This window comes from Aulostomus chinensis, chromosome 8 (genome assembly GCF_037954235.1).
Source record: "Aulostomus chinensis isolate RoL2024-O1b breed Wild chromosome 8, RoL_Achi_v1.0, whole genome shotgun sequence".
Lineage (NCBI taxonomy): Eukaryota > Metazoa > Chordata > Actinopteri > Syngnathiformes > Aulostomidae > Aulostomus > Aulostomus chinensis.
The window spans coordinates 24,690,623-24,793,904 of record NC_141327.1 but is presented as its reverse complement, the minus strand read 5'-3'; the positions used below and the strand labels follow the sequence as shown (position 1 = coordinate 24,793,904).

General features: G+C 42.4%; 1 protein-coding gene across 9 annotated transcripts; it reads right to left on the bottom strand.

Moving 5' to 3' along the window:
- Positions 1-8,741: 8,741 nt before the first annotated feature.
- fat1a (FAT atypical cadherin 1a) lies at positions 8,742-82,266 on the bottom strand. 9 transcript variants are annotated; one of them, XR_015117631.1, is made up of 32 exons: positions 80,567-80,720; positions 75,814-79,103; positions 61,204-61,518; positions 50,540-50,601; positions 45,543-45,872; positions 44,326-44,542; positions 43,288-43,356; positions 42,656-42,795; positions 34,693-34,968; positions 34,248-34,458; positions 29,554-33,627; positions 28,730-28,926; positions 28,472-28,625; positions 26,900-27,133; positions 23,218-23,604; positions 22,344-22,558; positions 21,159-21,296; positions 20,813-20,956; positions 19,190-19,387; positions 17,961-18,560; positions 17,243-17,465; positions 17,002-17,133; positions 16,748-16,905; positions 15,232-15,700; positions 14,730-14,883; positions 14,478-14,588; positions 13,750-14,390; positions 12,904-13,041; positions 12,609-12,648; positions 11,622-11,681; positions 11,253-11,288; positions 10,218-10,313 (listed from the first exon to the last, which is right to left on the bottom strand). XR_015117631.1 is itself a non-coding variant. In XM_086211870.1 (31 exons), the coding sequence occupies exons 2-30, from the start codon at positions 79,073-79,075 to the stop codon at positions 11,270-11,272; spliced, it is 13,308 nt and encodes a 4,435-aa protein (XP_086067996.1). In that variant the 5' UTR covers positions 79,076-79,103; positions 80,567-80,720; the 3' UTR covers positions 10,170-10,313; positions 11,253-11,269. The 9 variants fall into 9 exon arrangements, 6 of the variants coding, with proteins under 6 accessions (XP_086067992.1, XP_086067991.1, XP_086067993.1 ...); XM_086211870.1 differs by lacking the exon at positions 11,622-11,681 and having other exon boundaries at positions 10,170-10,313; XR_015117632.1 differs by lacking the exon at positions 11,622-11,681 and having other exon boundaries at positions 10,205-10,313; positions 12,578-12,648.
- Positions 82,267-103,282: the final 21,016 nt, after the last annotated feature.

Genomic DNA, 103,282 nt, shown 5'->3' with positions numbered 1-103,282 from the left:
CTTGTGTTTGCAAAAATGCAAACCTTCGGTTAAACTGGGCTGTTATCGACCACAGCAAGGCGCGTCGGTCATAGATAATTCATAATCTTTTAAGCCAATTTACAATCAATACATTTCACCTGCACTATAACAAATAGGATTGCCAGTATATTTGCTTTAGTTTAGTCGATGCCGATACAGTTACCTCATTCTGCAGACGAGCCATGGAACAGCTAGACAAACAGGTTTGAGTCGCGTTGTTAAACCATCCACAGATATATCTTCTGTAACCTGGCAATCAAAACACTTTGCTTTTGTTTTATTGTGCATCTTCACGTCTACCGACATGTAGGGAACCGAATTGAAAAGATCTGACCTTTCTGACCTCATCGTGAAACCGAACCAGGACCAGATAAGTGGCTGAAAGCGGCTTTTGCTTTCAAAGACACGTGACAAAACTGACTGCTGAGTATTTGTTTCTGGAGCTGCTCCAAGAACAAGTTGCAACTGCGTGTTTTGTTGATTTGCAAGTGCAGTGGAACACAATAAGACTTGATCTTGCTGTTATTCTGAGATTTGAGTTTTGTTTTTGTTTTTTTACATTGTGCATTTCAACATTCCGGATCTTATCCTACGTTCGCATTCTAGCTCTTCCTTTGTCCTCTCCTCATCTGAATAAAAACAACTCATTGTTCCAACATATTAGCAGGTTGGATTCGTGCAAAACATGATCATTATCTCTCCTCTCTTTTTTCTCGGGCACCAAACCATTCATCTACGACATGAATTGATCAGCACACACAGTAATCCATGTGGAAGGCACATCAACTGCGTTTCAAATAAAGTGGTAAAAATAAAGAGCAGCGAGGGCAGATTTGGATGAATTACAGCAGTCAGTGAGATGGCTACTACAGCAAAAATAGGATGCATGTAGAAGGAGACGTGAGTGGAGGAAAGAGGGGATCTTGATGTCATTTGCCGATGTTCATTCATTTCCATTTTTAGAGATAAGAGGCTTCAGCAGCATCAGCAGAACAAATGAGCGGCTTCATCGGAGCTAATTTACTCATGCTTCAACATCGGCAGTTTATGGGGAAACTATTGCTCTTTTTAATGGGAATTAATAAAGTCTGAGCATTTTATGGCTTGCATTATTTAGTCTGGTGTGAGATGCCAGTAGATGATAAGCTATGGGTCCAATTACTGCGGTCGTCTTTAGCGTTTGAGTCATGAACAATGCAGGTGAGGGATTCCTCTGGCCTGAAAGTAAAATGATATTAATATAAAACAAACCTCACACAGTTGATGCATTCTCTGCTGTGCACTAAGATCAATTTAGAATATTTAATTTTTTCACAAAAATATTGATGCTGTCGTGGGATATTTTCTATTTTTTTTTTAAGATTTATTTGTCAATTATTATGCACTTCTTAACATATATTTATATTCAGGAAAGGAAAAAAAATAAAATCTAAGAATAAATGCAGCTGTAACGATAGCAGAGGTAAAAGTCTAAACAACAGCACGTGAATCAATAAAAATGTCACCAACATGCACCTCCGTGGACACGCATCTACCCTACAATGACCGAAACACTGCTTGTCGCTAAAATGCAAAAGTAAAAGATGCTAAACTGCAGGAAATGAACTGCTTTAGAAGATATTGAAGTCATCAAGAAGCGCCTCCCTCTGACTTGTTTTATCACGATTCAAAGCATGACTAAAGCCTCTGTTCTGCTGACATTTCATTCTGATATTTGCTTTGAGGGTCAATTTCACCAGATTCACTATACCCTGCCCTTTTCAGTGCTGTTGTTTATTTGATTAAAACGTGTTGACTTTAATTAGCTGTTTCAATTTGGCTTTTACTGTGAAAAGTTTTCCTCCCTCCTCAGCTCAAACCCAAAAGTAGTTTTTAGCTTTGTAATAATGTATAAGAAAAGAAAATACAGTTGCAATTGTGAGGAAAAACAGCAAGGGTATGGAAAAAGTACAAGTGTGGGAAATGATTCCAGTCCGGGGAACTGGAATCTCTAAAGTATACAGTCACTATGGCCATTCTCAGGACTCAGGAAGTCTTATTGAAATAACGACGTTAGTCAAAATATACTCACGCTGAGGAAAAGCTCACACAGATACCTGGGTTATAGTGTCAGCAAAGATATAACCCTCAAAACAGTCCCAAACTGTGAGAGCCTCCATTGCTCTGAGGTGGTGCACTTCTGATAAGAACACTTCCCACATATCCGATAAATGCTGATTTTGAGTTTTATTTTCTGCCTCTACAACAATCCCACATACTGTTAACTCCGGTACTTTTACAAAATTCCCCCTCAGAGAGACTCACTTTGCCGCTAAGTTTGTGTTCCGCTCTGCCAGCTTGCCAGCTAGCCTCCATTTGTGTGGGTGTTTAAACCAGCTTGCTAATGTTAGCACCGAATCCCACTTGATGTTACTTGTCCTTTCTTTTCAACACGCGCTGAGTCATCGGTGGCTCCTGTATGCTCAGGATAGTGTTTGTCCTGCATTATTGAAAGGAGGGGATTCCCTGTGTCGCTCTCATGGGCAGCGGTGAAGTACTTCAATCCTTCCGTTAAGTAAAGGTAGACATGCAGTAATGTAGATCTTGCATTTAAAAAAAAAAGGGAAAAGAACTGAAGCATATTCAGCTAAACAACACTTAACATTCAATGCAGGATAGTTCCATTCAAAGTTATACTAAACGTTTCCTTTTTATAACTCATAAAAGCCTGTGCTGTGATGAATTATCCATTGCGTAGTTCATCGGTGTGTACTTTGCGCGTACTACGTTTGCGCACAGTACTACACCATAACTGCCTTGTGTGTCACAATGAAAACAATAACTGCAAATCTTCATTTGACACGCAAACATCCACAATGTCAACATTCAGTTACTTTATGGAGCCAACCAGTCCTCTGACCCAAACACCCATGAAGGTTGATCCTTATGACCTCGTTGACAACAATGTTGCGGCCATCGTTGTTTTTATGATCATTGGATTTTTATTAAGGTCTGGTTAGCTTTGAGAGCAGCAACTGGTTGGACTGTGGCCGATGCTGGAGTGGAAACGCTGCTTGCTAATTTGCTGTCTGTGCTCAGTAAAGCACCAGGGGTACCGTTTTCCTTACAGAACTGAAATTCAATCACACCTTTACTCCAACTGGTTTCTTCCTGTGCACCAGTAGCTTAAAGCTCCTGCATCCACTTCCCTGTTGCAGGCAAGGAATCGCTGTTTCTCCACTGTGCCTCCATAATCATCCAGAGCAATGACACTTTTTATCTAATTGATAATTGGTTTATGAGGTCGTCATTCCAACAGTAGAGAAGCAGGAAAATACTGTGGAAGCCAGCCCGAGACAAGTAAACAGGCATCCGAGAGGGAGAGACACGCACCTTCAGGGGATACTGTGTTTTGTTTGGACTCTCATGCTTTTAGGAAAGCATTCCATTGCTACGAGGGTTGTAAAAATGGTCTTAAAGAGTAAATGTTAAGTCTCAAGATGCACCTCTGAACACTTGACCTGGGCCGTATTGCACAAAGACCAAAGGTAGTGTGACGAGACAAAAGCAGTTCATGTCATTAAAAACCAATGCAACACCTTTTGAGTTATGACATGAATTAATCTGACAGAAACCATCAAAAGACAAATGGAGGAAAGCTGTCTTAAGAGTGCTTTCTGTAGTTTTTATTGGCAAATAAAACTGAGAAAAGGACAGACAGAGAGGGGGAGAGAGAGAGGGGGGGAGGGAGAGAGAGAGAGAGAGAGCGATGGAGGGAAGATGTACAGTTTCATAAGTGCAGGAAGCCAAACAGGTTCAGGAGAGCCGTTACGAGTTTTGTGGGGGAAGGAGGGCGGCGAAAAGGGTAAGGGTGAAAGGGAGAGTGGGTGAGAAGTGGCGCGTGTGGGGGAGGGAAAGGGCAGATGCACCCATGATGAGGACAGGAGGGTGCCGAGAGGAACCCCCCTACACACTCACACGCAATCCTGCATCTCTAATTTGAGATAGCTGTCAGCAAAATGAAGGAGAGGAGATAGAAGTAATGTAATGAGTGTGGTCTCAACACAGCCCCGGCACGTCACTGCCGCTTCACTGGTCATCACTACATCCCACAGAGAAGCAAGAGTGTTTGCTTTTATCTGCTGTTGGTCCCTCCTCCTCCACTCGGCTGGTTGCCTTGACAACAGCTGAGCTCCACCCAGGAAAGAGATGTGTATGCTGGGAGAAAGAGGATTATTGGGGTCAGTGGTCCCTATGTGCGTCTCCCTCTCACGCACATACACACATTTTTACACAGTGTATGACTACACACGCAACAATACACTGATTTACGGTAACATGAATGGGGCCAGACAATTAGTTTTTTTCCACTGTTGTTGATGTTTAATTAGTCCGTTTGTCCCCTGGAGAGTTTAATGAATTCATTCGTGGACTGCTGACAGTACAGTTAATTTATACCTTTGAACCAGTGTTTCATTGCTTTAATGGAAAATGCCAGAGATTTTTGCAGTACATTTCATAAAAGCGTGGCACTCGTGAGAGATATTAAACGAATGGAAGCAGCTAAAAAATCCGGGTTTTGGTTTTCACTAGCAGTGATGCACCAGCATCCTTTTTACCAGTCGGTGTTCTCCAGCTGTACGTCCAGCAGCTTGTAACCCTGTTTCTGTTGCTTCTCTGTGGAAAAACCTCCCACCAAAACCAGTGAGCTTTGAAGCCATCCATCATGAATTTGTATTTTCTGCAAAATCTCGTTGGTGAAGAATCTCTCAACATACTCGGCCATCAGCCACTTTGGAACTTCAGACTTCCTCCAAGGCTGCTGCTGCATTCTTAAAAGTGAACAAGACGAAAAGTTGACCTCAACCTCACAGAACACCAGTCAAATGTTTGGAAGTTTAGCTCACTCAAGTTTGAAAACCTGAGGACTGTAATGCCCTAGAAAATAGAAAATATGTCAAAAGTACCACCATTTCCTGGATGTGTCATGAAGGAATTTTGATGGAATCCCTTCAGTCCATGAGAAATTATTAGAAGTAGAACGTTTCTACTTCTGGAAATCTTGATTGTGTTCTGGGTCTGGGATCTGGAGACCTGTGCTGGTGGCTGGGGAGACTCTGATGATGCTGAGTTCAGATTCTACATCCGTGTGGCCTCCTTGGTGGAGGAAAGCATTCTGAGGGCTTTCTGCTTATAGATATTTGACTTGTGAAGAGTATTGACATGAGCACTGTTGTGTTTATGCATGACAAGTGAACACGCTGGTGTCACTGGTGCTAGCAGGACCTCTACGCTAAACAGCTGAAACACGCTGGACATGGTTGTGGCATGACATGGCCGCCATTGCCCAAAGCTTCCATTACCGTTATTGAGAATTTTCTTTCTTTGTTTGCAGTTATTATGCCCTCTTAGTGGAAACTCAAAGCTTCATGATCCTGTTTAGATGATTGAAAGCAACACATTGGTGCAACAGAGGCAATGCTATATGCTAAATTAGATCATCAAAGGGATGTGTTCATGATCCTGTATAGTAAAAGGATCGAGCGATCAGTGAAGCTGTGGACCTGTGTGGAAACAGTAGTTCCGTAAACGGAGGTGAGTTCCCTCTCGTGGCCTGCTACAGAATTTAAAAAAAAGTCTCAAACCCAAGTGGATGCAGCAAAGCTGGCGTGGTGGCTCACCTCCATCCTGAGGTGATGCCTCGCTGCCCTGGTGTGGGCTCGGTGAAACAGCTGGCATCTGTATCCTGTTTACGGTTGGGTTACTGTGGTAATCTATGCAAGTATTCCTGGTATCTGGTATCTTGATGAGTATGTACGTGTACACAAAGCTGTGTGTGTGTGTGTGTGTGTGTGTGTGTGTGTGTGTGTGTGTGTGTGTGTGTGTGTAGGTACTACTCGTGTTTTTGGCCATAAATCTGAGCACTCCATTTGTGGGAATGCGTTATTCATTTTATGGGGACCAGATGCACGTCTCCTTAATGTAAATCAGTACATTTTAGGGTGAGGACTTGGGTTCGGGTCAGTCAGGTAGGTGTTATGAGGAGGGTAACCCTCCAGGAAATGAATATAAGTCAATGTAATGTCCTCTAAAGTGATGGAAACGCAAGTCGTGTGTGTGCATTCTGTAGCTGAGATATATCTATTTTTCCAGTTCAGGAGCTGTGAGGAGGAATTCATGCAGAGTTTCAGTTTGCGGCATCTAGTCAGTGAGCAAGTTTTCCTCCCAACTGATCTGTGCATCGGCAGCTGATTTGCGTTCGTCACTGAGGCAGAAGGAACTATTGAGTGAAATCATCTGATGAGTGGCTCTCACTAAGCTGTTGTAGTGTCTTCCATCCTCAGAAGATCATGTCCTGTGTTTGCTTTAGGTTTTATGAGTTATCTAGTACCGCCATCTTGTGGTAGAAGTGTTGTACTACAGTGTGCCGTGTCATCGTCCCAAGTGGGAGCTAATACCGAAAACCTTTGAAGCAGATCACCTTGGGAGCCACAGAACAGCATTCTTGATTCCATCACATGAATAATTCATCCGCAGGTCTGAAATCTTAATTAATTCAACAGGGGAGCTCCTGATGCAGTTTTCAGAGTTAATTGAATCCATCAAGCATGAGATTATTGTTCAGTTCCAAGCCACTGCTGGAGTTTGTGATACTTATATCCCCAAATATACTTACTTTCATCCAGCCTGTGAAACCAGAGCCCCTTTAGCTGAAAACTGATAAGCCGTCTGTATTCTGAAGCTGGGAGCTGAAGCTGAGGCCACAGCAACAGACCTCTCTGACTAAAGCGGTGTAGAACAGAGTAGAAAGGCTCTTCATCAGGGAACTTCTTTGTCACCTGTTTGATACTTGCAGACACATGAGTGAGTACAAGTGTGAGGACCCAAGCTGAGTGAACCTGGTGAAAACCTTCCAGCTCCCACCTGACACTGAGCCATGCGTTGCATCATAAACGGTTACTGAGCTGGAACTTGTCTAGAAGCTGGAATGTACGGTGTTTGACTGTCCCTTTCTCTGTCAAAGTCACTGTCTCAGTTTGGTCCTTCAATCAGGTCCAGTCTGGTTCTAGTCAGTTGTGACATCTCAAACATCTGCGCGCTGCTTTGCTGCGCTGTTTGTTTCACTGGCCTGTTGTTGGCCTTCAAGTTTCTTCACCTTTATTGGCTGCAGAAATGCAGACGACAGGTTCAGATGAGACAAACAGGTGGAAGCCCAGACTGAATCTGCTCATTTATTAGCTGCAGAACACGCGATGTAGCCTTCTGATGATGTCAGCGAACACAGTAAAATACCCAAACACAATAACATACTTGTAATTCATTACTTCCACCCCTGTTTTGATATGAATTTTTAATTTTATTGAAGAGTTTGTAGTTTGGTATGGGGTGCAGGATGTCAGAAGGTAAGAAGGTCAATCTCTCTGTGCAGAGCAAGAACAATCAGTCCTGTGTGTGGCTGTGACCAGGTCAGCCCCATGGAGAGAGATCTCAACACAGATGAACCACAGTCATGGCCCAGTGACTGCAGTTAACCAGCCTCGTGTCACACAAACAGGGTTTATTGATACAAGCAGCTTCAGGGAGTCACAGATAGAGGAGGAGAGAGGGAGGGAGGAGGAGGAGGAGGAGGGGGAGGAAGAGGGCAGGCGGGCGGGCGCACAAAGCTCTCAGACTCCCAGGACGCTCCAGACCACATTTATGGCTCATTTCAGGAGTTCATGATCCTATCTACTTAAGAGCCCCTTTTACTTTGTTAAATGTTAAAGTTGCACTGCTGATTAAAAGAACACCAATCATCCATATTCAGTTTCAGCTTGTTCCAACTCCTCAGGGAATAATGATCTGTGCGCCCTCCCATCAGAGATAGCCATCATAAATGTCTGGAGCAAACATCAAAAGTTCAAACATTTTTGGTGCCTCATGACACTTAAAGATCTTCACAAGAAATGTTGTAACTACGTAAAACACATTCTTAGGCTTTGATGCGAGTTGCAGCTATCAGATAATTTAGTCTCTAACTAGCTTTCCAATACTTTCCATCTATGAATGATTCAGCATGAGGCAAGTGGGAGAAAAGGCTATCCCAATGTCAGCTAGAAAAGGTTCTACAAAAAGGAGTTTTTAAGTTTTTTTTTTTTTAAAGCGTTTGGCTAATTATAATATTGATAAGATATTGACTACAACTTTCATGTATTAGTGCCCTTTTAGGGTAAAGATTTAACTCATTCAGTACTTATTTGTTGTTACAAATTGTGTACATTAATTTGCATGACATTCCTGTGGACCCACGGCCACACAGAAATGTTAGGAGTCTCATGTGTTTGATCGATGCAGAGGAGTTCCAGTTGGAACCCTGACTTATCCAGTTCACTATCACCAGAGAACATTCAGATTTTAGAACCAATCACTCGTCTTTTTCTTTAAAAAATGGTGGAATGATGTGTACTGTCAAAAAGGTCATTCATGACTTCGACAGACATTTGATGAACTGGCCTCTGGTTTCATCGAAAATGGATTTTTACACAAACAATCAAAAAGTCCCAAGAGTTTGGGGTTAACAGATCGAAATGCCAAAATATTTTAAATCCCTGAACTGAACTACAAAATGTCAGCCTTTTCACTCACGTTCCATTGATGGCGTCTGTTCATTTTTGATCCTCTTCAAAAATAACACTGCTACAACTTGGATCCACCCCGTGAATACGATTTGAGCAAATGAACACACAAATACACACCGGTGAAATATTTTTTTAGGAATAATTTATTGCCAGTAGGAAAGCGTGAGCTTGTGGCAGTATTCAATAAAAACCTTAACAAGACCATAGCGTTGCTCACACACACACAGACACCTGAAAAAGTCACGTGTCCATGGATAACTCTGCACTATAAATATATTGGGTCCCATTTTCTTGGTGGAAAAATAAAGAGGTTCCAAAGTCAAAATGTACAAACAAACAAATAATAATAATAATAATAATAAAAAACAACACATGAAAATGCAGTCGTTCATTGAAGACCCTTTTTGAAATGAGCAGGAGACAATAAACGAATACATCGTGTTAAGAAAAGCCACGCTCTTCTTTTTTTTTCGTGAATGTAAGCACAGTAAGGCTGATAATGTCACACCATTTAACTCTTTTTGTTGAAAATAAAAGCATAGAATATCTACAAAACCTAGTAAACTTTGAAATCAAAACTGTACATTTAAATTTACATTGCAAATGAGGATTTGTATAAAAACATCTGACTTGATTTTATTGATAGAAACAGATATTGTTGTGAAATATTCTTTTTTTCCAATGATGTTCTTCTTGTTCTACATTGACATTTTTATCCTTAAAACAATCCACTTCCTGTGTATGACGACAGTGATGGCACCTCCAAGTCAGGGGGGGGGGGGGGGGGGGTGAGTTGGACTGAGCAAAAATGCTACAGTTTGTTTCTCGATAGCTTCTCCAGATCTTCCCAGCCAACGGCCTCAACAACCATGTTGGTGTGTGTGTGTGTGTGTGTGTGTGTGTGTGTGTGTGTGTGTGGAGAGACACATACTGTGTGCATTACTTGTGGGTGGTGTGTGAAGGGCTAATATAAAGATGGAACTGTGGGTTCAGGCACTTTTGTTTGGATCCAGTGTCAGACTTCAGTGTGCTGTTGGGAGTCCAGCGCCGGGATGGCCAGACGCTCGAAGTGGCCCTCATCGCCGCTCTCATAGTCGCTTATCATGACCTCGGACTCCTCGCAGCACGCTGACATGTCCGAGCAAGAGGCTGTGGACGTGTACAGAGACATGGACATGTTGTCCAAAGCCGAGGAGTCAAAGTCCCGACTACAACCGAGGGGATAAGCCCCTCTGTAGCCACTGGTGCCGATGGTGGATGCTGGAGTGGTGGTGGCTGTGGTGGAACCAGCACCTTGGCCCTCTGTGTCGGCCCCGTCGCTCGGGTAGGAGTGCTGCGGCAGGTACTGGTTAAGGCTGTAGAGCTGGGGCAGGGCCGGGCGCTGGCGGACCCCGCCCGAGCCACCTGGACCAGCTGAATCAGGGTCCAAGTCTCTGCCCAGGGCCCGCAGTGTGTCGCAGCGGTCAGCGTACTCTGGCAAAGGTGGTGGTGGCAGATCATCATTGGAGGGGAAATCCTCTGGCGGTGGAGGGAAGTCACTCTCAATGTCGAAGCCGCCGGGGTAGTAATCGGTGTCGATGGCACTGGGGTCACTGTACAGCGGGGCGGGGGACTCCACAACCTCATACTGTGGAAACTCCTGGATTCCAGGAAGTTGAACACTTGGCATCCAATCAGATGTGTCCCAGTGATATCCTGTTTGATATGGACAAACAAACACACAAACACACACACACACACACACACACACACACACACACACACACACACACACGTAAGTCTTCTAGCCCCCGGCTCACACATTTACACACCAGAAGCTGTCATGTTAATGTTCCAAGACCCACACCATGCAAAACACAACAACTTGTTTATTAATACACATTTAACAATAAGGGACTTCTTAACACATCACACACATTCACAAGCCTCCCTCACCAAACACACCACCCCAATATAACTGTATTATTTTACTATATCATATTTCTTATAAACCACTGTGTGTACTATGACATCATAGGCTCCGCTCTAGCCAACTCTCTGTTACTGCTGGGGCTGTTGAAAGCTGGACAAATTGTTCTGGGTGTCAAACACCATCCATGGAATCAGATTTTGATCCACGTAATCTGATAACATTTGGTGAAGTGTAAAATAGCCAAACAATGAAATCATTCATCCGCATTCATGTTAGCGGAGGGCTAACCGAAAGCTAGCTTAAAGAGCAACCAAAGTCTAAAATTTTAAATGGTTACTGTAGCTCATGTGACACACTCTCACAACACACACACACACACACACACACACACACACACACACACACACACACACACACACACACACATAGGAAAATAACAGACTATTTCAGTTACGGAGCGACAATCCTTTGATGGTAATACGCAGATTAACATTCACTCTGATGTCACAGCATCAAAGCCATGCATGGGAATGTTTTTGGGGTGATCGATAATCTTACAAAGGCAGACATTACACCTTAGACCACCAGTGATGCATAAAGCGCTCCATGTCACAGCAGCTTTGCCTTATGAAGGAGTTTAAAATGCTCCTCATTAGCTCTGGGTTAGTGGCTACGAGTTAGAACACCAGGGAACACCAGGCAAACAAAGATGAAAAAGTCACCTCTTGGGTTCTTGAGATCATGAGCCAAAAAAGACTCTTTACATGAGGCCAGAAGGAGGAGAAAAGAGAGAAAGAACAAGTCACATTAGAAACCTGAGAGGTAAAGAACAAATTAGCCAATAACAGGAATGAAATGTAGACAATGGAACCATGATAAATGTAGCAGCGAGTGACGGGTTAAATGATGGGCGACAGCTTTGCCATTCTCTTAAACAGACTTCTGAAGTCAAAAGATCAATGCGCCGTTTAAATATTCTACTTGATTTTAGGTGTGTCGGTGTAAGAAAATGGCAGCTCTACAACAAGCTACACTCCACATCCCAGCACCAAAGACACAACTACTGGCAGATGGAAGCAATAAACAAGTACCTTCTCCTTCCACCGTGTCAACAACAGAGTTGACAAGGTGGATTACAGTCACTACGGAGGCTTGTGAGAGGCAGGGGAGGGAGAGTGGATGGAGGAGATGCAGCATTAGTACAAATGCTTTTGGAAAAATATCAAAACATACACAATATGAAGTGCATGATGGCGGGAGGGATGAAAACACTTTCCACAAACGTTACTGCCCTTGGACACTTTTTTTTTTCTTCAGTTGATGCTGGGTTTTTCATGACTGGCCACAAGACAATGGTGGAGGGCGACAGAGTGGGAGGGAGGATCTGGTTTTGTTTGTGCGGGATAAAACAACCACAACATACTGAGATGCTACGGGGTGCCACTGACAGTACAGATGGTAGAATATGTGAAATTCCCCGGAGATATAAAAGCATTTCCAACACAGAAAAAGCCTGTGTGTGCTCAGGAACAAAACAATCTGTTAATTAAATTTAGGCCTCATCTTCATTTTTAAGGGTATATAATAAGGTTTTGATGACTTATAAGCAGCACAAGTCACATCACAATAACCCAGTAATGATCTGATAGGAGGAAATGATGGGAGAACAGAAGATAATGCGGTATACCCTGGTGAAACGGTCCTTGATGTTTGCTTGAAACATCCGTTTGTAGCTACGTTTTCAAGAGGGAAAAAAGAACAGACAAAAAAGGAAAAGGCATGCTAGTAAATAAAAAACAAACGAACAAAACGAAGAAAGAAACTGAGGATGTCTGTCACAGTCCACAAAGGTGTGAGTGATTTTCTGAGGGAACATAAATGCTGTCTGAGTAAGTCATCAATCTCCTTTTGAAGCTGAACACAGGTGAACAGATAGTCAGCAGGATGGAAAACAGGGTCAGGATGCTTTGTTTATAATCCCCGGAGAATTCCAATTGTTGGGAGTTGTGATTGCTTCCGTCTGTGCCGTTAGTGATTGAGGACTTACAGGCGTGACCCGCCCCTCCCTTATTTAAAACCTTGTTCTGGATCTGTGGACTGATTTAATCCATATGGGAGCTGAAGCCCCGCAGCAAAAAGAAAAGAGAAGAGAACATGTGACCCAGAGGCACCGTTGGGGCCATCCATTCTGAGCATGCAAAGTGTGTGTGTGTTAGCGTAACAACCTACAAACAAGACAAAAGTAACCAACCCTGAGAGCTGATCACACATATTAAAAACCCATCACAAGTACAATCTGTGTTATAAAGAGCATTTCTAGACTCTACTGCCATGCTAGTTTCTCTCTAAGGACATTTCTTTGTAGCGTCGTACCGTTATCGTCACAGGACTCGGACTGGAAGGAGCTGAGGGACTGGACCTCAGACATGCTGCCCCTGGTGTTGTACGGGTGACAGGCACTGTCCTCCACAGGCTTCTTGGTCAGGCATGGGTCCAGGTCCACCACTTTAGCTGAGAAGAGAGCAGATTCATGGTGTAACTGAAGAGTCCAGTGTGGGGAAAAAGAGTTCCTCTATTTTCCTCTCCTTTTGTTGATATTCAATCGAAACCACATAAATATTTTTCCGTATCTGATCATGCATCATTTTGTTGGACTTAAGTTAAATTTTGTACACTTTAATACTATTATTTACTGCTCCATACTTTAAATATATGCAAATATATTCAGAAAATTCCACATAACCTGTTTCTGTTGATTGATTAAATTTGTTAATATTTAACAACGACATGAATGTATGAGTCATTTTCCTGGACTTTAAAAAGTTGCGTTTAGTTTATTAGCATAAAACATTTTCCAGATCAAAATAGTGTTTTTGTTATCTTGTCGTTAGTATTTGGAGCAGCAGGCTGACACGCTGTGCACTTGCTAGGTCGATCTGCAGGTTATTCCTCCAATACCTGGAATTAATGAATCGTAAATGTACTAATTAAACTCTGTCTTTATTTTCCTTCCATGTATCATGAATTCAAATTTTATTTCCTGCAATCTCTCAAGGAACTAATAAGAAATAATGGATGCTGCATGATATTGATGCCCCCCCACCCCCACCCCCCTTAAAAATCAGCTCTCAGACACTAATGGGACTAATGGGATGGTGTCATAATAGCACTAATTTGCAACTCGTGATTATTGCCCAGCAGTAAAGCACACGCACTCACCATCATAATCATAGTCCCAGTTTGGCTTCTGGATGGAGTCGCTGTCTGACACTGAGTTGGAGGGAGGGGGAGGGGGGAGGTTGGGTGCTACGCTGCACACAGCCACTGTCTTGCGGTGTCCGTGTACAGAGTCTGGGTTGAAGGTGCTGAACTCGGGATGCTCCGGGATGGCTGAGCCCTCAAATGAATTCCGGTCCAAGTTGTTGCGTGAGTCGCTTGGAATGCTGGGAGTGTAAGAGATGGGTCGCACAGGGACTTGAGGTGGGATGTCCGAGTAGACGTTTTTGTTGAATTTAGCATCAAAATAAGGTCTCTGGAGGAAGGAGTGAGGCCCGTTTGAACTTCCATGGTGTTTGTCATTGTCACTCTTTGACTTGCCGCGGCACGCCTTCTTTCGGATGATGATGAAGAGGAGCACCAGGATGAAGATGCTGGACACAAAGACCACAATGCCGATCACCTCTTCCAGGCCGATGTTCCAGGAAGTGGAGACAAACTCGTTCCGAACTTCAGCACGGTGTTCACACAGGTGTCCACTAAAACCCAGCGAGCAGTTACACTTGTAGGACCCGTATGTGTTCTGGCACTGGCCTCCGTTACTACACGGGTTCTTGATGCACTCGTCCACGTCACTGAGGCACCTGGACAGAGAGTTTAATGAGATGAGCTGCAGTCTCCAAGACATCAGATTAGGTGGCATAAAGAATTTAAAATCACAACTGACGTACCGGTCTCCCTGGAAGCCGGATTCACACTCACACACGGGACCGTCCAAGCTGTCAATACACTTCCCACTGTTTTTACAAGGGTTGTCTCTGCAATACGGTCCCAACTGGCATCTGCATTCAAACACATTTTTTTTTTTAGACATAAAAATACCAATCCAAATAAAGATTCCTCTTCAAACTGTATTGCTTAAATGTACTTTTTTCTGTGATGATGATTCTCAAAGGAAAAAAGAAAAGCCTGAACTAGTCTACCTTTGTCCTGAGTACTGCCCTCTGCACTGGCAGTAGAAGTCCTCTGCTCGAGGTACACAGGTGCCCCCGTACAGGCAGGGATTGGAGGCACAGGGACTGATCCCGATCTCACAGTGGGTGCCCATGAAAGAGGAGGGACACTTACAGAAGTAGCCTGTAGAGGTGGAACACAAAAGCCGTATGAGGACAAGGCTGGAGTACAAAGGCTTACCTAATATGTCCTCTGAATATTTTTTGCTTTGAATATCTTTCATCTAATTTGGCTGATGTACAAAATCATAACCCATCCTTCCATTGGGATTATCCCCCTTGAACTGCTGGCAGGTGTTTAACATGAAACAGCTGCAGAGTCTTGAGATGCATTAACCACAAACAGCGTAGGATCACACTGACAGAATATACTCAATTATGAAGCCGAGGATAAAAACATACAGGTGTGTGAGTGGGCGCACTGCACTGCAACAGAAGATGCAAATGAACCAGCCTCAGTGGGACTCTGTACCTCCATTAGGCAGCGACGTGCAGACCCCTCCGTTGGTGCAGGGGTTGCTAGAGCAGCTCTCCGCAGGTGCGAGTGCACAGCCTGGAGCCACGTCCACGATATCCTCCAACACAGCGTGGGCCCGCCGAGCTTGGGTGTTGAGAGGAAGCTCTTGGCCGTTCAAAGTGATAGCCTCTATGCAGCCGCGGAGCCCGTTGGTAACAGGCAGGTTGCGCCCGTGGCGAGTGGAGGCGTGTTGACGTACGTGACCACCAAAGTAAATGCTATTGTCAAGATTGAGGGTGCGCAGAGTTCCCGGTGCTGTGCCTGAGGCGGCATGCACTCGGTCCAGCACTAGTTTAGCGTAGTTACCATCAACCTCCAGTGAAACAGTGTGCCACTCCCCGTCATTAACCTGAGCGCTGTGGACTGACACGAGGCCAGGGCCGCTGCCGCAGTCAAACTTGTACTGCAGACGGCCATTCACAATCTAGTAGAGAGGCAGAGAGGAAACAAAAGGAAACATTCTCAGTGCTGCACTTCCTCTAACTTTTCCCAAGACAAAACAATGGCTGGCTAAATCAAATCAAGTCACTATTATAAATCAGCTCTTTGACACAGCTGTTAATCATAAAAGCTGCAGTGTGCATTGATCGAGTCCGCAGCATCGAATCCTTCTGACTCTCATATTGATAAAGAGCCCAATAATGATGTCAGAGGTGGTCTAATTGTTAGCTTGGGACTGGAAGTTTGTCAGGTGATTCAATTTACCAGCTGGCGGGACAGATCTGAGTGGAGCGAAAGCGCCTCCCTCATTACCACTGCTGAGGTGCCCATAGGCAAGTCCTTGTGTCCCATGTGTGTTACAGTGCTCCTTCTAAATAAGAACTGCTTCACTGGAAAAGGACAGCTTCATGCTAAATAGCCTAACTTTTTATCTCTCCACATTATAAAAGAAAACAACCATCAAAAGATTTTAAAACTGTCTGATAAACAACCACAGCCAGGTTTAGCCTAAAGTCTGACATTCAGACCATTATAAACCAGACTCCAAAAGGAATGTGTGGAAAACTGCTTTCTGTTTCCCTCCCACCACTAAAATAACCCCACCACTGCATTCCCATAGACTTTCATGTGAAAGGGGTTTTTAGAATGGCAAAGTAGGCTGGTACTCATGGGAGGGAAGGTCACTCGTGTGTTTATATGTCCCCTCTGATATGGGAAGCTGGCTGGTATGACAAAGAAGCGCTAATAAATGCAGGGGACACTGAGTCTAGACTTAGTTAAGCCTGGTATTTTTCCATCTCTAGAGTTCCGCCCAGATTTTATTGCACCTGACTGCCAGGTGAGGCTCCAGGTTCTTGATGGACACTTTGAGGAATGCAGGACTGAGTTTGTTTTGTAATTTTCTCTTATGACGTTAAATTTTTACTTTAGCATATTTGTTGTTTTGCAGTGTGGTTACATAAATAAATCCCACTGTATGGATTATCTAAAAGTCTTTTCTGAGTCTTTGTGTATTGTTAAACAAACCCACCTCGAGGATGCTGTAGTCGGTCCCTTTAGCAAACATGATGGTAGCATGGGTGGAGAAGGTCCTGAGTCTCAGAGACAACTTCATCAGCTCCTTGTTCTCGTTCTCCATCAGATGATACTTCACATAGCCGCTGCCGCTGAACGTCAGCGAGTGACCGTCTGGCACGAGACAGCAAGTCAAATTAACATTTAGCATCATCTTGACATCACAATCTCTACGATGAAGGACAGAGATGAAGAATTAGGAGGTCTTACCGGAGCATTTGCCCTTTTTGGTGTCTGGACACACACAACTGTACACAGTATCTCTAGGATCTGCCACACACTCCATCCCCTCTGGACATGGGCTGTTCTCACACAGGTTGTTCAGTGTTGGACATCTGCCACCTAAGAACCAACACAATTTCATTTAAACTGGTTGTTTCTCATAGACATAACACTTGTGTGTGTGTGTGTGTGTGTGTGTGTGGGTGTTTGTGAGGTTTCATCAGCGTACCTTCACACTGACAGGTTGCAGTCCTCTGGTGTCGAGGGGTGACGAAGCTGAGGCGAGCTGTGCTGTAGGTGGACATGGACGTCTTATCCAGGGAGATGACCTCATCGCAGAAGTGTAAAGGGCAGTCCAGACCTGCACACAGCTTCTGCACCACCCGCATGATTCGGACCCCCGTCATCTCCTCAATCACGGCAGCCGAAGAATTCAGCTTACGGAAGACAACCTACGGAAAGATGAACATTCAGAGTTTTGAAAAGGGGAGAAAAGTCTTAATTTGACAGTTGAGAGAAATATTTTGATTAATTTGGATTATTTGTTTGACAAAAGTCATTGAAAGATGTTAATTAATAAGAATTCAAGTAGAGTTATAGCCTGGTTGTCCCTGCCGACCAGCTCAGGTACAGCTGACATCCATGTTTGCCTAAAATCATTAAACATACTGTAACAAAAGCGGTGCAGAATTTACAGGAATTTAACAAAAGGTTTTCAGTTTTGTTTTATGGAAACTGGAAACCAACATAATTCTCTTGAGACACTGCAGGGATAAATAATGGCCAGAAAAATGTTTTTGCATATTATACAGTAACACTATTTGGGGGAAGTTGTGGGTGACATTTTATCATAAATCTTGAGAGAATTCTCTAAAATAAGGCCAAAAATTGTGATTTTTGTGCAGTGAAAGTTATGAGCCACATAACCAGAGCCCGGCTCCTCTTACCTCCTGAGACTGGTAGGGGCTGCCTGATCTCTCCAGAGTCAACAGGACGTCCAGGTCACCTTGCTCTGAGGGCTGCAGGCTCACCAGCTGAACCTCACTCCTCCTCACCCCTGCAATATTTCTCAGTGCTCTCTGGAAGTTACGCCAGTAATCCCCGATAAACTCTTCAGGAGCAATATTTGCAAAGCGCACTGCGATGGAGTTGTCCAGGGCCTGACGAGCTACTTGACGAACGTGCACGTTGACATCAGCCGCTGTGGTGAAGCGTCCGTCAGTCACCGTCACGTTGAGAGGGTAGTGGCCCACGTCAAGTGGCCGCAGGGCGATAACTTTACCGTCGGAGGCTGAAACTGAGAACAGAGCATCACTCCCCTCTGTGGAGGAGGGTGCTGGTGAAGGGGCGAGGCTGTAGGTCAGGGTGTCATATATGTCTTGGTCAGTGGCGTGGATCTTGCCGAGGACACCACCAGCGTATTCATCTCCAGTGGTGGAAACGAACACATCGAGTGGGAGAATGGCAGGAGGGTACACGCTCTCTTCAATTATGCGTATCGTGATGAAGGCAGTGGAAGAGAGCTGAGGTTTGCCGCTGTCTGACACCTAGATGTGAGAAAAGTGAAGTTAGAGGCTGATCTGAACACCTCGAGGAGACAGTGCTGCATGAATTCTGTTACAACAGCAGAGGGCAATCCAACCCTTTCACAGCTGAAAAGTTGACGGCGTCACACACTGTTCATGTGAACGCCATAGAAAAGACCATGGTTCGAGGATTCTCACATTCACACACTAGCACAGATGGTCTGTAAGATGAAAAACCTCTGACTCAAATTTGACTGTGCATGGTGTGTGTAACAAGACATCACACTCACATTTCATCTCCGATCCGCCCACTCATTCTGTTCTTTTCCTCTGGGGTGACACATCAACACCCAGTAACGTAAGAGTTTGTGCCAAGTCAGAGCAAATTTCAGTCATTTATGCAGATCTATTGTACGTCTATTTCTGCTGGCTTCATACCACTGTTGTCTGAGACAGAAGAGCTATTTAGAAAGTTTAAACGGGATGTGAAAGTCAAGCAGTGACTAATTGAGCTAAGGAAGCGATAAGCGATGGAGCTTGACAGGGAGACGTTCCACAGAGGTGAGAGAGAGATCAGCTTGCTGTGACTTGCTGATGGTTAAATCAATACAACCTCTCAACTCCGGCTTCTCATCACTTCTGTGACTCACCTGCGCTTGAAGTACGTAGTGTTCTTTATTTTTCCTATTCAGCGCCCCCGCGGCCACTAGAGCGCCTTGCTGATTGATGTGGAAAGCGTCGCCCTTGTTCCCATCCGTGATGGTAAAGGTGAAAGGTGGGCCGTTGTGGGAGGCGTCCCGATCAGTTACGATGAGTTGAAGAACACTTGTGCCTTTTGGTCGATTTTCCTGTGGGATACAAAGAGAAGCAGGTTTCATATTTGTGGTGAGAGGAGGCGGTCCTCCTGATGCTCTTCACTTCTGTGATGTTGAACTACAAAGCTTTTTCACAAGTTAAGGCGTGCACCCACAGAACATTGCTGATGTGGGGGAAAATGCTGCAGCAGTAACTGAATCAGTCTCGCACACATTAAATAACTCACGGATCTGCTGAAAAGAGATAAACAGAAGCGCTTCTACTTCTTTTACCTCAATAGCCACTCACTTCGTCCTGCTCTCTGAGATCGTGCTATCACAGTCACGTTAACTGGCTGTTACATTTGACAGGTGCATTTTTCTGCAATAAAATCCAATTATTGTTTTGACATAAAATTGCTAATTTGAGTCCTTTAGAGATGAAGTACACCTTCTTCTTAATCCCAGAGTGTACTTTCTGATCAAATTGAGGTGCCTTTCACAAGCTCTTGAAGAAACTGTCTAGTTGGAATAGTTTTTTTGTGATTCTCTTGCATCGTGTAACATAGGCGAGCGTGAGGCGTTTGTGTGTGTGTGTGAGTGAGAGCGAATGTAGCAGTGCAGTAAGTGCACAGTGAAGAAATGCTCCAACAAGCTAGCAACTTCAGCTCAGTCTAACTTAGGCTGGACCAGCTCTTCCAGGAAAAAAGAGGATCTTGGCCATCGGAGAGATCCTCTAACAGAACCCCTCAAGTCTGGTGAGGACGAGTACGAACAACCTCACTGCAGAGTGAGTGACTTCCTGAATGGGCTTCTGATGTGTCCCTTCTGATGACTCTGTCTGATGGTCCTTTTAACTCACTTTATTTCTCCAGTGTAAAAATAACTGCCCTTGATTGTTGTGTTTTAGTGTGATCTCGTGTTTCACTTTGATCACATCTCCTCTGTAGAGCAGTAAAGAAAGTAAAGGACTTCTTCAGGGGCAAAACAATGTTTCATTCTGACACGCTGGAGCTGTGCTTGACGTGTACATGCTAAATTACTTTTAGTAAATGGAGGCAGGAACAATGGAAGCAAATCATCTGTTTTGTTTTTTTTGTGTATCTACCAAAATCAAAAATAGAGCTGAATCCTTTTATTTTCCCTCAGTCAGCCAACCATGATCATCTGAGGATCTGCCCCCCGTCCACCCCACCTACCATACTGTATTCCTTATCCAGTCCTTATCTGCATTCTGATACTTAGCATGCAGCCTCAGTCTTCATCACCCCACCCTCTCTATCGTTGTACCCTCATCTTACCTTTGTTCTCACCCCCTCCCTCTTTATTCTTGATATTCTGGTCACATAGAGGGCCATTCTTTCTTCCTGTCCTCTTTCTGTGTCCACTAATACACCCCCTCCCCCTTTCCTCTCATCCATCAACCTCATTCTTATTCTCTCCACTTCTAATCACTCAACTGACCTCCCCGCCTCTCACCTGGATGATGAGGCTGTAGTTGGCCTGGGAGAAAAGGGGTGGGTTATCATTGACGTCTGAGATGTCGATGTTGATCATGGCGCTGCTGGAAAGAGGCGGAACGCCATTGTCTGTGGCGAGCACCATCAGGGTGTAGCCTGACGTCTGCAAGGGAAAGAGACAGAGAGTTTTCATGCACAGTCAAATCCACTTTTGTAAGCGATACTGCGATAACAGTGGCGATCGGTAAACAAGAGTCGCTATTAGACCTGACATGACTCTGCCTGGATTCTGCACAGAAAGCAATTAGTTCCTCAGTGGATTACAGCATGTGTACAGTCAGCACACCATCAGCTGCTTCGCTTACTTGCTCTCTGTCCAGCTGTCGAGCCACTTTGAGTTCTCCTCGGACCGGATCGATGGTGAAGGGGCTGCCGTTGTTACCATCCACGATGGAGTAGCGCACGTGATCGTAAGACGGCCCATCAGCATCCTCCGCCATCACCTTTGTGCCAATCAAATCACAATCAAAAAAGTCAGAAAACAAATCCTTTACAAATACTTCATATTTAGGCATAAATGTGAAATTCTAAAAGACTTGTCTTAAGAGATGGGATGGGTGAAGTCGTTGCTTGCTTGGCTCCTTCATAATGTCCAATTAAAAACAAATCTGTTGGTTTTATGAGATATATATCGATTCACTTATTTTTCAAGTCATTTTTAAACTGTAATTTTAATATTTCATGTAAGAAAAAAATACTTTGTAATTTACACTTTTTTAAAGCACTATACTCATAACATCATGCAATGGAGTGTCTAGAACCTTTCCTTGCTCCAGTTCACCATCACAGACCTTCACTTGGATGTAAATGCACACGGCACACACGCACACGCACACGCTCACGCACGCACGCACACACACACACACACACACACACACACACACACACACACACACACACACACACACAAACCCACCAAGCGTCACATATTAAAAGGGATCCCCTAAGAAATCAGTAGACAGTGAAGATTTACAAGTATGAGCAAATGGCAGTTATTAAAACTGAATTTTCTCTGGGATCATTTATATTTAGGTACATTAGACTCACAGATAAATGGCCAACAGCACAGTTCTTTTTTTTTTTGTAATAGAAGAGTGCAAAAGATAGAAAGTGCCTCATCTTTGATAGGACGCCTAATGAGTGTAACGACTTTAATGAAACTGTGTGAGCATGTGTGTCAGATACTGCACGGAAACAGAGGTGCAGTGAGCATGAAGAGCACTGGTCCTAAATTAGCTGTGCCACCAGATGGTGATTCGCCACAGGTGCAGATATGTGATAGTGGAAGCAGCGAGTAATGGGCAGAGAGGAGCGACGCTGCAAGCGAGTAAATTAACAACTAAGTGAGAGGATGAACGAACTGGCAGATGCAGCTGAAGGAAAGCTCAGTGAAAGATAAATGTCGTTCACCCTCTGTTCACTTTCACTGTAACTACCGACACCTAGAGTGTGTAAATGTCTCCCCACAGACGACTGCTCCAGCCTCTCACCATCAACACAGTTCTGCCCAGCTCAGCATCCTCGCTAACCACGGCCGTGTAGACGTCCTGGCTGAAGACAGGTCGGTTGTCATTAACATCAGTCAGGTTGATGTTCACCGTGGCCATGTCACTGAGCGGTGGTGAGCCACCATCTGTCGCCTCGATGGTGATGTAGTATTCATGGGAGACCTCATAGTCCAGCGGCTCAATAACAAAGATGTCACCTGAGGACAGAGAGGAAGAGGAAGAGTGTCAGACTGCAGGAATACCCAGCTGATTACGAATACTTAACTGTTATGTTTTACTCAAGGTAATTATTTTTGCTCCTAAAAGCTGTTTTTACAAGGCCCAAATGTATCGCAAACTAATCAAGCCACATTTTTTAATAATTCCAAAATTAAACTTGTTTACACTGATGCAGCTTGCCGTGTTCAAGGGAAAATTCTGTGAAAGATGAAAACTGTTTGAAGTGAGATTTATCTGCAAATGTTTTCATTTGCAAACACATCTGTGGTGCTGTTAATGCTATTATTTTCAGTTTATTTCCATGGAAACGTGAGATCGTGCGATCACCACTGTTGTGAAAAGATTTTAGACAGCAAGAGGAGTGTACGGGCAGGAAGACTTAATGCAAAACTCATTTAAAAGTGTCCTGTGGACTTTCTACGTAACACGCTTTCAATCACTGGAGCAATGCGGCAGAATTGTGCCTCCTGGTTTGAGTGCATAATATAAACAAAGCCGTGTAGTTTTTAAAAGCATTGCTCCATGACACTATTCGTGGTAACAAAGCCACAAGGAAAAATGATTGACTTATTTTTTCTATAAATATTTCCATTCTAGAGTTATTACACACAACCACTGCCTCCATGTGACCACGTACCTGTGCGTGGTTCCACGCTAAACATGCCATGCTCATTCCCACTGATGATGCTGTACAAGACCTCTCCGTTAGCCTCTGTGTCTCGGCTGGCTGCCTGCACTCGGAGCACTTGAGTACCTACAGCAACATCCTCAGATACGGTGGCTGTGTACTCTCTGTGTTCAAACACCGGCGGGTTATCGTTGATGTCCAGGACAGAGACCACCACCTGGCACTGGGAGGACAGACGAGGCGAGCCCTGGTCACTAGCACGGGCCTGGAGTTCATACACCGCCTGCACCTCGCGGTCAAGGGGGCGATCCAGGCTTATTACACCCGTAAGCTCGTCAATCGAGAAAAATCCATCCGCGGAATCGACCAAGGAGTAAACAATGTCGCTGTTGAGACCTGGAAAAACAGAAGGAGGACAAGTCAGTGTTTTGAATCTTGTTTGTGATGAAGTGATCTCTCAGTTTACAACCGTTCTTATCGTCTAACTGGAGACGTTTTCATCGCCGGTGAGATTGATGTCCACATCAACAGAAAGACTTCTTTTAAATACCGGGCGTACACCAGCATATTGATTCTTGAATGATTAAAAATCTTCACCCTCTATCACACACCACATCATCCATCTTTTACACAGCCTAGGATAAACAGCACCTGTAACGTCCAACGTCTAATCCATGATATTCTCATAACTCATGTCCTCCCACTAGCAAAAGGCTTCCAGCAACGAGACAGAGACATATCACAATAATAATCATAATGCCTTTCTGCAGGTGGCTCCATTTGGAATACACTATTATATTCCCATTTATCAGGTAAGTGCCCCTATCCTTGGAGGATCTCATTATCCAGCCGCCATGGAAAGCAATACTTGCGTATTTTCTCATCACTTTCAGCTGGTCCGACCATCCGGGAAACAACAGCTTGATGGCAGTTAAGTGAATGACACTGAACCACCATCAGCTTTATCGTCCCATACACATATGTTTATGATTTTACGCTGCTTATGATCCCACGTAGGAAATATTGAGGATTTTCAGTGTTACACAGTGCATTGTTTATGTATATCAGATGATTTGGTTTGGTGGACAGCTCGTCTTTTCACACAGGGTTGGGAGGATTGTTAGTGATGCACCACATGATCGGCACTTCAATGGTATCAGCAGATACCGGTCATCTTTTAAAATATATTAGTATTGGCTGATATTTATATTGGCCTGGTTTCGCTCAAGTTTTGGATTTTTTTCTTGTTATTTTCCAAATGTTTTGGATTTTTTTTTTAATTGACAATTTTTTCATGTGTTGTTCAGTGAGTGCAAACTCTATATATCATATAAAACTGTTTTTTGTGAAGATAATACCAGTAAATCGTCAAAAAACAGTTCTAAAATATTATCAGAAATTAAAAATACCAATGCCTGTCTACTGAGCACTGAAGAAAATAAATAAATTCATCAGAAATTGAGTAAAATGAGAAAAATGTAAGAAGAGAAAACAACAGTGAGGCAATGCAGAGGGCAAAGAGAGATTCAATCGGGGAGATAAAGGTCAAAGCAGAATCAGTGAAGGAATGTGTTCGCATAACTTCTAGTTTATCATAGATCAAGGGCACCAGTCTGGACTCTCTGTCTGTCTGGTTCATAACCATTCCACACTGATAAGTGCTGCCTCTCTCAGAGATAGTAACAGCAGGATGAACAGAAGAGCAGCCATGTGGGTAACTATCAAACATCTTCCAGCCAAATGGGCAGGCACATCATAGAGTGGAGGGCTGCGGCTCATAGGAGCCACCGCCAAGAACGAGTCCACGCAGAGACAGACAGAGTCAAATATCGATGAAAGATAAAGCCACCCTTTCCTCTTAGGAGGAGGGCTACATTAGGCTTCACATTTTGACGGTTGGCTGGAAAACAGGGCTGACTGAAGCCTGAGCGAACTGGGTCAAAGCTACAATGCTGCTTTCTCTTGTACACTCAGCATGATGCATGGGACTTGCCATTTGGGCGTAAAGCTTGAAGTAAAAAAAAAAATTGCTAGAAAGCCAAAAGTATCAATGTGTGATATGCAAGTGTGCTGGGGAAAAAAACGGTGCTAATCAAAGGCATTCACTTGGTGTAAGTCTAAATAGTTACTGCCCCTGGCTAAACTGCAGGGAGCACTTTTTTCTACAGCACTTCTTCAATTATCCTCAATGGTGAAAATGTGAGGTACATTTTGTGTCAGCAAAGTTCTCAGGAAGACACATCTTAATACCACCTCTTTCCTTTAATCTTTTATCATTTTGTTCGACGCGACCAAATTCTAGCGTTCAGTCTAGCTGTCAGTCCTACCCGCGACGAGGCACTGAAAGCAGGGAAATCGAAACCAAGGGCGTCGATTATGGCAGGGAACGGTTGAAAATGATTCTTGGAGCAAGAGAGGTACTGCTCCACTAAACTGAAGGTGTAATCTGGAATGACAGGCCCAATAGCTTCCTGGATAAACTCTCAAGCAGCTTAAACGTCTGTAAACTGCATGGTTTAAGTTCTGAGTCTTATCTTCACAAGCCTCTCAGTGGTTGACAAAGCTTGCTGAAAGGTGAAGAAGCTTGAGATAAATATGTGGCCCCGTGGCTCTGCAGCAGGCAATAGCAATCAGCCCCTGTGAGAATGCAGCGTGAATAAGAGAATTTCATTAGAGCGTAATGGAGCTTTTAATTTGAGGGGTTGATCATTCATGAAATTCCACATTTGTTATCCCTCTTGCTATTTAGCATCACGCTGTTGCATAATGGAGAGATAACAACCTTTGCATTGAGAGTCAGAAACAAGCCAAGACAAACGTCACGATTCTGATCATCTTTAAACAGGTTTTCACTCTGAGCGATGAAATATATGATGTTTACTTAAATGATCAAAACATTTCATGGTTTCAAGTGCATAAATATGACTTTACTGTACTCACTCGATGTTTCTTTAATTTCTTTGTTGCAGGAGTCAGAAGCAGCATTTTTTTTTGTATTTGTGTTCATGTTGTGATTTTGTACATTCTGATAACAGATTAACCAGACAGTTTTGTGTTGTCCCTTGTGTCCAAAACACATTCTCTAGACAACATGTGGCCCATTTACTGGGACCAGAGAAAGTAACAGGGCGCCACCACAGGCATTATGTTGCTGTGTTCAGTCTTTTTTGTTTAGCTTCAGTTGTGAGTCACCTCTTGTCCACAGGTAACCAACTGCATCTAATGGTCTCTTTTATTCGGAGGTTTTACTCAAAGCACTGTCAAATCTGGCCTCTCATCTTAAACCACACCAAGGGCACTAAATTACCAGCAATTCAGGATTCAGAGATGTGCCCAAGGACACTTTGACGTGCGAATGGGAGGTTTTGGCTGCCAACCATAAGATATGAGATTGGACTGCTCGACCACCCGAGGCCTGGCTGCCCATCTTAATGTAAGAATAAAGGGTTTATTTTACATAAGCAAGATGTTGAGTGGTAAATGCAGCGAGCCAATAGAACATATAACATGTGTAGGGGAGCTGTGTACTTTTTGATGTTTCTGTGACCTATTGGTCAAAGAGATTTTATCTATCTATCTATCTATCTATCTATCTATCTAAATCTATCTACCTATCTATCTATACACACACATACATATGCTTCTTTTCTCTTTTTTACAAAACAATTGTGCCTGAGAGAAGATTCCTCACCACTGTCGACGTCATTTGCTTGCAGTTTTGCCACAAACGTTCCCATCTCTGTGTTCTCAAAGACCGTAAAGGTGTACGGATCGGCTGAGAACTCCGGGGCGTTGTCGTTGACGTCCTCCACGGTGATGTGGATGTCGGCTTCACAGTAGCGCCCTCCTCCATCCACCGCCCGCACTGTGAACCGGTGCTCGTCTTGCTCCTCTCGGTTGAGGGGCTGTAAGGTTTTCAATTCCCCTGAAAGTGAGATGGAACATTTTGGATTCAGACACACATTCCTCAGAGAGGAACATGTAAATTACTCTCCCTGGAACATAACATGAACACAATTAATGAAGAGCCTGGCTTTAAGAAGAAAAACATTTTCATTCTTAGCATTCTAACCTTTATGTCTACTGGGTAAATCAGGTAAAATCATCCAGACAACTAATGGATTCTGAGAGATAAAAGAGGCGAATAAATACATAATTGAAGGCTGTGAGGTGAGACAGAACGGCAAAGAGCGTCGAGCCGAAGGAAAACATCAGACTTGGCAGCTAAGAGCAGCTTGAAAGTGTCCTGGGATGTGAGGCAGCCAACATTACCATAACCTCTCTAGAAAACTCCAGAGCCTCTTGGCGGTCCTCATATGCAATAATCCTACTTGACTGCATAAGAAAAAGACCCCCCCCCCCCCCAAAAAAAAACAAAAAAACAACAGCTCTCCCCAACAGCAGCACTGCTGCGAGAAACTCAATATTTAGGACAGCTGGATGGCATTATTGCTTCATTGTCTGCCTCGGTGTCAGCCTCCCGATGCATTAAGGCTGCATTTTGCTCAATAGAGAGAGATAATACAACAGCAGATGTGTTGTATAGTTGTTTGGTGTTGTTCCTTTCTGTATTTATTTTGCATTTATTTCTAAAACAGGTTGGTGGTGATTAACTGGCATTGTTTTGTTTGTGTTTTTTGTAACAACCTTCCCCCCCCCCCCCCCCCCCCTTTCTTCCTAGTGGCCAGATGGAGTGTCTGATTTAACAGGCCTCCCAGAATACATTATTTGCAGGCAAGACATATAGCAGTCATAAATTGAATTTAAGTTTGCAACTCGGTATTTTAGTGCGATAGTGGGTTTTCGAGTTGCCCTGAAGCAAAATTTTCTTGGCTTCTTTAATAATAATAAAAAAAAAAGGATAAAAAAAGAAAAAGAATGAATAAATAAACAACTTGGCTCCCTCATAGCTGATAATGACTTGGATACATACAGAAACACAAATAAAAACACATTTTGCATCTTAAAGAGTGTGGAATTCAAGACTGCTGTCATGCACAGCTTCAAAATCCAGCTTTGGATTTTGTGGCTTGAAGCAGAGGGCCAACAGAGTTTCATGAGGGATAAACTTGAGATGCTCCTCAATATTCCGCAAAACCTGCTACACGCAGTTATTGTGGATATTAAACAGCCCAGGAAGCAAGAAAAAAGAAATGTGTCAATCATATGAAACAAAATAAAAGGAGCAGAAATCATCACAATGGACCATCAGTACTCTTCTACAGACATTTGCAGACATGCCTGCTACTCCCCAGACACACACCTGTATCAGAGTCGATGAAGAACAATTCTGATCCAACTCCCTGGAGCTCATAGGAGATTTGGGCGTTTGAGCGGATATCGGCATCGGAGGCTGAGACCTGCAAGATGAGCCTGCTGGCGGGGGAGTCCTCTGGGACGCTCTCAGTATACAGGGACTGAGGGGGACAGATGGAGTAGAAAGAGAAAGATAGGAAAACCAGGATATATTGGCTGAATAGAACTGAAAGTAAATGAAACAAAGTGAATAAACTGACTTTACCTTTTCACACACAGGGCTGTTATCATTGGCATCCAGCACCTTGACCTCCACAACAGCTTTAGCAGTGAAGATGCCGTCACTGGCAGTGATATTAAGGAGGTAATTGTCCTTTTCTTCACGGTCCAGGGGCTTCCTGACAGAGACCTTCCATTCATTCTGAATATGTTCAATGGCAAACTGGCCAAGCGGGTCCCCTGCTGTTAGATGAAAGACAAAATATACAATTTTAGTATGATCAACAACTCAGAACTCTTGCTTTTAAGTGGGAAAGCAGGAAGCATCCTAAATTATTCAACAGATTCAAGGATAAGGATCTTTCCTCTATTTTTAACTCCAAAATATCAATTAATAATTATTGAATTCATCAGTTAACCATTCATCACTCCTTCACAAGGGAAATCCATTATTCTGAATCAAATATTTGGTACACAAGCAATCCTGCAAGAAACAACAGACAATGTACACTTGCTAATGATAGCGCCAGTTTTTGATTTCTCTCGATATTTCAAAACCCAAGCAAATTCACACTTGCTAATTAGCACCAGAGGAAGTATTTTTGCCCAGTCTGTTTCAAAGCATAATTCAGATAATTATACATTTCTATAAAATGATGACCTAAATGTTTGCCATGAGCTCCAGCAGATAAGGGACTCCTAATAGATAATAGGACTGCGTAATGTTTCAAAGATGAGATATTATCACATTAAGTGGCATAAACAGATAATGCCCCCCTAAGCTCTGTTTATGAAAAAGGGGGTTACATAAAGGAATCGGGACTCCCCAGGCTACCTAATTATCTGTTTAGCAGAATAATAAACACCCACCTGTGATGAAGTAGTTCACTTGTTTATTGATGTCCTCAGAGTCATCATCCGTGGTGCTGAGGATAGCGATCACCCCACTGGGAGGGGGGTCATCTTCACTGACTGTGCCTTTGTAGATCTCTGCGGTGAAGCGGGGCGGGTTGTCGTTCACATCGGCGACTGTCACCTCCACTCTAGTGTCGGCCACGTGTTGGACTTTATCCCCTTGGTCCGTGGCTAGAACTGTAACTAGGTATTTGCTGATCTTTTCCCGATCTAGCTCCTTTAAGGTGGTCAACCAGCCAGTTTCACCATTAACAGCAAACAGCTCTGAGATTTCCGCTGAGTTCTGTTTGGGGTCAAGGCTGTAGACGATGTGGCCATTGGTCCCAGAGTCTTGGTCTGTGGCCTTGACTTGAATAACTTGCGCTCCAGTTGGGAGGTTTTCCACGATGACTGCCTCATAAGGATCTGACTCAAAGACAGGCTTGTTGTCATTGAGATCTTTGACTTGGATGTTTATACTGACAGATGCAACTATCTCATAGTTCTCCTGCTTGGTTTGGGCAGTCAGTGTGAGTTGGTACCATTTGGTGGTCTCATGATCGAGGTTCTTCTGAAGCTTCAGAGCACCGGTGTCTCTGTCTACAACAAACACCTCATTTTCATTACTCTCTGGAGTGTTGCCCTTCACAAGGCTGTACAGGACCGTCTGCTCACTCTCTGCCTGGATCACATCGATTTCTGTGCCAATGGGAATGTCTTCAGCAATTGTGTAACGGTAATGTGGTTCAGCAAACTTGGGTATTGAGGTCTCTGGTGTGACGATCCTAATGTAAACCTGTACAAGGGAGTGTTTGGGTGGATTCCCTGTGTCTTTTGCCCTCACGAAGAAGGCATAGAGGTCACTTTCAAGTCCAATGAGACTCTCCTTGGTTACAATGACCCCAGAGGTTCGGTGGATTTCGAAGTTCTCTGCCACATTTTCAACATCTGCTTCGATGGAATACTCAATGTCAGCATTGCTTCCCTCATCCATGTCTGAAGCAGCAATTTTAACCACAGATGTTCCCCTTGGGACATCTGATGTAATTGTGGCTTTATACTCAATTGCCCTGAACTGTGGTGCATTGTCATTGACATCTGTTAGAATGACATTCACAATACAAAAGCCTACTTTTCCACCACCATCCTTCGCCATGAGAGATATAGGAATAACCTTCTCTAAGGTATTCTCACGATCAAGACTCTCCAAAGTAAAAATCTCTCCTTTTTCATTGATAGAAAACTTGTCTTTAGCCAAATCATTGACAATATGGTATGTTATTTGCCCATAAATGCCTTCATCATCATCTGTTGCTTTTGCCTCTGCTACTGAGGTACCAACAGGTGAGTTTTCAACAAGCTCAACTACATAGTCCACCTGAGAGAAGGTGGGGCTATGGAAGTTGGCACCAATAACCACCACCACCACGAGGGCTGAGGTTCTGAATACACCATCTGATACCGACACATTGAGGTTGTACAAACTCTGCATGTGTGGCCTACGATGGTTGGAAATTACGATGGCACCAGTGTGTTTGTCTATGGCAAAATTCTGATCCTCATTTCCAGATATGATGGAGAACTCCAACTTGTTTGAGTCAGAGCTATCAGCATCAGAGGCCTGGAGTTGGGTGATGAAGTGTCCACGCGAGGCCAATTCGCTGATGGTACTTTTATATGTTTGCTCTGTGAATGTTGGAGCGTTGTCATTAAGGTCGGTTACATCTATAGTTACAATGACATCACTGGAGAGGGCTGGAACTCCTCCGTCTACAACGCGGACCCTCAATTTGTGCTGTTGGATCTCCTCATGATCAAGAACTTGGGCTGTAGAGATGATTCCTGTGTCACGGTCAATAGTGAAATATTCTGTAGACTTCCCCTTCTCCTCAACCAACTGGAAGAATACTTCTTGGTTGTTTCCAGTATCAGAATCTTTGGCATCAACCTGCAAAACTGATGTCCCGATGACAGAGGCCTCCGAGATATTGGCATAGTAGGCCTTTGAGAGGAAAAATGGAGCGTTGTCGTTCACGTCTTCAAGTATAATATCTACAAATACATCTGAGTGTGCACCGGTGAGGGAGTCTGTGGCCTTCACATTCAGTTTATAAGCAGGATGTGTCTCAAAGTCCAGCGGCTGAATGACATGAAGAACACCTGTATTGAAGTCAATAGAGAACTGTTTGAAGGGATCTCCCTCAGAGATGGTGTAGACAATACGAGGCCCTTCAGAATCACTGGCTTGTACATGAACCACAGGCGAGTGCAACTGAATATTTTCAGGGATTTCAATGCTGTAGAAAGGTTTCTCAAACACGGGCGTTGCTTTGTTAACCACTGTTATTGGTACTTCGACTTCTGCTGACAGTGCTGGGTCACCATTATCTCTGGCAATAACAACAATAACAAAGTCTGTGTTAAGAGACTCTTTCTCAAACTTCTTTTTGAGTGAGATTTCTCCAGATGGACTCATTTGGAAGTGCTCCTGGTGTTCTTGCAGATGATAATAGATTTCGGCATTCGCACCCAGGTCTTTGTCCACTGCTGTCACCTGTCTGATAACCTGGCCTTCCTCTGCATCCATTTGGACCAACGCATGATAGGGAAGGTTCACAAACATAGGCTTGTTGTCATTGACATCTTCCACTATCACAGTTAAGAGGACGTGAGCTCCGTCTTGAGATTTGTCCTCCCTGGTGACTTCAATAACAAAATCGAATGTGTCCTGCACCTCACGATCAAATGCAATTCCAGTGGTTGAAACTACCCCAGAAGTGCGGCTGATTTCAAACCGGCTGTCAGGATTTAAAATTTTGTAAAACAAAGGCTCGTTCACCTGGTTTCCAACGGCAGCAATGACTGCAAGTGTTTTCTTCTCTGATGAGTTTTCTTGGATGTAAGCTTTGTAAGACTCTCTGGTGAACTTCAGCTTGCTCTCCTTATTTTCTTTGACATTTATCTTTACTGTTGCAACTGTAGCAAATCTTCCATCTGAAACCCTCACCTTCAACTCATATCTGCTCCTGAGTTGCGTGACATTATGAACTGAGATTGTGCCTGTGTTTGGATCCATTTTAAACTTGTCCCCAATATTACCTTCAGATATGGAGAACAGCAGTTTTGAGTTAGGTCCAGAGTCCAAGTCTGTAGCATTCACTTGAATGACTTCTACTCCTTTGTATGTTGGCACTACGATGGTTGTCTCATACACATCTTGGCTGAACACTGGCGAACAGTCGTTAACATCAATGACTTCAATGGTCACATTGGCCGCTGTCTCAGCAAACAACCGTGGCATTCCTAGATCATGGACTTGGACAGAGAAGCGAAAAATGCTCCTTTGTTCATAATCCAAGGTTGTTGTGATTCTGATAGCTCCTGTGCTGGAGTCAATGGCAAAATAGTTTAGAGCAAAAGGTTCCACAATTTGATAAATGAGCATGGCGTTGTGGTCACCATCAGCATCAGATGCTCGAATGACAAAAGGGGTGTTTTCACGAGTAAGAACAACACTGTTGACAGACGCAGACTCGCTGATCACACCTTTGAATTCCCGCTGGACAAATACAGGGGCATTGTCGTTTTCATCCTTCAAATGAATCAGAAGCGTTGTGTTGCTGGCAAGTCCGGCCATGTTGGTGCCTTGTATGATAAGCTTGTATTGAGCGGTGGTCTCATAATCTAAAGCTTTCTGGGTCACAACCACCCCAGAGTTTGGGTTTATATCAAAAGCATTGTTGATGTTGCCGCCTTTTATTTGATAGAAAACAGATGACTGACTGACAGCTGTGACCAAATTCACGAAACTTCCTGGGTGGGCCAATTCGCTGACTTCTGCAGAATACTCCTTCTCAGTGAATCTGGGGGCTGCATTGTCAGAAACAGTTACCGCGATGTGTACAGTGGCAGTAGTTGACAGTGGAGATAATCCTTTATCAGATGCCTTGACAATGAGTTCAAACAGGGTCTTGCTGCTGCGATTGAGCTCTTTGGCGACTGTGATTGTCCCCAGGATGGGGTCGATGGCAAATGAGTTCGCAATGTTTCCTGTCAGAAAAAGACGACAGGGAAAAAACGTTTTTGTGGATGTTGTGAAATAATAAAATTATTAATAAATAAATAATGGCTGTCAATCAATTAAAAGGACTATCAAACAAATCGGCTGAAAAATATTTTACCACATGTTCTGAAAACCAGATGAGATTAGCATTCAAGTGTAAACATATGTCTAACTCCAAATGGTCAGCAGTGCTGCTGTGCATTAGACCACTCACTCACAGCCCCCAGTTTGACTCCAAACACATTATAATGCAATTACATTAAGTCATCTGAGCCATTTCAAATATGCATGTCTTCAAATGAAAGGCTAATAGCTTCATGCGGCTCATTCTCATAACAACACTTATTGTTGCAGAATATACGGTGGGAAATTCTGAGGCAGGGGACCCGACCATTTCCTACATACTCGGGAGTTCCCATGGACAAAGTCCTCAATATTCTTCTGCTACTTGTAAAGTATTCCATTCATCATCCAGATCAAGTGGGCTGCAGAATTCATCATGACTCATACATTTTAACGAGCTGACTTCATTTGCATTATTCTACAATGACAGCTTTCTCCTATCAAAAGAAATTGTAGCTATATGGGAGTTGGAAAGCAACTTTACCTGATTCAATGCTGTAGTTGATCTCCGCGTTCTGGCCCTTATCTTTATCAAGAGCTGTGACCTGGAGAACAGCTGAGCCAATAGCAGCAGATTCAAACACACGGCCAGAATAAGGTGTGCCTATAAACCATGGTGCATTGTCGTTGGTGTCCTCTACATTGACAATAACACGGACGAGGTTCCTCTTTACTGGGATGTCCTGATCTCGCACCTAGAGCAAAGGATTTCAGGAAAAAAAACAGACAGGAGAAGGGAGAGGAGGAGGAGGAAAAGCAATGACAGAGGAGAGAATTAGTCCTCAAAGAATAGTTTCATCCTCCACAGAAACATCACAATGCTGAAAACTACTCATATTTTGGAACGCCTCAAGTCAAAAAAGCATGTTTTTGTTGCAGTGTATAACTCTCTACTCTTGAATATTGTGATACTGATAATTGTTCCGTACCATGACAGTGAGGATATGGGTATGCATAGTCTCGTGGTCCAGTGGTTCGGCAGTGTACAGGGTGCCTGTTCCCGGGTCTAATTTGAACTTCTTCAGACTAAAGGGATCGGTGCTGCTCAAGAGTGTAAAGGTCAGTTTGTTCTTCTCATCTTCATCAACAGCGCTGATCTGCAGAACCTCAGTCCCAGCCGGAGTGTCTTCAGGCACGTTCACGTCATACTTAGGCTGAGAGAACTGTGGTCTGTGATTGTTGGTGTCGATGACACGGATGAGCACCTGTCAGGATAAATGAGATGTGTCATGCACCACATGACATAACCTTCTCTGTCATGACAAGCATTTTGAAATTATTTTCTTTACATTGTTTAATTAATGATCATGGACGTCATATTTGCAAAGGATAACTGATGGAAGAATCATTTACATGATATTGTACTGTACAAGAGAAGTGATCACCAACTTATGTTAGGATTCAAGGACTACTTTAATATCTGTGGACAGATAAGGAAAGGCAGATAAGCAGACTACACTTGAAGAAGGCTGACATAGTTTTGAAATATGTGCTACATGACCAGAAAACACAGAGAATAGATGCTCTTATATTCCCTTGTGCTAAAAAGATCGAAAACCTACAAAAACCAGAATGCACTTGGCTTACTGCCTGCTAAGGCCACTCCCAGGCTGCTTTCAACTGAAAGAAGCTGCTTTTCTGTCTATTGATTTTGATGATGAAGAGGAACTGTCAAACCCCCTGGAGCAAAACACCAGGTAAGACTGTTGCCAGAGTACAATGTGTGCACTATGGCAACAGTATTTTGTATTAAATTGTATTTTGAAAGAGACAGTAATCGTGGAGGAGCATTGGGTGCAGGCCAAGTATCATAAATACTAAATATGCAATGTAAGTAACTGAAGGACATGTTAATAATTCCTTTTACCTACAGTCTCTTTCACATGCACACACTCACAGTGAGGACATTCATTAGTTAATACATGTTCCCATAACCAAGAACCAAAAGCCTGCACCTAAACCTGATCCAGGAGATCAAATCTTAACCCCCAAACCGATCAGGGTCTCAGAAAGGGAGACAAACCAAAATGCACCCCCACTAAGATGGTTAAAAACTCAAATAGGTACTCACAAAGATAGCTGTACACACACACACACACACACACACAGAAGAACAATGAACAGATACCTGTAGACCAGATCAATACGTATGAGAGCAAAAGCAATATTTTAACTGAATGGCCACTTGATGCTGCGAACAGTGAAAACAAGAAATCAATGCCCAATAACCACAATGCAGCCAAACAAATTACCAGCTACATTAGGAAGCTGTGTGAGAACACACGTGAACATCTCTTAACCCCATGAGTTAATTGTATCAATATGAAGTATTTCAATGTAAAATACTTTCAGCACACGCCGTTCTCATATTGGACAGGATTTTTAAAAAGTGCAGTGACTCTCTTTTTCTTCACCCCACTACAAAGAATCTAACGTCCCCTAACTGTAAAATTCCACTGGGAGAATGTTTTATCAACACCAGCCACTCGTCTAGTGGACTTCCGACAGAGGATTATGGAGAGCTGTTGGAATGCCATCTCTCCTTCCCAGACCAGCGAGGGGCTTCTACCGTTGCCAAACATGGGGAACAAAGGGATCAGCCCAGATTAGACACCTGCATACCAGACACCAGGGGGTGATGTCCCGTAAGGAAACAGACCAAGCTGAGCTGCTTGAAGCTGAAACACTGAAGGACACTGCAGTCACACTGACCACTTGACAGCTCACCAGCTGACCCCAATTTTGTCAGATCTCTCGTCAACACACTGTTGTGTCCGTTTCGAAGCCGTTTGTTGAGCATGAGAACATATATGAGAGACAAATATAGACTCAACCTGACAGGAGTGATAACATTTACAATCTGCTGTGTGCCATGATGCTGGCAAGGCTGCTGAGGCTCACAGATGTCATCATGCCAGGGGAGCGTTGGCCTGCATGCCATCTATCATTGCTGGATGCTTGCCATTAAGTCTTGCATGTCATAAGTGACCAAAATCACACTGTTAAACAGATCCTCATGTAAAATAAACACACGCTTTTCCCTGAAAACACTGACGAAATTGGGCCACTGGTGCACGTTGTGTGCTTTGCAGCCTAATATATCGCATTCCACTCGTCTTCTCATGTCATGCCAAACACCATACAGAACCAGATCCCCGACGTCTCACAATCCACCTTTTACACACAGATGCACAGAAATGTGCACCTCCACACATACAGCCACACAAAGAAGCTGTCCAATATATCTCAATCTGGCCAGCATCAGATAGCATGTCTTGTGAATAGTGAGTAAGGTGCAGAGAGCTGATAATGCTGTCAAGAGGAATAAAGGCGTTGAATCTGGTTAGTAGTCTCCACAAAGACGCACAATGTTCCATTTTATATATTTTATAAAGCACACAAAAGGCTATTCAGCAGCCATCCATCTACTACACACACACACACACACACACACACACACACACACACACACACACACACTTCCCCCTGCAAGGCAACTCTACAATACTTCAAAAGGAACTTTGCCCCCAAACATCACAAAGTAGCATGATGAAGCCTGACTGTGGCAGAAATGCTGGGGTACAAGAAAACTCGGTAGTCTTTGTAAATGGCTTCTGCTGAGAATGCTGGAGAGGAGCACGTTTGGGATTGAGACGCAGACGTGACAGACGGAGTTACAAAAGGAAAAAAAGAAAACTGCTGTGAGAATGAGAGAAGTTTAACAGAGAGAAACAAAGAAAGCTAAGAGAAATTGTCAAATTTAGAAAACACAGGTTGTGAGTGAGAGAAATAAACAAATGGCTAAGAATAAAATGTTACAAAAAAAAACCCTGTCTCAGAAATAATAGTCAGCTTTGATAGTGAGAAAATATTCAGAGTGCGAGTGAAATCAGGTGCAACTCTGAGTGAGAGACATAAAGAGTTGTTGTAATGTGGACTGAGATAACATGCGAAGCGGGAGACCAGGAACAGATTGTGAGCTGAACAGCTTGAGGTACAACTACACAGCCAAGAGAGGATGTCATCTAGCAGGAGATGGGGGAGGGGAGGCTGGGCCACATGCCGAGGCTGCCTTGTTGGCGTGGCTCCTGGCTATGAGGTGCCTGAGCTGGAATGTGGCACCCCTTGTCTCCATCAGCTGATCCTTCAGAGACTCCTTCGTGGGACCGTAATGTCCAACGGAAAGCTCTCAACAGAAGGGCCAACTGTTTTACACAGACCTCCCACAGACTAGGGACCCTCGTACACTCTAGTCATTTTGTATGTGCACATTTCAGTTTTCAGTTTCTAAGTTTGTCACTGTAATTTGAAACTAAAGAACAAAAATGTGACAATGAACAGAACAGTGCCTTCTTCATGATGAAATACCTTTTGTGCAGGATCCAGAAAAGGACATGCGGGAGCTTTCTTTGTGCTCATTGTCCTCCTGTGCCATGCGTAGGAGAGGAAGCCCCCCTACCAGGTGGCAGGTTCTGGGCAAAGGCAGGGCACTGGCAGCGAGTACTCATACATGTTCCCAAAACAGGATTAACACAGCCCACTACAAACAGAGGTCCAGTGTTCTTGTTTTGTGCTTTATTCTAATCAAAAGAATAATCATCATCTGCCTGCGAGATTGGAGATTTTTGAAAAACAGTAAAAGGAGAAGATAAAAAAGAAAGACAAAGAGTTACAACAAAGAGAAAGAGAGGAGATAGAGAGAGAGAACAAAAAGAGAAAAAAACCCACTCAACTAAGAGAGAAAATAGGCCAGCCCGACTGCCAGCACAGATCCACATGACTTTGATTTGAGGAGGAGATAAGTTTCACTCTTTCACGAGGTGTGGTGTTTGTGTGTGTGTGTGTGTGCGGGCGGGCGTGTGTGTGATTGGGTAGATCTAATTTGCAGTAAAATTCTGCCTTTCAGAAGGTAAAGAAAATGCTGTTAAGAAGAGAAGAAAAAGATCTCATACACGATGACAACCAATTAGCAGCTCGCTAGCATACGCTTTCCAACTGAAATCATGAGTTTGGTTAATGCTGCAAGAACATTAGAAGGCATTTCATGGAGAAAACAGATTACCTAACATCCGATTGACTCCAATATAATAGCAGAGACACTATATAAAAAGAGACCGACCACTTCTGGAATCCTATATTAAAACAAAGTCTCTGCAGTCCAGATCTAGCCAGTATTTGTTGCACTGATACAAGAACAAAGTTGGGATTCATTCATCAGCAACAAATGATCTCACTTGCAAACTGATACACTGTTTAGTATAAACTGGCGTCATGAAACTTTGCACACGTTTTCACCCTTTTTAAGAATTCTTTTTTTAAAAAAGAGTGATTCTGTACATAATTTTCTATATCCCAGAGACTTTTGAGAGTGCAGTGATGGATTTCTACCATTTCAGCCTGGTCTTGTTAGCCTGAAATAACTGCACACAAGTGTTACCCAGATGGCTGCCAAGTGGTGAGATTTTCCTTGAAGGACTTTGGTAATGAATTACAGATTTGAATTTTTCTTCAAGGGGCTATTTCTAATACTATACCATCAGGTTGAATAATTTGCTAACTTGGTCATTAAAGCAAATGAGAAAACCTGCCCTAGAAAATGGCTAATTATTACTAGGGAGTGGGAAAAAAAAAACTTGTGTGCGCTGCCAGCAAGAATTACTTCGAATTTTCTTTTCAAACTCCTTGATGAGTAACACTGAATACAACCAGTATTGACAAGTAACAAGCCAGAACATTCAAAGATGGATTTGCTGAAACATTTAGCAGCACGACTTTATCCTCTGTATATTTCATCTCCAAAGAATATTTCAAAGTTGACCAACTTGTACAGAGTCAGACAGTTGTATGTTTGCTAGCCTTCTATTTGCTTCAAAAGCCTCCAGCTGACCATGGTGCTGCCTTCACTCAGATGACTATTTCCCGGTGAAATCCTTAAAAACAGGTGTGTGCCACTATGCACGGGTTGTTACTCAGCTCCACCTTAACAAGCACTTTCGATGTTCTTAAGAATTTCAACATTTCATAGCCATCTGGTTTTCTTTAATACATATTTTTTGCAAGAAGAGTGCCTTGGACCTTTCTCTCTTTTTTTTGGGAACTTTTGTCTTCCCTACCAATGACAGCCTTCTTTACAGTTGTTTGATCTTCTGAGCATTCTGAACCTCTTTCTTCTAAAACAAAAAATAAAAAAGTGATGCATCTGTATGTCTAGTGCAGGCACCTATTTGGCTCTCAGCATATCCTGTGCAGCTGCTCTACATCACCGAGCGTGGATTATGGAGCATACAAATTCACTAGTTCAGAAGTTCAGAAACCAGCCGACCTACAGTGTTGGTCAGCTGCGTCGAGAATAACCTACAAACTGACACTCATCTCCATGTCAGTCGATCAGTCACAGTACTATGATGCACAAATGAACCATGCAAATATCAAGACAGCGAGGGGAAAAAAAAAAAAAGGTGCAGCGTTGCAGGCGATTCATGTGATGATTCTTTGACCAACTTCTTCAGCACTCCAGGCAAGAGAACTGCCAAACAGAGGTTACATTTACTGAGCAGCTCATTCAGCAGTTCTAGAGTTGCAACTGTACCGTCCTTTACAATGGGTGCAGCATACTTGCAAGTACAGAAGGATTTAATGAGAGGTTATATTCAAGAGTTCAACTCCACGTATTCAAGTGATGAACAAGTACATTTTTCTGATCTTCTTTCTACACTCACATGTCATGCATTGGAAGAAAAAAAAGCAGGCCTGCGAGAGAAAGTCTGACATGGTGTCATGAGATTAAATTCAAACCAGCATTCCAAAAAGTTTGTGTGGTTTGTCCATGTACCTGAGTATAATGCAGTTTCACAGAAAGTGAAGTAAACTGTGCAACCTGAAACTTTTGAAGTTATGCGATACTGTGTGCATAAATGAGCAGAAAATTAAATCATTCTCCATAATGTGAAAGGGTTGCTGGTACGGACGGTCACACTGAAAATCAAGCCCTGCTGAGAATTAGACTTTTTTTTGAATAAGTTAACCTTTGAATGTGATTAATTTGACTTAAAATGTCACTGCAAGCCGGATTGCTGGGAGACTTTTAAGTAAGTGTCTGTTGCCAGGGCTTTTAAGAAAAGTGCTTCACAAGGAGAGAAAATCATGGTTGAGAAAATAGCTGCGCCATGTTTTTTTTTTTTTCAAGGCTCTGCTCTAAATTAAAGGACGTGCTGCTTCCGTGGATGAGCTGCAAAATGCCAGTGAAGGCGGCGCTTCATCCGAGGCTCAGCGGAGCACAGAAGCCAGATGATGAAAGGCTTTATTCATACAAAGTGACAACAAATAGACTCTTTCCCAGCTACAGTTCTCTGAAGCTCCCCTTTGAGGACAAAGGACAAAACATTTGAATACAGCGATCCCATATGACACAAACTACCATGTAGGAATGTTGAAAATCTCATGGACAAGGCATGACGGTCGTAACAAAAACCAAAGGCAACTTGTGTGCTTGAAAGCTTGTATTATGGCAGCTTTGGTATCAGCTGGAAAGCAAGATATATGGCTGTGTGACTTAAATGTTAATACATGAGGAGCACGCATTTCAAATCAGTCTTTGAATGTTTCTTCATTAAAATGTTCACGTAGATGCAGTGTTGTCACTTTTAATTCAAACCACCCAGTTTGAATAAAAGCTTCTTTCATGATCACTGCTGGCTGTGGAGTGAGTACGCTTGTATATACAGTACATGAGTGTAATATTTATTTGCTCATGTAGGAGTTCATTCAGAAAAGCTGAGGCAATCTGTTCATCTCAGCAAAAAAAAGAGAGAGAGCGAGAGCAGGTTCAGAGGTTCAGCAGGAGAAGAGGGGCTCAAGAATGCACACTTCAAAAAAAAAAAAACTTGGCTAGATATCAACATCATCGCAGCAGCCTCGTGTCGGGGATGAGACAATGGAAGATTCCTGGAGCTCAACTGAAAGGGTGGAACAGATGAGGAGGAGGAGGAGGAGGATGAAGAATGCTTCCAACCCATATCATGGTTTGGTTTCCATCAAGCCTGCTATTTTCCTTTTTTATTGCTTGATGAAGAAATAACATTCCCATCTGATGAATTGATAGGAAGATTAGGCGACCTGCATATGCCATCAAAACAATGCCAACACTGTAACGCTGTCTAAAAAGCTGAAATGATTAGCTGATTCCTGATACGTTGATTGACACAACTCTCATCGGTAGTAATTTTGTTAATCTCTTAATCACTTTTAGAGAGAATAAATTGAAATTGCAGCTTCTGAGTAGCAAATATTTGCTTCCATTGTATTTAGTTAATTGAACTTATCAGGGATACACAATATATCAGCATTCTTGTCATCGCTGGCCACTTTAGGTTATGTTTTTTTACATTAAATACTGCTCTGCTCGTACCTCAGTCATTTGGATATCAGTGCCCCCTTATAGACTTTTTTGTTGGCTATTAAAGGCAGTTTGAGCGTATGAACTTGGGCTGATTATGGGGACCTTCTTTGAAAGTTATGACTCAAAACATTTACTGACTAATTTGAATAATATATGGTTGATTCATTTGTCAAAGCAATGACGAAAATAATTAACGGCAGCCTGGATTCTATTTCAACCTTTAAAGTATGACGCCAAAACAACTGTCATCTTCTCATTTTCCTAAACGCCTTCCCATCGGTCAGCTCACGTCAGGATGATGAGCAGGCATTTCCCTGGTCACCCTAATACAATAAAAGAATGCACAAATTCAACATATTCCAATGAAACAGACACTTTGACCAGCACATCACTCATTATTCTTCCCTTTCCTCCTGCTTTTTCTCTCATGAGAACAACACAACCATGACAACTGCCTAATCAGCTTCCAACCGTTCCATTAGTATTTCAATTACCTGGGTGCTGACAGTTCGTGTCCCATCTGTGGCTTCCACCGTCAGGTTGTAATTTGATTTCTGCTCAGCGTCCAGGGGCCGTGCTACAATCAAGGTTCCGCTGGCCTTGCCTACGTCAAAGCGGCTGTCATAATTGCCACCTGTGGAATTGTTTTTGATGGACAAACAAAGGGGAGGACAAAAGATTAGTGACAAACCATCTCTCGGCTGTGTGCAAGCAGTGGAGTTACATAAACACGAAACACACTGGCATATACACGTTCATTCACCGTTGATGTATTCATTAATGATAAATGTGCTTTTTAATGAGACCTAACACAACTTGCATCACAACAGCCACAGTAAAGTGATGAATGTACGGCAACACAATAGAAGCACAGCTTGGAAGGCAAAGTCGAAGGGATAAAGCACAGAATGGTGGACATGGAGTCGAGCTCCAGTTCACACAAGGTGGGTTGTTTTTCTGGCTCCCTTGACATTTGCTATCAAGTCACAGGTTTATGGAAAATGTGGCACAAAATCAATCCAGCGGCACAACACATTTCAAGCACAGCCAACAGCTGGTGCCAACAATGACAATGTGGGATGATCTCTTAATACAGAAGAGCCTATTAGGAGATTCCAGCAGCTACCTTCTGCTGTACAGTTGTGGTCACAAGCCATCTGAAGGATGTAAAACATCTCAGTATCCTCTATGCCGTCTTGCAAAAATCCGACCAAACAGAACATTCCAGAGAAAAAGGAAAGCAGTTGCAGAGCACACAGAGAAAAGAAGAAAAGAGACGTGTCAGTCAGACATTGATTAGGAGGGAGGACGGGGTGGGAGGAAGAGAAGAGGCAGGCATTTTTGAAAGGAGTCAATTTAAGTCTTCTACAGCACACAGTGCCTATCGTAAATAAAGAAGAAGAAAAGAGCACACATTCAAGAAAGGACAAATTTGGTTAATTAAAGCTTTCAAATACAAAACCAACACAATCAAATACATCGCAATCAGCTTAAACACAAGAGTTGAGATAAGTATAAATATTAGTTGATGAGATTATTCATTTTTAGCTGCGGATTCATAAAACAATTATATCATCTAAACATGCCTTAAAAGTCCAATTTTCTTCTCCAGCTGAAAAAGGCTATTCAACTTTGCTTAAGTGTTAGAAACAGCCAGCTAATGCCAACTTAGCTAACGGAGATTTTCTCTTATTTCTGTTTGCTGTAAACCAGATGTGCCGTGGTTGGTGTACAATATGTTTAGTGAAACTGCAACGAAAAAAATTGCGGCGCTGCCAGTAACAGTTTTGGGTGATAAGCTGGAGTCTCACTCGGAAGCAACTGAACAGTTAGCATCACCGCGGCATTGGCTAACTGCAGTTGAATGCCCGTGTTTGAATGGGACTAACTGATTAGGCTGCTCCTCTGATGTCTGTGACTAACATCTCCGCCCACTAAGTCCTGACTCAGCTCTATGTCTTCTTACTCTTTGAGAGGGTGAATGAAATTAGACTCCAGGAAATAAGTCTTCTAAATGATTTTCTACATTTTACAGCCATATCTGACATGGACATTATATTTGTCGACGGTGCAGTTTAGATATTATATTTGTTTATGTAGTATATCATAATACAGAGGTTTTATATCTACACTAGCAGAGTAACAGAGGTGTGAGGAGCAGTACCTGTGATTTCAAACCACACAGGAACATCGGAGGACTCGGTGGCTACCACGCCCACCATGTGTGCCACCGGGTCACTTTCCATCACAGAGAAAGTGAAGGGCGACTCCTCAAACAGTAGGGCCGCGGCATCTGCCGGCACATCCGGTTTAGGAATCCACTCAATATGAAGACGGCATGTGGAGGATTTCTGAGGACGTCCATTGTCGACCGCTTTAATCTGAGAAAGACAGAATGGAAAGAGAGATTCTAAGATTTTAACTTCCTATTTATATGCTCATTTATACAGCGGAATAGTCTTCTATACTTGCCGACAAACAAAATGATAATAAGAGATTTATTAAGAGAACGGGCGCTGTCTTGATTGTATCATAAACCATCTCTGTCCTTTAAGCCATCCTCCTGGCAGGGGAGCATGATATTTTGAATAACAAAACATCTTTGTGTGGTATTCTTTTGTGATTCGACCCCTTGTGAGCAGAGTTCAATTACTGTAACCCATTTTGAACAGAGACCCCGCTATACTGCCATTGAGAAGACCCATCATTACACCTCTCTTCTTGTTAACACAGAAACAAACAAAGTTGGCATAACATTGCCCTAGTGTGTGATTTTCAGAGAGCATGCTGGGGTTCCACAATGAGAACCAGGATGTGAAACACAACAAGCATCAGCATCTAGTTTGCATCAGGATGGCAAACCATTATCAACACAATAATAGTGGGCAAGCGGAGTCTTCAGGGACCGGTGCTACCTGTCCACACGTAAACCGCTCTTCAAAGTAAAGTTGCTGCGTGCTATAAAACCGAATTATCATGATCAGTAAGACATGATTGCCTGTGCTGAACACTGTTATGAGACTCTCTGACAGCCAAAATGAAACGTCCTATCAATTACTGACGAACTCACTCTTCGTGGCGCAGGCAGGTACCAGAGCGTTAGCGCCACGCTGGAACATTTAGATCTTTAATTGCTTAGTGAGGCTGCTGTTGAGACAACCTGACCTGACAGTGTAAGTCGTTGTTCAGCATCAAATTTTCCCTCGAAACTTGCTGACCACCATAATGTGTTTAGACCAGTTAGACTTTGGCCATTCCGTCAGCTCTTTTACTAAATTTAATGAGGGCGGTCGTGGGTGGCGGTACGACACTAAAACAATCTTCAAGCATCTGCGGTACAAATCCACAGCTCACTCTCATCCCGGGGGATTATGTACTCACTGTAAGAATGTCATATTCTCCAGCTGAAGAGAATTTCTTGGATGACACCAGGCCAGTCTTGGGTTCAATGAAGAACTTTCCATGTTCGTCTCCCTCCTCAATGCTGTAAGAAATCTCAGCATTGGGTCCCTCGTCACGGTCTGATGCAATGACACGATACACTGGGTCCCTCCTTGTAGCTCTTTCCTTCTCAGGCCTCTCCCGCTCAGGGAGCTTGATTTTGTAAATCTTCTCCAGGAACAACGGCCTATTGTCATTCTCGTCAAGAACCCGGACGATGACACGGACAGTGGTGGATTTAGCAGGGACGCCATGGTCAGTGATGGTGACCTGAGGAGAGAAGATCCAGATTTAGCCTACAAAGACTCCGGACTGACAGGTATCATCTGAAGCACTGATCTAATATAATGGATCAGATTCAAAGAATAATATATGAAAACTGTGGGGGAAAAATTATCATGGGACTTAGTAAAGAAGACGAAGCAGTGCATACTTCCAAAGCCTTCAGAAGATGAGATCTAAAAGCTTTTTTTCCCTCTTCATCATTCTTTCATTAAACTTCTTTCCCAGTGACTTAAATGAAAATTAATGTGGATTCCCTTTGAGAGTTACTCTGAAGGCTTTTTAATACACCGTCTTTTCATAATGAAGCTGATGAACAGTAACTGACTATTCTATTTTTGATAACTGGAGTCTTGTTTGTTTGCTTTATTGTCTAAACCTAATAATCAAATTGCTTTATTGCTTTCAATTAATCCCATCAGTATTAAATTATATAGTGATATAAAGGTTTACTCTGCTGTTTTGTTGATGTTGGTAAGTAGGATTTCCTGACAACTACAAACACCAGCTCCTGTTTCTATGAGCCAAACTTTGCAGACACAAAATGCACGTTGGACAAAGTGCAGGACTTTAATAGTGGTACCAGCAATTTTCTGTCCTTTGTTGAGTTCAAGCTACTGAGGTTTTCAGGCTCATGAACAACAACAATTTTACACAACAATTTTTCAGAGAGAGACGTTTTGGATTTTATAGACGTGGCAATGGCAAGAAAAATGAAACAAAAAGCAGCTGTAGATATACTGTATGTGTCTTATTTTTCAGATAATACTGAGTTGCCCTGTAGGACTGGTGCATTCAGGTACACGTGATCCGTTTTATCTGGTTGGTGCTACAGTGAAGTGAAAATGTTTGGAACGTTTCCCATGTTTGCCTGATGATGGTGATAGCAGCAGCTACAGCTGGAACACACACAACCCACGACTGCTGATCACTGTTTAATTAGCTGCACCTTTGCTCTGCTCACAGCAGCTGCACTGATGCTGGTGCTGGATGAAAAACTAGCAAGCAAAGATTTTGCACTGCAAATAACCATTAGGAGATACTTCTCTGAACTACAGTACAGGCTGAATCCCTGATTGCATCTTCATTTTACTGTTATAACGTGCTTTCGTACATTACTTCTGCCATAATTTAACAATCCACTGTACTGTAACTAGTTTAACCAAAAGCATGAACCGCTATCTGAACTAAATACACAGAAAGAAAAGAAATAGGCACAAAGATAGCGCATCTCAGCACTGGCACAGACGCGAGCAATTCCAGTTTAAATCTGCAAAATCCTGTAGAGAAGGCAAAACAAACGTCAAAGTCGTTTAAAACCATCTGCTAAGTGCTTTACTAAAAACAGTCAGCAGTCCAGGCCAAGCCATGCACCATTTGGTACCATAGTTTCAATTACTAAAGTAATGTGTTTCAGGTTTTCTCGCGGTGTCTGCAGCTGTCCATACTATTCACATGAGCACAGTTAATTAAATGGGATGACTAGAAAGCCGAGTGTGAATGTCTCTCTCAGGGAAGGAATGCTGGTTCTCATCCTGTGCTCTGTAATGAACTATTCTATTACAATCACATGCTATGTACAAACTGTACCTACTACATTTCAATATTTTTAAAGAGTACTTGCTACTACCAAATCATATTATCATAAGTAGAAACCCAACAGTGCAGATTACAACTGCAAGAATCTTTTATGTTCCTCTATTCTTTACACAACCCTGAGCTTTATCTGACTGATGACAGTAAATTCATTCTGCAGGTTATCTGGATGGTAAATTCCTGACAAGGACAATCCCACAGCCTCTGTGGCCTCTTTTCCTGTGTTTTGTTTGTACTCCATTCCAGCTGAACACTACAACACTGACATTTGTCTCATTCGGAGTTTGTCACTGCCGTTGACTCGCCTACTGTGATGTAATCCATACCTTCTTAACAGTGCCGTGGGAAGGATATATTTTTGTAGACCAACCTGAAAGTTAGCGTCACCCTGGGTTCCAAAGGGATCTCTACACTGCATTTTGAATTATTACAGAAAATAAGCTCAGAAACTAACCAAAGATATCCAGCACGTCTTGTTCAGCAAAATTAACTTAGCAAATGAACACTACGTTTGTTGTTTTTAAAGCCTCCATGCAAAAATTAGAAGTACAAAATTAATCATATGTTATCAATGAGTCACACCATGAATGCACGACTTCAACTTCACAACACACAGCTTTGCAACTCTTCTGGGTTTGGCGCAATGACGTTTCACATCCACGACAACTTCTGTAGTAAACTGACGAGTATTTACCGAGGTCTCTTTTTGCCATGAACAAACATTAAGATTGGATTATTTCAGGCATTTCACCAAAAACCCACTGACTTAGAGATGAAGTAACCAGAAGCTCAATAATGTTCACGCTTTTCCAGATTCTGGGACTGACATTCCTGTTGCAATCTATGTGAGTGAGGGTGAGGTTCTGCAGTGGCTGTTCTCTTGGTGCTTGATGAAAATACTGCAGGAACTTGCTCTGTTTCAGTTACCTCGTGGGGTAGACTATGTTCCTGGGTACGTAAAGATAACTCCAGATACATGACGCAATTTTTGTCTCAACAGAAAAACTTAGTTGCAAAAGAACCATCAATAACTGACAAACCACTGAAGTTATTTATACGGGCGAATCACCAAAGAATTGACTGAATATGGTCTGATATCCTAGCGAACAAAGTTAGACTAGCAACCTGCCGGGGTGTGAGTGCATCATACCAAATGCCTGCTGTTATACACTCCTGACAACAGATGTGAGGAGCCCATTCACCCCCGCTTTGCCATGACAACGTTCTCTCAGTCTAGCCCTGATTCCTCAGCATGTCCTGGCATGTCCCACTTTTGCTATTTACCCCTCCCCCTCGGACGGCAGCTTCTCATCCTGCCGCTAGAGCCCAAACTCAGACCATCAAGGGCAGCTTTAGCTTTTCTCAAATTCCCCAGCTGCCTTTCTGCCTTCAATTCTCTCTCTCTCTCTCTCTCTCACACAGGCACACGACTACCAACCCCCATCCACCTCATCATAAAAGCTGAAGGCCCCCTGTGCTTCCCTCCACCTCCTCTTGGCATTTGGCGCAAACAATGAACACAGCCCCCACCCTAATTGCTCCACATGTTCTAAAGAACCCAAAATTTCATTTCTTCTTGTGCAGCAAGCTCACACAAAACTTCAGGACAAGCTTCAACTGAAATCTGATTTGCTCCGTTAACATCCCGTCCACACACAACAGTGTGCATTCCTCTGAACCGTGCTGTCTTCAGTCAGTTACCCTGAGGATAAACTGGGAGGTGTGTAGGTGTGGGGAAGGTAAGTGTAGGTTTTATAGGGTCTGTGCTGCTCTCAGAAAAAGCCTCCGGCTCCTAATAACCAGTGACCAACACACACAAACACCTTAAGTTGCCATGGCTACACAGCTCCTCCAAGGCGGTGTTCACTTATATACCTATTCACGTTAAAAGTTGATTGCTTTAAGTCATGCTCAGAAGTAAATTTAATAATATGAGAATCTACATCTCTTTTAATTAGTAAAATGGGAATGTAAATGGTTATGCAAAGTAATCAGGTTCCCAGATTATTTACTATTTCTGCAGAAAATTGTCATCATGGACATTATAGAGAGCAGTAATATTAGCTGGAGGGGATCAAGTTGCTGTATTTGGCTCAACATAAAAGTCCTCCTGACTGCTTAATGTGGTTATTAAATGTCTTTCTGGAGGCATTTTGTCAAATGAGACAAACAATCATGAACTCAGATTTTTTTTATTTTATTGCAGACATTAAGACTTCAGACTCAATTTCAACCTTGTGATTCAACAGCTTTCAAACACATGTTGCAATTCTTAATCTTCGCTCAACTGCCGGGGGGCATCATGTTTGCGTGCCAACACTTCCTCAACCTTATCTTGGAAAGCTTCTAAAATTCAACAAGTGTTGAAAAAAGATCACATCTTATTACTTTTTCCTTTCAACAGTCTGATCCAAGATTCAAAAACAAGACTAACTCATCACCTGCCCCTGAAGGAACACGTGGATCTTTTTCATCCACTTCTATCGTTACCACATACGCTAAATCCTTCGTAATAATTAGCGCAGTGAAATTTAAGAATGCTCCGGCACCAGATGCATCGGCTTGAACTGGTAATCACTGAATTGCTGCTCTCTTTCAGCACTGGAGACACAATTAAAAGGCCTGTTATCAACCCTGGATCTGTGGTGAGAAAGAGAGAGAGAGAGAGAGAGAGGAAGGTATCGAGAGAGCGGGGGTCAATTAAAACCCACAAGTTTAGACATCGACCGGTTGGTTTCCTGTCCCAACTTGCTCCGTCCACCAGACAGAACACAGGCAAGAACAGGATCTCCCATTAGCCTCTCACGGCTCTCTCTTTCCCCACACAGGAATCGGCCAAAGTACAAAATGACCCTTTTGAATACACAGGGAAGCTTGTTTTTGTTGGCAACAGGTGGAGTGTTCAGACATAGAATATCACACTGAACTAAACCGAATGTGTTAACCTCCAGTGTTCCTGGTTAAGCTGACACTAATTCATTTTCGCACATAAATTAGACGTTGAATCTTCTTGGGGTTTTTTCTCCTCTCTGGAAAATCTGTCAAAATAAAGCTTTTACCTCAAGAATGTGCTCGTCTTGTTGCTCTCTGTCCAGCTTCCTCGACGTGGTTGTAACCAGACCTGCAGGACACAAACCAAGAATGAAATAAATGAAATATGTCAAGTTAAGTGTAGAAAAAAATAGCCAGATAATAATATAATAGGGTTTTTGTTATTCCCCCCAAAAGTAATAAAATAAGAGGAATTATGGAGAAGCAGTTGAGAAAAGAGCTAAGAATCTGTTAATTGTCCAAGCCAGCACACATCCATCCCTTTTCTTCCGCTTATCCTGTTAAGGGTCGTGGGGGGTGGAGCCTATCCCAGAGTCTTTCGGGCAAGAGGCGGGGTTCACCCTGGACAGGTCACCAGTCCATCACAGGGCCAACACAAATCGACAGACAACCATTCACACTCACAGCCACGCCTACAGTCAATTTAGAGTATCAATCAGCCTCATCCCCATTTGCATGTCTTTGGACTGTGGGAGGAAGCTGGAGAACCAGAGAGAACCAGAACAGACAGAACTCCACACAGAAAGATTCCATGCCTGAACCGGGGCTCAAACCCGGAACCTTCTTGCTGTGAGGCGACAGTGCTGACCACTGCATCACCACACATCATTTTTAACAGTTAAGCGAGAACAAAGCATTCTTGTCTTGAGCCTCGGACTTTGTTACCAGCCTGAACTAACTTCACGAATTGATTATTTGTTTTCTTCTCTTTAGTTAAAAAAACAACAACACTTTGAAGCGAACTAGTGATACAACTGAGCCAGAACAAAGGAAAATTTGACAGCTAGAACTAAAAAAAAAAAGAAAAAAAAAAGAAAAAAAGAAGCAGTCCTCCTTTTCACAGCTGGGTGATCCTATTCTGGTTGAGCAACCTGCCAGACAGCCTTACACATGCGAAATATCACAAAGGTCTGCAAATAGTGGCCAAATAGCAGCAGCCTCAACAGCTAGCCTGGCTTTTTTTTTTAAAAAGGAAAAAAATCTTGCTCTCAGTGTTCCAGTGGTCTTTTTTAGATTTAGTATACTTACACACATATTTTACAATAAGTGGTTTCCTCCAGTGATCCCCTTTGGTGGTTTGCTTTCATTTCATTGGATTATTAATGGCCATTAATGATCTGTTTTTACAGATCAGAAAAAAAAAAAAACCCATGATGACTTTCCTGGACATGTGCCCCGATTACCTGACATGTACTCCCACCTTGAGCACTTTCGTTAAATCAAACTCTGACAGAAGTAAAAACAAAAAAATGTTTTGAGTTTCTGGCTCTTCTAATTTGAATCACAGTCACAAACACGGGGAGAAGAAAAGAGAGGACAAGTAGCAGAGAATATTGCTACATGGCCATGTTATATGTAGCATTCTGTTCTCACTCCCAATCTAATTGCAACTTTGCAGAGACACTGAGTGTAGAGTAGACATGCCAATTTCAACCGCACCAGAGCTGTCTGCTCACCACACTGTGCCTGATTAGCATAAAGCAAAGGATTTCCGAAACCCAAAGCCATCAATGGCACATATGCCTGCAACGAGAATAGCCGGCCACAACTTACGGGACCTGAAATAGCTCTCCCCTCAGCAGCACTGCAATTTAGGAATATGAGTGAGGCCCATTTGCTCCCCCTTTTCATCTCTTCATTCTCAATTTAATCATTACACTGAGGTGCAAATACACATCCTGATAGAGAATAACAGAATCAGTGGAATAACAGAGCTTTGTTCCGACGACTGCCGAACAACTACATGTTATCTTTGACATAATATAACGCTCATAGCAGGAACTAACAGGAATGACAAAGTTAAATCAACACAGACCAAACCCTTGTATTCCCGGCAATGTTACACACAACCCTGAATACACATAAGTAAGAGTAAGTAAATATACTGCTGACATAGCCAATTACTCCCTGCATTGTCACATGACCCTTGCAATGCGAGTAGAGTGTCAGCGTGGGCTACCTGAAGGAATCCCCATCAAATAGCATGCAGCTTTAGCACTCTTGCACGTTTTTAAAAGCTCAAGTCTAGATTGCGAACAACATGGACCTGAAGATATAAACTGCCCCAAGATGACTATCAATCATGCAAAAGTAAAGTAGCATGCATCCACGTTAGATAAGTACAGCTATTCTGATTTATTGTGGCCTACACTGCTTTTGTTTGCTTCTGTTCCATTTTTGTCTGACATGCTGACAGCTCACCGCTTGATCCCTGACCACAAGACTTGAGACTAAGTCCTTGTCCAAGTACTAATGTTACTCTCAGAGAATGCTTTCAGACTTTCATCTTAACCTTTGAGTTCTCCACAACTTCAGTTTACCTCAAAACGAGGTTAACGTACATTTTTACCAACACATTTCTAAGTCTTTTCCTTGCCTGTGAGGAAAATTCGCTGGAAGATTTTTTGGCGCGTGGAAAAACTGAGAAATCCATATCTACAAATGAATATTCAGCTAAAAGATTTTGATGAGGTTTTTTTTTTTTTTGTGGATCTTTTCTGAACCACGTACTGTATAAACTGTAGCGAATGTGCTGTTGTTTTTGTAGCACATATCCACACTCTTGTCTAAAATGTTTTTAGCTTCATTTAATTTTCAACTTTCCAGGCCTGAAAATTGCTATTGCCAAATTCCACAACTTTTCCAGGTTTTTCATGGCAGTATAAACCCCTGTGAAAATGCTACATTCTCACCAGAAATAGATTGAGGTAAGACTGTCAGACCCGTTGTACTACTGTTAATCCAGGCTGTTCACTTCTATCACCAGCTAAGGAACTGTAAAATGATTGGTTGGTGAGGCAGCACTCACCAAAGAAGTCTGCACTTCCAACCCACAGTCTTTGTCCCAACACACACACACACACACACACACACACACACACACACACACACACACACACACACACACACACACACACACACACACACACACACACACACAAAAGCCGTCCTCAGGCGTGGGCTGAGTTGGCTGACAGTAATTACAGCCATGCTGTTTTCAGAGGGGGAGAAAAACAACAGCAAAGCAGTGGTGGCACTCTCAACCATGTCCTTGAGCGCTAGATCCACTGCTCCAAAATGGAGGGCTGGAGGGAGTTAAGGAGTTCAGGACATTGCTGCTGTGATTAGCAGTCTTTAGGGTGACACGCATACTTATGTGACACACATTTAACTGTAACTCCAGACAACCGGCAATGTGCTGCTGGGTGTCCAAATTGACAAGACATGTTGAGCAATTTAAAAGTTTTCCAGCTATTTTAGATTGTTGTTGATCTAATTACACCGAGCTGCATAAATGTATCATTAAACTTGTTTATGTGTGAATAAAATAAAGAACAAGAACGGCAAAATTTCTTTTCCTAACATTAATACAACTACATTAATTAAATATTCTCAGTTCAATTACAAGTCAAGTGCCTGCTAATCAAGCCTGCAACTATTAAAAGCATCTGTTTTCCTCACTAATTATGGTATCAATATGTTCTGACACCAAATGAATGTGGGAGTTTAAGAGAGAATTGGTACATCGCAGTGGAAGTTAATTGTTCCTTTCTTTATACCCAAGCCTCTATAAAACTGCTGGCTTGTGCCCGCTCCCTTTTATTGAGACAGAAAACAATTCTTGGCATTCCATTTAAAAGGCCACCTTCCTGTCCAGAAACCCACAGGAGAACAACAAAGAGAGGCTGTGTAAGCGAATGTGAGCACATTCAGACATATATGAAGAAGGGGGCATTGTTTACATTAGGATTGAGATATCTCAGCACCTCACAGCTGCGAGGTTTATGAGGAATCTGAAAAGATGACCACGTCATGGAAGAGTTGGAGCTGCAGGGGATTCAGGTTTCCGAATGCTTGAGAGCTGTGTAAATGGATGGGACATTTGGAAGCCGTGGAGCAGCTGAGATACAACAGTGTTTACTGGTAGTTATGACCTCTGTCAGTTCTGATAAGTTGCCTTCACATACATGACATGTGAGAGGTAATAAAGACACGTCAACACAAGGAGCTAGCTAAACGAACTATGAGTCAGGTCTCTATCCAAATGCATTGGAAATTTAAACCAAATTTTGGGAAACATCCTCAAAACAAAATACAAATGTGCATTTCCATCCACTGTTATGCAAACAGGTAGAGTTGCAACGCAGTTGGAGTTTTTCCATGGGAGTTAGTGATAATGAGGCAGAAATGTACACTCATTGAATTCACCTTGTCATATCCAAATATAAATATCAACATTCTGTATTCCCTTTTGCTGATATCCATGCAAACAACTGAAATAAGCTTTTTTTTTTTTAAATATGCAAGATGCTTTCACAGTGCAGGGTGAAATACAGTTAGTATCAATTACCCCAACATGTCCAGTTTATTCTGGTTAATTCCATTTAATTCCAAAATATTCCCAATATTGCTTACATCCCATGTATCCAATTTGTCCGGGAAATTTCCCACTCCTTTACAACCCTAAATTTTCTGGGGTGTAAGTTCTCTTGATGGAGCAGCAGACTGCCAGCAAAGAGAGAATTCAGTGGTACACAAGAAATGGAATATATACAAATGAATAAATGATGAGATTAGCTAGCGACACAGCTAACCAGAGCACTTGCCTCTCAAACCTTGCACCATGGCAGCAGATGCATAAAACTACACAGTCAAAGACAGAAATATGCAAAATGTGATTTTTTTTTTTTAAATAGAGACAGACACACAAGCTTCCTCTTAAGGCCCATAAACATAAAAACACTTCTGTGGGTATATGTCAAAACTAATCCACCACATGTATCAACTAGCATTGCAGTAAAATCCCAATCATCAGGATTATCAAACATCAGGAGGACAATCCAATTGTCAAATTGTGATAATCTGACTTTCTCTCAACTGATCATTCCAGAGAAAAACTGGCTTCAATGAATGCAACACCTCTCCCAGGTCCCATTTTCGTGACATCATCAAGGGGCGACATGCCTTCTAGGTTGCGAAGTAGAATGGTTCAAAAGCTCCTCCAAATAGTCTTTGCATTGCAGTAGAAACTTAGAAGTTCAATGTGCACAAGCTGATGGATGCAAACCCATGGAGGGAGTTTTTGAGTATTGCAGGTAGATGTGGAAGAGCAGGAGTAACGAAAATGGCTGTCTAGTCATCTGCAATTCCCGTGTGCTGCAGCCCTGCAATGTAAGTTCTAACAGATTTATTTCCACAATGGTTTTTAATTGAACTATACTGAGATGAATCATGTATCAAACAAGACACTTGTCGGATTGTGGGCATGCGGGAAACAAATCAAGCCGAATTAAATTTTCCGTGTTTTGGTTGTTATCTGGATCGTTGATATGGAGCCCAACCCTTCTTCAATGTCACATTTAAGCCTTAACAATCTTGTGTGGACATTCTTGCTCGAAGGTTTTAATCTTAAGCTTTATGTGTGATTTTTTTCTGAGGTTGCATACACAGTGCTGGAGGATAACATTTATTTTTTGGGTTGATGATTATTTGAATTCCTACTTAGCTGAGCTGGAACAAACAAACAAAAAAAAAACACAAAGAGCATTGAAGTCATTTCCCAGACTGGTAGAGTGAAGGACAAGTAGCTCAAGGGGTTTATGTTAAGGCCACTTCGACTGTGGTGCACTCAGTTGCTTCTAGAAGTGAGAAGTGATACAGAGTTTACTTGCTATCTTCTCATTTTATGAAGTGGATTTTCACTGTAAGATTAAATGCATAGCATTTCCACACAAAAAAAAAACCAAACACATGAGATGGGCCTTCAAAACAAGTCTCATAATGATATGCCATACTGGTCCCACGTGTGATTCGTATATTAGTTCTTGGTGTGCTGAGCCACTATGATGACACTTTGAAGTCATGAGAGGAAAATCAGTTGTTTTTCAATTCCATATTGTCTTTCCGCTCTCTCTCTTTCGAAAGTTGTGATAATTGTTTTGGCCCCCCAAAGAACCAGACATATTAGGAAGTTGTTGGAAGTATCCACTTCCTATCTCACTTCCCCTGATAGTGGTTGGTAAATGACTGATAACACTAGTGTTTGTGTGTATGTGTGTTTTCTCTCTCTCAAATACACAAATACAGAAGGCTTTACTGAAAGTTGATATAAGCACTAGGAAAGTAAATGATTCCCAGCTGCAAATCCCAGTGGCTGAGCAATACTTTTAAACCCCCGTTACCTTTTCATTCCACCCCCAGGATGATAAATGCACACGGAACCTGTGGAAGGTATCTAAGCCAGCCAAAGCATTACCCACAGCGTTCATTTTCAATTGATGAAAAATGAGTTGCTGGCTCCGGCTGAAGGAAAAGGATGGCCTTAAATTCCAAAGGTGTAATCATTCTTACTTTAAGTTTAACACTGGATGGAGAGCTGTCATATGAGGGCAAACCTAATCAGATATTGACACTAGGACCAGACCAAAATGGGATTTTTGGGGCCTATATCAACGTAATGGAGTCAACAATTCTGATTATCAATTAATTAGCTGCTATCCTGAGAGGGAGAGAGAATGTATGAATCAATACACATTTTTTATAACAATCCAGCAAATATCAGGGATGCACGAAAATATCAACAGCTATTGGTCATTTCTTTAAGTTTATCTCTCCCGGTCTGATGGCCAATATAATCATCAGCCTGTTAAATCAGGGTTAGTTTCTTCATTTTTGCTCATCGTTGTTGTTATGATGAAAAATTTCCAAATGTTTTGGAAATATAGAAAAACGTTACCTTTCTCCTTGTTTAGGTGTGTTTTTCACTGAGGCTAAAATCGTGTAAATTTGTTTTTACGCAGAAAATATGGTCATCTGTAAATAACAATTATCGACCAGATCAGTTTTGAAATACCAGCATGTTGGCTTTCGTTTAAAAAACAAAACAAAAAACACAATATCAAGCATCCATCCGTGCAAATATGGTTCAAATTCTTGTGCCAGAAATTTGAACTGATGCAGAACATTTTATTATTCAACAATAACTATCTACTATTGTCTAGGATGACACCAGTGCAGCACCTCCGGCACAAAAAAGTGTTCATGTCGGCAAACACTGGCCGTGCAATTCATCAGTCGGGCCCTAATAGACGCCCCTCTCATGCTCTTATCACACTGTTATCTGGTGAAGAATACAGATATATTGCTTACATTATAGTGTGAAGGTTTCATTAGTCTTCAGCTGTTACCTCAAGCACTAATCTCATATGTCAGGTCAGCCCAGATCATTCAATCCAAAAGAGAAAGCATAATTAGGCTTTAAAAAGTATTTAACCAACACAGGTGGTAAAGGTGTGACACAAAGTCTTAAGCACGAAGCGAGATAAGATAGAAATCATCTCGATCTTTGCTCTAAATGTCGCACCCTGCTTAACACACTTCCTGTGAGCGTGTGTGTATATATTGTTGAGCAGCTTAGTTGGTTAACGCTTTCATGTTCCTGTATACGAGATCTGTTCAAAGTCCAGGGGGCGGGAAGGAAGGGAGGGAGTGAGAGACAGACAGAGAGAGAGAGAATGAAAATCACCACGTAATGAATGCTGCTCACTTCCCCACAGAAAAAGTGGGAAACTAATGTCAACAACAACCAAGTGGAAGAGAGCTCTGACAACTCCTTTAGAACCAGAGAATAAAATCAGACGGCTGGTGGGCTGGCTGTCTCAAGTGCAGCATGTGTGGAGAAAAAAAAAAAACATCCTTGTACAACCAAGTACTCAACAACCTTTGATTATGCTACAATACATTTAAGTGGCACCCATACAATTATGTATGTGTCTGTTTCACACAGCCCATGTCCTGTTCTGTACTTAAGTGATCTGTTAACTGCGCGCCTGTGAGGATTTATTCCAGAAACACCACAGCCACCAGAAAAACGCTGAGGATGCTGGGAAGAACTGTACTCATGCCTGTGGAATGAGAGCTGCACCACCAACACGCGACTGTTCATCATTTCAAATGTTCATCTTGAGCAGCATTATTCAAATTCACTGATGTAATACTGCTCTCAAAAACACATACTACGATTTGGCCCAAATTTCACATTATCTGAATATGCCTTGGGTTTTTTTTCTTTTCTTTCAAGTTCGCTTTTGTAATCCCTCCAAATGTAAGGCTATTGAGCTGTACAGCTCTGCACTAGTGTCTGCTAGAGAGAGCTGAACTGCTGATAGCACTTTACTGGTGAACCAGAGGACAACCAAACAGCAGGTCTTGTTTACTTGGTAGAAATAAAGTAGACCTTAGCCTTTCATCCTGTGCTTTGCTGGGCCAATGCTGGTCTGCGCAGAAAAAAAGGGCAACCATCACCACCCAAGGCGTCATGCGAAACCCTGGTGTGTTTGAAGCTTGACATGCTGCCTCAAAGCAGCACAAGGCCATAGCCGAAGATAGAGGGCTAGCTAGTTAGCTTGGAACACATGCCTGTGACGTTCCAAAACCCACACACAAAACATAGGCCTCAACGTCTTTTCCTTTTTCCCACTCCTTCGTAAAGCTTTGTAGATATGCCAAGACAGGGCCTATGCTTCCAACACAATTTTAGAACATGTAATTACAGAGACTTGCATGTAGTAAATTTAAACATTTTCAAAAACCTGTAATATGCGGTGAGAATGTCATATTGAGTTGATAATGTGGAGACACAACGAGACTATTTTAAATCTCAGATGTAAAAAATTCTATTATTTGCAATCAATCCTGTAAACATGTTGTCAAACTCTGCAATGCAAAAATGGCTGGTTAAAACTTGCTGTCTTTTCAACTGGCACTGCAAATAAATTGCACTCTTTTCAAGTAGCGAGCCACACTTGACTCCCTATTTTCTCTTGTTTTCTTTTTCCCACCTACTACCTCTCTGCCTCCACTCTCAGCCGGATTCTTCAAAAACAAAGACGGGGGGGAGAGAAAAAAAAATCAAAGCAACGGAGCCATGATTTAATGAAGTCTTCTTTGTCCAAACCACTCTTTGTTGAACCTTACGCAAGGGGCTCTGGTGTCCCACTGATTAAACTTTTAACATGCTTTGATATGCATGAATAGGTCTTATCCTTACGCATCAGTGTGGTCTGTATAACATTCTTTTACAGAGAGCTCTTATGATGCTTATAAAAAGAACCATGTAAAGACATTTACCAGTAGTACTGAAAAGAGTTTTGGTGCACAGCGGACTTGACCGTAATCTTTACAAATACTTTGTAATCCAAGGAAGTAGGAAATATTTACTTCACATATCTGAGCCAAGAAGAAAGTATTTCAAATGATGAATAAGTGGTGTATTAGTACAAGCATTAATGACAATCCCAAACAATGCAAAGTGGTTTTCAGACCTGGATGAAGAAAACTGTAAAGTTATCATTGGCTACAGAGACAGAGTTAGTTTGTCAGCACCTTTGAGCACAGCTCTTCTTGCAAGATAATTAATGCTGATTCTATCACACATGCAGACAAAACCTTCCAGTGTCTGCATACCTAAAGTTTGCATCTACTTAGATAACTTTATTAATATATTTACTTTCCTCTCCTGCGAGGAGTATCCGGCACTACTGTGAGGCTTGTTTGGGAGGCACACTACATGCCGAATCCTTATTTGGTCAGAGAGTTCACATCGCTATTTCTAACAAAAATAACTCCAGCCTGTTGAACAGACTACCTTGGGAAATGGGACCACACACACACACACACGCATGCACACGCACGCACACACACACACGCACAGAAAGAGGGCAAAGTGGATCAACTTCTTTTCTGGCCATTCCTCATTTCAGTTTAATGAGCACTTCCATTCTAAGCAGACCAATCTCTGAGATGAGTGAGAAAGAACTGGATTAAATAGACAGTTCTAGCTTTTATAAGCATCCTTGGTCAAAATGTGCATGCATAACAAATCTAAATTGGGTAACAGCTCCTCATAAAACATATTTTCAATCGCAAAAAAAATTATATGCTACAAAATGGACTAATTCTGTTAATGTACAGAAATGTTCTGCATGTACCTAATACCAGTATTTTCTCTGATGCTCAACTAAACATAGCCTGCTCCAGCAACTTCATAGGAACCCAATGAAATATTAATCATCACACCATCTCCACAGTACCACACAAGAACACACTTAAGAGTGTCAGAGTGGAAAAAACCCCTGTAGGCTCAACCCACTCCTGTCCTGGGCTAAAATATTGTGTTAACACTGCTCTTCTTTTTTTCACGGTAAAGGAAACAGGAACCTCGCAGAATCTCATCAGCAAGTCAGCAATGCACAGCAGCAAATCTAAAACCCCGGCCCAAGTCTCAAACGATAAATTAGTAAGAAAAAGAGCAATTCTGTGTACCTGTACTATGCTTATGACCCTCAAGTGAGTTGGTGCCTTAAAATGTGACAACTAGGATTTCTCTTAATCCTTTATGCACATATGGCCACTGAAGGAGAAGCAGGAAATGTGACAATAACCCCCTAAGACTGTAAAATGTGCTTTTTTATGTAATTGTTGGAATGTTACAGTGGAAGCTCCCTGACCTGATTTGGCTGTAGTAGTATTACCTTTCTTGAGCTAGCAGCTTTATTCAAGGTTAACATTTGTCCTGGAATACAAAAGCTCATAATTCAGGAGCAGGGATAGCCAGCTCTGAGCACGCAATTTATAGTGACATGAATTGCTATCAAGGAAACAGCAATCTTACCTGTCTTGGCGTTAATGGCAAAGAAACCCTGGGGATTGCCGCTGGTGATCCTGTAGGAGAGTTTATCACTGGCCTTGGCATCTGGGTCGACTGCTTCCACCTGGATGATTGACACATCTCTGGGGGAGTTCTCCATGACAGAAGGGTAGTAGACAGGTTCTGATGCTTGTGGTGCATTGTCATTGACGTCTTGCACTTCAATGTAGACCTCAACAAAGGCTGACAGCGGCACCACGCCACGATCCAGGGCATAGACGGTCAGCCAGTAGTGGGGCGTGGTCTCGTGATCCAGCAGTTCTTGTGTTCGAATGGTACCTACGAAATGAGAGAGACAAGAACAAACTGTTCAGTCGGAGTCAGAGAACATTTGGATATGCATCACAACTGCCACCAATGATGTCTGTACTGGATTCAGAGGGAAGAGAGAGAACAGAGGTTGCCCCAACCAAACTGAATCAAATTGCCTGTAACCACCATCTAGATCCAATACTGTTATATTAACAACCACTAGCCAGCTCAATCCTGTTTACATTTACTGGCAGGCACATTGTTTTTTTCTTTACTTTTCTATTTTTTGTTACTGCCAAGTGGGGGCTGTAGCCTTCAGCTGAGCAAACATAAGAGCTCTCAGAGCCATGCGAGCTGGAGAGGTTGACAATGTTAATTGGACAGTGCAGAATGGTTGGTACATAAAGTCGTATATAATATAGAAATATAGAAGAGTGTGTGTGTGTGTGTGTGTATATAAATATATATATATGTGTGTGTGTGTGTGTGTGTGTGTATATATATATATATATATATGTGTGTGTGTGTGTGTGTGTGTGTGTGTGTATGTATATATATATATATGTGTGTGTGTGTGTATGTATATATATATATATGTGTGTGTGTGTGTATGTATATATATATATATATGTGTGTGTGTGTGTATGTGTATATGTATATATATATGTGTGTATATGTGTATATATATGTGTGTGTATATGTGTATATATATATATGTGTATATGTGTGTATATGTATGTGTGTATATGTATATGTGTATATATATGTGTGTGTATATATGTGTGTATATATATATGTGTATATATATGTATATGTGTGTATATGTATATATATGTGTATATATGTGTGTATATATATATGTGTATATATATATATATGTATATGTATATATATATATATGTGTGTGTGTGTGTGTGTACACACACAAATTTTAAAGGAGAAACAGCACTTTAGTGGATCCTGTGTAGGACAACTATGATGGGACTTGTAATGCTCTTCTGACTTCTGAAAAACCCAGATGTAAAGTTGGTTTCACACAATGAAAAAATTTGCAGGGGAAAAAAAACCCCATGCCACTGCAAGCCTGTTTATGCCCTCTCAGGACAGGGTGGTACAGTTCAGGAGAGGGTGTCATCAGCAATCGTTTCCCTGCCATGTTCTCTCTTGCTTCAGAAACAGCAGGGGGCCACAATGCTAATAAAGCACTTCTTCCAGTCTGATCTACAGATCATGTGATTGGCCACTGCAGTGTGATTTTAGCTTGTGGTTGGTGAAAGCTGACTCTGGATCAACTTTTGTGGGAAAGGCAGCTGCGGCACCAACCCCCACAGCTAAAATGTACTATATCCTCATTCAAATGAATGAGAGAACTGGCCTTTTCACCGCAGCGCTTGATTAGGTGTGAAGCCAGTCTAAATGCAGGATGCAGCAGGGTGAAGTATTCTTCCCATGCCTTTGAATTGTGGAATTCTAATGGATTGAACACACGTCTGCTTCACCTGTTACTATGTCTGACGACTCAGTGTATTTGTACCTTAAACTGCCCACCAGTGTGAATGTTCCTGGACATCTCTCTGAAGAGAAGCCAACAGTTAAGATCACAAGAGAGAATTAGTTTTAGTGCTTTTCATCCCCAACCCGACGCCTCTAACAACCGAGCACCAGGTGCTCACGGGGGTAAATTTGCACTGTGGGAAAGTGAGAAGAGTGTCAGTCTGTGTGTGTAGCTGTGTTTTAGTTTGAGGGACAGGATGTGTGTGTGTGTGTGTGTGTGTGTGTGTGTGTGTGTGTGTGTGTGTGTGTGTGCACGCACGCGTGTTTGTTTGCAAAAAGTGTTGGTTTTTGTTTACATTCATCCCAATAACAAACCCAACCTGTGGCTAGGGACATCACAACCATGTTTCTATCAGCAAAAGCCTGATTTGAGTCATTTATTATTGCTGGTACAAAGTAATCCTGAACTTCTATTTACAGAACAACAGAGGATTTGCAATGTTGATGTGACTCTTGACACTTGAGTGACACAATCTTGAAGAGAGACGATGCATCACTCAGCTGGAGTTGCTGGAAAGACAGAAAGTCTACTTGCAACTAAGTTCCCTTGTCCAGATCTTAAGGTTAAGGTGAGTAGACAAAGAAAACATTCAGTAGCAGAGAATAAGCATACACTTACACTTGCGCGCACGCACACACACACACACACACACACACACACACACACACACACACACACTCGACTATAGTCAAATTTAATTTTTGCCTGCCGTTAAATTACTCACAGGATTAAAATGTATCAATGAAATCCTGATATAACCTTCCAACATATTTGTCATCTTAACTGGAGAAAGTGAAGGTCAGCTGCCATTAAAAATGAGGCTGCTAGTGACATTTTTGCACAGTGCCGTTCTCTGCCAAACAGAGTGTGCATCACAGTTTAGAGAAGCTGTGTAGTTCACAAACCATGAATCTCTCAGGGCAGTGTGCCCAAATCATTCTTCACATTCAGATTCTAATTTTCTCCCATAAATAGGAGCAGAATGTTTGCATTGTAAACTGTTGAGAGAAAAGAATCATTTTAGCTGACACTGATCCCTTACCATAAACCCACATCAGCCACAATATGATCCCAAGGATTTGCTCAGGGCATCTTCAACTGTAACCAAACCTAACTAACCTCTCCTGTCATACATTACCGCCCGAACCCAGGTACACGCAGGTTTTAACGCAGGTGAAACCACAACAACAGCTGGCTGACCCTGTACCTTTCCTTGATTTACAAACGTGTTGAGTCTAATTAACTGGCTGGTCATCATTTTCGAGTAGTTCCTGGTGGATACTGGATCCTTTTTTGCTTGAAATGCACATTTAAACGCCGTAATGTGGGAAATACTATAATCTGATTCACTGTAATCAGATTAGAGATTGAATGTAAATGTAATAACAGAGGCAACAGTAATCCATTTTGATATATGCTTCTTCCGTAGTTGAAAATACTGACAAGAAAAGATTAAATATGATGTTACCAAATGGCAAAATAACAGTCAGTTAGGCTTCTAAATGCAGTATATTATCAGGATAATGTGATATCTCATTACTTCAACAAGCAGAAATAAGTAGGCGGTGGAGAGCAACGCGAACACACAAATATCACACAGCCTTATCTAGACATACGGCTCCTTCGATGACTGTATTAATCTTGCTTCCTGTATAACCTTGATAAGGCCGAGAGACCTTTACAGCCATATTTGATTTTATTATTATCTGAAACTAATAAAGGTGAATCACAGTTTCGGCACACCTGTGTCACTACTGGGTTGGAATCGATAACACTCCCTCAGTTACTGCTGGCACAGATAAGGCGCCTCTGCTGCACCATGTGTTTAAGGACACTCTAAAAAGGTTCAAATAGTTTACATAGACTCCCTGGGTGCTGACACTGCTTTTGTTCAGTCGCTGTAACTTGATGAAGTGCAGTGAACGACTGTAACTGAGAGCAGCTGAATCTCTTGCCTAGGGTGATGAAAGATTTTTCCGAAAAGAGATAACACCATAAATGTCTTGTCACAAAATCCTCAAATTTAACATGGAAGGGGAGGGTTCAGGGGGGTACAGCTCATTTATTCCCTCACCCGGCTTCACTTTTGCATTCCTCTACTTTATGCCTGGAATCTTTTCTTGCCATTAGTCATTATTATGGCTCTCTCACCTTTGCAGAACAGGAAGCGTAGCTGGGTGAGGCAGAAGAGAAGAGCAAGTACTTTAAGAATGCTATCTTGATGACTTTGTAGTTTCTTGTTCTCCATTAAACACATAAGATGACCATGTCATTCAAATAATTAAGAAATTAAATAGCACGATAATGACTAAGTTATCATCTTACTCCACATGCGACTAAAGCAAACATGCACAGGAAATTGAAAAAGGCCTTTTAAAAATGTAGACACTTATGTATGCATCCTGAGCAGAAACCTTTCGGGATGGAAGTACACGTGTTTCAGGCACTTATAGAAGCGCAACTGGAGAATATTTAAATGAGAATGTACTAGAAGGTGCAAGCAGACTCATGCACTTTTAGCACATGCGCAAAAGCACATGAAGCGAGAAGAGAAGAGAGAGAGAAGAGGAGGTAAACAGTTTGAATATAAGATAGTTTTCATGCTACTGCTAAGCAACTGCAGTTTTTTTGATCGGCGTGTAACTGACACAGGCTGAACATTTCCACCCTGCTGTGTTTTTTTTTCTTTACTTTTCTTAACATCCATCCGTCTCCATAGAGGAGACAAGTTCTTATTGCATTAAAAACTTGCGACATGAAACAGCTGCTGATGCAAGATTTTACCAGTGCAATTCTATATCCACATTATGTTCCTTCTCAAACTGATGGTCACTAATTACTCACTTGGATTTACATTTAAAAACAAAAAAAACAAAACCTTGACTTTGAAAGTTTAGATCAGCAAAGAATATGAAAAGCTATCTGCCACAGCCTTTGGCTGAATAGTTACTAACAAAACAGATGAAAGATGAATCTGAAGAATTCAGTTGCCACACCCATCCCCTATACCTCGCCTACCCAGAAAAACCTGCCTTTAGGCCACAAGAAAAAAAGCAGCTCATGCAACAGCCTCTGCCAGATTTGATTTCCGCTGTTATTCTCTCGCTCTTCTCTTTTCCCTGTGGCTTTGTTCTTCAAAGCTACCTGAGCACAGCGGCAATGCAATAGTGTTCAGACAGCCAAGGGATTTGAACTGTCATGACCAGCCAGTATTTTACAGCATTCTCACTTAAATCACAGCCCTGCACAGATACACGATGACCTTATTCTAACAGCATACACTGACAGTAGGGGCAGACATACGAAGCTCCACCGAAAACTTATTCTGCCAGAATTCGTCTGCTGCTTGTATGTCACAAGTTAGCCAAAGAAATGAATTCGATTAGAGCATCAGGACAGGATTGAGCCACAGATTCCAGTTTTTCCTCTACATTGTTTACCGACCTCAGTACATGCAGCCATTTCATCACATAGTAGTGCTTCCTTGCTCAGTCTGCAGATGAGGAGTTGGGGTCTTTCTTTGAACTACCTCTGCTAATTCCACTCACCCCTACCCCACATTCCTCAGCCTCCTCCGGCCTCTTGCTCACATGCTTGCATAAACTTTCTCAGTACTTTCTCCCCTCTTTCCACAGCCCTGACAAAATGCTTCAAATTCCACCACCACGTTAGAGGGACTAATGTAATAGAGAGAGTCCTGAACTAAGCTTCCTGTTACCCGGCAACTTAATATCACATCATCCCAGAGTTCCCAGACATCTGAGGCTGAGATCCAGTCTTTAAAGATATTAAGCCTGTTTATATTAAAAGATATGAAGGAAAAATTTATTTTGTTCTTGTTAAAAAACATTGTCTGAACTACTGATTTCATCATTTCAGAGTAATATGATGAGATTATTTTAGGGGAACAGCTGAAAAGGCCTCTAAAACTTTTAGCAGAAAGACATTCTTTTGTGACTGAATTCAAAGATGTTTTTCATGCTATGAACTTCGAACTGATTTCAAGCTTATGATTTATTCAGTCAAACTGCCAACTGAAACTTAAAAAATAACTCAGCTTGTTAAAACTTTGTTAATTTCTACATCACTTCCAAGGTAACAACCCAATCAAAAGCTATCGGCTCTGCAGAAATCCAATTCGACAACTTTTTAAGGAGCAGCAAAGCCGTATATTAATAATTTGCTGCAAGATCAATGTAGGCATAGTAGAACTGCTGCTATTTGTCAGCTAAATAAATGCATCATCAAACTGATTCCATAACATTTCACATTTAATCAAGCAAATTTTAGTTATGGCAGTTACGCCTGGGGGCTGAATACATTTTGTAACAACTAATCTCTACTTACCTCCTAGTTTGTCATGCCGCCCATTTTAAAATTGTGAAGTGAAAGTCAATTTATACTCACAAAGAGGTGGTGCCCTCCTGAGATTATTTCATCACAGCAAAATTTCACTCCCCCTCTCACGTTGGTATTAAATTTCCACTACTCTGAACTGATCTCTTAATGTGACACTTTATTGCTACGAACAGGTTTACGGGAGGCACCATCAGTCTCTGACACATGGTAATTTCTCTTTTGTTTGAAGGGCACACGGGGGGGGGGGGGGGTCATGATAATTTTGGAAAGTCTCCTAAATTATCATAATGATGATACAGTATCAGGCAAATACCACGTCAATCCAATCTCCTGTTCTACCCTGGACACAGAGTTGCACTCTATTGAGCCAGTCAAGCGTCTCTTGTGTATCGACTGTGCGCTCTGTACACTCTCACCACAGGCAGGGAAATGGTAAAAGTGTTGAGCGTGAGTGTTGTGTTTTGTTTGTTTGTTTTTCTAGTGGCAGAAATGGTTTCACAGCCAGTCCTGATAATGAATTTCAATAATGACAGGGGCTTGCATTCATGAAACCCAACAACTTCTCTATGTATCAACTTCAAGTGAAGTGTGCAAAGTCTGGAAGGAACAAACGTGATAAAGTTGTGACATGTCTGTGATGCATGACTGGCATGTTTTTTTTTCTTCTTTCCTCTTCTTTTCCTTTTTTAAAAAAAATTAATTCCAGTTGAGATAGCTTTTGGGACAATACAAAGAATCCACTGTTCCAGGGAAAAGTGTTATTTCAAAAGCCTTTGGGGAGGCCTTAGAGAAATACAGCTCGATTCAATATCACAGCACTATTTGGGAGCAGTTACAATCCACACAAGTGAAAGGAACTCTCAGCCAGTTCCCTGATCCAATGCGGGGTGTAGAGGGTAGACTTCTACACCCCCCAGCCCTCTGAGCATGTATAGGACAGGCATCCCTACTTCTGCATCCACACCTGACTAGCACGCAGTGTTGCTCATAATTGTGAGTGTGATGAATATTTGTGCACCTCTCAGACGGGGTGAAACACGCAGCCACATATCAGAAGAGGTCAAGCTTCTTTCCGCCGCTGCTGCGGAGACCACCAGGAGCAAGGCTTCCCCTGCTGCTCTGTGGATTTTCTTTCCTCTTGTCTTTATGGCCATTTATGAAGACCATTAAGACAAGACTAACTAATATTACAGTTCAGTTATCATATTTATGTTTGAATTCTAAGATGTTCCCATTCTGTACAACAACCCCTACTGAGAAAGTCTCTCAGTTGACAGTCAACTATTTCCCAGTGTGAGATTCACATGATGGTCCTCAGGTACCACCCAGGTGCAGGCACATGATCCTCTGCTGGCTTCGCACCAACAAAGTTCATGTGTATAAACTGAGGACTTTTTCTACTCATTGACCCGTCTTACAGTTTTATTGTAAGACTCCACAACTGTCATTAAAAAAAGTATTTACCAATCTCTTATGGGCTCTTCATACAGCCTCAAACTTCACTCTGTGAAACAAGTTGTTTTAGCTCAGTCTCTCCAAGCTCTGCTTCTCTAAAAGCCTACTTTCATCTGATTGGCTAATCTGCAGAAGCCTGCATGGAGGCAGCCTGGGCTCTGCCAGTTGACTGTTTTTCTGGTTACAGCTCTGGCTGTAAACCAAATATTCAGAGCAGTTAGAACTGACCTTTTACTTTTACATACCTCACTATATGGGACTTTAACTCTTTTTAAAACTGGATATTATAATATTATGTATATGACAGATATTGTGCAAAAGCTATGACTGCTTCTATGCATTTGTAAAAAACAGTTTACATCAAACTGAGATTACTGGAAGATTGGAGAGATTATTACCCAATGGTATTTCCACATTTCCATTCCACCATAAATCACACTAAAACTGGAAAAAAGTAATCTGAAGGATTCTAAATCACTCACTGATGACTTGATTCATTTCACGTGGTCACCCTGTAAGAAAGCTGTGTATCAGTCTGTCTGCCTGCCTGTCTCCCTGCTGCCTGGAGGCAGGATCTTCTTTTTGTACTGTTAAAATATAAGAGTCGCAATTCTAGAATCAGGTTACTAATCTGCTGCATGTGGGTTTACAGGGGTTAAATGTTACTAGTCCGGTGCATGTAAATGCTTTCTCTGTTGACCTGCTTAACCTGGTTTCAGTGAGCAACCCGGTTCCTGCATGTGCATGTAAACACACTCTTTCTGTTGCATGATTACAGATCTCTCACCCTCTTGCCATCACAACAAGTTGTTTTTTAAGTTAAAAAAAAAAAACTTTTTTGGAGCTTCAAAATGATCGTTTTTGCAAGAATATCTACAATTTCAGGAATATTCCTACTCATCATCTTGTTTGGAGACAAGAAGATCAACAAGGACATTACCAAGCTTTGTGTACGAGTATGAAAATACAGACAGCAGACAGGAAATGAAGAGGGTAAATCTTCCAACCAACGACAGGAAAACAAACGAACACGTTTTAACTTGATTGGCAACCTAACGGTGGTCAAAGCCTCCAGATAATGGTTGAGTTTCCGTCAACGTGCATTTTCAAGTATCACGTTGGAAAAGGTAAAAGGGCTTTAGCAAACAAGCTCTGACAAAGTGGCCTGTTTGTCTCAGTCGGAGCCATGCGTATCGCTGCCTATTGTGCCATGATCAAGGAGCATTACCTAGCTTTTTTTTTCCACTAATGATCATGGAAACACATAATGCACATTTCATTTTCCACGTTTAGCTTAAAATTTGGTTGACAATTAAATGGAGACACAACTGTGTTGCCAGCTGTATTGATGAGACAGTACTGATGTGTCCTCCTCCTGTGGTCCTAAACCCAAGTATAATGACAAACATAAATGTAGGCCTAGACAAACTAGTCTGGAGCGTTCTTGTTGGGACATGTCCCACTGACCCCCCTCCCTCCTCTACAGACCTCTGTCAGGTCCTATCAAATAATGATCAACTATCAGCCGAAAATCAGTTTATCACAAAATAAGGAGGAAAATTTAATACAAATTTTATAAAATCCCTGCTATCAGCCAACTCATACAAAAAAAATATTACTATCAAATAGACAGGCAAATATATTTAGGTGCCTCCACTTCAGTGCAAGCAACTACTCGTGGTCAGAGTATCAGACTGCATGAAACTGACTGCTTGAAATAGTAAAAGTGATGGAACCTGGTGAAGTCGCTAACATTTGAAAAACTGACTCCACTAGTGTGATGCACAATTCCTAATTTTTAGAAGTATGGCTTCGAATTAACACATTATAAAAACTTCCTCTGCACAAGGCAGCTCCTAGTTTCTTCAAGATTTAATGGACTGAGAGAACAACATACTCTTAACTGGGGGAAGTGTATTTTTCATTTGGCAACCTGCAATCATTTTTGTCCGGCTGGACATTCCTGGGTACGTCTCCACAGTAACAGCACTCAGGCAAGGACTGTTTGGACTCGTGTACCACCAAGCAGTTCCAGTTTTATCTTGCACTTATAGGCAATGTAAGGGAAATCTATATGTTTAATGCAAGACAACCATAAACAAATACTGGTCTAAATCTCTTCAGTATTACCAGGAGTGATTTAACTTTGACAGCAAGATGGTTGAAAAAGCAGTGAAGCACTTTTTTTTTTTGTAGAAACACAAATAAGACTTGTCATTAATCCCTCAAAGTGTTTCATTTGTGTTCACAAAGACTTTTTCCACAGCACAGGCTGCAACCGGCTTCGAGTAAAAGGGCATTGCATATATTAGCCAACAAGAAAGGGCAATGCATAAATTATACAATCACCATCTGTGTTTCATGGAGTAAGAACACACACTTCTCTGGTCACCTTATAAACTGGATAATATCACTTCAAGCTGCCACTTCAAACTCACTCCACACGATACCCTCCTTAGCAATCATGCTATCAGATACTTATTCCTTTCAATTAGGGACACACACATTGATTTTCCTGAGACCTGCATAAGTGGATTTTCATACGATATGATTTATTCTAACTCCAGCACAATCTGTTGGAAAAAACATCCATCAGTACCGCTCTGGTGCTCTGAGACTGATTTTTGTAAAAGTGTTTGCAGGAGCAGAGGCAAAGAAGACCTTTTCATTCCAAGCCTGAAGAATTTTGTGGTTTACACTACTCTGTACTGAAACCTGCGATGAATTTATGAAGTTGCTGATTGAAAAATCCTGAAAAAGTCCTGTGAGGTTGACTCTTTAACTATTTCAAATTAACATTCACTCGTTCTTGCAACTGTCCAAGCTTTGGACCAGTTGAGGCTCGGCTTCTTGATTGCACAATCTGCCTTTATCACACCAGACGCCGGTGAAGAATGAACAGACTGTTACTCATTGGCAATTAAAACCTTTTCTGTTTCATTTTTTTTTTTGTTATTGCCTAATGTGTAATTTGAGTCAAGTATAGTCAAGTGGAGAATTGCGTGGATTCATCATGATAAGTATTGTTCAACTCTACTCAGATCTAAGAAAAGATCGCATTGATTCACTTGTGTACTGAGGGTGGGAAGAATTAAAATAAAAATCTGTTCACTTAAGGATTGTTTTTTTTACCCACTACATTCTGAATCCACTGTCAAATTAAAAACATCAATTTTCTAAATGTTAGTTAATAGCGTGTTGTTGACAGATGAAAAGATGGAACCCGACAGGGAGGGCAGTGATGCGCAGAGGCACGTGTACGCCGCACATACACTTCACTTATCCAGTGGCAGTTACAACAATGATTTGACTGAATGACTCAATAATTGCGTTTATGGGAGGAATGTTATATGTATTATGAACTTGCTACGCTGTCACTCAAATGAACAATGGCAGCAATGGAGCAGGAAAATCCAGCATCACAACACACACGCGCCAGCGTTTAACAACCTATTTTTTAGGGCTGTAATCTCCCAGTCGACTGGTCGATTTATTAGTCAATACGTTCTGGCTCGACCAAAATTCTGATAGGTCGATTTTTTGCCTTGTTAATTTCATCAGGAGGAAAGTACCGAAAGCACCCGTTTCACAAATAACTATCTATCTTTGAACACCCCCCTTGTTTTTGCTATTTTGGATTAGCCCGACCCGCTAGAGACAGACAGACTGAAGAGTACTAGGCCGATGTCTGGTGGTCTGATTAATGTATATTTAATTTTGACGGTTTCATTTAAAGTCAGTCCTCGTCCACCATGTCAAAGACATGCAGTGTGGCAGCATTTCATAAAAATCGAAAAAAAAGTCGAATGCAAAGTTTGCAAACAACAGTTTTCATGTCACAGCTCCACTACAGACACGACGGCGTATCACCTAAAAACGGTAAGCTAACTTGTCCACCTTAGGTTGCCCCGTCAGTTTTGAGTATATGAACATATAAGAATTGACATTTCAATGTTTTAGTCTAATAATTGTTTTTGTTTTAATTGTAAAAATTCTTACAGTGGACTTGCCCTTTTGTGTTTTAGAGTAAAGTTTTAAGTTAAAAGTCTATTTGTGTCTCAGCCGCGATGCCGAGCTCCTCTGGTCAGTCTCGCTCTCTGCGCAGGACAAATGATAGCGTCGGTCAATTATTATAACGTGACAAACACAATTGTCTAAATATTCCTCAACAGGTTTTGTGCTGACAGTTGACACAGTATATCTTTCATAAATAAAATTAGTCGATTTTTAGTCGAAATTTGAGGGCTTCAGTCGACCAAGAATTTCTTTGGTTGATTACAGCCCTACTATTATTCAACAATATATTTAAAAAGCAAACAAAAACATAATCTATGAAAGTGCATAGGTCAGCCAAATTTGAAAACACATGGTTAATATACATTATGTTCTTCTTCAGCATGTAAAGAAAACCCAGGATCATTTTGACCATTCAAAATTGCCACTGTGACAGTGTAGAATGAGAACTCAGTATTCACAGCAACACTTCTCAAGTTCTGAAGGTGTCTCTGACCACACTGGGGTGGATTTGCTCAACCCACTGGGAAGAGAAAAAAACTCATGTAATTTCCCTCTTGCCACCAGACGGCACTATGATCCTTGGCCCATATTACACGCCTCCACCAAGTTTGCTGAAACTTGACCTCATAATTTTCCAGGCAAATGAACTCCACCAAAATAATTTTCTCCTTTCTGGAAGTCTAATGTCTCCCTATGTTAAATACCCCCCCCCCCCCCCAATTGAAATGGTTCATCCTTGGCTCATGCTAGACCCTCTTCTGATGTGTAATCCTCCTTACAAACAGGCCGACAGACAAAAACACGCACCAAAAACATGTCCTCTTTGGCAGAGGTAACAATGACACCATAACCTCAGTACAATTACTGAGACCTCATCACCTATAACAGGAGAAAAGGAAATGGCGCACATGAAACTTGTAAATCAGAACAGAAGGGTGTTCAATAAACCGTAATCATAGTCACTTCATTTCAATTCAAAATAAATCTTGCAAGCAAACAGACAGCTTGATTGTTCCGTGGGTAATGTGAAGACGTCAATCAAGTGCGCACGGCCTGGTTCCCTGTTCTAAATTACATTCTTTGTTCTGATTTACGAGCTACAGGTACTCTCAGATCCACTCAGATTCTCTATCCCACTTTCCACAGTAATACGCTGCAACCCATAAATTAATATTGTTTTAATATGTTACTGCAGATGCAAGTTTGGGAAAAACAGTGATTTATCCTGAGGTGACAGAAAAAAGTACAAAACACACATAAAGGCCAGTGAACTCTAATCAAATGCATCCCAGCATTACAAGTAAAACAGGGGAGTACAGACTTTCTTCTCTCTTTCCTTCCCAGTGAGACAAAACTCCATAACTGAAGGTGTGTGGCTCCTGGCATTTTTCCCCCTACCACTATTTCATTTGTTTTCTAATTTTGAACCATTTTAAAACATTCTGGTTAAGATTCACAACATGCAGCTGCACCACTGAGATTATAGCAGGGTGTGCACCCGCGCTTGTTTTCTTTTCTGAGGGCATAATATTCTAAATGCATTTGGAAGGCTAACAAGCCGCACCCTTCATCTATTGCAAACCTAGGAGGGGCATTACCACCTTAGCAGCATTTCGTTGTCTACTGACCTCGCATGTAATCCATGATAACAGGACCTAACCCAGGACAATCCTATCATTGTACCTCCTGATAATCACTTAATATAGGCATCAGGGATTAAGTAGAAGATCAGACCAGGCTCCGTGAATCTGTACCCTGCACAGGATTATGACTTCAACATGGATGCCAGTAGTTGGCCTGTGAGCGTTTCCAGTAAAACATCCTTGCAAAACTCTTATTTGAGGTAAATTTAGCACAAATGGGAGGGGACAGAAGGAAGGCACGGGGAGTCGCTGGTTCAAGATTTCATTATCCCAGTATCTCTGTTCACAAAATCTTATTGCACATCACATAGCAAGTCATTACCACAGACACAAACACACCACAGCTGCCACACAGCCCCGGAGGATGGATCGCTCACAAAGCTGTATCCTCATGCTAAATTAACATGCAAGGTTCAGCAAGGATCAAAAGGTTTGTTGAGGAAACTTCCTGTTGACATCCTGAAAAATTAACATATATCTTCATCTTCAGAAACTAACTTTACAACACAAAGGGTGGATTAATAAATACCAGTTCCAACTCTCTTTGGTAGATCTTAACTTCTTGAGGTTATGTGTGCAAGAGAAATCTATGTATTATGCATTAGGTTTCACTTCCTCATTTAGACATCAAATATGTACACTGCTAAAAGAAGTTTTATTTCGAATAGGGGAAGGGAAAAAAAAAACACACATTAAGCTGCCTGAGAATGTGGTGACCAGGTTTAAAAAGAAGGGCAGCAAATCAGGTGATTGCTAGGTTTTTGGGAAGGAACTCCTGGAATTCCAGACTGCTTATTTTGAGCTAATTTGAGTCAGCTGTTAAAATCTCTCTGGGCAGTCGAGTAAGCCTTAACATATTTTCAGCAGTACATTAAGAATCCTTTGAGCAAATCCTGCCATCAGTTAAATATTACAAAACCGCTGTTATAGGGAAGGATTTCTTAATTGGAAGGATTTCTGAAAGGGTATACAGTCCTAGCAGGGCTGAGGACAGAAGAAGTGAAAGACTCTCCTTTGTTCTGCCGCAACTACCTAAGAATGTCCACACCGGTCTGAGAAACAGCTGTTCCATCTGCCCTCAATTCTCCAAAAGAGAGAAGGAAAAAAAAATGGCCGTCTCCTGGAAGAATTCCTTACCTCAATGTGCCACAGATGAGTGAATAAACCTTTCTCATGTCAGTTTATTAAACTTTCCTTAAATGCAATGCAATTCAATTCAAGGTGATTGCAGATGTATTTCAGACAGGCCTCTCACAGCTTTACAGTGACATTGAAAGAAGCAAGGTAACTTACCGGTTTCCTCGTCGATGCTGAATATCCCAAGGCCGGATCCATCACGTATGGAGTATCGAATCTCTCCATCCCGCCCTTTGTCTTCATCTTCGGCTGTTACAGTCATTACGGAAGTCCCCACAACTGCATCCTCTTTTATATATCCCCTTTCTACAAACGAGCGGAACAAAGGCCTGTAGAGGTTCTCATTCACATCCACCACATCCACCTCAATGAAACAGGTGGAGGACAAGGATATGGGCTTCCCTTTGTCTTTAGCTTTCGCTGTCAGATTGTACACTTGTTTGGCCTCGAAATCGAGGTTTTGCACAATCCGCAATGCGCCGCTTAGTTTGTCCACTTCAAAGTTCCCATCTCCATTATCAATAAGGCTGTAGCGTACCTGACTAGAAGGTCCAACATCGGGGTCGTGAGCCTCAAGCCACATGATTACTGTACCGATAGGGAGGTCTTCTCTCACCTTCATGCGGTAATTAGGAGGGACAAATTTAGGTGGGTTGTCATTCACATCTTCCAAGGTGATCTTCAGTGGCACCGTGGACACGAGCTGAGGCTCGTTCACTGCCTGGTCACGTGCCGCGATCTTCAAGATATAAACTGGCTGCAGTTCACGATCCAGCGGCTTTGTCACAGTCACCACACCAGTCTCTTTGTTAATGGCAAAGTGATCAGTGCCACCCAAGATTGAATACTTCACAACGCCATTGTCACCTTGATCCTTGTCTGTGGAGTCCACCTGGATGATTTCTGTACCAACAGGTATACTCTCGCTTATCTCGACAGAGTAAGAGTCTTGCAAAAATTGAGGGCTGTTATCATTAGCATCGAGAATCTTAACATCCAAGAGGCGTGATGAGGATTTCTGAGGGATGCCAAGATCATAAACTGTTATGTTGAGTGTGTAATGGTCTGTTGTTTCCCTGTCAAGGGGAGAATAAACCAAAAGCCAGCCAGTTTCCATTTCTACGATGAAGCGGCTTTCTGTATCTCCTCCTGAAATAACATACACTAGTTTCCCATTGAAGCCACTGTCTGCATCTGTGGCACTTAGATGGGCGACCCGGGCCCCAACAGGAAGGTCCTCTTTAACTTCAATAACACTCGGGAAAGACTCCACAAAGTGAGGAGCGTACCGGTTGACTGAGTGAATGTCCATGAAGTTATCATCTGGCTCAGTTTGCGTGTGGATTTTGCTGCCTTGGAGCAGCTTTTCAGCCAACATGGTAGCGACACCGGTTTCCACACATTTCAGCTGGACAGGCTTGCGTGCTGTGATGACGGTGATGTTCATAAACATTGGCTGAGTCTCATGTTCACCATCGGTTGCGATGATTTGTAAACTATGGAAGGACACTTTAGCTGCCTCTCCCTCACTCATTGTGTGCTTGAGTGAAAGCACGCCAGAGTTTGGGTTCATTTCAAACAGATCAAGATCATTCCCTGCTTTAATATTGTACCGTACTAGCTGCAGTTCATCGGCATCTATGGCAGACACTGTTGTTATCTGCTCACCCACACCGTGATCTCTTGGCACAGTGACTTCACAGTCAACATTTTCAAACAAGGGCTTATTGTCATTCAGGTTATTTAGTGTTATGGTGACTGAAGCTTCCACCTCCCTTCGAAAAGGGGATCCCCAATCTGATGCCCTCACTTTGAGATTGTAAATCCTTGGCATGAGCTCATAATCTAGGACTTCCGAGGTGCTGATGACACCGGAGAAGTAGTCAATGACAAATGGTTGAGGGTTCACATTGGTAATGCTGTAGGTCACATAGCCATTTTCACCTCGATCTAAATCAGTGGCTTTAACAGTAACCACACTGGTCCCGATGGGGGAGTTCTCATCAACACTGGCCTTGTAAGATGTCTGCTGGAACTCAGGTGCATTGTTATTCACATCAATCACGTCAATGATCGCTTTTGCTGTCGCTTTTTTGTCACTGGTGATAACGTCTAGTTCAAAACGAGGGGAAACATCTGCATTGATTGGTCCCGCAGTGCTGATTAAGCCCGTATCTGGATTGATGGTGAATCTGTTCTTGTCAGATTTGTGTCTAAAAGCGTACTTTAGCTGTGGATACTTTGGCAAAGCAGTTACCATTGTGACAGGTGTGTGAAGAGGGGCAAATTCACTCAGATTGACTCTGTACACAGCCTTTTCAAATATAGGAGGGCCAGCTTTAGACTGAGCAGATGTGACATGAATCAATTTAGCAGATGAAAATTGCGGCGGGTTTCCTTTGTCCTTGGCCTGTAAGGTGAGGTTGTATCCAAAAGGCTGGCTGTCCCAGTCCACATCTTTAACAGCTTTTATTTTATACTCCTTGCTGCCAGGGCTGGTTCTAACAGCCTTGAACTGCTGAAGGGGGTCACCAGCCACAATACTCAATGATGCTATCTCTCCATTTGGTCCCTGGTCATTGTCCTCCACTGTCACAATAGCATAGGTGGGGTCACGGTCTGCATCAGAGGGTGCCAAGGTAACTGCTGTGATTACAGGTGCATTCTCATTGGCCTGCTCTATCCTAACGGTAAGTTTGGCCATGCTACTGAAGCCACTGCTACCGTACAGCTTCATCCCTCGGTCCACTGCAAGGATCTCCAACTCGTACAGCTTCGTCTCAGAGTAGTCGAGTTTGCCGGTCAGTGTCACCACACCGCTTGTCGGATGAACAGCAAACATGTCCGTCCACTCTCTGAAACTATAGTAGTATTCCCCATTTGTACCGATATCTGCATCTGTCGCTGTCACCTTGGCCACGCTGGTGCGTACAGCCGTGTTCTCTGGCAGAGAGATGCTATAGGATGTTGGCGAGAAGAGTGGCCTCAGATCGTTGGTGTCCAGCACCTGCACTTTAACACTAGTGCGACACTCTAAATTGGTGCTCCTCTCTGACGCCTTGACCGTCAGCATGTAGTGGTCTTTAACCTCCCGGTTCAAAATGGCAGTGCTGCCTCCTTTGGTCCTTATTCGCAAAAAACTAAAATCTCCCAGCAGGTAGTCCTCTGCTTTGAACAGGTTCTCATTATCTCCAGAGATGATTTTGTACCGAATCTCCCACGCTGGGTCTGTGATATAGATCCCCATTTTGGTGTGGCTCTCTAAATATGTCTTAGCAGCAGAGTTCTCGTAAATGGTGGCATTGTAAACAGGGTGGGTGAAGTGCAGGGAGACAGCCCTCACCATCCTTTGGTTTCCATTGCAGCAACAGATGAGCTGCAGGACCAGCATGAGCTGCGAAACCAAGCGCTTCCCCATTATCGTACCGTGCTCCTCACAGAACCACCTGGAAACACAAAATCAGGGCTGATTAGTTTTAAACTATATTTGTCGATACAAGTAACTGTAATTCTATTTTTTTTTAAACAGGTGAATGTGATCATTATCACCCGAAGAAGACCATAAATGCTTAAAACTTTATTTTTTTCCTTCCCTATGCACTTTCCCAGACTCCATTTAGTACCATGACAAGTGATGGTAGGACTGATAACGGGCCAAATAGGTTCCATGTGGAAAGATGATGCAGTCAGTCAGGTGACAAGAATGTCTGCACAATGCCAGATGCCAGTTATGTGCACTTCATAAAGGCCTGTTTCTCCAAACATCAGCATAATGGGCTCAGAGGCATAACTGACCAGAAGAGACTGACAGAATGTTCTTGTTGATGCAAAAACCTTTAGAAAATCCAATTATGTCTCGTACTAGAAAATTAAGAATCCTCTTATTGCACACATCACTGCAAGCACAAGCAATTATCTACAAAAGGATCCTGGACTTTTCTCCCTGTAATGCCAGCAATTGCACAAATAAAGACATAAATCGGTAATTTAAACATAAATGAGCTCATTGTGCAACAATCACGATTAAAGCCTGAGGAGGAGATGACTGTGAAACTGTCATAAAATTGCAGAATTATTCGTTTACAGCCGCTTTACAATGCCAGACTGTGTGTGGGTGTCCGTACAAAGACAAATAAAGGCAAGACGTTGCTATGTCTGCGCAAGACTCCCATAAAAAAATAAATAAATAATAATAAAAAAAAAACAACACTATTTCCTTCTGGTGTGCCAAGATGACCCGGACAGTTTAGTTATTAATGCTCCATGTGAGGTTAATAAGTGACAGACTCTTACTCAATTCACCTTAAATCAGAAACCATCGCCCGCAGGTACAAAAGAACCATCTGCTTGTGGGCGACCGACCATTGTAAGAATTCATTAAGTAAAAGTAAAACCTGTGGCTTATTGAGAAAGACAACAAAACACCAGTCCGCCGTGTTTGAATTGTGCCATTCTACCTTGTTAGCATTAATTAGTTTAACTAAACTGGGAAGAAAATAAAGTTCAAGAAAAATCGGCTAAGTTAGGGTGCCTGTAGACGATTTCTTCCCCAGCCCCATCCCCCATCACCTCATGAAACGATGGCAGCCGAGCGCTGAGCAAAGAGAAAAAATCTGCTTGAAAAAGAACACCACATATTCCTGCAAAAATAAATCAATAGTAAAAATGACGCCTAAATAACAGATGAAAGCCACAAACAAAGCTGTGTATTATCCAGCTAAACATGAAGCCTTCAGTATTGTGGAGGCTTAACTTCTTCAAAGAGGTCGGGGGAGAGCGGCTGATTTCTTTCACAGCCCGCAACCTACAATAGCCGACCGAGCCGAGCTCAACTTTCCTACAAAGTTGCTCAAGTCCAAACGCCGCGGACTTAAAAGCCCGTCGAGGTAACAAGCGACGCTTCACATACCTCTTCTGTTATTAATCTCGTAGTTTAGGCGGTTTTGCATGTAGTTTAAGTAGTCCAAATCTCGGCATGGTAGTACGTGGACGTCTCTCCTCTCCCGCTACTCCATCTGCCACCACCAGGCTCTCTCTCCCTCTCGCTCTCTCTCTCTCTTCACCCTCACTGCTTCCCTGTCTCTCCCACACTGCCCGGTATCTCTCCGCGCTGCGCACGTCCGGATCTACTTACCGGCTGGCAGCAGGATACAAACTTTCCGTTCAACCAAGGCGATTTCAATTCTAGCGACTGTGTCGTCTGAAATATTCCCGTAAAAGCCAGGGAAAGAAAAGCTGGTCAACCTTCCATTAGCAGCCGCTGCTTGACTTTCAAGCTCAACTTGATCAAAGGTGTAAAGGTGTGAATTTCAAAACCATCCAATTCTAGGGCCAAGGCAAGCTGAATAGTTGTTGCTATTTTTCATATCTTGCAGAAATGGCTTTCAATTTAATTCATTTTAAGAGACGTGACATCAGGACTTTGCACGTCAGTTGTACTTACAAAAGGAAAAAAAACAAAACAAAACGTTTACTTCCCCAACGGGACTAAAATGACCCAGTATCCCCACCACGCAGCCCAAATCCCTTACATACCATAAATCTGCTTTGTTTGACCTCCACCGTATAAAACAAATTTCAATTACGCAGTAATTTATTCTCGCTGTGTTGAAAAATGACCCGTGAATTCACATCTTAATTTAGTTGTCAGCATAAAAGGGTGGATGAAGTCTAATTTGCAAATGGCAACTCGCAGGTCAGGGGCATCCCTGATGATGAATAATAGGCTGATAATAATAATAATGACAATGATAATAATACTGGAAAAGATACAAAATTCTACTTCATTTTGTATGTGTTTAAATCCCAATTGAGATGATTCCATACTGGTGATTCTTTCAGGCACAGTTGTTAATAGCTTGGCTTCAAACACATGCGTCCCTGGCGTGTGAGCAGGGTGACTGATGGTGGAGATCCATTCGCCATGAAGGCGCTGATCCCTCCTTCAGCCCTCCTGGCTGCTCCTGGAGACCGAGCGGCTCCCTCCCCTCTCCCCCTCTACAGCCAAACCACGAGCGTGGCTGCAATAAGCGATTGATGGCGCTGTCTCACTGCTCTTGCCCGGGAAGCTTGTGCTGCATGCAGCTTGACAACTTGTCAACTTGTACTCGTGCGTGCGTGCGTGCGTGCGTGAATTAGTCAGTGTGTGTGCGCGCGCGCGCGCTATGCGTGCGTAATTGTGCATTCTCTTGTATGGCACTTGTCAAACAGGCACTTTAACGCGATTTCAAAAAGAACGCCCCCAGTTCAGAATAAAGTTTTAAACCTTAATTTAACCCCATGATCAAACACAAAAGATACTCACCAGACTAACTAGGCGAGTGCCGGCTGCCGCTCCAAACTTCGCTTCATAGAAATCCTGACAGTTTGGGATGAATATTTTGCGACCATCTCACATGTGAGCCCGTTCTTTGTGTGCCCGTCACTACTCCTCCTCAGCCAGAACCCTGCGTTCCGATTGCCTCCAAGTCTTCACACATAGCGGTTTGATAGAGTGAAGCTGAGGGCTACGGTTTGACTCCTTCCTCTTCTCCACATCGGCTCAGGGTGGATTCGCATACTGTTGCTGCTTTTTAAATGGTATCGGAAACATCGCAATCCCGAAAAGAAGCGCGCAAGGAGGCAAATAGGAAATGGTCACGGAGCGCAAAAGTTGTGATTTTCTTGCCTCCAGTGTTGTCGTCCGTGCAGGCTCCGGGGGGGGGGGGGGCGGAGTGAAAGGAAGTCTCATCGACAACCGGTGGCGAAAGTGATACAGTCTATGTGATTAGCCTGTTAACCTGCGTGCTTTTGTTGCTGCATTCTTCTCATCTAATTACGCGTCACTCGGATAAACCCACTTAGCCCAGTTAATCAATTAAAACTTGATTTGTGGGTCTTGGTGTAAATTCTCTCCTCGAGTGTGTGTATAAGCATTTGTAAGGTATTTTAAGCGGTTGAAACTATACAGTTTTTGAAAATGACTTTATGTTGCTTTAGCCACAGAAAATAATAAAGGCAGAAGCATATCAGATGTCCTTGAAGGCACCCAGGTTTTGACACCTCCAGCATGAGAGATGGCTTTGACGTCATGGATTCTTGTCTCACTCCACGCATGCACAACTCAGTGTGTTGACTGCTGTGTATGTTCTGTACAAACAACAGCCAAAATATGCTCTTTTTTGAAGAAACAAAACAAATACTACTACAAACATTGTCATTGCTTTCTTCGTTCATCCTCCTCTGGTTTTATGACACGACCACATTTTTAGTGTAAGCCGTGAATGCACTTGAGCGTCAAAGAGGTAAATGTCTTCATTCAGCTCCTGCAGCATGTGAGTAACAATTACATTCGACACCATGGTGTGAAGTGATCGCCAAAAATGCCAGAGCACGGCTGTTCAAGGCCGACAGTCCACCGTGAGAATCTCTGCCTAATGTCCATTCAGCACCGGCTCATTAAAGTCACATTTGCCCACAGGCTGTGTAAACCAATGAGACCTGTGTGTGTGTGTGTGTGTGTGTGTGTGTGTGTGTGTGTGTGTGTGTGTGTGTGTGTATGCCCAAGAGAAGGAGAGAAATATTGAGCTTGTGTGTCAGAGAGCAAGTTAGTAATGTTTCATCTCTCTTAGCATCTCCTCTATCTCTCCCTCAGTTTTGTCCGAGATAATGTTGGGTATCTAACGCAGCTTTTCTCTGCCTTAGCCTCCCCTCTGATCTGCCTGTAAAGCTTTAATTGAATTCAGGTCAGGTGATGCCCAGGGCAGGTTCTGCCGCTTTGATCTCACCAAGTGTTTGCACTCCTGGCTGCTGGGGGTCAGGTCCTCGCGTCACATAGACCACATAGACCTTATGGATGTATAGCGTTTGCAATGAGGAACCTCTCATCCCTTTAATAAGAAGTTAAAGTAACCACACAGAGGTTAAAAACTTCAAACCAGGAGAGTGATGAGTAACACTCTGCTTCCAGCAGGGCTGGCGAGTCGGACGACTGTCTCATATGTCATGTCTCTGCATCCTGCTTATAATTGTGTTTACTGCTTCATCATAAGTATGCAGCATGTGCACAGAAGGCAAATCATACTTATCCATTGCAAACAGTCCTCATGGTGTGACAAGATGTTGAGAACAGACGTGGACTGGCATGCTGAGGGAGTTACTTCCCCTTTCCCCGTGACTAATGTCTTAAGCTGTAGGTCCCCCTGCAACTTGAAACTGGATAAAGATCAGGCAAAGATACAGATGATTTGTGGGGTGCCTGTAGCAGCAGAGCACCAAGGTATCCGTTCCTCCCTCTCAATCTGTGTAGACACTGAATCCCGAGGCAGATCTTAACTGTAAAAGGGATTAGATTGGAATAATTCAATATCCACCCTGCTGAAGTGTCCTGAGATAAAGACACTGACCCTCCCAAAGCTGGAGCTGTACACTGCTCAAAACAGGACCCCTGGTCAAAGAGAGAGGGAGAGAGATGGAGAAAGAGTGAGGGAGCGAGAGCACACAATCGAGGGTAGATTATCAAAAATAAACAACAATTTAGTTACCACAATTAAGCTTTGTTTTGCCACACAATAGACCAGGTGGTACTTAAACGTGTGGCGAGAACACATGAAATTCACGGGAAGTAATAAACGATTGACATTTCCCCTGTAGCTCATGACAAACTGCTGTGCTCTAAAAATAAAGTCTTCTGCCGCCTCAAGCAAAGCAAGAGATTATCTTAGCAAAGCCCCTTGCTTGTAGAAGCTTCCATAATTACCTCAAAAAAATAACAAAAGGATGCAGAGTGCTAAATCTGGAGCAACCTGTTCGGAGAGCTAACATTACTGCATTATTTATTGGTGTTGGTACTTTAGGAGTGCATGCAAAAAAAAAAAGAAGAAGGAGATCCATCAAGAGCATCGAGGCTGATTTTTATTATGTCATTCAGCGTTGTGAGAAGACACAAGCCTTCCGTTAAATGCAGAGTCGTGGATATTGATAATTCCCGAAGAAATTAGCGAAACTACAACTTTAAATGTTTGCACATCACAAAAATCCCCCCCCCCCCACCCCCCACTCATGTTTGTAAATTAGAAATGAACCTGCAGCGAAGGAAGAGCCCGGGAGCTTAGAAAAAAGACACGAACCAAGGAGGAACTGTCAAATTAAGCCTTACAGCTCATCTTCCTGATTCTCTACTTCAAATCACCTCACCTCAGCTCTTCCAGAGAGTCTGGACTCTGGAGTGTTGTTGAGTGACTGGCTTGATAGCTGCGGCAGGGAGATAATATCTTAGAAGAGAATGTCCGAAGCATTATCAGGACTGCTAACCATATGCAGCGCAGTCTACTGCTAAAGTAGAATAAATTGTTATGGTATAGGATAAAGGCATTTAATCTGCTTTGATATGCTGAGTCACTCTGACGATACAGTACCGCTATTGTCACACAACGCTGGAATGTCAACGCACAGAATTTGGTTCAAATGCTTCCTTATCCAGCGTCCCCCTTTGTGAGCCAGCTCTTTGATGTAATTTGTAAAGACAGTGAGGGATAAACAACAAATTGAACACAACACTGACTGATATTTTTGAAGTACTGTATACCACCAGTCTTTTTTTTTCTCCTCGGTAAATCCTAATCCCACATAAATTGTGTTGGGATTATGCACAAAAGGCACATTTTGGACAGGGATTTGCATGGATGGATTAGTAAAGCCTTGTAATGGAGGCTCGCGTTTGTAGAGAACCCTCGTCTTCTTGTTGTGGCACATTAAAATGATGTGCTGCTCTATTTCGTGTTAACACACATTACTCATCTCCTACCCTTACAGCCCCGATCATTTCTGAAAGCGTGTGTGTGTATATGTATGTATATGTATATATGTATGTATGTACATATATATAATGTGTGTATGTGTATATATATATGTATACTGTATATGTATGTATGTGTGTGTATATATATATATATGTGTATACTGTATATGTATGTATGTATGTATGTATATATATACTATGTATGTGTATATATACATACACACACACACACACACACATATACATATCCACAAGTACCAGATGCCGTGGCCTGAGATATTGTACTTTACAAAGACACTTTCAAACGTCAAGCCTCTCAAAACAGACTCCCAACGCTGTTTCCATTTCCAGGGCTTTATGACTGCGATACAGAGGATTGCCAGCGCTTTCAACCCTGAGGATGATGTTGCTTTTCAATCTCAGCCAGCCCACATTTTTCTTGAACAAACTGGTGCTCAGAAAACACTAAATTGCAAATAACAGAGCCCATTAGGCACTTCACAGTGTAAATTTATTCAGGCTCCACAAGACACCGCCTCGCTCTTCAATCACATTCTTTGTACAAAAACAAGCCAATCATAGTCTTCTGGCAGTCATGTATTATGTATGTACAGACACATTTGCTTATCTAATAGCAGCCATATCATTTCTCAGATTTAAACAGCTTAGGGAATGCCCAGAGGCCCTCACGCTGCTTCCTAATCCTCAGATCTGGGGAATGTCAAATCACGCCTGGGATTGAATATACGGACCATATAGACCAAAGTTTCCTTCACTCTCTTTCTTTCCATTTTGTGAAAAAAAAAAAAAAATTAAACAATAAAAACCCAGAACATTTGTGTGACTAAGTATTGGCATAATGTGCGTACGTCCTTGGCACTATCGCAGCAGAGGATGAGTGCTGGGTCCAAGCCTGCAGACAATATTTTGCGTAATCACATCTGCTGCAAACAGACACCAGCCACCGAGGTCCTAATGTGCCCTTTTACACGACAGGATCTCTTATACTGCTGTAACTGCAGGTGTCTCGTCTCGTTGTCATAAGCCTGGACAGGGTTGAGCATTCCCTCCGACATTAATTGTCCAAACATAACTTAACAACCTCCACTAGGCTCAGCAAAGACTGGAATCCTGAAGCAGCTGTGTGTATGGAGCGCTAGAAGGAGGGATGCTCAGCTACAAACATTAACCTCCAGGCTAGCTGCTAATGATGCCCTTCCCTCCGGAATGCGAGAGCAAGACTCATCATCAGCTAATTATTTTGTGGGAATGTCAATGTGAGTTTTAGTTTCAGAATTCAGCGTTGCATGTGATGTTGATGTGACATTATTGCCGTTTAACAGTTGTGTATTTTATTGTGAGGGATAAAGTTTGAAAATACAAAAACACTAAAACATAACTTTATGTTTCTCGGTCATCTAAGCATCCAAACAAAGATATGTCAAACATGAATCCTGTTACACCCACCCAGGTCTTCCCCTCGTGCCCCCTCCCCTCCTTGTGTGTGTTTCCTCCTTCCTCCTCAGGGGCAGGTCCCAACGCTGGCTGCTGCTGACTGGCACACCTGCTACTCATCACTCTCCAGCTTAAACGCTCCGGTTCTCCAGCTACTCACCGCTAGATCTTTCCAGTCTACCACGCGGTAACTGTGTCAGGCTTTTCGAACGTTGTTTGACTACCTGCTTCCTGGAGTTTTTTGATCATCTGTGTTCCTGTCTCACGTTTCCACTCTGCTCTCCTGCCCTACTAGTATTCCCAGCAATGCCAGTCAGCTGTCTCAAGGACCCGCTCCCACCCTGACCTCAGTCCTCACTGTGCCTTCATCCTGGACCTCCTCCTCTGTCTCTCCCCACCGTCACTTGTCCCGCGGGACCTCCAGCAGCACCGTCCTCCCTCCACCGTTCACCCCCCAGTATTCAAATAAATTGGGTTTCCAAGCTAACCCTGTGTCTCCTTGCTTGGTCCACCCACTACCTGTTGCGACAAACCCTTCCTGATACTGGATTGTTATCCTCGGCTACTTCGTTTACAAGTCTTACACGATCAAATGTACAATACAGATCTGTTTTTCGCCTTATTTATCAAGTACATATATACCTTTTACTAGAAGTGGTTGTAGAGTTTATTCTGTCGCTGAAATCTAGACTGGAACGCTAACCTTTTCCGATTTGTGTTGACAACTAAACTTGCCAATAATCAGAAGAGGGAAATGTCATGCAAAACCAATATAAATTACAAGACTCAAATTGAAAACCTCAAAGATCTGAAGAGGCAGATTCATGTTCACTGCAAATTAATCGAGGCCAGTTTCCATCCTCTTACAGGAGACAAAAATAATTACATTTTCTTTTGAATAAGATGATAAAAAAAATGCTCAGGCTGTCAACTAAATAAAAATAGGACAAAGATGATTAAAAAATGAAAAACTAACAAGGACACTTCACACATGGACCAAGCCCCCCCCCCCCCCCCCCCCCAAAAAAAAGAATTGAAAAAAAAATCTGCCTACAATACCAGAATTTTCCGATTTCCAGAATCACAGTCGTGACAGCAGCGAACTGGGGAATGACAGCTGCCGGGACAGGCCACACATGCCAGGATGTCACTCTTTAAATGCGTATTAAAAGAGCACAAAACCCAGAGAAACAATCCTAATGCGATTAGTGTCTCGGAGGTGGCTCCTGAGCTATTAACCTTATAAGCAGCGCTGTAGGTCCTTAGGCCTCAGCTTTGTACTGAACAGGTTGAAGCGGCAGCAAACTGAGTGTAGTGCTGAACTGACAGCTTTAAAAGACAGTCGGCCTCAGTGAGGTGTGGATGGTAAGTTCAGTTCACTGACTGTTGAATTAGCTGGAGTTTTCGGTTTCACCGAGATGAGTTCTGAGTGTTCAACACACTTAAGTCAAACTGAGTGACGGGGCGATTTGTTGGAATCATTGAGCTGGATGTAAGAATCAGAAAAGAGATTTGTAATTTTCATCTTTGTACACTGACAACATCTTTATACCAGTTACAAGGTTTTCGTGGAGTTTATGATAATGAGCTTGGCTGCTCGCTGTGTTCAAATCTGTCCTCAGCAGTTGTCATTTCTATCAGCATATTGACAGTTGCCAGTGGGAACTGACGAGCCCGCTATTGTCTAGCTCTTTGCCAAAATCAAGAACCCATTCTGGGAAAAAAAAAAAAAAAAGGTTGATCAAAGGGGTGCTGAAAAAACTGAAATTAAATGTAAATCTACCCTTATTGTCACCATCAGCATTCAGATGGAGCGTCAGTCAGAAATACTGTTCCATACTTGCTTCTTGAGCCTGGAAGCTACTGTACGCTCCTCCAATGGCAAGTTATGTGCACGACACTGACATTGTGAGACGAACATCATCTCTTTCTCTTTCTTCACTGACTCGTAGGAGGAAAAAATAGTAAAGTGCAAATAATCTGCCCTCAGGATGTGATCAGCGAGGGCTGTGCTGGTGGCTTGAGCAGCATTGTCACTGGGATATGTTTCGATGCGTGTGTCCCTGTGGTTGTGTGCCTTAAAAGAGGGTAATTTTTCATATAGAATGATGTAGTTCTAAGATACTGGATTTAATTGATGTCTATTTGCATGTTCAAATCCCCTCTGCAAGACCCAGAGCAGCAAATCAGTGCCAGGACAGAGATGCAAAGTAGTGGAGCAGCAGGCAGAGAGTGGCATTCATCAATGTTTGATGGGCTTCTTTCTCTCTCAGCAGGAAGAGATGAGAGGCAAGAGGCGTATGCCCATGCGCGTGTGCGCACGCACACGCACACGCACACGCACACACACACACACACACACACACATACACACACAGCCAAACAGTTACACAGAGACTGATTATCCTGTAGTGTTTTGACGAAACCAGCATTCCATATGTAAACATTTTAAGAGAATAAAAGTACCCTGAGAGAATAAACCCTTCCATTTTCATCAACCTCCTCTTCTCTTTGGGAGTCAGTTTGTTGGTTTCTGTTGGAGAAAAAGACTTTTGTTCTCTCATTCAATTAAATATAATGGGGTAATATGTGCCAGCTTGCAGAGAATTGTTGCAGGATTGATTTCTTGACTTTGAAGCATCTTTACTCAGTAATCAAACAGAGAGGTTCTTGCAGAGATTTGTTGTAAAAAAATAAATAAATAAAAAGTTTTTTTTTAAATTGGAAACACTGAAGATGCCATATTAAGTGTGTGAGGATGTAGAGGAGCAGGTGATGTGAAGGTGCTTCTTCGAACACATAATGGATAGGAATCCTCTGCAGCCTAACAAAGAGTCATAACAACTGATAATCTTAGCATACACAAATTTAACTGACATGTGGCCACAGAATTTTATGCATGATCGCATATGATGAAGGAGTGTTGGGATTAATATCAGTGTGACTGACATCAACACCGTTTCTTGTGTTTCCAGTTTGTTCGTTCTTCATCCATTTATGAAGAACAGCAGTTTACATCAGGCTTCAGACTACATACGTTAGAAACTGAATGATGCATCTGTGATTTCACATGCAAATCGGAGTTTGGCGCCGAGTCTGCTCGCCATCATCTTGGTAACTGTGACGATAATAAATTTATTGCATCTGGAGTTTCCAGCGTGTGGAATTTACCTTGAATAATCTAAGCTCATTCTTGTTCCACCGACTGATTTTAGCATATTGGATGGGCATGTTGTTTGTTTACTTAGGTGTTCAAATCTGAACATTCAGATTTGGAAACGAGGACAAGCAAACAGCAAACCCTGTGGCTGACTGCAATAATATTAAACAACTGTCAATCAAAGCAAACACACCTGAGTGAATCTCCCATAATATCTTCTTAATCTGAAAGCTTAATTGTAATGATTACCCTAACAGAAGTGTGATTAGCTATTGGGAGCTTAGATAAATTGGATCTGAATAGTTTTAAATCCATATGTCCTGATGAGAGTTGTGCTAACGGAGTTGCATATTTGTCACTAAAACAAAAAGGACCGGAGGGGGGGGGGGGGGGGGGGGGGGGTGCACACAGCTGCAGCTATTGCCTGATCATGAAAGAAACATAACAGCTTTTCAGGAATTCACTTATTGTTCATCATTTTCAGTGCCAGACGTGCAGATCGATGCCCTTCTCTCCCCTTTACGTATATCATGGAGCCCCACACCCCCACTGGATGGCTAACTGCTTGTTAGCTTAGCTGTGATAAACGCTAGCAGTGGGGAAGAAGAAAGCCCTATCAAAAGTGATCCAATGCACCGCTAGAAAAAAAAAAAAAGTTTGTGGACGACTAGAAGAGACACTGCATGGCCAACCTTGCGTGACAGAATGAGGAGAGTTACTTCTGGACAGACCCTGATCTTAATGACTTTAAGAATGTTAAAAATCAAGTAAAGTTCTATTGAGCCAGGAAAAGACTTGTGTAGAAAAGTGTATGAGATGAGTTTTGATAAGGTACACACCCGCGAAGTTAACTAGCTGTCAGTTGTGTGGTGTCCGGAGCTCTGTAATGCACTCAGAGGACAAAAAGCTGTCTGTCTACCTGTCTGGTTCTAAAAATGATGGACAATGAGCACATTTCCCCAAATGAACTCGTGTTCCTTGTAACAGACTAAAAGAAGCATACCTCCATCAGCTTTAATAGCTATTCCTTTCCCTGCAACACCCACCCACTTTGTGAAAATCTGTAGTTTTCGGCTAATCCAGACAAACAAGCAATTAAACATGAGTGGCAACATAACCTATCTGGTGGAGGCACAAAAATAAACTACGTAAAACTGCTGAAAAGACATTCATTCCTTTCTGGCTACCTCGGACTGCAGTTATTGGCTATTTAGCAGACATTACTGGCCCTGGCCAGCTAATGATCTGCCACACACACACACACACACACACACACACACAAAACTACTGCTGATTCAGCACAGATGTCCAGCCAAAGACAAACTAAGCTGCCGTGCATTACACAAAAATGTGCTTTCGGAGAATACTGAAGTACTACAGAGCAAATACAATTAAATGTCATTTTCTACCTCTTCGAAACTGGAAAGTTCACCGTTTGTTTTTGCTGATCTAATAACAATCACCTCTCAAGTGCATGACCTTCTTTGAGAAAGGATCGATACATCTTGCCTTGATGCTGCAAACAAACCGCTGTTTACTTTACCTTAGCGTATCTTTCACTCATTTAAAAAGGTCAACAGACTGTTACACTGAAAGGGTGAAAACCCCTCCATGTTCTCTTTGGATTGATCTGACGCTTGCTGCAAAATGAACTGTGCTTACTTGTGCAATCGAGCTTTTTCTTGCGCCATTGTGGATGTGTGTGTGTGTGTGTGTGTGTGTGTGTGTGTGTGTGTGTGTGTGTGTGTGTTGAGGAATGAGTTTTCACAGTGTATAGAATGTGTGCTCAAGCTTTTGGTTTTTGCTCATGTATTGTAACACTCTTCAAAGAGATGGGTCAAAAGAGTGTTTTATCATCAAGCAGGTTCGGCTCCTCTTTGAAGGTCTACCAAATCGTTCTTGCAGTGCGGACCCTCTTTGGGTTTGTGTGCAAAACACTGCAGAGGTAGTCATTGTGGGGGGAAGTGGCAACAGCGGTGGCTATTGAAGTTTGGGTAAAATGAAGGCTGAGGATTAGGTTGTTCAAACATTGCTGTCCTGTGCAAGCCTTGATATGACTGAACGTGGGAACAGGCTGTTCTGTACAGAAACCAGGAGCAGGAGGACTGTTTAGGTGACAAACGGCCTCATACGACTTTGAGAAATGAAAACAAACCACAAAAAGGATGGCATTCCTTTAAAAGAGAATGATGCAAGTACCAAATACAGCTGTATTCAGCTTAAACAACTTGGTTCTATCTATTAATAAATGAAAAAAACACATATTTGTAAATGCACAAACACTTCTCATAAAATACTTGCACAGCATTCATCACCTTGAACGCTGCAGTCTTACAGTATTTCAGTGTCAATCCGTTGCATATTTCGCAGGTTTATTGCTGCTTTGTAATACCGTACATAGTAATACCGTTCAGAATTTGAACGGAATGCTGAAATGGTCAGATTTTAATTTGATAAAGGGAGCTGCGGTGTAGTACAGTCCTCACTCATTTACACATCCTGCACCGACAGAGCAACATTATGAATTTGGAGTCTTCAGTTCAACTTGTGAAGTCTATCATTTACACTCCTTTACCCTCAGTTTTGGTGTCAAGGAATTAGAACAAAAATATCAGGCTCTTAAATGCTAAATGCTGCATTATCCTCAGCAGATGGCTGCCGGTGCTGAGCAGGTAGTGTACAGCAAATTTGATTTTATTTCTTTTCATTTTTTTTCCTCAGAAACCAGCTGTCTGCTTTGGCTGTAAATTACACTACGAAAGCTGCGATAGTAAACCGGGACAGTAAAGTTGTGAGTAAGACAGTTAAATGACAAGCAAGAACCATAAATCTAAAGCTGAGAGGATCCTTCTCAGTAGGTTTACCTCTCCGGTGTATGAAAGCTGGGGAACCAAAGAGAAAGTGTACAATCAAGAGACCAGATGTCAGAGCTCTCAAACAAAGTCTGGCTTACAGCACTTCCTTTTGAACACAACAAACAAACATGAATGCCTACTGCATGTCACCGAAGTGCGGCTCTTAAGATGTTTGGATTAAATCTGCAATGCTGGAATTATTTTATACCCCCAAACTAAAAAAAAAGAAAAACGGTTCACTCATTTCTAGCAACAAAACCTCGGAGAATGTCCTCAGTCCAAATGAAAGAAGTGTTTAAAATGAAATGTAAAACCGTTTGTTTCTGCATGAAAACAAACAAGGACACACCTTACCTGCTGGAAGGAAAACGAAATAATAGCAAATAAGAGCACAAGGCTTCATCTTGGAAATGACCTACATAAGTGAAATTATGCCTCTGAGAAAGCTGAATCCAATATTTTCTTATTCGGGGATCAGATATTCATATTATGATCAGGATGAATTCCAACTGAGAGGGAGCATGATAAGGTAACATAAGTACAATTGACAGACGGCTCCGACTAATCTCTAGCAAAGCTTTCATCTTCTACTTAAGCTTGCAGCATATTTCAGGTGCATCAACGCAAGAGGGAGAATATTCTTATGTCATTTATATTTGGAAATCGTATAACACAGTATAGTGCGTCCATCTATAATCAGCCCCCCTCGACAGTCAATAAACCTGCATTTTTAGTCTGTGTGAGCTTCACAGATGAAGTGATGTTGGTACAGAGCTAACAGTTTGATGTGGTGCCCTGTGAGGTCACATATATCAGAGTGCTGTTACAGTTGACTCCCTGCAGAGAGAGGCCACTTTGTATTTCTGTCAACATGACAAAACACTGACCCCCCCCCCCCACACACACACACACACTTACACACACACCCGCACTCCTCCTTTTTCTTGCTGTCTGGAAATAACAAAGAAAATATTCCCTCACTTTTCTCATTTTCTTGGTGTGCCCCATGCTCTTCACAGACAGGAAAATGCCAATAGGAGAATATTGAACCAGATAACAGGCTATGACAGTGTTGCTTTAGTGAGGTGTCAGTGACATTACGGAGGATTGCTCCTGAAAGTGGAAAATCCAATCAGGCTGTGACTCTCCCTGGAGCTAAAGGCCCACAGACTACAGAGTGATTCATTCAAATTCTTTGATCGGACCGAGTTATCTCAGAACTCCCCCAGGACCAGAGACAAACTGAGGGGATCCGGACATTAAGGAGGGAGACAAGGAGTTGTCTTTAATGTGCAGGGAATGCAGGAACTGAATCATTGCAGCGATACATCAGGAAACAGGTTTTCTTTCATTGACGTGGTCGTTAGTACACAACGGCTCTCCGTCGTTTCCCTCCGCTTGTGAGAAGGTTAATCATAAAACAATGCATGCAGCATGTATCTTTTTGGTGATAAGAATGAAAAATAATCTGCATGGAAGTTTAAATATTAATAAAGAATAATATGCCTATTTCGTCACACGGAATAACGAAATCATGAAAATTGCAGTGCCCTTGCAAAGTTAGTGAAATTGAAGTGAATATTTCATTACGTTTCAGCAAACTGGGTAACAGTGAGAGCCTTTGGTCATGGCTTCTACTGGAGAATCCAAAAAATACATTAGATAAGGCCGGAGTATTTCACCAAATTGAAGGGATGACCCGGCATGTTGTTATCATAAGTCATTCACTTCCACCTTGAAATCGCCCTTGGCTGGTAAAAGGTGCAGTCCAATCTTTCAACCTTTTAAGATCTTGGCGTGTTCATGCTCATAGACCTTTCGCTGGCTGGGGCTTAGTCATCAAGTATGCCATCAAGGGATCGTGAGCATATGACCGAGGCTTCAAGGTTCATGGTGAGACACACAAAACATTGCATAAACATAAACATTACATATTCATGCTGATATTGTGACTCACAAGTCAAGGGAAGGACAAAGCAAAGGAGGACAATTAGGTATTATGCTAAGCAGAAAATTTCATTGCTTAGCAGGGTGCCTTTTAAGCTATTTAATGCAATTATTACATAAAAAGCATTGTTTTAAAGTGCTTCAAATTAGAATTTGTATGAATTAAGCCCTGGTTAGATTAGCCTCAGCCACTTGTGTTCTTTGTGGCGCCTGCAGGTCCTTCCAGCTCGCTGTTACTGAGTTGCTCCTTCTCGTTGCTCCCCTGCAGTATTTAGAATCCTTCAAAAATGCTGAAAATAGCCATTGACTTTTTTTGCAGTAGCAGTTGCTTAATCCAAGTCTGACACAGCTGTTAGAGGGTGAAATTAAACAGTGAGGCTGATATCAGTTTACAAACGGTAAAACTAGATTGCATAGGTAGACAAATTGAATCCATCACAGGGATGATGGGCCATACGCCAGAAAAAATAACATCCACCAGAGTAGAGAGGCAATTAAAGAATGCAAATATGCTGAGTGGGGAGGACTAAGAAAAATGAGAGTTTGTGGTCTAATTTTGTGAGGAACTGAACTTGTTAGCAAAATGTTGTTTAAGTGAAGGAAAAGGCGCGACAAGAAATGTAAGAGTCAAGCAAAACACTGTGGTTGAGTCTGTCTCTGACCCCGCTCATCTGACATTAAAACGTGTTTTGGGTGATTGAACCGTGATAGTGCTTGACTGCATGAGGCAAAAATGCAGGCAGAAGGCATTGAGACGCCGCACCTATCACTGTACAGCAACTAAGTGGGTGTAAATATGGCTGAGTGCAAGTCTGTGTCTGTTGTGTAGTTTTCTACAGATAAAATTAAGTGTTTGACAATGCAGGAGGGCGGCACAGTGGTGCAGTGGTCAGCGCTGTCGCCTCACAGCAAGAAGGTTCCGGGTTTGAGCCCCGGCTCCAGCACGGGATCTTTCTGTGTGGAGTCTGCATGTTCTCCCTGTTCCTGTGTGGGTTCTCTCTGGTTCTCCAGCTTCCTCCCACAGTCCAAAGACATCAAGAGGGGATGAGGCTGATTGATACTCTAAACTGACTGTAGGTGTGACTGTGAGTGGGAATGGTTGTCTGTCTGTATGTGGTGGCCTTGGGATGGACTGGCGACCTGTCCAGGGTGAACCCCGCCTCTCGCCCGAAGGCTGCTAGGCTCGGCTCCAGCCCCCCCGTGACTCATAACAGGATAAGTGGTAGAAAATGAATGGATGGATGGACGGACAATGCAGGAGTATTGACCATAAAGCTCCCTATCACCAGTGAGGAGCAACAGAGCTCATTTATAAGTAGTTCAATCTGCATGGCGTGTGACCTAGAATCAACCTTTCATATTTGACAGAAACACTTTATTAGTATTTATGTGTAACAAATGTGAAAATGTCCTGAAACCATTTTTCTATTTTAGCCTCAGCCCATTTATCTGTCAGCTGACCCCTAAGATGAGAATTACCCATAAAGGCAAGGTCATCTGCTGTTATAGAGGTAATATGATCACCCCACTGGCCACCAACCGAGTAGCAATGCTAAATCTTGTTGTATACGCTCATCCTGTTTGTTGCACAACAGTGTTTACCTCTAAAACCGCATTTCCTTTACATTCATTTATAATTACTATTTAGTGTCCATTGAAAAAGACACATATCTGAAAATACATCTGTAAACCCTTCTGTCTGCATTTATTCTAACGAGACTAATCTGACTCCATTGTTGGAGGCGAATTGATCATATAAAAGGAACTTAAAATGCGCCAATTTTTTCCCCCCCGGCAGCTCGCGCCAACTTTATCCCTAGTGTGTTGCTTTGCAAGTGAAGTAGTTGTCAGTTTATTAGAGCTTGTTGGCTTGAAACAGCTGCCTGCTGCTGCTGGTTATGGGGTTGATGAGAACCATTTGACCCAACTCTACAGAAAAAGCAAATGAAAGAGCCTCCAGGAGGCCAAGAGGCTCCAGAGAGCAGCAAGGCCTGAGCGATAATTCAGCTGGTTTGTCACTACAATCGATTCCTTTCATATTACATACATTATATATTATTTATTTGATTCAAAGCCTGTGAAACGTATGAGTGTTGTGAACTTTAAATTAAAACAAGAAACGTGCTCATTAGGGGGTCCCTGATGGCCGTGGCACTCCAGCAGCCGCTGTGTTTGTTAATGTCTCGGCGGCTATAATAAATGAGGGGAAATATGTTACAACTGCTCCTTTTCTTGCTATTGCACTTCGTTCCTCAGGCCTCCACTAAAACAGCTAAATGGAAATGCCCTTCAGTTGAGGCAGCAGACCACCCAATCTGGCCCCTGGCCCCCAGTGAATTTATGACAGCTTCCTCCCCAAACTTCCGCAGCAGTTGTACCCTCAGGTGACAGGCACGTCACCATTATTTACCCTCATGCCTCCACCCGCAGAATCAGCAACTGGCCCAAAGGTCAGCAGGCTGTGGCTGTCTGCGCCTCAGCCACCAGACGCCTGCTCTTTTCTCAGCCTGCCTGTGCCTCACTGACACTCCGGGGGGAAATCTGATACCCCCTCAGCTGCAGCTATGAGAACCAACAAGTACGAATTCTGCGTAGTCTCGTGGCACCTTCACGGCAATGACAAATAGGCCTAATTAATGAACAATTAACTAACGTGATCTCTGCTCTTTGGATCACCTCCCTTAATCTGTCCTTTGGAGAATATGCCATCAGCTCCATTTAGTTTGTTCAAGTAGAACAATCTGTGATGACATTAAAAATAAAAAAATGAATGAGAAAAGAAAAAATATAACCTTTCAAAAATGAAGTTTATAAATGTATTAGTCAGTAATAAGTTCTACATTTTAAAACCAGTGAGTGAGTGTCACAGAAGTTGACATCTTTCATTTAGGGTCAAATGTTATTGTCAAGGCTAATATTAGAGTGCATGTAGCATGGTTAGCTCCACAGCCCTCCCATGAGGAGCAGCCTAGCTTATCACATCAAAAGTGTTCGTTGGTTTATCTATGCTGGAGGGTGACCCAACACTCTCTCTCTCATTTTTTGTTTCAACAAGGCAGGTTTGGGGTTTTTTTGTTTTTTGTTTTTTGTCACATCGATGTGTTTGACCATGGGTGGTGCAGCAAGAAGGTTCCGGGTTCGAGCCCCGGCTCCAGCACGGGATCTTTCTGTGTGGAGTCTCCATGTTCTCCCTGTTCCTGTGTGGGTTCTCTCTGGTTCTCCAGCTTCCTCCCACAGCCCAAAGACATCAAGAGGAGACGAGGCTGATTGATACTCTAAATTGACTGTAGGTGTGGCTGTGAGTGTGAATGGTTGTCTGTCTCTATGTGGTGGCCCTGGGATGGACTGGCGACCTGTCCAGGGTGAACCCCGCCTCTCGCCCAAAGGCTGCTGGGACAGGCTCCACCCCCCTGTAACCCTTAACAGGATAAGTGGAAGAAAACAGATGGATGGATTGTGTTTGACAACTGCTTCAAAAGATGAACCAGACAGAGAAACAGTCACTGCAGGTTAGATCATCGCAGTCCAGCTGGCGCTAGAAACAAAAATTACTCAGACTCTGGAAGAACTTTAACATTAAAGTGATATGAGTTCTTGATATATGCCGAGATCAAACTTTGATCTCAAAATCCTATATTCTTCCAGATTTTAATTGTTGAACCCTTTGCTCGTTAGCCTACCCCATGGTGCAGCAGGCAGAACTGCTTTTGAAGTATATGGTCGCCTTCAGACCTACACAAAGCGAGAGATCTAACGGCTTTGTACAGGTAAAATTAAAACGCTTCCTATCTGAAACAGATTGAGATGGCTAGCCTAGCATTAGCATTGATGGAAGTACTTTGTGCTGGAGTGTTGTCAGAAACACTGGCATCAACTGTAATTATATCGATATGTTAACAGTTACTTCTCCAAATTTCAAACGTTTGCTAATTTTCCACGCTTAAATCCGTAGCAGCTTCAAGGTTCCTTGCCAGGCATCTGAATCTTGGATTGTTGCCTTGATATTTGATTATAGATTCGATGGTGGATGTTCACATTACATTGTTGTGTATGATTTCCCATTATTTGGTCATTGCTTTTTTTTATTAGCGACATGTTGACTCTTGAATAAGAAAAACCAAGTACAGGACAACAAACAAAGCAAAGGGAGAGCCTGAAGTGGAGAGAGGAGGACAAATAAGCTTGAAGAAGCAGGACTATACTCTGAATGAAGAGCAGGAAAGACTGGTGGAGGCCCAGGAGCTGAGGAGGAAATGGCAGGGGGGGTCTTGCAAAAGATCAACCAAGACTGCAAAGCAAATGAGGCTGAAATTAAAAAAAAAAAAAAAACACTAGAAGGAAGAGCAAACAAGAACAAGTGATGCAGGGGCCAAAGAAGGAGAAAAATCTGAAGGTTGCACACAAGAACAGACTGGAAAATAGAATTCAATTGACAGAGAAGAGGAAAAGGCCAAACTTGAGAGAGAGATGGATGAACTGGAGAGATGGAAGAAATGGAGAGACTTGAAATGGAGCAATTTGAGAGAGAGGGAGAAAATAAGGGACTTGAGAGAGAGAGAAAGGAAATGGAGAGACTCGAAATAGAGAAACTTGAGCGAAAGAGAGGGAGGAACTGGAGCAGCATGACATGGAGCGACTTGAGGAAGGGAGGGAGGAAAAAGAGCAACTAGAGAGAGGGAGGGACGAACTGAAGCTACTTGAAGTGGAGCGATTTGAGAGAGTGAGGGAGGAAGTACAGCGACTTGAGAGAGAGAGGGAGAAACATGAGCGACTTAAAACAGGAGTGGAGGAAATGGAGCAGCTGAAGAGAGTGGAAAGAAATGGAGAGACTTGATATTGAGCGGCTTGAGAGAGAGGGGGAAGAAATAGAGAGATTGGAGAGAGAGAGGGGCGACGGGGAAACTTGAAATTGAGTGATTTGTGAGAGACAGAGGGAGAAAGTCAAGCAACTAAAGAGTGAGAGAAGAGATGGGAAAAGCTGAAATAGAAAGGAGAGAGAGAAAGAGAGAGAGAGAGAGTAACCAAATGGAGCAACTTGGAGTGGAGCGACTTGAGCGCAACAGGAAGGATTGATGAACTGTTTTAAAATGTTTTATCCACAATGTTAAACCATGCAGGTCTTTATTCTGGCTATGGGCTTCATTAGCTGAAGTAAACATAATTCTTCCTTTCAGGTGATTATACAGTTATGAATATTATGATCCATCTCTGTCAACAATACATTCTGTTTTCCTAATTAGTGTTGGCGATCATGGGCTAAAAGGGCCATATCAATCCTCGCTGGTTTTAGAAATGAGGACTCGTGAAACAAGTTTAGAGATGATAGGCAGTTCTGTTATGTAACTCATCAAATTTATTCTGATGAACTAACATTGCTTTGTCCTCTGTAAATGCAAAGATTCCTTTTGACTGCGTCCTCAAAAACACAGTTGACATCACATTTATAAACGTTAGGAGATCTGAGTCGAGATAATGAAAACGTCAGTGTTTCCCCATCTAGAGAATGTTTCTTGCTTTCTAAATGAGGTTACATTCTGCTCATATCCATCATCTACAAGCCTGGAGGGAGTGCGAAACTATATGACAGCTGTTCGGTGTGTTTGCGTGATGTCTTTATTTGTGTGTGTGTGTGTGTGTGTGTGTGTGTGTGTGTGTGTGTGTGTGTGTGTGTGTGTGTGTGTGTGTGTGTGTGTGTGTGTGTTTGTTTGTGGACCAGTCACAGGCTGGTCAGCGACACAGATGCTCGAAACTGTCAAAGGAAATGAAGAACTTGCTGGTAACGCCTACGTAAAAACAGCACTACACGATGGTATGAGAGGAGCAGTCATGTTACAGCCCATTGCTCTTGATTACAGCTGTAATAGTGCTGCTGATGGCTGCCTACTTGTTCATGTGATCACTATAATCTTGTATATCCTGTTCGACCCCCCTCACTTGATTCCAGACTTGGACTGGCTTTTGGCCATTATTTTTTTTGCAGTGCAGCTTGATGGGCTTGATCACAAAACAATTTTCCGGTGCAGAAAGTGTCTTTTTTTATGCCCGATGGCCAGTTAGCAGCCCCGAGGAGCTGAATTTGGTGGCGCAAATTAATGCAAAATACACGGCGCAGTCGTTGAATGTAAAGGACGTTTGTAGTCACAATGATCCAGCTGTGTTGGTTTTTCAGTGTTTATGCATTTCTACTAATACATTAACCACTGACCTGTGAGCTGGGACTAAAAAAAAAGAAATCACTCCGCACACGTCTCGGCTGGACGGCTTTCTGCATATTGTGTTAAAATGTTGTATTCATCTGCATTTGCACTTAGATGTGCACGAAAACTAAACATGAGGTGAGGTACAGGTTAGAAATGGGAAATGTAAGAGAGACAAAACATCGTGCCGCTTGGGAGGTGTGCTGGAAAAATAGGCTGACTTTTATTTCTGTCTCAAAAAAATAAATAAATAAATAAATGAAACGACGCGAAGGGTGTGGGGGGGGGGGGAGACTATCTGTATTCTTAACACACTTTAACAGCTCTCGTGTTGCTCTTTTAAAAATAACATAGTCCTCACACACATGTAAGAGGCTGCGTTTTCAGTTCAAACCGTGCCAGCGACAAGGTTACCAGCTAATGTGCACACTGATATCCATCAAAAAGGCCTCATAAACATTCAGCACCAATCACCTATGGACACACGATTCAGGATCGAATTTACGTGTTTCACATGACACTGATGTCAAGATGAGAATATTTCCTTGTAAATTGATACTGACGCTAAAATGATTCCCCCAAAAAAAATCTGTGTGATACAAAAGGACTTCATGAATGAGTTTTTTCTCACAATCAACAGCAAAGGTCCAGATTAACGCAGGGCTTTTTTCATATAGAACACGTCCACACATACTCTTTATCACAGGGCTGCACGAGTTCCATGATTGATTCATCTGTCAATTAGTTTCTTGATTCATTGTTTTGCTTCTGTCTAGGTGGTAGGAGGGAAATATTAAATATAGAGGAGGTTCCAGTCCCCAAACCAAAACCTAAAAAAACCCAATAATTTATCAATGCAGTGATATTTACTGCAGCAAACAAGGTGACAAACCGAAGCAGCAATATGAAGGTGAATCCAGGCCAAAACAACAACTAAAAGAGAACTATTTTACCAGCAAGACTGCTTAAACTCAAGTGGATTAATCTATTTCCATAACATCTGTGCAGATCCCAACTGGCACGTCGCTCAAACAGAACCCACACCAGCAGAACGCATTTCATTTTTGGAGGCTGAGGACAGAGTTGAACTGCCGCTGTCACGTGTCTGTCACCAGGTGATGGGAAACTCAGTAAGTTGTTGCAGGGGAGCCGGTGGGAAGCTTTCTAGACTCCTCATTCATCCAATCAGCGGGACGCCGCGTGGAAAGGCACCAGATCAGTCACAAAAGCACTGTCGGAAAAACCCAAGGTGACATCTTCAAACATCTTAGCTCATCCTGATCAACGGTCCCCAACCCAGAGACTCTCAGTTTACTGTCAGGACTGAGGACAAAAGAGATCGGGAAGCATTTCTACTTAAGAACTAAATCAGATCATTTGGAAAATAACTCTAATAATCATCTGAGTTGATGTTAAAAGAGCTGAAAATGACTGAACGGAACATAACAAGAAGTGAAAATGGAAGTTTACGTGAAACAGAAGACATTTTTGCACGTTCAGTTTAGATGGACAGATCGTTTCTTTTGGTAGTAGAATCAATTTCTTTGAAATTATTCAACAAAAATCGTTATACACTGTGTTTTAAATATACATATGGTTAAAAAGAAGCAGTCTGAATAACCTCCTTGGTTGCTAAATGTATCAGATTTAAAACTGGGGAGATGATTTCTGGCATGACTGTGAAAGCTTAACACATTTCCATTAGGAATATATTATTAAAGAGAGACATTTTCCTTCACGGAGTCCAGAGGTCTTGTACTGAAACTTGAACAGATGTAAACCCAAAAGTCAAGATCCAGTTCATCTTATATTTAGTACATCCAACGGCAAAGTTCACAAGAAGTATCAAGGTATGAAAAAGCTGTGTATGTTCCAGTAATAAATATCTTGAGGATCATGTTGCTGGCGGTGCCACGAAGATCACAGCATTACAGCTGGAAGGCTCGACATCAAAGGACGGTCCAAACATGGGACCTGCCATGTAGCAGAATACTGACAGCGTATTTGTGAACCCTGAGACCCACACGAGTAAAACCCCTGCTGCTGGATGAGTTCTGTGAATTTATTTAAAACTAGAACAAAGTAATAAATTGCAGAAACCCATTAAGAAGACTAATGTTTCCTGGGGTGCGCTTGTTTGGCGTGTTTATGCAGTGAAACAGTGCAGGGGAGGGGGGGGAAAAAGCAGAGGGCATTTCTGGTAACATCTCTACATCTGCACAATTACTGGACC

Coding starts and splice junctions, on each gene's coding strand:
- fat1a (XM_086211866.1), bottom strand. CDS start 79,075: ATGGGGAAGCGCTTGGTTTCGCAGCTCATGCTGGTCCTGCAGCTCATC. Junction 17,134..17,242: donor TGCAACCTGTCAGTGTGAAG/GTACGCTGATGA, acceptor GTTGGTTCTTAG/GTGGCAGATGTCCAACACTG. Junction 14,391..14,477: donor TCCGGCTTCCAGGGAGACCG/GTACGTCAGTTG, acceptor CTCTCTGTCCAG/GTGCCTCAGTGACGTGGACG.